Source organism: Nicotiana tabacum, chromosome 6, assembly GCF_000715075.1.
Source record: "Nicotiana tabacum cultivar K326 chromosome 6, ASM71507v2, whole genome shotgun sequence".
Classification (NCBI taxonomy): Eukaryota; Viridiplantae; Streptophyta; class Magnoliopsida; order Solanales; family Solanaceae; genus Nicotiana; species Nicotiana tabacum.
This window is the reverse complement of record NC_134085.1, coordinates 153,714,275-153,858,453: the sequence shown is the minus strand read 5'-3', so window position 1 is coordinate 153,858,453 and position 144,179 is coordinate 153,714,275. Positions and strand designations below refer to the sequence as shown.

Below are 144,179 nucleotides of genomic sequence, written 5' to 3'. Positions count from 1 at the left end.
ACTTTTTTTCATTCAGCCAGCATTAGGGTTTTAAACACTAAACTGAGCTTTTCCATGCAGTCAGCATTAGGGTTTTAAACCCTAAACTGATTTTTCCTTTCAATCAGCATTAGGGTTTTAAACCCTAAACTGAATTTTTCCTTTAGTCAGCATTAGGGTTTTAAACCCTAAACTGAACTTTTTTCCATTCACCCAGCATTAGGGTTTTAAATTCTAAACTGAGCTTTTCCATGCAATCAGCATTAGGGTTTTAAACCCTAAACTGAATTTTTCCTTTAGTCAGCATTAGGGTTTTAAACCCTAAACTGAACTTTTTTCCATTCAGCCAGCATTAGGGTTTTAAACCCTAAACTGAGCTTTTCCATGCAATCAGCATTAGGGTTTTAAACCCTAAACTGAATTTTTCCTTTAGTCAGCATTAGGGTTTTAAACCCTAAACTGAGCTTTTCCATGCAATCAGCATTAGGGTTTTAAACCCTAAACTGAATTTTTCCTTTAGTCAGCATTAGGGTTTTAAACCCTAAACTGAACTTTTTTCCATTCAGCCAGCATTAGGGTTTTAAACCCTAAACTGAGCTTTTTCATGCAATCAGCATTAGGGTTTTAAACCCTAAACTGAATTTTTCCTTTAGTCAGCATTAGGGTTTTAAACCCTAAACTGAACTTTTTTCCATTCAGCCAGCATTAGGGTTTTAAACCCTAAACTGAATTTTTCCTTTCAGTCAGCATTGGGGTTTTAAACCCTGAACTGAACTTTTTCCTTTGATCAGCATCAGGGTTTTAAACCCTAAACTGAACTCTTTTCCATTCAGCCAGCATTAGGGTTTTAAACCCTAAACTGAACTTTTTTCTTTAGTCAGCATTAGGGTTTTAAACCCTAAACTGAACTTTTTTCCATTCAGCCAGCATTAGGGTTTTAAACCCTAAACTGAGCTTTACCATGCAATCAGTATTAGGGTTTTAAACCCTAAACTGAACTTTTTCCTTTAGTCAGCATTAGGGTTTTAAACCCTAAACTGAACTTTTTCCATTCAGCCAGCATTAGGGTTTTAAACCCTAAACTGAGCTTTTCCATGCAATCGGTATTAGGGTTTTAAACCCTAAACTGAATTTTTCCTTTAGTCAGCATTAGGGTTTTTTTTAAAACCCTGAACTGAACTTTTCCCCAGTTGGTCAGTATTAGAGTTTCAACTCCCTAAACTGAACTTCTCCCCAGCTATTCGGTATTAGGGCTCCAACCCTAAACTGAGCATTTTATCTTCCTTCCTCAATTTTATGAACTTCCTGGCGAATAATTAACGAAATTTTCCTAGTAAAACTGGGGCAGAGAATTTCGTTCGTTTGTTTGTTTTCTCCCGCAGGTCTAACCTCGAGCCACACGGATCGAAATGACACACGAGATGAGTCTCAACCCAGAATCCAAAAATAAAAGGGTAAAAAGAAGATGTCCCGAGATACCGGAGAAAATGGAAGGCGGATCATTCCAAGATTTGATTAAGGTCCAGAACTCTGCCAGTCACGTCTCACTGAGTATCCCAGAGGTTAAACAAGCACCTACAACTCGCAAGCATCAAGATTCGGATCGAAGTCTCCAAGCAAAATCAGCTAAGACCCATGATCAAGTCGCAAAAGAATCATAGATAGGGATCTTGTAACTAGCAGTTGACATGCATATAAGTATTTAGTTCAGTTTCAATTTTTCTTTGGTTGTAATAAGGCGGTCAGTAAAGCAGATGACAACAGCAACAGCAGTAACAGCAAGCATCGCAGTCCCATGGTAGTCCCAGCTACCAAAACTTCCCGAACTACATTGACTTGATTCCTGTTTAGCCCAGGATATGTAGGAAACCTTTGGAGCAAAGGTTCGGTCAAATCTTTCAAAAATGCTTCACACGGAGTAGTCCATAGGCAAAAATCGCTCATATCCGCTCACTTTATCTTTGCACAAAAACCCTTCGTGTTTCCGAACAAAGAGGGGCAGCTGTGAGCACGTGATTTTTGTCTTACACAACAATCGCTCCAAAAGAAATAAAAAATAATAACAAATGGTCCTGTTGTACAATTTTTGGATTTTATGTGACACTTTGTTAATTGTTTATGATGTTTGCCCATTGTTATTCTATTAAAATAAAATACAAAAAATGTGTGTGTCAGGCATAATTTGAACCGTAATTCGGTTGTTAAATAGAAAATCATAAAATACACATTTTTATCCTGATTTGTTGTTTTGTTTAATCTTACCTACTTTTAACATTTTTTATATGTGTGTGATAAAAACATTAAACGTTAATTAATGGTTTTAATTTTATTTAATTAGGTTGTGTGTTTTTAGAAAATTAGAAATAAAGAAAAACGGCTAAAATTTGTTGAAGTTGGGCTGATCCCCATTTCAAATTTAGGGCCCAAATGAGCAGCCCAAGTTACCAGTCCGAACAGCCCACCCCCAGGCCACAAAACGACGTAGTTTGACACCAAAACTACGTCGTTTCAATACCAATCCATCTCAACCATTCAAACCAAACTGATCCAACGGCCAAGATCCCACACCCCGTACCCACTAATAGACCCGACCCGTCTCACCCGGACCGACCCAACCCCTTTTAGTCTAAAACGACACCGTTCCCCTTTAACTGAAGGATCCTGGCCCTCCATATCGCCTCATCCAACGATTGAAATCCGTTCATCCATTCCATATATAAGTTCCCACTCGTACCCTGCCCCCCTATCCAATACCCCAGCCTTCATCGTCTTCACAAGAACCCCAAACCCTAGAGCTGCCTCTATACACCTTCACCATGAAAGCCGGCGGCATGGACGTCGGTGCCCCCCTCCTTAACACCATAGATGCTCCTCACCGTCCTGGACCCAAATCCACCAACTACGCATTTCGAATCCCCTCCCACCTTCTCGAATCTTCATTTGAAGATTCGAGTCGGAACCTGACTTACACCAATCGACCCCAGTTTCACACCAGACAGTCCCCGGACCCCCCTCGTGACCAAACCATGCTTGGTTTGGTCCGAATCTGACCAGGGAAACATGAATCCCAGATCTGATTTTTTGAACCCTAGGGGTTCCTCGTGACTGGTCTGTATCCGTTTGAGCCAAAGTGTTTAGGGTCTAATGGACTTTAGTCGAAGTGTTCTCAATTAAAGCCCGTTCAACCCCAAGGAGGTTCTTTTCAAGTACGAGTTTGGTCTTCTGATTTTTTCCAAGGATTTTTAAGGTAAGTTTGTTTCTCTTTGCTTTATTCATGTCATGTGTTTGTTAAAGGTCCATTTGTATGGCCGAAATGTTTTGTTCAGTTTGTGTTTCGGACTTTCATCAACTGTAGTTGTCCACCTTGCCCGGGCCCTTGCATTTGGTCAAGTCCTTCTTCATTCACTAATAATGTTTGTGTGGTTAAACTGCATAGTTAGTTGAATTCGAAATTGGTCGATTATTTAGTTCCCAAGGGCATTTTGATTTGACAGTGTAATTTGAATCGCATGTTTGATACTGTTAGATTTCTAATCCTTGGCTTTGATTGTATATGTTGTAATTAGTATAGTCGATTCGATACATGTCGTCGAATAGTTTTAGCTGTTTGAATGGTAACATTTTGATTTGTCTTGCTGAACATTGTTTGAATCAAATTGAGAATCAACTATAGCTACTTTTAATTGATGTATTTGAATCAGAAATATAAAAGGATTGGTTTTTGTAACTGCAATCTGAATTGGAGGGCATGTGCACTTGTGCACAACATGTGCATTAAAGGCCCTTTTCGGATTAAAATAGTTTGACAGCATATGCTGTCAGATTATATTCCTGCTGCCCATGTCTGCTTTTAGTTAATAAAATGGGAAAGAGGACTGTCAGGGAATCTCATGGGGGATTTGATTTTTTAAACATTGAGTGGAAAGACAGTAAGAAAGGGAGGGGGTTTTGATTTTCTAACAGGCTGTTAAAGGGTTGATTTTAGGCTTATAAAAGAAAGGAACTTCCATTAGAAAAGTGGGTACTGGATTGATTTTGAAAACAAAAAATTTTGAAAAAAGGAAAAGGCAGGCAGATTTTAGACTAAACTCAGACTTTTGGAGATTTGATTGTTAGATATATACAGACACCTACGAGAGAGGAAAAGATACAGAAAATCAGCAACTGTTTCTTCCTTGTTTGTGTGATTCTCAGTTTGTTCAACCTGTTCAATCAACTCTGTTTTCTTTCAAGTATCAGCTGAGTTCATTGGTTGATTCACATTGTTTGTTTCTCCTGGATTCGGTCTGTCTTGGAGCTTTGTTTCTACTGCATTGTTTGCTGCTGTCTTTCTGCCATTTTTCCATCGGCTCTAATTGTATCTTGCACTGGGAGTTGTTCTATTTGTTACTTGTTGTTACTGCTGCTATTTCTGTTGCCATTGTCATTCTACTGACTTCCTTTCTTCTTCGATTGTAAGCATTCCCAGGTACACACTCCTGAAACCTTGTTGGCTGAAAGTTTGAAGTTTGAAGCTGAAATAAAGAAATGAACATCTGTTTACTTTACAATCCTTGTGTTCAAAAAAATAGTTTGAATGGTAGCTGGGTCTGTATTTGTTTAAGTTAGTTCCAACCACGATTGCTCTGTATGAGTTATGCACATCTTGATTGACATATCAGATAATATTGTTTGTTAGATCGGACGTATTTTCAATGTGTATAACCATTAGGTTTCGATTTAGCTATGACAGTATAATATAGAATCGTGGCAAGCATCTGTATGTATTTTGTCTAGACTTTTTGAACTGTCAAATCTGTTATATTTGGTTCCATTTAATTTCAAGATAAATATACCCCAAGCTAATTCTCATGTGGTGTTACTTTAACAGGATTGCCATGTATGCCAACCCTCTCGTTAGATTACTTGTTCCTATATAGGTTCGATATGGGTTTCGATATAGATTCACTGTTTCGAAATAATGCGACTACTTTTTGAGTTCAATTAATGGTAGTTTTCCTAATAAACAACTGATCTCATTTATCAAGCCCTAATGAGCTAGTTTTAAAATTCAAACTGGAAGGTCGTTTAATGTAAATTTAGTGTACGTTATTAGTTTGCTTGCAATCCCCCTTAGCAAATTAACAAAGTTCATTCACTCCTTGAAGACAAGGCATGAGGTAATTCTCATCTCATAAACAACCAATTACGTAATCAAACAAAATTCGGATTCGTCAAACATAGTAGATATTTAGTATGTGGTTGCTTAAACAAGTAAGTTTGGTCTTTCTCTTTTATTTTTAGAGACAAATGTAATAGAAATGTAGTCGCTTTAGGACATCCTTTTCTAAAATAATGAGACGAGCCTCGCCAAATAAAAATGCAAATTGCGGGGCCCTCAATAACTAACCATAAATAAATATTTAGAATTCAGGACAGGCTGTTTAGTGAATTTCATGGCCTTCCCCAAAGATAATAACGCGTTAGACTCTCTAGGCGCGGCTTAATTAAATTACATTCTTAAATTCGGGTGCGCATTTATGTGACCCAAATTCAAATCTCGATGGAGTCGAAATGTATTAATAACTACGGGTGCATTGATTGCGACGTGGTTCGAGATGCATTTTCACGACGTTGCAATTCTATAAAAAATAAATAATAATAAAAGCGGTTTAAACTTAATAAAAGCACATAAGTCACAACATGTATTTAAATCAGATATTTAGCCATTATAACAATTTAAGCGACCGTGCTAGAACCACGGGATTCGAGGGTGCCTAACACCTTCCCTCGGGTCAACAGAATTCCTTACTTAGAATTTCTGGTTCGCAGACTTCATTTGGAAAAGTCGAAAATTTCCTCGATTTGGGATTCAAGATAAACCGATGACTTGGGACACCAAAAACCAAACCTTTCCCAAGTGGCGACTCTGAATTAAATAAATAATCCCATTTCGAATATTGTCACTTAAATTGAAAAAACTCCACCCGCGCATTTAAACCCTTCGGGGCGGGCGCGCAAAAAGGAGGTGTGACAGATAGTATGACCTGAAAAGATACGCTATGTTGGTGCTCAGTTGAGTAAGGTACCGGGTGCCCATCTCGGCCCATCAATTTGGGTCGTGACAGTTAAGTCCGCACCTGCGATGGTTTTTTCGCAGGTGCGGAACCACAAAAGCGGTGAACCCCTGGCAGAAGCGATATCGCTGATCAAAAAAGGCTAACCTTCGAGGGTTTGATCTCATTTACACTTTGGGACTTTGAGAGCTTGGATTTAGGCGATAATTTGGGAGATTTTTTGAGGAAGCTTTTAGGTAATGGTTCTTAACTCATTTATGATTATATTCCATTAAGCTATAGTTGACTCCATCATTTAATTAAGGATTTGAGCTGAAAATTTTGGGGAAAAGTTGGAAAGTTCTACAACCAAATTTTTGAGTTTTGATTGGGATTTTGATATCGGATTTGAGTAATTTTGGTACGAGTGAACTCGTGAGTGAATGAGTGTTCGTATTTTGTGACTTTTATCCGATTCTGAGATGTGGGCCCAAATCAACCTTTTGGGGCGATTTTCTTATTTCTTGCTAAAGTCTTAATTTCATTAATTAGATTAGTTTCTTATAGTTATATTTATGATATGTAATTGCTTTTGGCAAGATTTGGGCCATTCAGAGTCGGAAAATTATGGAAAAGGCATTCTTACTGATTGATTGAGTTTGGTTCGAGGTAAGTGACTTGCATAACCTTGTGTGGGAGAAATCCCATTAGGATTTGGTAACGTTGTGATATGTACGCGTCGTGTACGCGATATTTTGTGTGCGTGCGTACATGGGCTAATTGTTTGTCACGATCCCGATTCACCCTCCGTGAACTATCATGACGAAACCTAGTCTCTACGTCTAGGTAAGCCTAAATTGCGGAAGATAAACCAATTTGCGGAATAAAAACATTTTAAAATAGAAATAGAGTGATATAACAGCGTTTAAAAGTGTTGTTCGTCATACACAATATAAATTCTCGAAACTAATATATTTTCCCAAAACCCGGAAACCCATGAATCACAAGGAAATAACCGGGGATCTCTCAGTATCTTGAGGATCTCTTAGTACCCTCAATATATACCAGGGATCACTTGGTATCCCGAGGTTCTCTCGGTATCCTCAATATGTGCTAGGTATCTCTTGGTATCCTCAATATACGTGCTAGGAATCTCTCGGTATCCCGAGGATCTCTTGGTATCCTCAATATCCATGTTAGGGATCTCTCGGTATCCCGCACCTCAGCTCAATCATAAATACGTGTAGGGGATTTCCTAGGGTGTCGTCCCGTAGTCCCAAAGTAAAACACGCAGCAACAACACAAGGAATACTCATTTAAGCTCAATTCTGTACCAAGTAAACAGGTAATTCTAACCTAACATGCTTCACATAATACAATTAAGGTAGGTTAAGCAAGTAATAAATTAAGTCAATTAAACATGCTTTTCTAGGCTAACAACAGGCTTAAATTGCAACTAGTATAAGGCAGGAAAAAGGAACACAATTAAGGTTACTTAAAGAAAATTAAATTTTCAACAATTAGCTCAGGTACGCACTCGTCACCTCACGTACAAGGAATTTCAATTATCAAATATACCAAATCCTAAGGGGAAGGTCCCCCACACAAGATTAGGCAAGCCATTTACCTCGAACCAGCTCAAATCAATCTGAAACCACGCTCTTGCCACGAGTACTCGACTCCAAATGGCCCGAATCGATTCAATTCAATTTCATAATGTAAATAACACTTCAACTAACTGATTCTACAATTAAATTCTAAGCTAATACGCGAAATTAGGTAAAATGACCAAAACGCCCCTCGGGCCCACGTCTCGCAATCAGGTAAAATTTATATTTCTAGAATCCTCACACTCTCACGAGTTCAGTCATACCAAAAGTACCAAAATTGGACCTCAATTGGTCACTCAAATCATTACTCAAAGGCCTCCAATTAGTCAAGCCCTAACCCACAAATTATCACTGATTTTCTTTAATATTTCATGCTTAAATTGATAAAAAATCGTTCCAATTTTAGGGACCAAGGACCTTACCCCAATGAATTCCTCTGAAAGTCCTTCTTGAAAAGTGCGCCCCAAGATTCTTCCCGTTTGAAAAGAGGTGAAAATAGCTAAATTTCGCGAAGGCAAGAATTTATATGTTTCTGCCCAGTTATCCCGCTTCTGCGGCCCTGATGCGGTCCCGCTTTTGCGGACCAATAGTCTCATATACGATAATCACTAACTCAGCCTAATTCTGCATCTGCGACTCCCCATCCGCAGATGCGGTACCGCTCTTGTGGAAATTCTACCGCTTCTGCGGCTCCTGCTAAACCTCCCCATTTCCACTTTTGCGATGCCAAATGCCGTTTCTGTGGCTCTGCACCTGCAGCCCCACACTCGCAGGTGCAGTTATGATAGAAAATCAGCTGAAGTTGCAACTCCAAACTCCAAAAAGCATTGCATCAACCATCAGAAATCATCCCGAGGCACTCAGGACCTCAACCAAAGGTACGAACAAGTCTAATACCATTGTCCAAACTTATACCAATCCTTAAAACACCTAAAACAATATCGAAACGATGAATCAACCACGGATTCAATCCTAAAAATTCCCAAAACTCTAAAAATATGCTTTCGATCAAAAAGTCTATCAAACCTCGTCCGAATGACCTGAAATTTTGCACACAAGTCACATTCAACACTACGGAGCTACTCCAAATTCCGGAATTCCATTCCGACCCTTGGATCAAAATCTCACTATCAAAACGGAAACTTCAAAATTTGACCTTTCAGCATTTCAAGCCTAAATTAGCTACGGACCTCCAAAACACCATCCGATCATGCCCCTAAGCCCGAAATCACCCAACGGAGCTAACGGAACTATTGGAATTCCATTCCGAGGTCGTCTTCACACTATTCTGACTGCGATCAACTTTCCAACACTTAAGCTCTCATTTAGGGACTAAGTGTCTCAAAACTCTCCGAAACTCAAAATCGAACATCCCGAAAAATCAAAATATAAGAAATAAACACGGGGAATACAGTTAATAAGGGATCGGGGCATTAATTCTTAAGACGACCGGACGAGTCATCACATCCTCCTACACTTAAAGATTCATTCGTCCTCAAACAAGCATAGAGACATACCTAAAGTAGTGAAAAGATGAGGGTAACGACTGCGCATATCCTGCTCGGTCTCCCAGGTCACCTCCTCGACCGGCTGACCCCGCCACTGAACCTTTATTGATGCAATGTGCTTTGACCTTAGATTTCTAACCTGCTTGCCCAATATTGCCACTGGATCCTCAACATAAGATAGATCCTTGTCCAATTGGACTGAACTGTAATCCAACACGTGCGACGGATCACCGTGATACCTCCGGAGCATCGAAATATGAAATACCGGATGAACTCCTACCAAGTTGGGAGGTAAGGCAAGCTCATAAGCAACCTCCCTAATACGCCTCAATATCTCAAAATGGCCAATAAACCTCGGACTCAACTTTCCTTTATTCCCAAACCTCATAACGCCCTTCATAAGCGAAACCCGAAGCAGAACCCGCTCTCCAACCATATAGGAAACATCACAAACCTTCCTGTCCACGTAGCTCTTCTGTCTGGACTGGGCTATACGGAGTCTATCCTGAATCACCTTAACCTTCTCCAAAGCATCCTGAACTAAGTCTGTGCCCAATAATCTAGCCTCACCCGTCTCTAACCAACCTATCGGGGATCTACACCGCCTACCGTATAAAGCCTAATATGGTGCCATCTAAATGCTGGACTGATAGCTGTTGTTTTAAGCAAACTTTGCCAATGGCAAGAACTGATCCCAAGACCCTCCAAACTCAATCACACATGCACGGAGCATATCCTTAAGAATATGAATAGTGCACTCGGACTGTCCATCCATCTGAGGATAAAATGCTGCACTCAACTCCACCCGAGTACCCAACTCATGCTAAACGGCTCTCCAGAATCGTGATGTGAACTGAGTACCTCTATCTGAAATGATGGAAACGGGAATATCATGCAGATGAACAATCTCCAGGATATAAATCTCTACTAGACACTCCGAAAAATAGGTAGTACACACAGGAATAAAGTGCGCGGACTTGGTCAGCCGATCCAAAATCATTCAAATAGCATCGAACCTTCTCAAAGTCCGTCGGAGCCCAACTACAAAGTCTATGGTAATCCGCTCCCACTTCCACTCTGAAATCTCTATCTGCTGAAGCAACCCACCCGGTCTCTGGTGCTCATACTTCACCTGCTGACAGTTGAGGCACCGAGCTACAAATTCAACTATATCTTTTTTCATCTGCCTCCACCAACAGTGTTGTCTCAAATCCTAATACATCTTTGCAGCATCTGGATGAATGGAATACCGCGAACTATGGGCCTCCTCTAGAATCAACTCCCAAAGCCCATCAACATTGGGTATACAAATCCGACCCTGCATCCTCAATACCTTGTCATCACCAATGGTCACATCTCTAGAATCACTATGTTGATCCTTGTCCTTGAGGACAAGCAAATAAGGGTCAACATACTAAGGCTCCCTAATACGATAAAATAAGGAAGACAGAGAAACCATGCAAGCTAGAACCCGGTTAGGCTCTGAAAGATCCAATCTCACGAACTGGCTGGCTAAGGCCTGAACATCCATCGCCATAGGCCTCTCCGATGCTGGTAAATAAGCCAACTCTCCAAACTCTCTGCTCGGCGACTCAAGGCATCGGCAACCACATTGGCCATTCCCGGATGATACAGAATAGCGATATCATAGTCCTTCAGCAACTCTAACCATCTCCTCTGGCACAAATTTAGATCCATTTACTTGAACATGTGTTGCAAGCTTTGATGATCAGTATAAATCTCATAGGGGACACCGTACAAATAATTGACGCGCCCACTTTTTCTAGAGCGAAATCGGGTTTATGATATTTGGAGGGACAACTCATTCATTTTGGGAATTGGGTTTGCGTTTGAAGAGTCGCCACCTAATGATTAGGGTGCATTAGGACACTAAAAGAGTTTGATTTTGAAAAACCAGAGATTAGGGTGAGGACTTGAAATTATTCCAAGGGGAAGGTGTTAGGCACCCCTCAGAATCCACTAGTGTGGTTCCTGGCCAGACAATTATTGTGAATTAACATGTAGACAAATAGGGCTCAAATAAGAGGGGGTTTCATATAATGGTTTGCAAATAAACAAAGTTTGGAAGAGCAAAGAAAGCTGATTTTTTTAGCGAAGGAGTTGAAATGATAAAAGAAATAAAGAAATAAGGGAAAGGGGTCCTAGGTTTATTAACAATATGGATCACCCCATGCAATGCCCAGTAATCACTCCTCAATGAGGGGCTACACGTGACATTATCGTGTGGTCATCATATCCATATCTACCCTTCCCACCCCGTTAAGGTATTTAAAGCGCAGATTGGTCTCGATTACTTATTACATGCTATTACCCGCCCCAGTCCTATCAGTCCCGGAGGCATTGGGACTACTAATCCTAAAAGGGAGGGATATTAGGCTTATTTTTAGTTTCAAAGGTAAAAAAAACCTCTAAGGCGACATACAAAACACATATTGCAAATTGGAGAAAGCATATAACAAACAGAGGCTCAAATATACCTCCTTAAACAAAGAAGCACGTAATTAGCATGAATTACACGTACTGTTTTAGGTCTGATTTAAAAGGTATTAAAGACGAGTGAGAGGAAATTGTTGAGATAGTTTCAGCTTATCACATAACTCAGATAAAAAGTCTGAATCAGGCCTGCCTGCTAGTTGTAATTATTAACAAAAGTAGATTTAGTTTATATTTGTTACCCTAGGGCATGCCTAAGTGTTGGACAAGGATCCTATAAGCATGGTATCTACTGGATTCAGAAAGCAATGAAATAGTAAGGCTCGAAATGAACTATTTGAATGCATACTCGCTAAACTTGCTAAGTAAGGGACTCAGATTATTGAAAGAGAGAGGCAGAATTTAAACAAATTGATTACAAGCTCCGCAAACGATAGCAGCCATTACTACTAGTTTTATATCTAACACTGAGTGAAGCAAATTAGATTTTTTATTAGAAACTCCTATAGGCATGCTTTCTAGGCGTTACTGATTTTAAGACCTTGTAGATGTGGTATCTAAATGCGGGCCTTATTTTAAACCTTATGCACAATTGAACATTTCTAAAGGCATAATTTCTATATGAAATTAAATATACAGAATCCTATAGACATGATTTCCAAGTGAAGTTTGAACATGCAGAATTCAGAACATCCTATAGGCATAATTTCTATATGAAGTTAAATATACAGAACCCCATAGACATGATTTCTAGATGTAATTGAATATGTAGAATCCTATAGACATGGTTTCTATATGAGGTTAAATAAGCAGGAATATAGTAGTCCTATAGTCATGATTTCTACCCTTCGCATACATAGTTACCCACCCTTTTTCACTAACCAGCCCCAAATGTTTATTACAAACCAGAATAAATTACAAACCAGAATAAATAAAAATACATCAGGAAAAGTAAAAAAGTACAACTAGAGGAAGCCTGATTCTGACTTCCTCTCTAAGTTACAAGATAAACCCAACTCAAAGACCATTGAATCAAAGCCTTTCTCCAATTTGAGTGTGTCAGAGTTCCCTAAGAGCCTCAATGGGACTTCGGGCAGTGCTCACACCCAGATTGTATTATCAGAATAGGGGCAAGTGCAGTGTAGAAGTGTCAGCCCTCAAGTGTCCATGTTCAGAGGGAGCTCAAGGGGTCCCAAGGCAAGGCTCACAAGAGGGGGGCAGAACTTAAAGTCTAAGAGAGAGTGCAAGTGAGGAACAGAGTTCTAAAGGGGTGAAGGAGAGGGAAACAGCTACAAACAAGTACACAAAAGGGGTTTAGGGGAATAGGGAAGTTGCAAAGAGCCTATGTGCTTAGACATTTAGCTAATTTTGGGCATGCACAACAATAGAGAGTGATGTTATGCTTACAAATCAACAAGAATACACAACATATGATAGTGGCATGGAGGTTATGATTCTAGGGGAATCAAGTTTGAGCCATAGACAATAATACTTAATACTGTCATGCCTCAAACAAACCATTACCATCAAACACATTAGGGTAAGGGGTTTGGGATTCATAATAGGAAGGAAATTACAACGTGCTAAAGTAAATTCCGAACTAAACATAAGCAATAGGCAGACATGAAAGTGAAGGTATTAAAGAAACACATTGTTGTGGTTGCTGAAAACCTTAATCAAGACATACAAGTTTCAAAGAAGCAAAATACAGCAGTAGCAGTACTTGAAAGAAAACAGGCCACAGTACAAGTAACAAGAGAGAGTGCTTTTTGAATGTGAGTGTGAGTTCAGAAAACTAAGAGTGTTCGTGTGTTTATGTAAATGAAAGAGCATGGTATTTATAGTTTGAAAACAGGTAGAGAATAAGGCAAGAAAATAACCATGTACCAATTAAAATCAATCAGTAGAAGAACTTCCTTTAATTAAGGAGTTCAAACTTAAGCGGTAATGAACAGAAATCATTTAAGGAAAGAGATCAAATAAGCATCTTGTGCAAAGTAGACAATTAAGGGTAAATACATAGGAGTATAATTAAGGGAAGGATCTTTGAAATACACGGTTAAACAAATAAGGTAAGAATCAATCAGTACATAGTAAATCAAGGAGTTGGAGATTCGAAATTACTGGTTCATGAATAAACCAAGTCAGAAAGGCTAAGGAAAGTTTTCAAATCAAACCAAGAAACAGGGAAATTAGTAAAACAAGGAAAGAATCAATCAAACTTACACAAGGAGGTCTGAAATAAATCAAAAATTGAAAGTCATTTTAGAGGGGAAGCTCAGCATATATAAAGAGCACACAAGTATTAGGCATGCGAGGTTGAATTTAGGACAAAGAAAAGTGTCATGCAATTGAAAAATCAGTAAGTAGTGGACTATAGGAACATGGTAGTCACATAGGTCAGTTTCAGTAACTCAGCAATGGAGAAGGGAGAGAGTATCAAATAGCATGCAGAGGGTCCAGTAGAAAGACCTTAGAAGAGTTTAGCAGGGATTCAGAATCATATAAAGAAACAAAAGATTTTGAAATTCAGTCGAGCAACAGATGAAACAACTTCAGAAACTCAAATAGGTCCAAAGAAATTAGGGTTTTGAAACCAAACAAGTTCAGAGATGAGGAACAAACAAGTCACATAGCAAATAATATCAGAACTCAAATGAACCCCAAATCTTAGGGTTTTTTCCATCAATTGAGTGTAGAGATGAAAGACAAGAGAATCAGGCAAAAATATCAACAAAGAAAATAAAATCAGAAACCCTCAGAAAGAACTTAAGACTTTAAAACACGGTAGAAGAATCAACATAAGAAACATAGTAGAAGAACAACATAAGAAACACAGTAGAACATGCTAAAGATCATAGAGACTTCTAAATATCTTGCCAAAACCCTAAATCGGAAAAGATAAAGGTTTTGAAAGCAGAGTTTTGAAAGAAACTTTGAGAAAGCATTTGAAAGTTTAGGGAAAACACAGATCTAGAACATATCTAAAGAAATCAGAAGAACCTCAAAAGTTAGGGTTTCAGAAGAACCCACATGGTGAGAAAGGCTTGGAAAGTCATTGATCTAAGCAGGAGAAGTCGAGATCAGGCTCGAATAGCCATGGCTGGCCTAAGCAAAGTTGGAGACGGCCATAGAACTCGAATCAAACAAAGTCTAGGTCAAGCTTATTTAGGGTTAGGCCTTGAAACTATAGTAACCAAGCATGTAGGAGTTATAGGACACCGGTATAGGACTTCAATAGCCTTGGAAGCCATGGATTCCGGTGATTTTAGGGTGGAAGCGGAGGGAGACAGCTATGGTTTGAGGGGAGCTTGAGAGAGAACTGGGAGAAAGGGGGGATTCAAGCGCGGATACAGGAGGGAAATGATTAGGTCTAGGGGTTAGGTCGGGTAAAAAAAGGAAGAGGTTAAGGGTGGTCGTTGATCATTTTGATCAACGACCTGGGTTGAAGGGGAATCCGGGCAGGTTATTTTAAAGGGTCGTGGGTTGGGTAGATTTAGGATTTGGGTTGAGTAAATGTATTTGAAATTGGGTTTAATTAGGGTGTCAAATCTAGCTAAAATTGAAATGCAAATGGGCTAACATTTAAATAGCCATTTTTCCATTATTTATTTTATAAAAAATAATAAAATAATTTCTGGAAATAAATAAAAGGTACTAAAATTATTAATAATATATAATTATAAAATTAAAAATACTGGAGTTGATTTTATAAATATAATTACAATTAAATCTTGAAAGAGGCCAATATTGCAATTATACGCAATCTAGCTTTAAAAATACTAAATAAATTTGTAAAAATATATAAAATTATGCTAGCTATATTTTAATATAAATATAAAAATCCAATAAATGAATCACCCAAAATGATAATTTTGGGGATAATTACTGGGGTTTTCTTGATAAAATAGGCAATAAATTAATTTAAAAATTAAGAGAAAAATAATAAAACCTTGGGACATACCTATATATGCACATACATGCTATTTTGAGAGTATTTTGCATACTAAAAATATACAGAGAAAAATTGCGTATCAACAGCTGTCGCTCTTTAACCGGTAAGGATGAAAGAGTTGTCGGGTATAGATATGATGGCCAATTTTGACCGAACGAAATGGTTTGAGGAGACTTAGGCCGTATCTGGTTTCTGATCTACCTACATATCACTGGTTTTATAAGAGTCAGGCCGTATGTAGTTCGGGATCCGTCGGCGAAATATGCCAATGGAGACTTTTCAAGAACGGACGCAATATTCAGGTTGGGGTGAATGGTTTGAAACCTGACAAGGCTGCGGGAACTGGAGTGGGATTGCTCCTAACGAGGTGGTCATTGCTCACTGGTTTACCTACAAGTAAGCAATACAAGCATATATTGTGCCTAAATTTAAACATGATGCAAATTCATGTTGGACCATGAAAGTTTTTGGACGGTTAGGATGATGTCCTTAGACCATGACGTCCTGGGCCATGAAGCATATAATAAAGGATTCACAGTCTATGAAATGATGCTCTTGGGCTATGAGAATGATGCCTCTGAACTATGATGCCTTTGAATAATGTTATGCAAAAGATAAAAGGGGTCCTCAGGCCATGAAATGGTGTTCTCGGGCTATGAGAATGGTGCCTCCGAACAATGATGCCTTTGGATAATTTGGCGATCTTTCAACCCATGAGATGCAGTGTCTGGCGATCCTTCAGCCTATGCAATGCAGTAGGTGGCGATCTTTCATCCAATGCAAATGTAAATAAGGTGGCGATCTTTCAGTCGTGCACATGTAAATAAGGTGGCGATCTTTTAGCCATGCAAGTGTAAACAAGGTGACGATCTTTCAGCCATGCAAATGTAAATAAGGTGGCAATCTTTCAGCCAATGCAAATGTAAATAAAGTGGTGATCTTTTCAGCCGATGCGAATGTAAATAAGGTGGCGATCTTTCAGCCAATGCAAATGGAGGTAGAGCTTAACCTCGGAAGGAAGAATGGTAGCCTTATGTAATGCAAGAAATGCAGATGGAGGTAGAGCTTAACCTCGAAAGGCAGAATGGTAGCCTTATGCAATGCAAGAATACATATGGAGACAGAGCTTAGTCTCGGAAGGCAGAATGGTAGCCTTATGCAATGCAAGCAATGCAAATGGAGGTAGAGCTTAACCTCGGAAGGCAGAATGGTAGCCTTATACAATGCAAGAAATGCGGATGGAGGTAGAGCTTAACCTCAGAAGGCAGAATGGTAGCCTTATGCAATGCAAGAATGCAGATGGAGGTAGAGCTTAACCTCGGAAGGCAGAATGATAGCCTTATGCAATGCAAGAATGCAGATGGAGACAGAGCTTAGTCTCGGAAGGCAGAATGGTAGCCTTATCCAGGAAGTAAAAAGGCAAATAATAATAGAATTTTCTTAGCTGGCAGATTGCGATATTGCGACTGCTGAGGATATTGTGTCTGTTGGGGACACTGCATATGGATAGCAGCTGTGAGTAAGTGCAACGGTTCTGAGAGTTGTATTTCTAAGCAATGTGAGTCTCGTGAGTATATAGTATATTTGATGATTTTGCAACTCAAGTGCCTGCATCCAAAGAAAAATCAAGAGTTTTTGTAAAAGGGGGAAGTTAGATCGTATCCCCGCTGGCTCTGTCTGACCTGCTCGGCTTTGATCTGGTGATATTGTACGTATCATTGGGGTAGCGTTGCTAAACAAGGTAAGATTGGCAATAAACATGCATGATTTAGTAAAGGCATACATAAATACACAATTAAGAATAGTTTTCTTTAGATGAACCACGACTACGACATGGTTCAAGACATTGCAACCCTTCTTGTTACGGAATTTTGAGGGTCCTCCTCAAAATTCTGCCCCAGTTTAATGAATTGATGCTTTCGACTAATGCTAGCGATGATTGGCTGAAATTAACTTTGGAATTTTGAGGGTCCTCAAAATTCTGCCCCAGTTTCCAATTGCAAGGGGAAATAAAAGTTTTATTAAATTGTGACCGAACACATAGGGCTGCCTACGCATCCCCTCTTAAACGGGAATCAGGTCAGGCGTAGTTCATATTACATCATATGAGGAAAGCATAAAGATTACACATATTAACGCTTGACTGCATCTGAATTGATCAGTTTCGGCCAGACTTCTCCGTCCATTTCTACAAGTATGAGGGCTCCTCCTATCAGAACCCGGTGAACCATGTATGGACCCTTCCAGTTGGGAGAGAATTTCCCCTTGGCTTCATCTTGATGCGGAAAAATTCTTTAACACTAGCTGCCCCGGTGTGAACCGTCTCGGCTTGACTCTTTTGTTGAAGGCTCTGGACATTCTGTTCTGATAAAGTTGACCATGGCAAACTGCATTCATTCTCTTTCCATCGATAAGAGCCAGTTGCTCGTAATGACTCTTCACCCACTCTGCATCGTCGAGCTCAGCTTCTTGTATGATCCTTAGGGAGGGAATTTCTTCCTCAACGAGAATGACGGCCTCTGTACCATAAACTAGCATATAGGGGGTTGCCCCGGTTGATGTGCGGACTATGGTGCGATATCCCAGTAAAGCAAACAATAACTTCTCGTGCCACTGTTTATGCTTCTCTATCATTTTCCTCAATATCTTCTTGATATTCTTATTGGCGGCTTCTACTGCTCCATTCATCTGAGGTCTGTAGGCTGTAGAATTCTTGTGTCGGATCTTGAAGGTTTCACACATGGCCTTCAGCAAGTCACTGTTGAGGTTGGAACCATTATCAGTGATGATTGACTCCGGAATCCTGAATCGAAACGATGCGGTCGCGAACAAAGTCTACCATGACTTTCTTAGTTACTACTTTGTAAGAGGCTACTTCGACCCATTTGGTGAAATAGTCAATTTCTACTAGGATAAACATGTGCCCGTTGGAAGCAGCAGGTTCGATTGGTCCGATAACATCCATTCCCCAAACGACGAAGGGCCATGGTGAGCTCATTGCATTAAGATTATTTGGAGGTACCTTTATCATGTCGGCATGTATCTGGCAGCGGTGACATTTCCGGACATACTGGATGCAGTCTGTCTCCATAGTCATCCAAAAGTAACTAGCTCGGAGTATCTTCTTTGCTAAGACGAAGCCATTCATATGCGAACCGTAGGTTCCCGCGTGAATTTCCTCTAGTAGCCTGGATTCTTCCTTTGCGTCGACACATCTTAGTAACCCTAAATCAGGAGTCCTCCTATATAGGATCCCTCTGCTATGAAAGAAACTGTTGGACAACCTCCGAAGGGTGCGTTTCTGAGTAGGATTTGCATTTCTCCTTTCGCCAAGTATTTCTTGATATCATGAAACCAAGGCTTTCCGTCTGCTTCTTCCTCAACATGAGCACAATAAGCTGGCTGATCATGGATCTTTACCGGAATGTGGTCAATGAAGTTCTTGTCCGGATGTTGTATCATGGATGATAGGATAGCCAATGCATTGGCGAATTCATTCTGGACCCTAGGAACATGTTGGAATTCGTTCTTTATGAACCTCTTTCTCAATTCCTGTACATAATGTAGATACGGGAGTATCTTGGAGTTCTTGGTTGCCCATTCTTTTTGGACCTGATGTATAAGTAGGTCTGAATCTCCGATCACTAGCAACTCTTGAATGTACATGTCAATAGACATTTTGAGCCCTAAGATGTAGGCTTCATACTCGGCCATATTGTTGGTGCACGGGAACCTGAGTTTGGTGGACACCGGATAATGTTGACCGGTTTCTGATACAAGGACTGCTCATATGCCAACTCCTTTGAAATTTGCTGCTCCATCAAAAAATAATCTCCAACCATCATAGGATTCCGCAATGTCTTCTCCTGTGAATGAAACCTCTTTGTCAGGAAAATACATTTTCAGGGGTTCGTATTCTCCATCTACGGGATTTTCAGCAAGGTGATCTGCCAATGCCTGACCCTTGATTGCTTTTTGAGTCACGTAGATAATGTCGAACTCACTCAACAGGATTTGACACTTGGCTAGCTTGCCAGTGGACATGGGCTTCTGGAAGATGTACTTTAAAGGATCCATCCGTGATATAAGATATTTAGTATAGGCATAGAAGTAGTGCCTAAACTTCTGAGCTACCCAAGTCAAAGCACAACAGGTGCGCTCTAACAGAGAATGTCGGGCCTCGTACGGGGTGAACTTCTTACTGAGGTAATAAATGGCCTACTCATTCCTCCCTGTTTCATCATGCTGCCCCAGAACACAATCAAATGCTCCATCCAATACTGCAAGGTAGAGTAATAAGGGTCTACCTGGCTCAGGCGGAACTAAGACTAGTGGTGTTGACAGGTATTCCTTTATTCTGTCGAAAGCTTTTTGGCAATCATCAGTCCATTTGGTAGCGGCGTCCTTCTTCAATATCTTAAAGATCGACACACATATAACTGTAGATTATGCTATGAACCGGCTGATGTAGTTAAGTCTCCCCAAGAAACTCATCACGTCCTTCTTGTTCTTTGGCGGTGGCAATTCTTGAATAGAATTGACCTTTGATGGATCCAGTTCTATTCCTCGGCGACTCACAATAAACCCAAGTATCTTTCCAGTAGGAACCCCAAATGCACACTTTGCGGGATTCAGTTTCAGGTTGTACCTTCGCAGTCTATTGAAGAATTTCCTCAAATCTTCCATGGGATCAGTGGCTTTCTTGGACTTGATAATAACATAATCTACGTACACCTCTATCTCCTTGTATATCATATCGTGGAAGATGGTAGTCATGGCCCTCAAGTAGGTGGCCCCTACATTCTTCAGGCCGAACGACATCATCTTGTAATAGTAGATTCCCTACGGCATAATGAAAGCCGTTTTCCCAGCATCTTCTTCATCCATCCAGATCTGATGATACCCAGCAAAAGAATCCACAAATGACTACAATTCATACTTGGCGCAATTGTCGATCAGGATGTGTATGTTTGGCAAGGGGAAGTCATCTTTCGGACTGGCCCGGTTGAGATCCTGGTGGTTGACACAGACTCTGACCTTCCCGTCCTTCTTTGGTACTGGCACAATGTTGGCTAACCATGTTGGGTATTCTACTACCCTGAGAACCTTAGCTTTGACTTGCTTAGTGACTTCTTCCTTGATTTTCAAACTCATGTCAGGCTTAAACTTTCTGAGCTTTTGCTTTACCGGTGGACATATTGGATCAGTTGGCAGTGTGTGAGCCACAATAGATGTACTCAGACTAGTCATGTCATCATACGACCAAGTGAATATGTCTTCATATTCCCTTAGAAATTATGTGTATTCCTTCTTTTTTGATGGCGATAAGTGGACACTGATTCTCGTTTCTTTGACGTTCATTGCATCTCCCAGGTTAACAATCGGTCTCGTCCAGGTTGGACTTAGGTCTGTTCTCAAAATTCTCAACTTCCTTAACAACCTCTTATGGTATTTCATCTTCCTTTGAATATGTGCCCGTTTGTTGCATTGTCTTGTTGCATGTCACAGTCATTGGTTCATCAAGATAAGTAATAGTAATGTTGTATAAGTAAAGTAATGAGAGAAAACAATAGTAATAAGTGTTGATTCATAAGAAAAGTCAGAATGCTTTGATAAATTGCATAATTATTTTGAACGTTGAAGATCTTGTTGCGGGAATTGAAAACATGCGAGAGAAAAATAACAATCTTTTAGTAAATCAAAACAATGCATGTTTTAGCCTTGCTACCCCGAGGCTCGTCGGGCTCTGGTTGTCCTGATGGTCCAGTTATTGAGGCGGGCCCCTCTACTTACAGATTGTACGGAAGGGCCTTCCTCCCCCTCCTCCTTGAGAATGACATAGCAGTCCATATTAATATCTTCTAAGAACTAATTCTTCACCGCTGCCAATGCTTCCTCTTCTTCTGACCCATAAATAATATCGGCTAGTTGGAAAGTCTGCTCCAAATGTGGTATTGGCTGCTCTAGCAGATAGTAAGGACCATGCCATGGTGGCGACCAGTTGTTGAATTCCTCCCAGGTGTACTCATATCCCAGATCGAAAGTAGTGTCATGCTTCTTGAGTTTTATAGGCTTAGCGATTCCTTGGAGATTCTTGCCGAGCCCTTTGCCAGGTTTGTACCCACACCAATTCAGTATACTCTCGATCTTGTTGTCCCACCATTTGTCTTTGTCAACAACATTTATTCATTCAATGTGATGGTAAGTCTCTCCACCTAGCTTCTTTCTCCCTTTGATTGACGTAATGGTCTGGCGACTGTATATGGGGTTGCTACCGTCGCTGTGAATGATCACTTCCTGGTGGTTCCATTCAAACTTTACTTCCTGATGTAGTGTTGATGCTACAGCCCCAGCGGCATGGATCCATGGCCGTACCAATAGTAGATTGTAAGATGTCGTCACATCTATCACTTGGAAATCGACATCGAACCAAGTTGGCCCCATTTGCAAACACAGACTAATTTCCCCAATAGTGGACCTTTGGTAACCGTCGAAGGCTTTCACGTTGATGTCTCCATCCTTTATTTCGTGCAGTCCCTTACCCAACTTCTTAAGCGTTACCAACGGACAAATGTTGAGGCTAGAACCCCCATCAATCAAGATCCTGGTGATAAAGTAATCCTCGCATTGCACAGTGATGTGTAGTGCTTTGTTATGCCCCAACCCTTCAGGCGGTGGCTCATCCTCATGAAAAGTAATTTTGTGACTCTCCAATACTTGTCCGACCATGTTAGCCATTTCTCCACCAGTAATGTTGTTGGGTACATCGACTTCACTTAGCACCCTCAACAGAGCATTCTTGTGTGCCTCTGAGTTTTGTAGCAAAGCAAGTATCGAGATTTGTGCCAGTATTTTGTTCAACTGGTCGATGACCGAGTATTCCTTGGCCTGTATCATTCTCCAAAGATCATCTGGACCCGTTTCAATAATGGGCGGCTGACTGGAGGCCTACTTTTTTGACTCGGCTAGATGCTCATGGGTATAAACTTTACCAGTTCTTGTCATACCCTGTGCGGCAACAGTTTCCTCGGTCCTACCCTTGCCTTTTATACTTTCCTCGGTTGTATAGTCCCATGGTATATCCTTGGTATGGAATGGTAGCATGGTGGACATCGCCACTGGGATCGGCGTGGACATCTTCACTCCTGACGGAGCATGTGCTTTGGGAGGTAAAACTGCAACTTCAAATGGTGGAGGTGCATTTGCAGGAGTCACGAATTCGACCTCAATTGATGTTTGTGTCTTTTTAGTTGCTTCGAACTCAAGTGGCACAGACATATTTACCTAAGCGTCCCCAGATTGTTGAATCTGGACTATGATTGGATTAAGAGTAACTATTGGTTTCTTTGGATCATCACCTTCTATGATCAACCCAATCGACCCCTCGGGATCCTAATCATCCTCTATTTCGATCATGTGAATGCCTCTACTCTTATGGTCTGGCAAAGGGTTATTGCGGACATTTGGAGCAGGTTCCTTTGCCATAATAATTTTGTTGTCAATCAGAGTTGGATCTTGTCTTTCAGAGAACGACATTCGTCGATGGTGTGTCCCTTCATGCCGGAATGGTATGCACAGGATTTGTTTGGGTTGACCCATTGAGAAGGGTTCTCAAGGGTTATGGCAGGGATAGGGGCGACATAACCAGTGACTTTGAGTCTTTTGTATAACTGGTCAATGGGTTCAGCAATGGCTGTATACTATTTAGGAGGTCTGTGGTCAAAATTTGGTCAAGGTCTAGGGAAGTTTTGGCGTGTAGGGGTGATTGATAGTGGGATGGTTGAGCATTGTAGGCTTGGTAAACAGGTGTGGATTAGGAATATCTGGGTGAAGCAGGCTGATATGTGGGAGGTGGAGGTGACTGATAAGTGGGTGGTGGAGTTTGGTAAGAGGGTGAGGGTGCTTGGTAATTTGGTGTAGGCTAATATGTGAGTGGAGGCATCAGATAGGTTTGGTAGTTGATGGGAGATTTGGTTCTCTGTGCAACCATTACGGCCGCTACATCCCTTTTCTTGGACGCACCACCAGACTGTAAGGCCTTGTTTGTAGATTGCAAAGACTCAAAGTTCGTAACTATACCACTTTTGATGCCCTCTTCGATCCTTTCTCCTAGCTTGATAATGTTAGAAAATTTGTGGCTCTCAATCAACATCAGCCTTTCATAATACTGCGGGTCCTAAGCCCGGACAAAGAATTTGTTCATTTGTTCTTCTTCTAAAGCAGGTCTGACTTTAGCAGCTTCGGATCTCCAGCGAGTAGCATACTCGCAGAATATTTTTGTGGGCTTCTTCTTTAGGTTCTGAATGTAGAACACATCTGCCGCATTTTCTGTGTTGAACCTGAACCTGTCCATGAAATCGGATGCCATACTCGCCCAGTTTGACCATTTCTTGGGGTCTTGGATAATGTACCAAGACAGAGCATCTCCTTTCAGACTCCTCATGAAAAGCTTCATGCGAATCCTTTCGTCTTTCCCTACTCTGACTAGCTTGTCACAGTATGTTCTCAAATGGACCCTCGGATCACATGTACCGTCAAACATCTCGAACTTCGGAGGTTTGTACCCCTCCGGTAGCTCAACATCTGGTTGCATACAGAGATCTTCATAGTTTAAACCCTCAATTCCCTTTCTTCCTTCGACGCCTTGAATTTGGTTAGTCAGTTTCTTAAGTTCTTTAGCCAGGTTCCTAATGAGCGAGTCTTTATCATTATACTCGGGTGTGCTTGAGATGGGTTGGGTGGAGTGTGGCATGGTCTCCACATAGATAGGGGTGTTGTGATGGGTGTGGAGGTGGTCATTTGTGGAGTTCAAGGTTTCTGGGACGAGCGGCAGAGTATTGTTAGAAGTATGGTAGGTGTTGCAGTGGTGGTGAGGAGCGGGATGGTTTTGTGGCTTTGGGATATTTTGTGGATGTGTGGGGTTCTGAGCATTTGGGAAATTGACATCGGAAGTGGTAAGGGAAAATGACAGATTCGCCAGATTCTGAACCTGATCAAGTTCTTCTTGTAATTTCAGGAGCTTTTGTTCAAGCTAGGATGCACTTTCCTTAGGAACCAAAGTACCATGACCATAAGTGACATCTACTTGTTCAGTTGAGTTCTCCTTTTTGGCGTTGTTCGAATCTTCCATTATTCCTTTGTTCTTGTTTTTTACTGGACTAAGAGGAGGAGTGTGTGGAGGGCCCCTGGATCTCCTTGAATAAGATGATGTTGCCAGAGTGCACGAACTAACCTTTGGGTAAGGGGAATAAATAAACAAAAAGTAAAAACAAAAAGTAAAAACAAAAAGGTAACAAGTTAGTGAGGATTATAAGAAAATGTTGCGATATTTAAACACATAGTGCGAGAATGTAAATCGTGTCATATTTTGGGGACCTCTTTGTGCCCGAGGTAGGCCTAGCGACAAATTGATTTGGAGAACTTAGAATGCTAAATGCCTCATTTTATTGATAAAAAGTAGACGAATCCCAAATCAACACTAAATAACAGGAAATAAAATATCACTAGTGGTCATTGGCCTTATCACATTCATAAAACGAAAAAGTAAATTCCTATCTACTTGGTCCCAGAAGGACCTTCCTCAGGTTGAATGCTCTCGTTGATCAAATCCTCCAGCTAGCATAGGTTCATCATTAAAAATGCCTTTGTCAGGTGCTCTCCTTCGTTTCCCTCAGCGTTCTAGCAGTCGGTGACTCTCTTCCTCACTTTTCCTTCCAATTCCAGCAGACTGTATTCCAGATATTCCAACTTTTCGCTAGCTTTGGCAACCTTCTCTTTCCACTCATTGATTTGGTCATCTGATGGAAGACTCCTCCACTAGTCTAGAAAGAGTGGGGGCATGCTAACCATACCAAAAGCACTCGTTTGGGGACCTCGTTCTTCATTTTTTGCAAGACAGACAAGGTTAGGCCCTTACCCCCACCAGACTCGACTATTTAATATCAACAATTAGCATAAAAGCATTTAATTCTCTAAATAAATACACAGAACGTGGTAACGTCCGTTTGGGTTTTAGGGAAACCTAGTGGACTTTGGACAAGGCTATCTTAAAGAGTCATTATGCGGACAACATAACTGACTCGGCTAGTTTTCACCATGATGCATGCACAGTTAAACAGAGTAAGGTTTCTATGGGGTTTTAGACTGGTACCCTTGAGCGGACAACTCAAGGGGGAAAAGCACAGAACTGTCGCCTACACCATTGATCGACTGGTTTTATCGCAAATACGTCTTTTCCAGATTCAGGGGGTGATAATATTGGAAGAGCGCAACCACTCATTATAAGTGTTGCTATGGTATTTTGTTTGGCACGAGTGGAATATGATGTTGAGCATGATTATGCAACAATTAAAGCAGGTTGTCACGTATTTGCATGTTAGGAAAGCAGTAAATACAACAGTTTTTCATAATTTAAAGCGGTAGTAAAGGAAAGCAGTAAAGGAAAGTAATATAGGAAAGAAACAAAAACACAAGTTAGTTTTGCAACCGAAAAGAAAATTGAATGCTTGAAAGAAATAAACAGATAATTGCGCATAAAGAAGCATAAATTCACAATAATAACCAGAAATGGTAAAAGCCTAAAGATCCCCAACGGAGTCGTCATGCTATCGCACCCTCTTTTTCTAGAGCAAAATCGGGTTTATGACATTTGGAGGGACAACTCATTCCTTTTGGGAATTGGGTTTGCGTTTGAAGAGTCGCCACCTAATGATTAGGGTGCATTAGGACACCAAAAGAGTTTGATTTTGAATAACCAGAGATTAGAGTAAGGGCTTGAAATTATTCCAAGGGGAAGGTGTTAGGAACCCGTCAAAATCCACTAGTGTGGTTCCCGGCCAGACAATTATTGTGAATTAACATGTAGACAAATAGGGCTCAAATAAGATGGGGTTTCATATAATGGTTTGCAAATAAACAAAGTTTGGAAGATCAAACAAAGCTGGTTTTTTTAGCGAAGGAGTTGAAATGATAAAAGAAATAAATAAATAAGGGAAATGGGTCCTAGGTTTATTAACAATATGGATCACCCCACACAATGCTCGGTAATCACTCCTCAATGAGGGGCTACACGTGACATTATTGTGTGGTCATCATATCCATATCTACCCTTCCCACACCATTAAGGTATTTAAAGCGTGGATTGGTCTCGATTAATTATTGCATGCTATTACCCGCCCCACTCCTATCAGTCCCGGAGGCATTGGGACTACTAATCCTAAAAGGGAGGGATATTAGGCTTATTTGTAGTTTCAGAGGTAAAAAACTCTAAGGCGACATACAAAACACATATTGTAAATTGGGCAAAGCATATAACAAACAGAGGCTCGGATATACCTCCTTAAACAAAGAAGCACGTAATTAGAATGACTTATACGTACTGTTTTAGGTCTGATTTAAAAGGTATTAAAAATGAGGGAGAGGAAATTGTTGAGACAGTTTCAGCTTATCACATAACTCAGATAAGAAGTCTGAATCAGGCCTGCCTGCTGGTTGTAATTATTAACAGAAGCAGATTCAGTTTATATTTATTACCCTAGGCTTGCCTAAGTGTTGAACAAGGATCCTACAAGCATGGTATCTACTTGATTCAGAAAGCAATGAAATAGTAAGTCGAAATGAACTGTTTGAATGCATACTCATTAAACTTGCTAAGTGAGGGACTCAGATTATTGAAAGAGAGAGGCAGAATTTAAACGAATTAATTACAAGTTCCACAAAAAATAGCAGCCATTACCACTGGTTTTATATCTAACACTGAGTTAGGTGAAACAGATTTTTTATTAGAAACTCCTATAGGCATGCTTTCTAGGCGTTACTGATTTTAAGACATTGTAAACGTGGTATCTAAATGTGGACCTTGTTTTAAACCTTATGCAGAATTGAACATTTTTATAGGCATAATTTCTATATGAAATTAAATATGCAGAATCCTATAGACATGATTTCTAAGTGAAGTTTGAACGTGCATAATTCAGAAACATCCTATAGGCATAATTTCTATATGAAGTTAAATATGCAGAACCCTATAGACATGATTTCTAGATGTAATTAAATATGTAGAATCCTATAGACATGGGTTCTATATGAGGTTGAATATGCAGGAATATAGTAGTTCTATAGTCATGATTTCTACCCTTCGCATTATAATTACCCACCCTTTTTTCACTAACCAGCCCCAAATGTTTATTACAAATTATTACAAACCAGAATAAATAAAAATACATAAGAAAAAGTAAAAAGTACAATTAGAGGAAGCCTAATTCTGACTTCTTCTCTGAGTTACAAGATAAACCCAACTCGAAGACCATTGATCCAAAGTCTTTCTCCAATTTGAGTGTGTCAGAGTTCCCTAAGAGCCTCAATGGGACTCCGAGCAGTGCTCACACCCAAATTATATTATCAGAATAGGGGCAAGTGCAGTGTGGAAGTGCCAGCCCTCAAGTGTCCATGTTCAGAGGGAGCTCAAGGGGTCCCAAGGCAAGGCTCACAAGAGGGGGCAGAACTTAAAGTCTAAGAGAGAGTGCAAGTGAGGAACAGAGTTATAAAGGGGTGAAGGAGAGAGAAACAGCTACAAACAAGTACACAAAAGGGGTTCAGGGGAATAGGGAAGTTGCAAAAAGCCTATGTGCTTAGACATTTAGCTAATTCTGGGCATGCATAGCAATAGAGAGTGTTGTTATGCTTACAAATCAACAAGAATACACAACATATGATAGTGACATGGAAGTTATGATTCCAGGGGAATCAAGTTTGAGCCATAGACAATAATACTTAATATTGTCATGCCTCAAACAAACCATTAGCATCAAACATATTAGGGTTGGGGGTTTGGGATTCATAATAGGAAGGAAATTACATCATGCTAAAGTAAATTCCGAACTAAACATAAGCAATAGGCAGACATGCAAGTGAAGGTATTAAAGAAACACATTGTTGTGGTTGCTAAAAACCTTAATTAGGATATACCAGTTTCAAAGAAGCAAAATACAGCAGTAGCAGTACTTGAAAGAAAACATGCCATAGTACAAGTAACAAGAGAGAGTACTTTTTGAATGTGAGTGTGAGTTCAAAAAACTAAGAGTGTTTGTGGGTTTGTGTCAATGAAAGAGCATGGTATTTATAGTTTGAAAACAGGCAGAGAATAAGGCAAGAAAATAACCATGTACCAATTAAAATCAATCAGTAGAAGAACTTCCTTTAATTAAGGAGTTCAAACTTAAATGGTAATGAACATAAATTATTTAAGGAAAGAGATCAAATAAGCATCTTGTGCAAAGTAGAAAATTAGGGAAAAATACATATGAGTTTAATTAAGGGAAGGATCTTTGAAATACACGGGTAAACAAATAAGGTAAGAATCAATTAGTACATAGTAAATTAAGGAGTTAGAGATTCAAAATTACTGGTTCATGAATAAACCAAGTCAAAAAGGCTAATGAAAGTTTTCAAATCAAACCAAGAAACAGGAAAATTAGTAAAACAAGGAAAGAATAAATCAGACTTACTCAAGGAGGTCTGAAATCAGTCAAAAATTGAAAGTCATTTTAGAGGAGAAGCTCAGCATATATAAAGAGCACACAAGTATTAGGCATGCGAGGTTGAATTTAGGACAAAGAAAAGTGTCATGCAATTGCAAAATCAGTAAGTAGTGGACTATAGGAACATGGTAGTCACATAGGTCAGTTTCAGTAACTCAGCAATGGAGAAGGGAGAGAGTATCAAATAGCATGCAGAGGGTCCAGTAGAAAGACCTTAGAAGAGTTTAGCAGGGATTCAGAATCATATAAAGAAACAAAAGATTTTGAAATTCAGTCGAGTAACAGATGAAACAACTTCAGAAACTCAAATAGGTCCAAAGAAATTAGGGTTTTGAAACCAAACTAGTTCAGAGATGAGGAACAAACAAGTCACATAGCAAATAATATCAGAACTCGAATGACCCCCCAAATCTTAGGGTTTTTGCCATCAATCGAGTGTAGAGATGAAAGACAAGAGAATCAGGCAAAAATATCAACAAAGAAAATAAAATCAGAAATCCTAAGAAAGAACTTAAGACTTTAAAATACGGTAGAAGAATCAACATAAGAAACATAGTAGAAGAACAACATAAGAAACACAGTAGAATAAGATAAAGATCAGAGATACTTCTAAATATCTTGCCAAAACCCGAAATCGGGAAAGATAAATGTTTTGAAAGCAGAGTTTTGAAAGAAACTTTGAGAAAGTGTTTGAAAGTTTAGGGAAAACACGGATCTAGAAAAAATCTAAAGAAATCAGAAGAACCTCAAAAGTTAGGGTTGCAGAAGAACTCACATGGTGAGAAAGGCTTGGAAAATCATTGATCTAAGCAAGAGAAGCCGAGATCAGGCTCGAATAGTCATGGCTAGCCGGAGCAAGGTCGGGGACGGCCATAGAACTCGAATCGAACAAAGTCTGGGCCAAGCTTCTTCAGAGTCAGGCCTTGAAACTATAGTAACCAGGCGTGTAGGAATTATAGGAGGCCGGTATAGGACTTCAATGGCCTTGGAAGCCATGGATTCTGGTGATTTTAGGGTGGAAGCGGAGGGAGGCGGCTAGGGTTTGAGGAAAGCTTGAGAGAGAACTGGGATAAAGGGGGGATTCAAGGGCGGCTACATGTGGGAAATGATTAGGTTTAGGGGTTAGGTCGGGTTAAAAAAGGAAGGGGTTAAGGGTGGTCGTTGATCATTTTGATCAACGGCCTGGATTGAAGTGGAATCCGAGCGGGTTATTTTAAAGGGTCGTGGGTCGGGTAGATTTAGGATTTGGGCTGGGTAATTGGATTTAAAATATGGGTTTAAATCGGGTGTCAAATCTGGCTAAAACGGAAATGCAAATGGGCTAACATTGAAATAGCCATTTTTCCTTTATATATTTTATAAACAATAGTAAAATAATTTTTGGAAATAAGTTAAAGGTACTAAAATGATTTATAATACATAATTATCAAATTAAAAATACTGGAGGCGATTTTATAAATATAATTACAATTAAATCTTGAAAGAGGCCAATATTACAATTATATGCAATCTAACTTTAAAAATACTAAATAAATTTGTAAAAATATGCAAAAATTATGATAGATATATTTTAATATAAATATGAGAATCCAATAAATGAATCACCCAAAATAATAATTATGGGGATAATTACTGGGTTTTTCTTGATAAAATAGGGCAATAAATTGATTTAAAAATTAAGAGAAAAATAATAAAATATTGGGACATACCTATATATGCACACACATGCTATTTTGAGAGTATTTTGCATATTAAAATTATACAGGGAAAAATTGGGTATGAACAATAATGACGCCAGATCTTCAGGGCGTGAACAATGGAAGCTAACTCAAGGTCGTGGACCTGATAATTCTTCTCGCGAACCTTCAACTATCTGGACGCGTAGGCAATCACCCTACCGTCCTGCATCAAAACCTCTCCAAGGGCAATCCTCGAGGCATCACAATAGACAATGTAAGTCCCCGAACCTGTAGGCAATATCAAAATTGGGGCTGTAGTCAAAGCTGTCTTGAGCTTCTGAAAGCTCTCCTCACAATCTTCCGTCCACTGGAATGGAGCACCCTTTTGGGTCAGCCTGGTCATAGGGGTTGCAACCGATAAAAAACCCTCAACAAAACAGCGGTAGTAACCCGCTAAGCCAAGGAAATTGTGAATCTCTATAACTGAGGATGGTCTGGGCCAACTTTGCACGGCCTCTACTTTCTTCGGATCCACCTGAATACCCTCACTCAACACTACGTGGCCTAAGAATGCCACGGAATCCAACCAAAACTCACATTTCGATAACTTAGCATATAACTTCTTCTCTCTCAGAGTCTGAAGCACAGTCCTCAGGCGTTGCTCATGATCTTCTCGACTCCAGGAATACACCAGAATATCATCAATAAAGACAATGACAAAGAGTCAAGATACGGCCGGAATACATTGTGCATCAAATGCATAAAGGTTGTTGGGGCATTGGTCAGCCCAAATGACATGACAAAGAACTCGTAATGATCATACCAAGTCCTGAAAGCAGTCTTCGAGATATATGGCTCCTGAATCTTCAACTGATGGTAACATGAGCGCAAGTCAATCTTAGAAAACATCCGTGCACCCTGAAGCTGGTCAAATATATCATCAATATGAGGCAAAGGATAACGGTTCTTCACTGTAACCTTGTTCAACTGACGATAATCAATACACATACGTATAGAACCATCCTTTTTCTTCACAAACAAGACAGGAGCACTCCAAGGTGATACACTGGGCCGAATAAAACCCTTATCAAGCAATTCCTGTAACTGATCCTTCAACTCCTTCAACTCAAGAGGGGCTATACGATACGGAGGAATGGAAATGGGCTGAGTGCCCGCCAACAGATCAATGCCAAAATCAATATCTCTATTAGGCGTCATTCCAGGAAGATCAGTTGGAAACACATCGGGAAAATCTCGTACTATTGGGACTGAATCAACTGAAGGGGTATCAATACTGACATCTCTCACATAAGCTAAATACGCGTCACACCCCTTCTCAACCATACGCTGAGCTTTTAAGAAAAGAAATAACTCTACTGGGAGTGTGATCTAAAGTACCCATCCACTCAACACGTGGTACACCTGGCATAGCCAGCGTCACAGTTTTGGCATGACAATCAAGAATAGCATAATGGGACGACAACCAGTCCATGCCCAAGATAATATCAAAATCTACCATGCTGAGCAATAATAAATCGGCTCTGGTATTAAAACCACTAAGAGCAACCAAACATGATCGAAATGTGGTCCACAACAAGAGAATCTCACACGGGAGTAGAAACATAAACAGGGGAAGTCAAAGAATCCCGAGGTACACCCAAATGCAGAGCAAAATAAGAAGACACATAAGAGTAAGTGGAGCCTGGATCGAATAGAATCGATGCATCTCTATGAAAAACTAGTATAATATATGTGATGACAGAATCGGAGGCAACAGTCTCGGTACGGGCAGGAAGGGCATAGTATCGGGCCTGGCCTTCCCCTCTAGGGCGACCTCTACCTTACCGACCTCCACCTCTAGTTGGCTGAGCAGGTGGGGTAGCAATTGGAGCTGTAACCACAGCCTGAGAACTCTGCTGGACACGCTGTGGCTGAGAAGTCTGTGGAGGCGCACTCCTCCCAGGTATAGGTCAATCCCTCACCATATGGTGTGTGTCACCACACTCAAAACAAGCTTTGGGAGGACGTGGTGGCTATGACTGGCTATAGCTAGGTCTGCTGGACTGGCCTCTAAAAGCGCCCTGCGTAGGAGGCGTGCTAGATACCGGAGGTGCATAATAAGGCTCCTGAGGCCTAGGAGGAGCTGGAATACCATTGGCTACTGGAAGAGCTGAATGAATAGGTCAACTCATATAACCCCTACCATGATGACCTGCAGCTAGGGCACGGGCACCAGAATAATGGCCCGACTTTTGAGACCTTTTGGCCTCTCTCTCCTCTCTCTCCCTAGCATGCATACCATCAATCCTCATTGCAATGCTCACCACCTGCTAATAAGAAATATCCATATCCAACTCACGAGCCATGCTAGACCTGATGCTGGAATAAGGCCCTCAATAAAATGGCGAACCCTCTCGCGAACAGTAGAACCAAGGTTGGGGCATGTCTAGACAAACTAGTATAACGGACAGCATACTCTAAGACAGTCATGGCACCCTGGTGCAAGTGATCAAACTCTGCGTGCCATGCGTCCCTGATGCTCTGAGGAACATACTCTCTCTGGAACAGATCTGAAAACTAGGTCCAAGTCAGGGAAGCAGCCTCATCCGGACTGTCTAACTCATTGGTGCGCCACCACTCATAGGCGGCTCCTCGAAGCTGGAAAGTAGTGAAGGAAACCTCGCTCGATCCTGATATACCCATGGTACGGAGAATACAATAATACTCATCTAGAAATCCTAGAGTATCATCCGATGCTAGACCACTGAATACAGGAAGCTTGTACTTTTTGATCCTCTCAAGCCTTAACTGCTCATCCTCGAAAACCGCTGCCCTATCCTCGGGCTGATCTCGGACTGTAGGTTGTACATGAATAATCTTAGGGACCTGCTCAACATGCACTCGCTGCTTAGTAGTGCGGACGGCGGGAGTCTGTGCTCCTCCCCTAGCCTGAGATGTAGCTACAGTAAGGGGAAGCAACCATGCCTGAGCCAAAGTGGTGTACATGCTCATGAACTGTGCCAGAGTCTCCTCAAGTGCTGGAGTAGTAGTAGCAGTAGGCGTATCAGGTGCTTGGACAATGGCTGGAACTACTGGTGGTACCTCGGTGGCAGCTCGCGTAGGTGCTCTAGCTGCACCACGTGTGCGTCTTCGACCTCTACGCCGGCCATGGCCTTTGACTGCTACAGTAGGGGGCGCGGGTGCCTGATCATCTCGGGTAGCGCATGTCCTCACCATCTGTAAGAGAATAGAAGACAGAAGTTTAGAATTGTGATATCAAAATGTCGCACGACAAGGAAATCAAATGAAGTGGAATTTTCCTAGTACTTACATAGCCTCTTGTAGATAAGTACAGATGTCTTCGTACTGATCAGTGAGACTCTAATAAATCGACTTGTGATTTATGACTCCTATGAACCTAGAGCTCTGATACCAACTTGTCATGACCCCGGTTCCCCCTTCGTGAACCATCGTGATGGCACCTAGTCTCTACGACTAGGTAAGCCTGAATTACGGAAGATAAACCATTTTGCGGAATAAAAACATTTTAAAACAAAAATAGAGTGATATAACAGCGTTTAAAAGTGTCACTCGGCATACACAATATAAATTCTCGAAACTAATACATTTTCCCAAAACCCGAAAACCCATGAATCGCAAGATACGAATATAATAAAATGCTCTAACTCTGGAATGTCTACATCAACAGAAAAGATAGAAGGGTTGTCACTACAAGATAGAATGGAAAGGGACTCCTCGAATTGCGGATGCAGCAGATATACCTCGAAGCCTCTCGACTAGTATCCTCTCCTCAAGGGTGATAAGACTGAGTCGCAGTACCTGAATCTACACATGAAAAACATGTACAGAAAGGGCATGAGTACACCACAGCGGTACTCAGTACGTGCCAAGCCTATCCTCGGTCGGGTAGTGATGAGGAAGGTCAGGGCCCTACTGAGATAAAATAAAAATATAAGGTATGACAGTATAAGATAAGCAGTACAGTTGAAAGCTAACAATAAGAATTTAATACAGGAAAACAAGGAATTCAATAACAGAAACAGAGGCAAAACAATCACAAGGAAATAACCAGGGATCTCTCAATATCCCGAGGATCTCTTAGTACCCTCAATATATACTAGGGATCTCTTGGTATCCCGAGGATCTCTCGGTATCCTCAATATGTGCTAGGGATCTCTTGGTATCCCGAGGATCTCTTAGTATCCTCAATAGTCGTGCTAGGGATCTCTCGGTACCCCCCACCTTAGCTCAATCATAAATACGTGCAGGGGATCTCCGGGATGTGGTCCCGTAGTCCCAAAGTAAAACACGCAGCAACAACACAAGGAATACTCATTTAAGCTCAATTTCGTACCAAGTAAATAGGTAATTCTAACCTAACATGCTTCACATAATACAATTAAGGCAGTTTAAGAAAGTAAGCAATTAAGTCAATTAAACATGCCTTTCTAGGCTAACAACAGGCTTAAATTGATACTAGTATAAGGCAGGAAAAAGGAACACAATTAAAGTTATTTAAAGAAAATCGGATTTTCAACAATTAGCTCAAGTACGCACTCGTCACCTCACGTACAAGGCATTTTAATTATCAAATATACCAAATACTAAGGGGAAGGTCCCCCACACAAGGTTAGGCAAGCCACTTACCTCGAACCAGCTTAAATCAATCTAAAACCATGCTTTTGCCACGAGTACTCGACTCCAAATGGCCCAAATATATTCAATTCAATTTCATAATGTAAATAACACTTCAACTAACTGATTCTACAATTAAATTCTAAGCTAATACGCGAAATTAGGTAAAATAACTAAAATGCCCCTCGAGCCCACGTGTTGGAATCAGGTAAAATTTACATTTCCAGAATCCTCACACTCTCACGAGTTCAGTCATACCAAAACCGAACCTCAATTGGTCCCTCAAATCATCACTCAAAGGCCTCTAATTAGTCAAGCCCTAACCCTCAAATTACCACTGATTTTCCTTAATTTTTCATGCTTAAATTGATAAAAATCGTTCTAATAACGAGTTTAGGGACCGAAGACCTTACCCCAATGAATTCCTCTAAATGTCTCTCTTGAAAAGTGCTCCACAAGCTTCTTCCCATTTGAAAAAAGGTGAAAATGGCTAAATTTCGCGAAGGCAAGAATTTATATGTTTCTGCCCAGTTATTTCGCTTCTGCAGTCCCGCTTTTGCGGACCAATGGTCGCATCTACGACAATCACTAACTCAGCCTGATTTCGCATCTGCGACTCCCCATCCGCAGATGCAGTATCGCTCCTACGGAAATTCTTCCGCTTCTGTGGCTCCTGCTGAACCTTCCCATTTCCACTTCTACGATGCCAAATGCCGCTTCTGCGGCTCTGCACCTACGGTCTCACACTCGCAGGTGCGGATATGACAGAAAACTAGCTGAAGCTGCAACTCCAAACTCCAAAAATCCTTCCATTAACCATCCGAAATCATCCTGAGGCCCCCGGGACCTTAACCAAATGCACCAACAAGTCTAATACCATAGTCCAAACTTATACCAATCCTTAAAATACCTAAAACAACATCGAAATGATGAATCAACCACGGATTCAAGCCTAAAAATTTCGAAAACTCTAAAAATACGCTTCCGATCAAAAAGTCTATCAAACCTAGTCCGAATGACCTGAAATTTTGCACACACGTCACATTCAACACTACGGAGCTACTCCAACTTCCGAAATTCCATTCGGACCCTCGGATCAAAATCTCACTATCGAACTAGAAACTTCAAAATTCGACCTTTCGGCATTTCAAGCCTAAATTAGCTACGGACCTCCAAAACACCATCCGATCACTCACTTAAGCCCGAAATCACCCAACGGAGCTAACGGAACCATCGAAATTCCATTTCGAGGTTGTCTTCACTCTATTCTGACTGCGGTCAACTTTCCAACACTTAAGCTCTCATTTAGGGACTAAGTGTCCCAAAACTCTCCGAAACTTAGCAAAAATAAACATGGGGAAAGTAGTTAATAGAGGATCGGGGCGTTAATTCTTAAGACGACCGGTCGGGTCATCACATTATTGTAAAATCTGATTTTTCTTGAGTATTAATCTATTTCATCTTAATTGAGTTATACCAGCATGTGTAATTATCATATTTAGCCTAATATCGCATGTCTATGTGTTTTAAAGCTTATTTGAACTCTGTGCAGCATGCTTAGTTATTTTATGTTTTTCCTTGATCTGTATCAGTGTTAATTGTAGAATTCTTGATGTTAATTGTTATATTCGTCGGTTAGAGCTGTGTGTTTACTTTTGAGACTACAAGGTTGTTCCTCGGGAGATCCCTAGCACATTTACTTTTGAGACTACGAGGCGGTACCTCGGGAGATATCCCTGTACATTTACTTTTGAGACTACGAGGTAGTACCTCGGGAGATCACACATTGTCGCACCCCCTTTTTCTCGCAAAATCGGGTTTATGACATTTGGAGTGCAACTCGTTCCTTTTAGGAACTGGGTTTTGCATTTTGAAGAGTCGTCACCTAATGATTTGAGGTGCATTAGGACACTAATGGGGTTCAATTCTAAGTTTGTTTGGATAACCAGAGATTGGGTAAGAGCTTGAAATTATCTCGAGGGGAAGGTGTTAGGCACCCCTCAGGATCCACTAGTGTGGTTCCCGGCCAGATAGTTTATTGTGAATTTAGCAGATAGACAAATATGGGCTCAAATATTAGGGTATTTAAACACATAAAAAGAAAGAACAATTAAAAGAAGAGTAAAAGGAGTTTGCTAATAAAAGGGAAAATGGGGTCATAGGTTTATATTTAATATGGATCACATCAATGCAATACCCGGTAAGACACTCCTCAGAAGAGGGGATACATGTGGTATTAGCGCACTGGTCATCATATCCATATCTACCCTTCCCACCCCGTTAAGGTATAAAAGCACAAATTGGTATCGATTACTATTGCATGCTATTACCCGTCCCATTCTTATCAGTCCCGGATGCACTTAGGACTACTAGTCCTAAAGGGTGGGATATTAGGCTGATTGGTTTCAAAGGATAAAAGTCAAATGCGACATACAAAACAAATAACAATGCACATTAGGGGAAAGCATGCAAGCAAATAAAGGCTCAGGTATGCCTCCTCAAACAAAGCACATATATAGCATGACTTACACATACTATTTAGGTCTGATTAAAAATACTAAAGATGAGGGGAGTTTGATTATTGAAGCAGACTTGTTTATTACATAACTCAGATAAGAAGTCTGGATCAGGCCTGCCTGCTGGTTGTAGCAATTAACAAAAAAAAGTGAATTCAATTTTACAGCTATTATTCTAAGGCTTGCTTAAGTGTTTAGACGGGGTCCTATAGGTATGATATCTACTTAATTCAGAAGGTGTTGAAATAGTGATAACTCAAAACGAATTGCTTGAAATCCTATAGGAATGCATGTTAAACCTTGTTAAAATAAGGGAATTAGATTATTAAAAAAGGTTCAGAATGGACGAATTTTAAATTAGACTAGTTTCAGTTTCTGCATATGACAGTACCCACTATCGCTGATTTTTACTCCTACGAACACGAGATCTGTGATTACTGATTTTAGACATAATAGACATAATTGCTGATTTTAAACCTTTGTATACAAAGTATTTAAATGAATAACGCTAAACCCTATAGGCATAATATCTAGTAAACAATGGAAACAGACAGGTTCTTGCTGGGGAATTTCTATAAGCATGATTTCTATACATTATACCGATTTTAACATTCTACTGGGTTATAACCAATTGGGACCTAAAACATGATATCTAAACGGTGACTAACGCACAGAATTTTAGATAATTCCTATAGGCGGGTTATCTAGATATGAACAAGTAGGATTTAAAGTAAGTCCTATAGACATGGTTTCTAAATGCGATGTGAGTATGTAGAATTTAAAAGCAGTCCTATAGGCATATTTTCTAAATGAATTGAACATGTAGAAAAAGCAGTCCTATAGGCATGTTTTCTACCCTTGAGCATGCGTAACTACCCAATCCTTTTTCACTAGCCAGCCCCAAATGTTCATTACAAATTATTGCAAACCAGGAATACAAAATTACATCAGAAGAGTACAAAGAAAAGTTACAACCAGAGGAAGCCTGATTCTTGACTTCCTCTCTGAGTTATGGAATAAACCACCTCAAAATGCCATTGATCCAAAGCCTTTCTCAGACTTGAGTGTGTCAGAGTTCCCTAAGGGCCTCAATAGGACCCGGGCAGTGCTCACATCCAAGTTACATAACTAGAATAGAGATGAGTGCAGTGTGGAAATGACAGCCCTCGTGTGTCCAAGTTCAGAGGGAGCTCATGGGTCCCAAGGCAAGGCTCACATGAGGGGGCAGAACTTAAGTCTAAGAAGAGAGTGAAAGTGCAGAAACTGAGTTTTAGTAGCTGAGGGAATAAAGGAAAGGGGAAGGGTGATGGGAGACAGCCATTAACATTTCAAGGAGTTAATAACTTCACACAAACGGGCAGGGGATTGGGAATCCATTGCAAGGAGCCTATACACTTAGGCATGGATTAACTTTGGGCATGCACAGCAATAGGAAGTGCTGACATTCCTGTAAATCAACCAGAACACACAACATAGGAGAAACATAGAGGTTATGATCCTAGGAGGATCAAGTTTGGTTCATGCACAGCAAATTCCAATGTTGTCATGCCCCAAACCAACCACAAGTATTAAACACATTGGGGTAGGGATTTAGGATTCACAAGTCATAATACATTGATTCAGAACAGGAGAAAGAAAATTACAGCATGTTAAACAATGGTACAAGGCTAAATACAAACAGTAAGCAGACAAAAATGCAAGAAACAGTAAATAAGCATGTTGTTGTTGGTGCAAAAAACTTAATTAGAACATACCAATAAGAAATGAAAATGCAGAAAATAAGCAAATTTCCCCATATCCTAGCCTTGGCTTTCAGCCGGCTAGGTAAGGCAGCAATATAGTAGTAGCAGAGAAGAGAGAGAGGTTTAGTGTAGAGTGTGTTTGAACTCAAGTGTGTATGCCTTGTGTTCGTGTGTATTTGAAAGAGAAGAAGTACAGGGTATTTATAGTTTTTTGAAAACGAGTAAGAGAGAGGTAATAAGCTACAAACATTGAAACAATCATGATTCAGAATCAAATATACAAGTGATTCCCTTTAATTAAGGGATCACTTGCTTAATGGGCATTGACAGGTTCAAAACAAGGAAAGAAATCAATTTGTCAGCAGGCTGACAGTTGCCATAAAAGAAGTAGTAAAATATTAAGCAAACAATAGAGTCTAGGTACAGAAATACTCTAATTTTGGAAAGGGTTCAGTAAGGCAAAACAGGAAAAGAAATCGGTTAACCTTAACAGGCGGGTGAAATCAGAATTTCTCAAAGGAAAAGTTTGAAATCAGTCACAAGTTTGAAAATCAGTCAAAGAAGGAAACTCAACATATAAATAGGGTGCATAAACATTATACACGCGAGGCCAAACCTGTTGGCAAAAGGAAAATAACATACAGTAGTAGCACAAAAAGAAAATTCAATGGATAGAAACACTCGAAGCATGATAGTCAATTGAATCAATAGTGAAGAAACATAGAATATCAAAAGCATGCGAAGGTCTTGCAGTAGCCGGTGAGAAAAACCCTTTTTGAAAAATTAGTGTTTCAAGCATACTTGAGTTCTAGAGGAAATAGGAACCCAGAATCAAAAGGATCACACAAAGGAATGGAGGTTTCGAAATAAAGAACTTCAAATTGAGCCTTGTACTTAAACTAACAGTCTTAGATCCAAAGCAACACGGTTTTCAACAATAGAAGAATTTTAAAAGATGGATAAACAAACAAATCGGACAAAAAACCATCATTAGTCTAATAAACAGTTCAAAAAAAATTAAAACTTTTAACATGCAAACTCAGGCAGAAGAATAATACGAGCAAACACAGCAAAACATGTCAAAAATCAAAGAAACGTTTTTGAAATAACTTAACAGAACCCTAATTGAAAAGATAAGGAGTTTTGAAAGCAGAGTTTTAAAAGAAACTTCGAGAAAAGCGCTTAAAAGTTCAGAGCAAACATAGATCTGAAATGGATCTAAGAGAAATCGAAAGAACCTTAGAGATTAGTGTTTCAGAAGAACCCCAAATGATGAGAAAGGCTTTGAAAACCCTCGATCTAAGTAGGAGAGTCAAAAGTCTGACTCGAATAGCCATGGCTGGCTGGAGAAAGGTCATAGATGACCGGAAAAAAGTCATCGAGCAAAGACTGGACAAAGACCCTTCATGATCTGGTAATGAGACCACGAATCGAACACGTAGAAGCCATGGGAGGTGGATACAGGTGTCCGATGACCTCGGAAGTCATAGATTTGGGAGGTATTAGGGTTGTAGTTTGATGGCGGCGGCTAGGGTTTGAGAAGATTTGAGAGGGGATTGAGAGAGAAGGGGGATTCAGAGGCATCATAGTTTGGAAATGAGGCTAGGTTTGGGGGTCGTTGGAATTAAAAAAAAGGAAAGGAATCGTGAAGACCGTTGATCTTTTAGATCAACGGCCAGGATTTAGCGGGTCTTGAGTCGGGTAGGCGGATTTAGGGCTTGGGTCAGTTCAGATGGCAATTGAGATGGGTAATAGGGTTTAAATTGGGGGTCCAATTCAGGCTGTAATTGAAATGCAATTGGGGCTAGATTTTAAATAGCCACTTCTCCATTATTTATTTTATAAAAAATAGTAAATTAATTTCTGAAAACAAATTGAAGGTACTAAAATGATTTGTAATACATAATTATCAATTTAAAAATACTGGACTTAATTTTATAAATATAAACGCAATTAAATCTAAAAGAGGCTAATATTGCAATTATATGCAATTTAGCTTTAAAAATACTAAATGACTTTGTAAAAATATTCAAAAATTATATTAGCTTTATTTTAGTATCAATATGAGAATACAATAAATTAATCATCAAAAATAATAATTTTAGAAATAATTATTGGATTTTAGGGATGAAAATAAGGAAATAAATGTGTTTAAAACCTTTTAAAAATTAAGGAAAAATAATAAAACAATTGGACATACTTATATATGCATACATATGCTACCTTTGAAAGTATTTTGCATATTAAAAATATATATATAGGGAAAAATGGGTATCAACAGCTGCCCCTTTTTACCCGGAAAGGATGAAAGAGTTGTTGGGTAAAGATATGATGGCCAATTTTGACCGAGCGAGACGGTTCGAAGAAGTTTAGGTCGTGCCCTAGCTTCTGATCTGCCTACATATCCTGGTTTTACAAGAATCAGGCTATATGTAGTTCAGAATTCGTCGGCGGAGTATGTCGATGGAGACTTTCAAGAACGGACGCAATATCTAGGACGGAGTCAATGGTTAAGGTCTGATAGGTCTGCAGGAAACGGAGCGAAATCTCTCATGATGAGATGGCCGTTTGCTTGCCAATTTACCTACAAATAAGCAATACAAGCATATATTGTGCATAAATTTAAACATGATGCAATTTCCCGTCGGACCATAAGGATTGTCTTCGGACGGTTAGAGGGACGTCCTTAGACCATGATGTCCTGGGCCATGAAACGTATAATAAAGGATTCGCAGGCCATTAAATGATGCTCTCGGGCTATGAGGATGAAGCCTCCAAACCATGATGCCTTTGAATAATGATATGCAAAAGATTAAAGGGGGTCCTCAGGCCATGACATGGCGTTCTTGGGCTATGAAAATGGTGCCTCCGAACAATGACGCCTTCGGATGTTTTGACGATCTTTCAACCATGCAATGTAGTAGGTGGAGATCTTTCATCCATGCAAATGGAGATAATGAGGCGATCTTTCATCCATGAAAATGGAGATAAGGTGGCTATCTTTCAGCCATGCAAATGTGGATAAGGTGGCGATCTTTCAGTCGTGCAAATGTAGATGAGGTGGCGATCTTTCAGCCATGCAAATGTAGATAAGGCGGCGATCTTTCAGTCGTGCAAACGTAGATGAGGTGGCGATCTTTCAGCCGTGCAAATGTAGATAAGGCAGCGATCTTTCAACCGTGCAAATGTAGATAAGGTAGAAATTTTTCAGCCATGCAGATACAGATAGGGTGGCGATATTTCAGCCATGCAAATATAGATGGAGGTAGAGCTTAACCTCGGAAGGCAGAATAGTAGCCTTATGCAATACAGAAATGCAGATGAAGATAGTGTTTAGTCTCGAAAGGTAGAATAGTAGCCTTATGCAATGCAGAAATGTAGATGGAGACAGTGTTTAGTCTCGGAAGGCAGAATGGTAGCCTTATGCAATGCTAAAAATGCAGATGGAGACAGTGTTTAGTCTCAGAAGGAGGAATGGTAGACTTATGCAATGCAGAAAACGCAGATGGAGATAGCATTTAGTCTTGGATGGCAGAATGGTAGCCTTATGCAAGAAATAAAAGGGCAATCGGTAATAGAGCTTTCTTAGCTGATAGCAAGTTGCAATATTGTGACTGCTGGGGACATTGTGACATACGGAATATCACTGGCGTGTGTGGATAGCAAATGTTGGTAAGTGCGACAGTTCTGAGAGTTGTATTCTTGAACAATGTTTGTCCTGTGAGTGTATAGTATGTTTGATGCTTTCGTAATCCCAGTGCCTGCATCCAAAAAAATCGTGAGTTTTGTAAAGGGGGAAGGTTAGTTCGTATCCCCGCTGGCTCTGCTTGACCTGCTCAGCTTTGATCTGGTGATACTGTATGTATCATTGGGGTAGCATTTCTAAACAAGGCAATTTCAGTAATAAACATGCATGATTTTGTAAAAAATACGATATAAGTATACAATTAAGAAACGCTTTTAGATGAACCAACGATTGTGATGTAGTTCAGGACATTGCAACCTCTTTTTCTATGGAATTTTGAGGGTCCTCCTCAAAATCCTACCCCAGTTAATGGGTTGATGCTTCTGACCGTTGCTTGCGATGATTGGCTGAAATCACTTCAGAATTTTGAGGGTACCCCAGTTTCCGATTGCGGGGGGAATGGAAATTTTATTGAATTGTGACCGAACCCATAGGCTTACCTATGTATCCCCTCTTAAACGGGAATCAGGTCAGGCATAGTTCAATTTACATCATATAGGAAAGCATAAAGATTACACATAGTAACGTTTGACTGCATCTGAGTTGATGGGCTTTGGCCAGACTTCTCCGTCCATTTATGCAAGAATGAGGGCTCCTCTTATCAAAACCCGGTGAACCATATATGGACCCTGCCAGTTGGGAGAGAATTTCCCTTTGGCTTCATCTTGATGCGGAAAAATTTTCTTTAACACCAGCTGCCCCGGTGTGAATTGTCTTGGCTTGACTCTTTTGTTGAAGGCTATGGACATTCTATTCTGATAGAGTTGACCATGGCAAACTGCATTCATTCTCTTCCTATCTATAAGAGCTAGTTTCTCGTAATGACTTTTCACCCACTCTGCATTGTCGAGCTCAGCTTCCTATATGATCCTTATGGAAGGAATTTCTACTTCAGCGGGAATAACTGCCTCTGTACCATAAACCACCATATAGGGGGTTGCTCTGGTTGATGTGCGGACTGTGGTGTGATATCCCAATAAAGCAAATGATAACTTCTCGTGCCACTGCTTATTCTTCTCTATCATTTTCCTCAATATCTTCTTGATATTCTTGTTGGCGGCTTCTACGGCTCCACTCATCTGAGGCTTGTAGTTGTAGAATTCTTGTGTCTGATCTTGAAAGTTTCATACATAGCTTTCATCAAGTAATTGTTGAGATTGGAGCCATTATCAGTAATGATTGACTCTAGAATATCGAATCAACAAATAATACGGTCGTGAACAAAGTCCGCCATAAATTTCTTGGTTACTGCTCTGTAAGATGCTGCTTCGACCCATTTGGTGAAATAGTCGATTGTTACCAGGATAAATCTGTGCCCGTTGGAAGCAGCTTAATTGGTCCAATGACATCCCTTTCCCAGGCGGCGAATAACCATGGTGAGCTTGTTACATTGAGCTCATTTGGAGGTACCTTTTATCATGTCTTCATGTATCTGACAGCGGTGGCATTTTCGGACATACTAGATGCAGTCTGTTTCCATAGTCATCCAAAAGTAACCAGCTCGGAGTATCTTCTTTGCTAAGACAAAACCATTCATATGCGGACCGCAGGTCCCAGCATGAATCTCCTCTAGTAACTTGGATGCTTCCTTTGTGTCGACACACCTTAGTAATCCCAAATCAGGAATCCTCCTATATAGGATTCCTCCGCTATGAAAGAAGTTGTTGGACAATCTCTGGAGTGTGCGTTTTTTAGTAGGGTTTGCAAGCTCTAGGTACTCTCTTTTTGCCAAATATTCCTTGATATCGTGAAACCAAGGCTTTCCATCTGCTTCTTCTTCGACATGGGCACAATAAGCTAGCTAATCATGGATCTTTACTGGAATAGGATCACAGAAATTCTTGTCTGGATGTTTTATAATAGATGACAGGGTAGCCAATGCATCGGCGAACTCATTCTGGACTCTGGGAACATGTTGGAACTCCTTCTTCGTTAACCTTTTCCTCAATTCATGTACATGATGCAAATATGGGAGTATCTTGGAGTTCTTGGTTGCTCATTCTTCTCATACCTGATGTATAAGTAGGTCTGAATCTCCAATTACTAGTTGCTCTTGAACATTCATGGCTATGGCCATTTTGAGCCCTAAGATACAAAATTCATACTCGGCCATATTGTTGGTTCACGGGAACCTGAGTTTGGCGGATACTGGATAATGCTGACCGGTTTCTGATACTAGGACTGCTCATATGCCAACTCCTATGAAGTTTGTCGCTCCATCGAAAAACATTCTCCAACCATCATAGGATTCTGCAATGTCTTCTCCTATGAATAATACCTCTTCATCAGGAAAATACGTTTTCAGGGGTTCGTATTCTCCCTCTACGGGATTCTCAGCAAGGTGGTCTGCCAGTGCTTGTCCCTTGATCACTTTCTGAGTTACATAGACAATGTCGAACTCATTTAACAGGATTTGCCAATTGGCTAGCTTGCCAGTGGGCATGGGCTTCTGAAAGATGTATTTTAAAGGATCCATCCTTGATATGAGATATGTAGTATAGGCATAGAAGTAGTGCCTCAGCTTCTGAGCTACCCAGGTCAAAGCACAACAGGTGCGCTCTAATAGAGAGTACCGGGCCTCGTACGGGGTGAACTTCTTACTGAGATAATAAATGGCCTGCTCTTTCTTCCCCGTTTCATCATGCTGACCCAGAGTGCAACCGAAAGCTCCATCCAATACTGCAAGGTAGAGTAATAAGGGTCTACCTAGCTCGGACGGGACCAAGACTGGTGGTGTTGACAAGTACTCCTTGATTTTGTCGAAGGCCCTTTGGCAGTCATCAGTCCATTTGGTAGCGGCATCCTTCTTCAACATCTTAAAGATTGGCTCACAAATAATCGTAGATTGTGCTATGAATCGGCTGATGTAATTGAGCCTTCCCAAGAAGCTCATCACATCTTTCTTGTTCTTTGGTGGTGGCAATTCTTGAATAGCTTTGACTTTTGATGGATCCAGTTCTATTCCTCGGCGACTCACAATAAACCCGAGTAATTTCCCAGCAGGAACCCCAAATGCGCATTTTGTGGGGTTTAGTTTCAGGTTGTACCTCCGCAATCTATTGAAGAACTTCCTCAAATCTTCCATGTGATCAGTGGCCTTCTTGGACTTGATGATGACATCATCTACATATACCTCAATCTCCTTGTGTATCATATCATGAAAAATGGTAGGCATGGCCCTCATGTAGGTGGACCCTGCATTCTGTAGGCCAAACGGTATCATCTTGTAACAGTACATACCCCACGGCGTAATAAAAGCCGTTTTCTCAGCATCTTCTTCATCCATCTAGATTTGATGATAACCCGCAAAACAATCTACAAATACTGCAGCTCGTGCTCGGCACAATTGTCAATCAGGATGTGTATGTTCGATAAAGGGAAGTCGTCTTTCGGATTGGCCCGGTTGAGATCCCAGTAGTTGACATAGACTCTGACCTTCCCATCCTTCTTTGGCACTGGCACGATGTTGGCTAGCCATGTCGGGTATTCTACTACCCTGAGAACCTTAACTTTGACTTGCTTAGTGACTTCTTCCTTGATTTTCAAACTCATATCAGGTTTGAACTTTCTGAGCTTTTGCTTTACCGGAGGACATCTCGGATCGGTTGGCAATTTGTGAGCCACAATAGACATACTCAGACCAGTCATGTCATCATATGACCAGGCAAATATGTCCTCATATTCCTTTAGAAATTCTGTGTATTCTTTCTTTTCTGATGGTGATAGGTGAACGTTGATTCGTGTTTCCTTGACATTTTCTGCATCTCCCAAGTTAACAATTTCGGTCTCATCCAGGTTGGACTTGGGTTTGTTCTCAAAGTTCTCAACTTCTCTGACAATTTCGTCAGGTATGTCATCCTTTTCTGAATCAATGTCCGTTTGTTGTGTTGTCTCATTGCATGTCACAGTCATTGGTTCATCAAGATAAGTAATAGTAATGTTGTATAGGTAAAGTAATGAGAGAAAATGATAGCAATAAGTATTGATTCATAAGAAAAATCAAAAATGCTTTTGATGAATTAAATAAATATTTTGAACATCGAAGATCTTATTGCGGGAATTGAAAATGCGAAAAGAAAATCATTTAGTAAATAAAATAGTGAATGATGCTTGTTTTAGCCTTGCTACCCCGAAGCTCGTTGGGCTTTGGTTGTCCTGATGGTCCAATTATTGAGGCGTGCCCCTCTGCTCACAGCCTGTATGGAAGGTCCTTCCTCTCCCTCCTCCTCGAGAACAGCACAACAGTTTATGTCATTGTCTTCTAGGAACAATTTTTTCACCGCTACAAGTGCTTCTTCTTCATCTGATCCATAAATAATGTCAGCCTGTTGGAAAGTCTGCTCCAAATGTGGTATTGGCTGCTCTAGTGGATAGTAAGGACCACGCCATGGTGGCTACCAGCTATTGAATTCCTCCCAGGTGTATCCATATCCTAAACCGAAGGTAGTGCCATGTTTCTTGAGTTTTATGGATTTAGAGATTCCTTGAAGGTTCTTGTCGATCCCTTTGTTCTTGTCTTTAAAGGGACTAAGAGGAGGAGTGGGTGGAGGGCCCATGGATCTTGTGGAATAGGATGATGTTGCCAGAGTGCACGAACTAACATTTGGGGAGGGGAATAATAAAACAAAAGGTAAAAACAAAAAGGTAACCAAGTTAGTGAGGATTATAAAAAGCTTTGCGATATTTAAACACATAGTGCAGAATGTAAGACGTGTCCTAATTTGGGGACCTCTTTGTGCCCGAGGTAAGCCTAGCGACAAATTGATTTGGAGAACTTAGGATGCTAAATGCCTCATTTCATTGATAAAAAGTAGACAAATCCCAAATCGACACTAAATAAATAAGAAATGAAAATTACTAATGGCCATTGGCCTTATTACATTTTATAAAGTGAAAAGATAAACTTCTATCTATTTGGTCCCTAAAGGACCTTCCCCAGATTCGGCATCCTTGGCTCCTACAAACTGCTTTCCCAACTCGCGAAGTCCCAGCAATAGGTAGGCTCTATCTAGATGTCCGTCTTCGTTTCCTTCAGCATTTTGGTAGTCTTTGACCCTCTTGAGAAACTTTCTTTCTAATTCCACTATGCCTCGCTCCAGGTATCCCAGTCACTTGTTGGCACTGACAGCCATATCCTTCCACTCCTCAATCAGTGTTTGGTTGGCTTCTTATATCTAATAGTGCTCGCTTTCGCACTCCCGAACCCTCTTATGCAGTTGGTTGTATTTGACCTGTGCCTCGACCCTTTCATCTATGATCCTATGGCCCCTGGCAAACCCTGGTTGGCCCGGACCATCATGATTATCTTCCAACTAGCCTGAATAGTAAGGAGCACAGCTAGCGTGGTATCTGTCTGGCTCGATGGTATCTCTCCCTATGACGATCTTGCAGTGCCACATATGCTGAGCTTGGCACTTATAAGGACTATCATCATCTTGGAAGTCAGCCCGAAAATGACTCATCTTGTCGACCCTGGGTATAACCTGCTTCCTACTAGCTTGTCTCATAACTCAGAGAGGGAAGTAAAGGTATGTTCCTCTCAGACCGATCAGTATCAGGAAAGGTGCATCTCTGGATCGGGCGATGAATTCCTCGGTCGGAAACCACTCGAACATCCACTATACCTTGTCCTTAGTTAGATTGTCAAATAACTCTACCCATCATTTGGCATCTTCTAGCTGGGCGAACATATTGGGCATGTAATTCGTTCGCTTCAGATGATAGAAAGCGATATGATCATCCCAGTCTCTTTGTTGAATCTCTTGTCGGTATTCACCCCTTTGGAGATGCTCCATGAGCCAGAGCTGAAGTAGCAAATTGCAGCCTTTGAAGTGTTTGGCTCCCTGTTGACACTTCTCTAGGGCTCGGTATATTTCCGCAATGATCATGGGCACAATGTTGAATGGTTGCCCACCAATTCCTTCCATTAAGGTCTTAGTTACCATAGCTAGTCTGGTGTGGATTCTTGCTTTCTTCATTGGAAACACGATCAATCCGAGGAAGCAAAACATGAATACAAAGACCCTTCGGTGAATATGCCCCGATGATGTGATGGAGAACTCGTCGGGATAGGTACGATAGGATTTGTTGTGCCCGTACCTCTAATACAAATAATCAAAAGGGATGTAGGATTCTTTCAAACATGTCAGTTCTGGGTTCTTCTTCAAACCCATCATTTTGAGGAAACCCCTACCCTTGCGGTTCTCGGGCATTAACAAACCCGGAGTTTCCCATGCTATACCGACCAATCCTCTTATCCCTTCTAACAAGGGTGTCATCTCAATGTCCTCGAAGCGGAACATAGCTCTCTCACAATCCCAGAACAAAGTGGCAGCTTCTATGAACTTGTTGTTGGGTTGGACCTCCAGGAGAGAAGGTAGATTTCCCAAATATTTTCGGACAAGAGTTTGATCGCTAGAGTGAAGATCTTTCCACCAGCTTAGTAGCCTTGGGTGGATGTTGGTGACCATGCTGAATCTAGGGACTTCGTGGCTCATATTTCTACAAGACAAATAAGGTTAGACTCTTACCCCTACCAGACTCGACTATTTAATATCAACAATCGGAATAAAGCATTTAGTTCTCCAAATAAATGCACATAACGTGGTAATGTCTGTTTGAGTTTAGGGAGACCTGGTGGACTTTGGACAAGGCTATCTTAAAGAGTCATTATATGGACAACATAACTGACTCGACTAGGTTTGACTATGATGCATGCACAGTTTAAACAGAGTAAGGTTTCTATGGGGTTTTAGACTGGTACCTTTGAGCGGACAACTCAAGGGGGAAAGGCACGAAACCGTCAACTACACCGTTGATCGACTGGTTTTACCGCAAATATGCCTTTTCCGGATTTAGGGGTAATAATATAGGAAGAGCGCAACCACTCTTTATAAGTGTTGCTATGGTATTTGTTTGGGCACAAGTGGAATATGATGTTGAGCATGATTATGCAATAATTAAAAGCATGTTGGCACATATTTGCACATTAAAAAAAGCGATAAATACAGCATTTTCATAATTTAAAGAAGTAATAAAGGAAAGAAACAAAGAAGATAAGTCAGTTTTGCAGTTAAAAAGGAAATTGAATGCTTAAAGGAATTAAACAAGTAATTGCACATAAGGGAGGGTACAAATTCACAATAACAATCTGAAGTGGTAAAAGCCTAAAATCCCCAGCAGAGTCGTCATGCTGTCGCGCCCCCTTTTTCTCGCGAAATCGGGTTTATGAAATTTGGAGGGCAACTCGTTCCTTTTGGTAACTGGATTTTGCATTTTGAATAGTCGCCACCTAATGATTTGAGGTGCATTAGGACATCAATGGGGTTCAATTCTAAGTTTGTTTGGATAACCAGAGATTAAGTAAGGGATTGAAATTATCCCGAGGGGAAGGTGTTAGGCACCCCTCAGAATCCACTAGTGTGGTTCCTGGCCAGACAGTTTATTGTAAATTTAGCAAATAGACAAATATAGGCTCAAATCTTAGGGGATTTAAACACATAAAAAGAAAGAACAATTAAAAGAAGAGTAAAAAGAGTTTGCTAATAAAAGGGAAAAGGGGGGGTCCTAGGTTTATATTTAATATGGATCACATCAATGCAATACCCGGTAAGACACTCCTCAGAAGAGGGGATACACGTGGTATTAGCGCACCGGTAATCATATCCATATCTACCCTTCCCACCCCGTTAAGGTATTAAAGCGCGGATTGGTCTTGATTACTATTGCATGCTATTACCCGTCCAATTCTAATCAGTCCCGGAGGTATTTAGGACTACTAGTCCTAAAGGATGGGATATTTGGCTGATTGGTTTCAAAGGATAAAAGTCTAAGGCGACATACAAAACAAATAACACTGCACATTAGGGGAAAGCATGCAAGCAAATAAAGGGTCAGGTATGCCTCCTCAAACAAAGCACATATATAGCATGACTTGCACATACTATTTAGGTCTAATTAATAATACTAAAGATGAGGGGAGTTTGATTATTGAAGCAGACTTGTTTATTACATAACTCAGATAAGAAGTCCGAATCAGGCCTGCCTGCTGGTTGTAGTAATTAGCAAAAAAAGCGGACTCAATTTTATAGCTATTACTCTAAGGCTTGCCTAAGTGTTTAGACGGGGTCCTATAGGTATGATATCTACTTAATTCAGAAGGTGGTGAAATAGTGATAACTCAAAACAAATTGCTTGAAATCCTATAGGAATGATTGCTAAACCTTGTTAAAATAAGGGAATTAGATTATTAAAAAAGGTTCAGAATGGACAAATTTTAAATTAGACTAGTTTCAGTTTCTGCATATGACAGTATCCACTATCGCTGATTTTTACTCCTATGAACACGAGATCTAGGATTACTAATTTTAGACATAATAGACATAATTACTGATTTTAAACCTTTGTATACAAAGTATTTAAATGAATAATGTTAAACCCTATAGGCATAATATCTAGTAAACAATGGAAACAGACAGGTTCTTTATGGGGAATTCCTATAAGCATGATTTCTATACATTATACCGATTTTAACATGCTACTGGGTCATAACCAATTGGGCCCTAAAAACATGATATCTAAATGGTGACTAACGCGCAGAATTTTAGATAATTCCTATAGGCAGGTTATCTAGATATGAACAAGTAGGATTTAAAGTAAGTCCTATAGACATGGTTTCTAAATGCGATGTGAGTATGTAGAAATTAAAAGCAGTCCTATAGGCATATTTTCTAAATGCGAATTGAACATGTAGAAAAAGCAGTCCTATAGGCATGTTTTCTACCATTGAGCATGTGTAACTACCCAATCCTTTTTCACTAGCCAGCCCTTAATGTTCATTACAAATTATTACAAACCAGGAATACTGAATTATATCAGAAGAGTACAAAGAAAAGTTACAACCAGAGGAAGCCTGATTCTTGACTTCCTCTTTGAGTTATGGAATAAACCACCTCAAAATGCCATTGATCCAAATCCTTTCTCAGACTTGAGTGTGTCAGAGTTCCCTAAGGGCTTCAATAGGACTCCGGTCAGTGCTCACACCCAAGTTACATAGCCAGAATAGAGATGAGTACAGTTTGGAAATGCCAGCCCTCGTGTGTCCAAGTTCAGAGGGAGCTCATGGGTCCCAAGGCAAGGCTCACATGAGGGGGGGCAGAACTTAAGTCTAAGAGGAGAGTAAAAGTGTAGAAACTGAGTTTTAGGAGCTGAGGAATAAAGGAGAGGGAAGGGTGATGGGAGATAGCCATTAACATTTCAGGGAGTCAATAACTTCACACAAAGGGGCAGGGGATTGGGAATCTATTGCAAGGAGCCTATACACTTAGGCATGGATTAACTTTGGGCATGCACAGCAATAGGAAATGTTGACATGCCTGTAAATCAACCAGAACACACAACATAGGAGAAACATGGAGGTTATGATCCTAGGAGGATCAAGTTTGATCCATGCACAGCAATTTCCAATGTTGTCATACCCCAACCCAACCACAAGTATTAAACACATTGGGGTAGGGATTTAGGATTCACAAGTCATAATACATTGATTCAGAACAGGAGAAAGAAAATTACAGCATGCTAAACAATGGTACTAGCTAAATACAAACAGTAGGCAGACAAAAATGCAAGAAACAGTAAATAAGCATGTTGTTGTTGGTACAGAAAACTTAATTAGAATATACCAGTAAGAAATGCAAATGCAAAAAATAAGCAAATTTCCCCACAACCTAGCCTTGGCTTTCAGCCGGCTAGGTAAGGCAGCAATATAGTAGTAGCAGAGAAGAGAGAGAGGTTTAGTGTAGTGTGTGTTTGAACTCAAGTGTGTATGCCTTGTGTTCGTGTTTCTTTGAAAGAGAAGAATTACATGGTATTTAGAGTTTTTGAAAATGAGTAAGAGAGAGATAATAAGTTACAAACATGGAAACAATCATGATTCGGAATCAATTATACAAGTGATTCCCTTTAATTAAGAGATCACTTGCTTAACGAGCATTGACAAGTTCAAAACAAGGAAAGAAATCAATTTTTCAGCAGGCTAACAGTTGCCATAAAAGAAGTAGTAAAACATTAAGAAAACAATAGAGTCTAGATACAGAAATACTCTAATTTTGGAAAGGGTTCAGTAAGGCAAAACAGGAAAAGGAATCAATAAACCTTAATAGGCTGTTGAAATCAGAATTTAACAAAGGAAAAGTTTGAAATCAGTCACAAGTTTGAAAATCAGTCAAAGAAGGAGACTCGGCATATAAATAGGGTGCATAAACATTATACACGCGAGGCCAAACCTGTTGGCAAAAGGAAAATAGCATACAGTAGTATCACAAAAAGAAAATTCAATGGATAGCAACACTTGAAGCATAATAGTCAATTGAATCAATAGTGAAGAAACATAGAATATCAAAAGCATGCGAAGGTCTCGCAGTAGCCGGTGAGGAAAACCCCTTTTGAAAAATTTGGGTTTCGAGCATACTTGAGTTCTAGAGGAAATAGGAACCCAGAATCAAAAGGATCACACAAAGGAATAGAGGTTTCGAAATAAAGAACTTCAAATCAAGCCTTGTACTTAAACTAACAGTCTCATATCCAAAGCAATATGGTTTTCAACAATAGAAGAATTTTAAAAGATGGATAAACAATCAAATCGGACAAAACTCAAGCAAACCAATATTAGTCTAATAAACAGTTCAAAAGGAATTAAGACTTTTAATATGCAAACTCAGGCATAAGAATAATACGAGCAAACACAACCAAACATGTCAAAAATCAAAGAAAAGTTTTTGAAATAACATAACAGAACCCTAATTAAAAAGATAAGGAGTTTTGAAAGCAGAGTTTTAAAAGAAACTTCGAGAAAATCGCTTAAAAGTTCAGAGCAAACATATATCTAAAATGGATCTAAGAGAAATCACCTTAGAGGTTAGGGTTTCAGAAGAACCCCAAATGATGAGAAAGGCTTTGAAAACCCTCGATCTAAGCAGGAGAGTCAAAAGTCTGACTCGAATAGCCATGGCTAGCCGGAGAAAGGTTAGAGACGACCAAAAAATAGTTATCGAGAAAAGACTGGACAAAGCCCCTTCATGATCTGGTCATGAGACCACAGAATCGAACATGTAGAAGCCATGGGAGGTGGATACAGGTCTCCGATGACCTCGGAAGCCATAGATTTGGGAGGTATTAGGGTTGTAGTTTGATGGCGGCGGCTAGGGTTTGAGAAGATTTGAGAGAGGATTGAGAGAGAAGGGGGATTCAAAGGCCGCGGAGTTTGGAAATGAGGCTAGGGTTGGGGGTCGTTGGAATTAAAAAAGGAAAGGAATCATGAGATTTAGCGGGTCTTGAGTCGGGTAGGCGAATTTAGGGCTTGGGTCGGTTCAGATGGAAATTGTGCTGGGAAGTTGGGTTTTAATTGGGGGTCCAATTCAGGCTGTAATTGAAATGCAATTGTGGATAGATTTTAAATAGCCACTTTTCCCTTATTTATTTTATAAAAAATAGCAAATTAATTTCTAAAAATAAATTGAAGGTACTAAAATGATTTTTAATACATAATTATCAATTTAAAATATTGTACTTAATTTTTATAAATATAAACGCAATTAAATCTAAAAGAGGCTAATATTGCAATTATATGCAATTTAGCTTTAAAAATACTAAATAACTTTGTAAAAATATGCAAAAATTACATTAGCTATATTTTAGTATGAATATGAGAATACAATAAATGAATTATCAAATATAATAATTTTGGAAATTATTATTGGATTTTAGGTATGAAAATAAGGAAATAAATTGGTTTAAAACCTTTTAAAAATTAAGGAAAAATAATAAAATAATTGGACATATTTATATATGCATACATATGTTATTTTGAAAGTATTTTGCATATTAAAAATATATATATAGGGGAAAACTGAGTATCAACACACATCTCCATGCCTTCGTTCAAAACATCAGCAGTCAAGTTCTCATACTCGTGAACCTACTCCATAATTGGCTTATCATCAACCATTTGGAACTTGATCCACCTTCCAACCACAAACTTCTTTTTCCCTACATCATATGCACCATATTTCTTCTCCAAACTGTCCCATATTACTTTAGCAAATTTATAATTTATAAATAAATCAAACAGATGGTTAGTCATATGGTTAATCAGATGCCCTCGAAGAGTTTTCTTATCTTTTTCGAATTTTTTTTAGCAACATCATGAACAACAATAGGAGCAGTAGTATTAGAACCATCAACACCAACAGTAGTATTAGAAACAATGGTAGTAGAAGGTTTGTTGAACTAACATAATCAACTTCTAATTGTTCGAAGAAAATTAAAAGTTTCTGGGACCAACGCTTATAATTGTTTCCATCCAAACGCTCAAACTTTAACAAATCGGAAAGAGTTTTAGTCAAAGTGGTAGTCATTGATCAATATTATATGTGAAATCGCTTTCAAATTGTTAGAAAAATAGTTGATAATATTGACTAAGAATAATAAGAGAATAGAAATAATTTTTCGAATAAATATTGTGTCGCGGCAAGCCACGGCCTTGAAGGCGATTTCGGTCCGATTGGGTGCAAATCGTTAAGACCGATCGCTTCCCAAGATTCTACAGCACTTCCAAACACATGCACTCGTGGCTAGAAGTTTGGAGCTTGCAAAAAAAAATTCCCCAAGATAAATAGGAAGAAGAATAGTCTTTTGAGAGGATGAGAGAATAAGTTTTTGGTTGGTTATTTAGTTCACAAATTATGATGCTTATATAGGAAAATCATCTACGGTTTCTTCCATCATAAAATTGTAAGAATCAAATGGGACTTAATTTTATGTAACATTATTCTTGTCTTAATGACAAAATTGTCATAAAGACAGTAACTTCAAACTTTCTGAAAAACTAATATCTTTTCACAAACGAAGTCACAAAAATTAAGAAAATGTTACATGAATGAATGTGAACCATTTATGAAGTAGTAACTTCATTCTCTCACTCTGCATATACATACAATCTAGATATGTTACAAAAATTAATGGTGGATAGGTATGAGAATTAACCACAGATTAATAGTGGATTAAAAGTTTTTTATTCTTTGCATTATCAAATTAGAGTATAACACCTAAAGAGGAATAATACCAACAGATCATACATCAATAACATATGAAGAGGAGAGAGCCAAAACTTTTTGATTTTCAGAATTTCAATAGCTCTTTTTGTCTTGTGGTAAAGGGGACTTATTGTATATGTGTAGGAGCATTGGGAGAGTGATATGTGTGTGAGGTTTTCCGATAAATGAAAGAACTTAGCCAGTCAATTCAATGGGGTTTGCCCGGCCAATTTACGACTTTTTTTTGTTAAAAGGAGAGTTATATTAACATTACGGGGTAGTTGCATCAGTAGTAGTGTTACATAGAATACATAAGTTTCCAAGTTTAGCTAGATTAGTACAAACAGTAGTAGTAATATGCTTAGCATTAACTAAACCACCCTTGTCTTGTTGTGAAAATTCTTTATATTTGATGGAGTGGCGATATTAACTTTAATGTATGACACAAAATGGAAAGAAAAATAGTAGTAATAATTTTACACTTAGATAATTTGTTGCAAAAAAATGAAAAGAATGCCTAATGAAATAATATTTTTAATGATTTTTTCTCCAATTGATAATGGTTAATTGATAAGAAAAAGAGAAAAATGTAAACTGACAAGTGAAATAAAATGATTTGATACTGTCTAGAATGAGATTACTTGAAGCTAAATGAACTAGAGTTGAGCTATAATTAAAGTTAGTATAGATTAGTCATTAGCTAATTATGGTTGGGTTAGTTAGTCGGTTAGAAGCAGTTACATTGTATATATACAGTAGCTATTTGTTCAATACAGAGTTGAGCTCATTATTCTTCATTTCTCAACTCTGCAATTGCTCTTTGTCCTCTCTGATCTTCTTTCTCTCTCAAAACTCCATTAGAGTAAACCTAGAGATCAATCTATGGAAATTAATATGGTATCAGAACATAGTGACCACTAGCGTGATCTTCTTAATTTGATCATATGTTATCTCCCTCATCTCCTTATTCAAGCTCATCAATGGTAACTACAACGATCGATAACATAGAGTAAGAAAAATTAAGCCACAATCACCCCATGTACTTGCATGCCATTGTGATAAGTTATGCATCTTTTGTTTTGATGATTTGACAAACTTCATAAGAGAATCAGATAAGGAACCTGTTGCACATTCTCAAGATCTTAAGATCGAAAGGTTCCAGTTTGGGATATGTGTCAAATATCCAGAGTTGAAGAAACAACTGAGGGACCAGGTCCCGACCAGGTCCCGAAGTGACTGTACAAGTCAACTCCCCCAGCTGTAAAGTTGCTGCCTGCACACGCTACAGTGTAGAAACAGTGCAGTAGTTAACTTTATGGGGAATGCCCTTCATCTAACATGCTTGCATCATCCAAGTGATGTCACAAATTAGATATTAACATCAAGTAAAGATAAAACAAATCACTTGCACATTCAAGAACTCATCAAGCATTCTCTCAAGTGTGTGTCCATCTTGCAGGTGATTCTCAAGGGCATCAAGAACAAAGAACAACATAGCAACGGACCAGTTCCCTATATTGAGTTATTATATGTCTTTAGTTGTGTTGTATCTTTGTTGAAGTTCTTACTTGTAATTCCTACTTAGCTTACTTAGAAGCATTTTGTAGGAAACCCTTTGTAAATCATAAACCCTTGTGTTTGTGCCTTGGCTAGAGTTAGTCGAGTTACGAAGTCTTTATAATAGAGTTATTAAAAAGTGGCTTGTAATAGTGTTGTTACAAGTTAGTGAGTGATTAAGTCTTTATAATAGAGTTATTACAAAGTGGCTTGTAATAGTGTAGTTACAAGTTAGTGAGGGATTAAGAGGTTAATTCCTAGGTTACAACAGGTTGTAATCTGAAGATTGCTCAGTAGTAAAGTTGAAATCCTACAAGGGTAGGTCATGGTTTTTAATCCCGTGAGCTGGGAATTTTCCATGTAAAATTCCTCTATGTTCTTTATTTACTGTCGATTTACTATGGGTACAGATAGAGAACCTAGTTCCCTATACTGTTTGGTTTTGTAGTCTATTGCTTACTATGAGAACTGATAGAGAACCTGGTTCTCTATATAGTTTGGTGGACCCTTACATTCTATCAATTAGTATCAGAGCGGGCTCTTTCTAAAAGGTTAACACCTAGAAAAGATCTTCATGGCTACTCCACCAAACTTCGAGGAAGGACAATCAACATACAAACCACCGAGATGCAATGGCCAATACTATGGTTGGTGGAAAACAAGATACATGGCTTCGTAATAGCTGAGGACTCCGAGCTTTAGGATGTGATTTGTGATGGTCCCTTTGTCCCTATGAAGGCTGTTGGAAAGGGAACAAGGACTGTTCCAAAAACAAGAAAAGAATACAATGGTGCTGACCGAAAAGCTATTGAGAAGAACTTCAAGGCGAAGAAGATTCTTGTGTGTGGTATTAGACCAGACGAGTATAATCGTATCTCGATATGTTAATCTGCCAAGGAAATCTAGGAAGCTCTTCAAACGGCTCATGAGGGAAATACTCAGGTAAAGCAGTCCAAAATAGATATGCTTACAACTGAGTATGAACTCTTTAAAATGGAAGAGCATGACTCCATTCAAGATATGCATACACATTTCACCTCCATAATCAATGAGCTTCATTCTCTTGGTGAAATCATTCCAACCAACAAGCTGGTCCGGAAGATACTCAGTGTTCTACCAGGTTCCTGGGAGAGCAAGGTTAATACTATCACTGAAGCCAAAGACTTGTAGAAGCTGACTATTGATGAGCTTATTGGAAATCTCAAAATATATGAGATGAAGAGAAAGAAGGATCTTGAAAGAAGAGAGCCCAATGAAGAGAGGAACCTAGTTCTCAAAGATGTCCACACCAACTCAAGTAGTGATGAATCTGAAATGACGTATATCACTCGAAGATTTCAAAAGATGGTTTGTAAGAATGGTGGGATCCTAACGAAAGGAAGTTCCAGCAGGAATTTCAAATGAAATGGTTGATATCATAAGTGTGGAAAGCCTGGACACTTCATTAAAGACTGCCTTCTTCATAAGTAGGATCATTACAAAACCAACACTGATAAGGTGCCTAAGAGGAACCAGGTCCGTTACAGGAAATTCAAAAGAAGAGATGTTGTTGACAACATGGTGAAGTAAGCTTTGGCTAACTGGGGAGATTCCTCTAGTGAATCTGAAGGTAAGGATGACCAAGGAGATGCATCTATAATAGTTGTTGACAATGAATCTTCAGAATATGTGTCAATCTTTGCACTCATGGCTAAATCTAATGATGACGAGGACAAAGAGGAAGATGAGGTAAATTTTCTTGATGTTCAAATAAATTTAAACACTTACTCTAAGAAAAATTGATGTCCTTAGCAATTGTGTTGATTGATGCTTATCATAGCCTCATTAATGAGAAAAATACTTTAATAGAAGAAATTGGTGACATAGAACAAGAGAGGGATGATATGGTAATTTCTATTGTAGACTTGAAGGAACAAGTGGAAGAAGTAACTAGAGAAAATAACTTATTGAAAAACCAAACAAAAACTTGGATGGACAACACTAAGTGTAAAGAAGTGGCTAGTAAGGCTCAACTTGAGCTTGAGAGTGAGCTTAAGAAAGTTAAAACAACTCTTGTTGCCGAGCTTGAAAAGAATAGACAATTTCAGGAGGATTTGATAAGGGTTAAAAATAATCTTGATAAGTCACTTAAATGTATCTGTTCCTCTGATGTAATAATGTCTATGTACAAGAGTAATGGTGGAAATAAGCAAGGAATCAGGTTCCAAAAGGCTAAAACCTCTTATAATCCACATAGCAAGTATGTAACTTATAATCCACAATTTCAGCAAGTTCTGTACTCACTGTGGTCAAACGGGTCATTACAAGAACTCTTGTAAAACTAAAATTCAGTCTTTGCAGAAAAATAAAGTTTTTGTTGAAAAGAGGCCTACTAATGAGGAACCTGGTTCCCTGAAAAGAAAATATGTGCTGCCTGCATGGGCAAAAAGAAGTTTGATCTGCATGTCCTATCATTATAAGAGACCCAAGCTGGCTTGGGTTCCTAAGTCTAATCATTGATTTAGTGTGCGGGCTAAAGTGAGAGGTAGCAGTCAAAACAATGGTATATGGATAGTGGCTACTCTGAGCATAAAATTAGAAGAATGAATGATTTCCTCTCACTCTAGGCCTTCCAAGGTGGGAGTGTGTCCTTTGGAAACGACAAGAAGACTATATTCTTGGTATTGGCAAAATTGACAAAACACTTTCCCATGCAATTGAAAATGTGTACTATGTGAATGGCTTTGAATATAGCTTGTTGAGTGTGTCTTAAATCTGTGATAATGAAAAATAAAGCGAAGTTCTTGTCCAAATCTTGCACTTTCACCAATCTTAAAACTGGTGAAATGATATTGATAGCCAAGAGATTCAAGAATATCTATGTTGCAGACCTTGATTCACTGAATGGTGGTGATAAAATATACTTAAGTGTCATTGATGATGATGTAGAGTTATGGCACAGACGACTGGGGCATGCGAGTTTTTATTTGCTGAACAAGTCGGTTATGGAGGAGCTGGTTCGTGGGTGAAGCATTCACCACTACTTGCTACTTGATTAAAAATGCATGATCAGGTCCCTTCTCTAGAAGTCTCTCTATGAACTACTCAATGGGAGAAAACCAACGCTGACTTACCCGGGATCCATTGGATGTAAAATGTTTTGTTCTCAACAATTGTGGCAAATGGTCACATAACAAAGAAGATAAAGATGGAGAATTTACAAATGCTCCTGATGAAGCTATAGATATTGCTAATGGAAAGACTGATTTGATGAGTTAAGTCAAGCAAAGCGATTAAGGAGATGCAGCAGAATCTCCAAAAGGCACAGAGGGACCCGGTCCCTCTATCACCTCGACTGAAGCTCAACATAAGGTTGTTGATGTTGCATTAGATACTCCTGATGTAGAACAAAAGAGTGGAAATCATAATTCTATTGATGTCAATGATGATTCACATATGGAGGAACCTGGTCCTTTAAATTCTGAAGTTCAATTATCCAACTAGAAGCAAAAGAGTACACATCCCTTCAAAATGTAATCACACCCTTAGGCTCTGTCATTCAACCTAGTTCTAAGGCAAGGAACATGTTTTCCCTCTCAGCGTTCTTGTCTCAATTCGAGCCTAAGAACATCAAAGAAGCATTGAAAAAATGCTAACTGGATAGCTTCTATGCAAGAATAACTCCATCAGTTGAGAGGAACCAAGTGTGGCACCTGGTCCCTAGGCCTTTAGACAGAACAGTGATTGGAACTTGGGCCAAAAGACTCTCACTTGAAGGCTGTCAAGGGAATTTTGAGGTATCCTAAAGGAACACAGGACCTGGTCCTTGTCTATTTTTCAGGAGATACTTTTTACTTGGTTGGATGTGTTGATACTGATTATGTTGAATATCTGGTAGATGGAAAGAGCACATCTGGAACGGCACATTTTCTGGGGTCATGCTTGATCTCATAGGTACAAAGAAACAAATTGTGTGGCTTTTTCTACTGCTGAAGCTTAATACGTGGTTGTTGCTTCTTATTGTGCTCAACTACTACAGATCAAGCAACATCTTAAAGACTTTGGTGTATTTACAACTTGAACCCAGTATAACTCAAGAGGACAAAGCGCATTAATGTGTGACATCACTTTTTGAGGGATAATGTTGAAAAGGTTCTGATTTGTATGAAGTACTGGAAAGAGGATCAGGTAGTAGACATCTTCACCAAGGCGCTATGCAGTGAATATTTTGAAAGAAATCGTCTGGAGTTGGGGTTGATCAAGCTTAACTAAGGACTTGGTCCTTCGATGATTGGCTATGTTCATAACAAAAGGTACAATGCTAAAAAGTATTTTTTGGCGACATCTAACTCAAATCTATATTGTTACTAGTATACATACATGGCAGTTTCAGCACAAAACAAGTAAGGGTGGCATTGCCCTTGTGGGAGTCTTTGCTCAAATTTTCAAAAACCATCAAGGAACTTGGTTCCTGTGACTCAGGTTAGTAGTCTCTTCAATATTTATATGCCTTTTTAAACTGCTGAAATGTAATGTCAATAATTTATTCCCATCTCTCTCCAAATTTTTGAAGTCCAAAATGTTAAACCTTTCTGAACTGACATGTTGCCTCGAAAAACCATTTACTTCTCTCACACCCAACCGAAACCGATTCTTTTCTTCAAAACTAAATCAACCTTATCTCAAAAAGAATCCTTCTCTCCAAATATGCCAGAAGTGAACCCAACTCTGTCACCTTCCAAAATCCTAACTCCATCTAAATCGAAACCCAAGAAGCCTTTGGTAGACTTTGATGGGACTTTAACTGAAAAAGAATGGGGTAGATCTAATATTCTAGAGAGTGAGGATGAAATTGTTATTGGGTTTGTAGAAGCCTTGAAGGATGGAGGAATCGGTGAATGTGCTAGAAAAGGGGGAAGTGAATGACGGACCTGGTCCCTCAAATCCTTCTTAAGGTGTTAATTTTGTTGATGATCTTTTTCTCTTGGGTTATGTGCTTAAATGAACCTCCAATTCAGTAAAAAGGATTAATAAAAAGTGTGTTGATTGATTATGAAGTGGTATGACATGCTGATGTGGTGATTATGGAAGAGAGTATGAAGTGGAAAAATCTTCACTTATGAGAAAGAAATCAAAAAAAAATAAAGAAAAGAAAGTTGGATGAGAAAGATGCAGCAGATGATAAGGGTGAAAAAATTGAGAAGAAGAAGAAGAGGGAGCAAAGTCGCTCAGGAAAAGAAAGGGTAGTGTGAGTGAGGAACCTAGTTCCTTACAGAAGCAAAAGGTTGAGTTATCGGGTTTGGAGAGGTAGAAGACTATAATTTCTCAAAAAGTGTTGCTAGGTAGAGTGTTGACAATGATATTACTAAAAACTGGAGGAACTTCTTGACATTGTTGAGTTCTAAAAATAGAATCACCTCTTTGTTCCTCCAAGTCCCAACGTTTATGAAGAAGAAGTAAAAACTTCTATATTGTATGTGTTACTCTGATGCTATGTGTGCATGGGACTGAGTTTGTTCTTGATGACGAGAAGCTTGTGGATATTCTTGGTGATCTGATTGATGGTTCAGCCTGCTTAAATAGGTAGAGAACCAGGTCCCCATAGACCCTTGGCAGAATAGAATGCTAAGTTGAATGGTAAGAATGAAAGATTAAGGAAACAAGTGGAGGAACTGAGAGAGCAGATGATCATTGATCAAATGATTATGAATGAACGAATTGACAAGCGCATCAAGGCCTTATCCCCTTGGTTTTCTTCCTGCCCAGTGATCCATGTCTTTCACTCCTTCTAAATTCCCTCAAATTCCTATCTTCTTTTGATCCCTATGTTTGATGACATTGGTACTTTAGTTGTTTAAACTGTCGTATTTTGTATTGTTAAAACTACTCTGCTTTTGTTATAATTACTCTACTATGGGCAATCACTCTATTTTGGGCAATGACATTCACTTGTTGTTCTTGTTATTATTTATTCTGTGTTGCCCAAGTGGCATGAGTTAATGTTGTTGAACTTCTTTTTGGTTGTGCTTCTTCTGTTATTCTTTTTGATGATGCCAAAAGGAGAATTTTACATATGTGTCAATAGGGGGAGGAATAGAAACTAATTGATATGTTGTGTTGTGCATGAAAGATAGCTCTGCTTCGTAGGGGAATGTTGCTGATAACATGTTGATTATAGGTCTGATCCGCAGGGGAACATGTGAGGAATGTGGTTCTCAAGAGGAATATCAATTTTGGGTTTGTCATCATCAAAAAGGGGGAAATTAATAAGTTATGCGTCTTTTGTTTTGATGATTTGACAAACAGTCTCGAGGAACCAATTGTGAAAATATGGTTGATTTATATGGGGAACAATGTGGAGATCTAGTTCTCAGGGGGATATCAATTCTAAGTTTGTCATCATCAAAAAGGGGGAAATTGATAAGTTATGCAAATTTTATTTTGATGATTTGACAAACTTCATAAGAGAATAAGATAAGGAACCGGTTACACATTCTCATGATCTTAAGATCGAAAGGTTCCAGTTTGGGATATGTTTCAAATCTTCAGAGTTGAAGGAACAGCTGAGGGACTAGGTCCTTAGTAGTTCCCGAGGTGACTGTACAAGTCAACTCCCCCAGCTATAAAGTTGCTGCATGCACACGCTATAGTGCAGAAATAGTGCAACAGTTAACTTTATGGGGAATGTCCTTCACCTAACATGCTTGCATCATCCAAGTGATGTCACAAATGAGATATTAACATCAAGCAAAGGTAAACAAATCACTTGCACATTCAAGAACTCATCAAGCATTCTCTCAAATGTGTATCCATCTTGCAAGTAATTCTCAAAGGCATCAAGAACAAAGAACAACATAGCAACAGACCAGTTCCCCATATTGAGTTATTATATGTCCTTAGTTGTGTTGTATATTTGTTGAAGTTCTTACTTGTAATTCCTACTTAGCTTACTTAGAAGCATTGTATAGGAAACTCCTTATAAATCATAAACCCTAGTATTTGTGTCTTGGCTAGAGTTAGACGAGTTGTGAAGTCTTTGTAATAGAGTTATTACAAAGTGGCTTGTAATAGTGTTGTTACAAGTTAGTGAGTGATTAAGTTTTTGTAATAGAGTTATTACAAAGTGTCTTGTAATAGTGTCGTTACAAGTTAGTGAGGAATTAAGAGGTTAATTTCTAGGTTACAATAGGTTGTAATCTGAAGATTGCTCAGTAGTGAAGTTGAAATCCTACAAGGGTAGGTCATGGTTTTTAATCCCGTGGGCTGGGAGTTTTCTACGTAAAATTCCTCTGTGTTCTTTATTTACTGTCGATTTACTATGGGAACATATATAGAACCTAGTTTCCTATATTGTTTGGTTTTTTAGTCTGTTGCTTACTGTGGGAACTAATAGAGAACCTGGTTCTCTATATAGTTTGGTGGACTTTTAAATTCTATCACACTGATACATCGGGCACTATTCTAATTTTTTTCCAATTAACCAGATCGGAAAATTATTCTGTATGGAGTCGTGCAATGAGAATTTCAATCCTAGAAAGAAACAAACTAGGATTTATTGACGGCACATGCAAAAGGGAGAATTAAGGCCCTAATTTGGTTGATTTGTGGGAGCAATACAACGCAATTGTCTTTTTATACATTATGAATTGCGTATCGAAGGAATTATACAGTGGAATTGTGTATTCATTAAGTGCATTGGCAGTTTGGCTAGATATTCCAAATCCACTTGCTGCTATTAACCAGGGAACCAGCTCTATATCAACTTATTTTTCAAAATTGCATCTATTGTGGGCTGAATTTGACAACTTAACTCCTATTCCAAGATGTGATTGTGCTAAGTCTAGGGATTTTGTTGTTTTCATAGAGAGATTGAAGCTTTTGCAGTTCCTTATGGGATTGAATGAATCGTATGAACAAGCAAGGAGTTAGTTGCTTATGATGGTTCTAGTTCCTACAATTAACAAGGCTTGTTCTATGCTGATGGAAAAGGAAAGTCAATGCAGTATGTCTAACAATTTGTGCACAAATTAAGGAGGGGAATTGACAGCTTTGATGATAATGAAGGGTGGACCAGGGCAAAGGCCAAAGAGAAACTTCATTTTGTATTGTGACTATTGGAAAATGAAAGGTCACACTCGTGAAGGATGTTATAAAGTGATAGGCTATCCTACAAGTTTAAGGAGAAAACTGGAATTAATGCTGCAACACATAATGTTTCAATTAAAGATCATAAAAGGCAGGAAATAGGAGCAGGAAGTATCAATGAAGAAGATAAGTGTTCTACTGATGATGTTGTTCGAGGTCCATATTTCACACCAGAGCAGTATAATCAGATTCTCAAGCTGCTGAGCAAAGACAATATGGGGGAGACTTCAGCTAATATAACATATAACATCAAAGCATTTTTGGTAAACTCAAATAAAAAAGAATGGATAATAGATTCTGGAGCTACAAATCATATGGTTTCTGATATAACTATGCTAGATAATAAACTTGAAGTAGAAAATTCTATCAAGAGGAAGGTACATTTGCCTAATGGAGGAAAAACTAACATATCACATGTTGGTACTTGTAGAATACTCGACAAGGAAGTCTTAGATAATGTCTTCTACATCCCAGATTTTAACTACAACCTGTTGTCTATATCTAAAGTCACAAAAGCTCTATGTTGCTCAGTATGTTTCTTTCCACATTTCTGTATATTCCAGGACTTTTGCGATGGGAAGGTCAAAGGGATTGGTAGAGAGAGAGAGAGAGAGAGAGAGATGGACTCTACTAGCTCTCACAAACACCTGCTGAGAAGGCTAACATTAGATCTAAAGTGATGAATGCAGTAAAAGAGAAAATAGATATTGAGCTGTGACATAAGAGACTAGGGCATGCCTCAGTGAAAACAATAAAGAAGGTGCTATGATTGCCCCAAGAAGAATGTAGAAATGTGTACAAATGATCACCATCTGCTGGGACCAACATATTCAGTGGATCATCAAGCAAGGAAAAGGGAAATCCAATAAGGCTAGCATATTCAGAATGATCTATGCTGAGACCTCATATGCAATATGGATTGAAAGAAACACTCGTATATTTGAGCAAAGGTATCGAGGCAGTGATGTTCTTACAAGGGAGATAACATATATTTGCAATGTTAGAGTAGCTACTCGGGCTAAGAGTTATATACAACAGTTTTTATAGGAACAGAGTAGATACATTAGTGTTATATTTAAATAGGTTTGCTATGTTTGCTTTTACACTTTGAAATAATCAGCTGAGTTAGCTTGGCTATGGTTTTGTACAGTTTCATCTTTCGTGATTAATACAAAAGAAAGTTAATTACCAAAAAAAAAGGCATACTAGGTTACCTTTCAATATCAGTAATAGTAGAACTACTGAATCCTTTAATTTGTTGTATAGTGATGTATCTATTATGTACAGACTTTCAATGGAAATAAACTCTTCTTGATAATTGTGGATGATCATTCTAGAATGACTTGGTTATATTTGCTGAAACACAAAATTGATGTTATTGTGGAACCAAAATTTTTTCTCAGGATGGTTCATCTCAATTTGGTAAAAGTGTCAAAATAATAAGATCTGATAATGGCATAGAATTTGTAGATTCAGATTGTTCTCAATTATTTCAATCTTTGGGAATTATACATCAAAGGTCTTATGTCTATATTCCTCAGCAAAATTGAGTAGCTGGGAAAAAACACAGACACATTCTAGAAGTGGGAAGAGTTGTGAGGTTTCAAGGAGGAATTCCTTTGAAATTTTGGGGTTACTGTGTGTTAGCAACAATGTACCTAATCAACAGAATGCCTTCTGTAGCACTGGAAGGAAGGACACCTTATGAGATTCATCACAAAAAGTCTAGCTTGGACCACTTAAGAATATTGAGATGCCTTTGTTTTGCAAAGAGGCCAAATGTTCATGATAAGTTTGAAGCCAGAGCCATTGCAGCAGTCATGATGGGATATTCAGAAGTAACCAAAGGATATATTTTATTTGACCTAACTAATCAGGTTTTCTTTGTGAACATTGATGTAAGCTTTAGGGAAACTATGTTTCCGTTTAAACATCAGAAGGATAATCTATTTCCTTTATTTTCTCGAGATGGCACAGTTTTTTCTTGTTTTCCTGATTTGGCATCTTATGATGCTGAAATAGAAGACATTACTTTAGCAGACACCGATGCAATAGTTACACCAGGAGAAGAAGGTAATCCATCATAAGTTATTGATCCTCAACCAGATGTTGATCCTCAACCAGATGCCATTCATGATCTTCATCCTATGTTACAGCCAAATAGCCAATGCCAACTGTGATCATGCATTGCCTTATCCTATGCACCATTCAATCAGTTATGCTCATGTGCAGCCTTATTACCAACAGTTCCTAGTTGCCTTCACATCTGTTATGGAACATAGAATTTTCAGGAAGCTTGAAGGGATCCCCTTTGGGTGGAAGCACTGAAAGCAGAAATCTAGGCCCTAGAACATAACAGAACATGGAAGTTGGTCAATCTACCACCAGGAAAGATGCTCGTTGGATAAAAATTGGTGTTCAAAACCAAGTACAAGGCAGATGGATCAATAGAGAGATATAAGGCAAGCTAGTTGCTAAGGGCTACAATCAACAAGAGGGTATTGATTACAATAAAATATTCTCTCCGATTGTGAAGATTATGATTGTGAGATCTTTGCTTTCAGTTGCTGCAATAGAAGGACGGCATGTATATCAGATAAATATATATAATGCATTTCTTCAAGGTGATCTACCAGATGAGGTTTACATGCAATTACCAGAGGGCTTTGCAAGCCAGGGGAGAATACAGTATGTATGCTTGTCAAATCCCTTTATGGATTGAAATAAGCAATTTGATAATGGAATGTAAAATTGACAGAAGTCTTACAAGCACAAGAATTTACATAGAGTAGTCTAGATTACTTTTTGTTCACACAGAGGCGGGGAAGAAATATTGTGATTATTCAAGTATATGTTGATGACATGTTGATCATTGGAAACAACATCAAGATCATAGAAGCAACTAAGAAGAATATGCATGTAGCTTTCAAAATAAAAGATCTTGGAGAGTTAAAGTACTTTCTGGGAATTGAGTTTAGCAGGTCGAGGAGAGGGTTCCTAATGAATCAAAGAAAGTATGTATTGGAACTCATTGGAGATTTAGGACTGAGTGCATTCAAACCAGCCTACACTCCACTAGAATACAATCAAAAACTCACTAATAAAAGATTGGATAAAGTTACAGGAGCTGGAGTGATGACCTCTTAGAAGATAAGGGAAAATATCAGAGACTCATTGGCAAATTGCTATATCTTACTCTAACTAGATTAGATATAGCATTTGCAGTCCAAACAAAGCCAGTTCATGCAATGGCCTAAAAGAAGTCATTGGGAAGTTGCATTGAGGGTAGTGAGATCCATCAAAAAGGATTTAGGATTGGGTATTTTGATGAGTAGTGATAAGAACAATGTACTAACAACCAATTGTGATGCAGACTGGGCAACATGCCCCAACACAAGAAAGTCAGTAAGCATGGAAATTCACTCATATCATGGAAGTCAAAGAAGTAAAATACAATCTCTAGAAGCTCGGCCGAAGCAGAGTATAAAAGTATGGCCTGGACAGTTACTAAACTAGTTTGGTTGGCAGGATTATTCAAGGAACTTGAAACAGACGTAAAATTGCCAATTGACCTATTCTGTGATAGCAAGGCAGCATTATAAATTGCAGCTAATCCGGTGTATCATGACAGAACAAAGCATATAGAAATAGACTGTCACTTCATAAGAGAGAAGATTCAACAGGTATTGATCAAGACACAATATGTGAATTCTAAGGATCAACAGGCAGATATTCTAACCAAAGAACTTTTGAGATCACAACATGAATATTTACTTTCCAAGCTGGGAGTGCTCAATATTTTCATACCTATCAGCTTGAGGGGGGGTGTTGAGAATGGATTACTTGAAGCTAAATGAACTAGAATTGAGCTTTAACTAGAGTTAGTGTAGGTTAGTCATTAGTTGATTATGATGGTTAGTTAGTCGGTTAGAAGCAGTTGCAATGTATATATACGGTAGCTATTTGTTCAATACAAAGCTGAGCTCATTATTCTTTATTTCTCAACTCTGCAATTGCTCTTTGTCCTCTTCGATCTTCTTTCTCTCTCAAAACTCCATTAGAGTAAACCTAGAGCTCAATCTATGGAAATTGATAGATACTTTATATTCTCCTTCATAGAGCGAAATAAAGGATGAGAAAACACTAACATATATCATGAATTTTTTTACCTTCAATTTTGCACTTGGAAAATTTTCACTTTTAAAATAATATAGATATGGCAATGATTATGCATTTTGACGAGGTCAACCATGTTTTATGTACATTTAAAAGGTCGAAGCATATTATTCTTGTAAATCTAAAATATTAAAAGGGTTTAATAGAATTTGTTAAGGAATTTTAGTTTTATACATTATCAGTATATATCCTATTACATTGTTGTTGTTATAGTTTATTACTTTATTTTTACTACTACTTGAGTCGATGGTCTATCGCAAGCAGTCTCTCTGACTTTATAGGTAGAGGTAAGGTATGCGTACACATTACCCTTAGTTATTTGTTGTTGTACAGTATTAGTATAGAAAAATATTTACAGATCAATAAAAAATAATTGTATGCACCTAACTTAATTACTAAACATTTATTAATAATATAAAATAAATGATAATTAACCTATTAAGGTACATAACATATTAAATTACCATTTATACTTTAATCTTATATTTAATGTAAAATGATTCAGAGGATAATTACTCCACCAAGGAAAAGCCAGAAGCAGAATTAGCTAAACTGTTACACACTGTTTTTAGCAATTGAAATTGAATCCTCCTCCGAGCTTGTTCCTGCTATTAATCAGCGTCATTGATGAAGAATTCATTCAACATTATGCAAGAAGAAGATTAGGGTTTGTTTGATCTGAGTGATAATTCTGTGCGCGGATAAAATGGAAGAGGCGAAAGCGTTGGCTCAACAGCAGCTAATGATGCAACAGCAACAACAGCAACAGCAGCAGCAACAACAACATCAGCAGCTACTGTTATTGCAGCAGATGCAACAACAACGTCAGAAGCAACAACAACAACAGGAAGCCATGGCTCGTTTCCCTTCTAACATCGACGTTCACCTCCGTCCTCAGCAGCTCCTTCACCGTCCCCTCATTAACCCCCTCCAATCCCAATCCCAAAACCCTAATCCTAACCCTAGCTCTAGCAATAACCCTTCGAGCCAGATCCCCAATCAACAAAACCCTAGCGTTGGCCTGAACTCGGCCCAACAGCTGCAGCAGCAGCAGCAAAAGTTGGCGACCCGGGTTGCCCCCGAATCGAATCGGGTGGAGCTCCAGATGGCTTACCAGGACGCTTGGCGAGTCTGCCATCCTGACTTTAAACGTCCGTTCACTTCTCTTGAAGACGCTTGCGAAAGGTAATTTCTTGTGGTCTCTTTTACAATTATTTTTCATAAAGTATGTTTTTTCTGCATTTTTGAACCTCTTTTATGCTTTTCTAATTTCTTAATTTTTTTTGTTATTCAAAACGTCTATTTTGCACAACTGCTGTAATTTGAGCTGATTCATGGGAACTAAGGCCTCCAAATTCATCCTCATGCTAAGAAATGTTAAGAAATAAGTTTAGAGAAAATGCAACCACGCAAAAATGTGATAGCTATCGGACTTGTGCACGTGTAGTTTACATATGGAGGATTTAGCAGGTTGAGTTGCTGGGGTATTATATGGGAGGGGAATTGTTTAGGTGGTCCAGAGTTAAGGATTTAGGGGTAGTTTTATTTTGCGACGATGCATTGAAAATGAAAGTTGTGCTTCCCAGCTTTGGGAGGAGTCCGTTTTGATATGATAAGTCTCCAGTTATGGAGAGCCGGAGAGGGAATGCTTTTTTCAAGTCTAGGAATAGATCGCAGTTACATGGTAAATGGTATGTAGCATAATTATATGGGTGAACGTCTTATACAGTAGCGAAAGTCTTTTTTCTCCTCGTGTCTTTCTGCAACTAGTATGCTCATTGTGCTACAGTCAGCAAGCTGTGCATGCAGAGCCCCTAGAAGACTTCTAAACAAACACAATGTAGCAGCAGCATCACTGAACCCTTCTTAGTCAATGTTGATAACCGTATGATATATAACTTCTGTGCACTTATTTAAAGAAGCTTCAAGCTTTACTGGGCATAAGAGAATGTTTTTAGCATGTTTTTTGCACATTACTGCTTTTTCCTTTTTATCTTGGTCAGTCCAAATGATCAAATATAAACAGTTAATTAATAATCTCTTACTTTTAGAGCAGACATGGAAAAATACATGAGTTCTTAACAGCTTTCATCATTTTGACTGGTAAAAGAAAAAGAAGAAGAAATGTAAACACTATTGTTACCTTTTATCTACTGGATTCAGCAGCTTTTTATGCTCAGTAACCAAGGACAATCTGTTATGACTTTCAACTGACAGAACCATTGTTATAAGATCAAAGTATTCAGAGAAAAGTATAGCGTACCAAATATATTAGTGCTTCTTAAAAGTATGCAAATTGCTTGAAAACTTGTGTTTAACTCTGAAAAAGGTGATCAAACATCCTCGGCTGTCCTTCTCTTCCTACTTGATCTAAACGCAATAGAGAAGCAGAACTCCTACTCATCTTTTTGTTATTCCATCCTCTACCTTCACTTTTTCTATCTCCTTCCAGGGGACTCTTTTATTTGACAGAAAGATGTCTGAAGTTTCTTTATGTGAACTAGATGTTTTATCGTTTTCTTCTTCTTTTTAATATTAAGTTCATCATAGAATTTTTTTCCGCATGCTTGTCATCCACAGCTTTAGCTCCCAATGACTACTTAAACTCTTCAACGACTTTATGATAACTATGCACTTAACCATGGAATCAAAATACACCAACTCAATCTTTTGTATTACAAAGTCTAGTATTTCTAGCTCAATTATGAGAAGGGATTTCTTGAAAAAGGAACTCCAATATTTTGTTTCATGAGAGATGGCTGTGTCTTGAAAAGGAGCATCTGAACATAATTTCCTGTTCTTCACTGTAGACCATTAAATTGGACAGGTTTATGAAAATCAGGCTATCTATAGCCAGCTTCACTGGTTGGCAAAAGCTATTCCTGATCATGTAAATTAGCAGAGTTTACTGGAAATAGTCTGTGTTCACCTATCAAAAAAGTTATTAATATAAAAAGCATCCTGCCTGTGGTATTGACATCAGAATTTTTCCTTGTGTCATGGATTTTATTTAGGCTTCTGCCTTACCATGTGGTGGCAGACTATGAAGCAGAGGAGGATGATAAGATCCTTGATTCAGACACTACAGGCCAAATGATTTCTCGCTCACAGCAGTGGGACCACAACATCGCTGCCAAAGTTGCAGAGTTTACTGCGACATTTGAGAAACAAGTCCTAGCATTTAACATAATTTCCCGCAAGAGAGATCTTGGAGAATTCCGGACAGAGGAGAAGCTCATGATAGAGCAGTTACTGTTGCAAGAAGAGAGAAGAGCTCTGCTTGAATTGAAGACAGAGATGGACGCGAGACAAAAAATGGGCCGAGAGATTCATGATCCTAATTTGCAAATGGCGGCTCTTGTTCATGCAGAACAAGCTCGCGCTGAATCACAAGCTCGTGCTGAGATGATGAACCGAGCACCAATACGAGCTAGTGCACTTGGGCCTAGGGGGAGCAATATTCAAATGGGTAATGATGTGGGTGAGCATGGACAGGAAGTTAGCCCTGATGAAATGATCAATGGTTGGGGCAACAATGGACATAAAGATGAAAAAGAACCATCCGAGGACTTTCTGAATGATGAAGAAACTGATAATGGAGATATGGGCACTCAGAGTGAGTGGCGTGGAGGTGGGGAGTTGGACCTGAACACAAGATAAATCTTAAGAGTCAGTGTTTGCAATTTCCATGTGAAAAGTGAATACTTGTATCAAAGTTTTAGCCCACCATATGCTTTGGTGCACACTGTTAATGATTCTACACTTGAAAGTTGGGAGAAGCTCACCTATTAAGATTAGGATGACTGAAAATTGAGTGTCTTATTATGCTTAGACTGGAAATGAAGTATGGCCGTCTTTCTATGATTCAGGGGACATAATTTACATACCCCGATATCCAGATACAGCAAAGCTGCATTTCTGGTGAAAATGGTATTCCCATGCAACCCTCTTCTCATGGTTTCCGTTGTAAAAGACTTATGTTGCACTGTAAAGATTTTGGCACCTGTGCTGAAGAACCCCACTGCCCCCACCCCACCCTTTTCCCTGACAATGATGCTTTGTCGTTGGCATAATCGACCAGTTTGAGATCTGTGGTGCAAAGATCGATTTACCTGCACAGTATTCTTTTCTTAGAAGCATAGTGGCGTTTGGGATAGGAAAGAAATGGTTCTTCGTTGGTCAAGTAGGTTGAGTGTTACTTTTCTATTTCCTGTTTTCTGTCACTCAGCTTTCTTCAAACTTTTTATGATGCTGGTTATGATAATTTTTAATCACAAAATATAAGATGAAGTCCTCAAAGCTGATTGATTTGTCATGGACTGGAAATGAGCTACTTACTCTAAATTGTATTTTCATAAGATAATTTTGTTCGAGTAATTTCTCCTTTCATAAAAATGGTTCGATAAATAGTGAATTTCGTACTGCAAACCACACTAACGATAACGAATTGGACATTCAAATTCAAACCTTGTAACCAAATTCAAAGTAAAAATAGTACGGTATAGCCAGTTTTTGGATTGGTCATTCAAAAATAGCTAGTGTTTACGAAATCAATGAAAAATAGCCACTATTTTGCTGCAACAGAGACCGGTCCAGCATAATATACTGGAGTTCGATGCACCTGTATATGAACTCCAGCATATTATTCGGTGCACCTGTGTATGAACTCCAGTATAATATACTTGAGACTGGAGCACTGGTGCTCCAAACTCCAGTATATTATACTGGACAATTATACTTGCTGGAACTCGAGTATATTATGCTGGAGTTCTAGTGTACTTATGCTTTAACTTCAGTATAATATACTTGTGTATTTTCCGAGTTTTGAACAGTGTTTTCGCTCAAATTTATCTTTACATGGCTAAATTTCGATTATTTTTGAAACTGGGCTATTTTTGAACGATTAGTTGTAAATCTGTCTATTTTTTAATTTCTCCCAATTCAAACCTTGGCCGCTCGGTTATCAGCACGTCCTTTTCTTTTCTTTTTACATCTAAAAAAAGCCAGTCCAATCCATCCCAATTGGACCAGATACTAGTCTGAAAACTTTAAGTGAACAAACATGGACTACCATAAAACCAGAAAATCTTCTTCGTTCTTTTGTGTATAACAAGTATGTAGTATCCAGTAAACAGGTAACATCAACATAAATGTTTCCTAATTTTCTCTCACTTTCTGCATATAATAAGGTTAGCTCACAGAAAGCAACATAATGACCGAGTGGCAAATGACGGAAGTTGGGGCTTAACAAAAGCCTCCCACCACCACCTATTAAAATCATGACCAATCAAATTGCTTAGAATAGCTGCATCATCTTCAGCCGGTAAAAACTGGCATCTGCACCTTGGTCTTACTCATCAATTTAACTTCATAGCTGCAAATGACGCTGCAACATCCATTGCCTCACCAACATGTGATATATTAGCTGCCTGAAAAGAAAAAAGTAAACCATCGTGAATACAAAAGCAACAAGCAACGGACATCCCACATAAGAATTAAGGAAGAGGAATATCACGTTAGATAATTTTGCAATGCACATTATGTGCGTCTATTTCTTCCCATTTAAGGGCTGCAAATATATGCAACCATCACTAGTAACATTTCAGTTTCTAACTGAATCTACTTTGTGCACTGCACAAATATTTACAGATATGCCAGTAAAATCACAACTATTTTAAGAGGTAGAAAAATATAGTCCACCACTAGTTCCCAGAATTTTCTTCGATAACTATAGAAACTTAGAAGGTAACAGATGCGACTACGATGCAAACCTGGCCTTGCGCGAGACCACCTTTTCCTCCTCCACCTTTACCTCCCAAGGGCTTCAAAGCTGCATTCAACCAGTCTTTAACGTTCAACTGCTGGCACTTGTCACCTTTCTCAGGTACACCAGCACAGACCAAAACTTTGTTAGCAGCTTCATCTGTGCTAAATACCAGAACTGCCATACCCTGTTCAACCAATGTTCAACCAATGACACAGTCATGACTTGTATATATATTTTACATTTTAGAGGAAAACACAAGCTTAAGTTTAACATGTACGAGCTAATAACCTTCTGTTCCATGACTTTGACAACTGCTTCACGGACTGCAGCAGTGTCCAAACCCACACTAATCTGCAGGATGCAGTATGCTTTTCCACCAGAAGCTGCAGCTTCAGCCATTTCTGAGGCAGCTTTAACAGCTTTTTGTACATTCTCTGCAGCTATCTTCTTTTTGGCCTTTATGACTTGATTCTGAAGTAAACCATCATCATCATATTACTTTTCTTTCCAAGACAATTTTATTTACCTTCAACCATAACACAAACAACACATACCTGGAGAGCAGAGAGTTTGGCCTTGAGATCAGCTTTCCTAACAGTGGGAATTTGTGCCCTCTCCACGGCAGCATTCAAAGAAGTTACTTTCTGAAATTAAGAAATTTCTGGATGAATGCATCATAAGGAGCAATAGTAGCAGTAGGAACAACGATCAGTCCTAAATTTGAAAAACCCTGGATCAACTACAATTCGCCAAGATTAAAGAACAAAACGATGCTTGGCCGAATAGATTAGCCCAGAAACTGTCAGCTCCACGACATCCCAAGGAGGAAGATACAGTGCAGGGGACAAATAAGAAACATGACTGAATAAAAAGATACATCTTACTAACAACTCTGCCATATTTTGCTCTATAATTCAGCTTCATAAACAAAGATGACATGAAGCAGTTCTATAACTAAGTTCTTTTTGTCTGATATGAGTAGCTTATTTAAGCAGTTCTATAACTATGTAGCAGAATGGCTGAACAAATGGCAGCCCGGTGCACTAAGCTCCCGCTATGTGCGGGGTCCGGGGAAGGGCCGAACCACAAGGTTCTATCGTACGCAGTCTTACCCTGCATTTATGCAAGAGGTTGTTTCCACGGCTTGAACCCGTGACCTCCTGATCACATGGCAACAACTTTACCAGTTACGCCAAGGCTCCCCTTCAATGGCTGAACAAATGAATCATTAAATAAGAAGCAATACTTAGAAGTGGAAGCAATGAACTGTCCAGTTAATGACAGCCCAAGAAGGAAGAGCTTAAGGATGCTATGATGAAACCAACATAGCATATGCATCAGGACAGTTTGATTGGATGAGCACTAACATGACATATGAATCTGATGTTAAAACTTGTAGAAGGGTGACTCTCTTCGTCTACTATAGTCAATGAAACTACTGTCCAGTTAATGACAGCCCAAGGAGGAAGAGCTCAAGGATGCTATGATAAAACCAACATAGCATACGCATCAGGACAGTTTGATTGGATGAGCACTAACATGACATATGAGTCTGATGTTAAAACTTGTAGAAGGGTGACTCTCTCCGTCTACCATAGTCAATGAAACTACTGTATCAAGGACTTCATAGCACAACTATTTTGGGGGTTAGCACTATTGCCAATCAATTTCACTTCAAATCCTCACGATAAAAAAATTCATCTCAACAAATCAAATCCTCAATGATTACAACTTTTCAGGATATTTTACTTCATTTTCCAGGAAAGAATGCGTGGTTTTATCACACAAAAAAAAAAATTGAATTCCCGGTAAGGATAGAGACAAACAGAATTCAGATTTTTACTGGTTCAAGAAGAGTGGGTTATACAAGCACTAACCTCTTCCAGCAAGCTTTCATCAGTCTGGAATGCTTCATTTACTTTCTGTTCGAGTGAGGATGCCAAATCTGTGGCCTCAAAAGCACGATGAGTTGTAACAGCAGTAACTCTTCGGATTCCCTTGGCAATTCCCTCCTCAGACATCAGAGCAAATGCCTTAGCCTCCCTTGTATTAGAAATGTGTGTTCCTGAGTATCAATAAATTAGTCACAAGAACATCATAAATGCACTTCCCAAACCCCGCGCATAGCGAGAGCTTAGTGCACCGGGCTGCCCTTTTTTTAACATCATAAATGCACCCCCATAAATAGCAATTAGAGAATAAAAGAAAATTACCACCACAGAGCTCAGCAGAATACGATAACCATTCTTCATTTTCTGGATTAGCAAGAAGGTCCTCCACTTTACGACCAACTGACACAATCCGGACAGGATCGGGATACACCTACAACCCAACCAGGACAAAAGTAAGACACAAGTTTAAATGTCAGAACAGAATTAAGACAGGCTAAATCGTGAATGCTTACTTCTCCAAAGACTGCTCGAAGACCTTTTATACTCTTAGCATCAGACAGCTTTGCCTCCTTTGAGAATACATCTAATTCGGACTTAATCTGCTCATTAACGATCGATTCAATTTTTCTTAACTCCTCTGGCTTTACTGGCTTCCCTGTTCAAGGCATTAGAAGATTATCATTCTTCATATCAAGATGCCCATACTCACAACAACAGCTTCAACCACACACACACCCAAAAGAAAAAAAGAAGGAAGCTACTTACCATGAGAGAAGTCAAATCTCAATTTTTCAGGAAGAACAATGGAACCTTTCTGGTCAACATGGTCGCCAAGTACTTCCTGAAAAGTTCAATAACATCATCAGACAATCAACTCCAGCAAGTATGTAAACAATCGAATTGCCATCCTTTTATATTCTGCTATGGAAAATACCTTTAAGGCAAAATTTAACATGTGAGTGCAGGTATGATTCGGAGCGATCAATGTACGCCTGTTATAGTCAACCTGCTCAATCAATCAAGGAAACCAAACCTAATCATGTAAGTACAAAGAGGTACAACAAATCCAAAAGCCTGCATCACATGGTTTTAAAAGGCCAAGCAGAAGAGAATGTCACCTTACAAATTACTTTATCACCAACAGAAAACTTGTGTGCCTGTCCACTGAAAGATCCTATATGAAGAACGAATCCTCCATAAACTTGAACATTACAAACTTGAAAAGAGCCATTGGGACTCTCCAGTGATCCAGTGTCATATATCTGTATCCAAATAGTCAAGTAGCTTTATCAGAAACAGGAAACTAGAGTACCACATGACATAAGGAGGAAAAAAAAAGATGGATGAATTAACAATGCCACAAGCCACCAGAGTTTCCTTATTACATTCTATAAGCTTTTTTTTTTTTTTTTTTTTGAGAAGGAAAACATTTTATCACATTCTATAAGCTTAAGTTTCTCAAATTGCAGAACTCTAGTTGAAAGAAGCAAAAACTTGGTAAAATGAGCATTATTCTGATGTTCTTTTTTATGCACAAGTGACAAAACAAACATTAAAGTTACACTCTCGGAGTCTCGGTTATCAAAAGAAAATGACACCTCAAGTTTCTGAATAATGTGATATCCTCACAATGTCTACCCTCCATAACTTCTCATGCTGCATTTGATTGAAAAGAAAGGAAGAAAAGATAATAGGAAAATATCAATTAGATTTCACTACAGACGAGGGACGGGCTTCTCTATTTGCAAAGCCCTTCCACCTTCAACCAATTGGGGTTTACGTCACCAAGAGGAAAGAGAGCAAAATGCTACCCCTGCGAGGGAGGTGGGTGGGGATTCAAAAGTTATCAAATCAAAAAGGAGAAACTAGATTTTAATATAGCTCTAACAATATTCATTTAGTGCTTACTAAGCTTAATCTATTCATACTAGTAAGTTTCAATCTTACTTTTCCAGTTTCAAGAAAGAATGCATATGCAAAAGGAATAAATCTCCCATTAACCAAACATGTTTAAGAGTCTCTTTTGTTTGCTTACTTTCCTAAATATTTCCCAGGAAATACTTCCCCTTAAACAAACAATTAGCAAATGTTCATCATTAGTGCTTAGCATCCAAAAAAATATATGCAGTCGCTACTCTTTTAAAGTGTTATCGAGGCAGCTCCTCTTTAAAGCTTTGTTATTCAGCTTAATTTATCTCTCTCCGAGTGTGCGGGGAGGGATATGCATAAACACGTGAATCCATACAGATTCCAGATATATTTGACCCTGAGTTATGCAGTTTATTAGCTCCCTGGTTTTAGAATAGCCACCTCTATTTAAGGAGCTAATTGTCATTTCTTGTGAGCTCGGTTATAATATTCTTATACTATCTTTTTGCGCTGGCTTATGCAGTTTATTAGCTCCCTGGTTTTAGAATAGCCACCTCTATTTAAGGAGCTAATTGTCATTTCTTGAGAGCTCAGTTATAATATCCTTATACTATCTTTTGCATCTATTTGATGTTAGCAGTGAAACTTTACTCCATCAGAAAAAAATATATAAGACCCTTTGACTACAACAGTACAAGAACTAAACTAGTTTACACCCTCCTCTAACGGACTACTAATAATAACAATATTGCTATTTAGTGTCCTTCCAGTAATATTTGAAGAGTAGTGAACTTTTTCTTGTCAGTATTTTGAAGAAAAGTGACTTATTATCATTTGACATTTTCTAACCAAAATATGAAAGCGCATTTTACCTGACCACCTTGTTCAGCATAGAAACTAGTGCTCTCAAGAATAATACCAACTTCATCACCTGCTGCTGCACTTTCCAAGAACTCATTTCCAGTGTAAATAGCTTTTATCTCACTCTCATGATCCTGAATTAAGAAATTCAGAAGTAAACCTCTGACATGAGCACTAAATCATATACGTATATATTTACAACAGCTAAGCACTAGACAGTCACGTTAAGAGAATAAAATAAAAACGTTTAGAAAAATGTATGAGTACAAGTTAGAAAAATAAATAGGCAGGAACTCCAAGACAAACAAGTACAGTAATAAAAAATTGAATAGAGGAAAACACAATTAATGAAAGAAGCAAGAGTGATTAGTTTGTTATGTTAGGGGGGTTGATCTGCACTGATACAATTTGAGGGGACTAAAGACGAAGAAACCCCAGAAGAGAATGGGGCACCTGAAAGAAGTTTGTTCCTGGCTAGAGAAGTTACAGAAATTGACATTCAAAGCATATGAAAACCATCTAGCTTGAATCAAATTAAAACAACAGCAGAAAATAATTGAAGCAAGCAACAATTGAAGAAGCCAGTCATGCTAGTTTCATTAGGAAGATAAATAAGAAACCTGAAACCAAGTAAATTTGAAAATATCATTTGTTGCAGCAACCCCTTTCTTGTGCAACGCAGCAGTAGCGTCAGCATCCATGGCAATAGCACCACCAGCGTTCTGTCAAGTATAGGTTCAGAGCATAAGGTGTAAGCATAAATTAATAACTTGTGAATTAGAATTTATAAGATAAATACTTGACGTGTCAAGAATGACAACTACGAATGCTATCAGAAACATGAGTAGAATCTAGAACCTCACTTCAATAGTTGTTTTTCAGCTGTAACCTATTTACCTCCACAACCCATTCTACAAGACATTTCCACTACTTCACCCAGTGTACAAAGTATAGGTGCCACTGTCATGTTAACTCGATTTACCTCTATACATTGCATGTCACCTCAACCCTTAAGTGGTCAGTGAGGCATCATTCCTTAGGCCCCTTTGACTGTCCAAGTCAAATTCATCCATTTGCTTAACTTCTAAAGTATGATATTTCTAAAAGATTAAACATGATTTCCTTCGGAACTATTTCTTTTCCAGAAAAGAATACTCAACCTTGACATGGCTCCAAAGAGGTAAACATAGAAAATCATCTAGCACCAGTAAAAATTTTAAGCCTTTTCTACCCAAAATTTCATACTTATTGGGGCAAGCTTAAATTGCCCGAATAAAACCAAATGGGTCAAGAGGTCATTCCCTTACAGCTCGAACGGTGAAAGCAAAATTAACCTAGCTGGAGACAGTTGAGAAACAAAAGCAACAAAGAGAACCTTGCTCTGAGCATTTCTTGATCTTTCCCTGGCAGCATCCATAGCAACATTAAAACCATCAACATCAACCACCAAGCCTCGTTCCTCTGCCATTAACTGAGACAAAAAAGATTAGTCAGCTTTTTATCACTGAGATTAGGAGATATGAATTAACACGTTCGAGCACCGTTTACCTGGGTCAAATCTAATGGAAATCCATAAGTGTCCCACAAAACAAATGCATCCTGCACATCACAACAGAAGGAAGGAAGAAAAGAAACAAACTTAGCTGAGATACAAGGTCGCCGAGAGCTGACAAAAGAAAGTTGCTTTTTGAAGTGCATAAAGAGAGAACGATCAAAATAAAGAATTGCACAATTCCTGGACTAAATTTGATCAATCACTTGAAAACTGACTGATAACAACACTCCCTCCATTTGCTTAGCTTCAGCAGTTAAAATTGCCTTTTTTTATAACCATGGTGTCAAATTGCCCCTTTTTTCTTTTTGATCAATGTGAAAATAATAGTATCGTTTTTATATAATGGGGACTTTTTAAATAACTTATGTTCCACGTGAAGCTACATTGGACCTTTAATTATTCTTCTCAGTATAATTTCCGTCTATTCCATTCAAGAAGAAGAACAAAAAAGGAACATATGGCCTCACATGTTCCTCCATTAAATATAAAACAGTCTAAATCGATTTGAGATGAACTGAGCATTAAGTAAATATTAAGCGCACAAATCAGATATTGAATTAGAAGGGACTTGGCTGATTTCTCTGTCACAAGTTGTATTTGGCTAATATGCTTGCCTGGCCACTAAATTGCTTCCCTTGAACCTCTTGAGCTGCCTTTTTAAATTTCTCGATTCCCTGGAGTAAGAAAGAAGTTACATACAGTGGGAAATATTTTAAAAAGACAAAACCAGAGTATGATAAGTCACGTAATCTCCCCAACTGGAAGCAATCAAGAAGCAGCAACCGCTCAATTAAAAGTCATGTATAGGGCTTCACTACACTATCAGGTGTAAGAGAGAAACATTTCATTAAGCTGAGCACATAGAGAGGAAATGGTTTCGGTGTGAAGGAAACAGATAGCTTAATAAAGTCATCACATATTTCAGCACAGTGATGAATATTTTTTGGGGGGGACATTCTGCTGAGCACAAAGGTGAGTCGGGTTCCTATACAAAGAGACAATAGTTCTTCAGATTGAAAGTCTCGATGAAAAGCAGCTCATAGTAGTTACAAATTTCAGTCAAGTGCTAATTTTTTTCTTTGGTTTAGTCTTAAGCCATCACCTATGTAGTTATCAATATGCAGTGCACACATGCCGAGAAGAATTCCAACAACATCAATGTCATTGGCACTACCTCAATGCTATTAGCAAGCTGTTTATCTTGTATATGCAAAACGGTGAGTTTTATGTATGACTTTCCTCTATTAGCTATCTGGAATGGTTACCTGAATACTTCCATTATCCCACAAAAAATCAAAAAGGTATTTACAATGATAATATCTACAGGCTCAATACAGCGTCTTGGATAGTTGATATACAAAACTAGAAATTAAAGCATTTCCGCGCTTGTTTCATTTCATTATATTACAGCGTAGCTTACATGAAGCAATGTCCTCCCGAAGCTAGTTTCTTCATCAGCAATTGTATCCCTTATATGTGCCTCACGTTGCTTCAGCTCTGGGAAGACGTCGCCCATCACTTCTACCACCACCTTAACAAGGCTATCTCAACAAAAAGCAGAGTGTAAATAATATAATGAGGTGGGTATAGACAAAAACTGCTAAATATCAAATAAACCCACTTTCAACGAAACAAGCAAATTCTAAGTACTTATTCATACCTACTGAAGAAACCTTGTTGCGCTTTCAGAACCTCTGTACCATAGCGCACTGCTCGACGTAGAATGCGTCTAAGGACATATTCGCGACCTTCATTCCCTGCAAAGCAAGAAACATGAACATCAGATTTACCAAAGAATGAACCACAGACCAATATTTGGCTTTAAGTGTTGGAACACCATCAGAACCTCATCGAAGGTACTAACACAAAATCTTAAACCAAGTACAGAAAGTCATAGTGCCCAATTTCTAGATTCATGGATGCACATCTTTAGGTTTCAAATAATATTAGGTGAAGGAAATAGGAGAAAGAATTACACAAGAAACTAGCAGCCATCAATCTCACAAACTGTAGAATACAATCCACTTTAAAGCAAAAAAAAAAACTGCAAACTCATTATAAATGATTTGAATGTCATGTGAAAGAATGGCTCCACAAGCAACTGAACACCAACAAGATCGCAAATATAATATACCTCATCATACCTAAAAACTTTACAAGTAATGAAAACTTTTTACATCATAGAAAAGTCCTAACATTAGGCGTCAATTCATGACCAAGAAAGGAGAGGAACAATTTTGAGCAAAACTAAGCACTAAATGATGACTAGATTAACAAGATCCTACCTGGGCAAGAACCATCAGCAATGGCAAAAGACAGAGTTCGAATGTGGTCAGAAACAACTCTATAGGCCATATCAATTTTATCCACATCATCAGCTCCAACTTTGCCAGAGTATGGACGAGCTCCAGTTGCCTATTAAGAGAAACATCAGTTTAGGAGAATAGCATGAATAAGTATAGCAATAAGGAAATTTCAGTAGCACAACACAAGATCAGGTCCTGCGTGAGTGGCAGTTCATTGGAGAAATAAGAGCTTTGAGCACGTAAAAGCACTTCTTCAAGTGCTTGGCATTCTTTTTTTAATCCGGTAAATCCTACTCCTACCCAGCTCTCCATGAATTGAACCACAACCTCTTAACTGGAAGTTGAGTGCTCTTACCGTTGGAGCACTTCTAACATAAGCTCAAATATGATCATCTTGAAACTGATATTGAGTCAGTGAAAAAAGAAACTGATATTTGAGTATAACATTTAGCCATCATTTCAGAGAAAATTTTCCCCGTTACAAAATTGAATCCTTTGTGCTAATTTTGTAAATGAAACAGGAATGCTTTAGAGAACAATGTATCAAACACTTATGTGCTTACACAACATTATCAATATAAAGAAGTGATCATACAAAAATTTAAATACTTTTTTAAAAGCATTACTTGAATATCTATTTCTTTCAAATCCACTGAAATGCAAAAACAACATATTGCACAAAAAAGTAACAAAATTTTCAGTAAAACTCAATACAAAGGGAATGGAATCATTAATATAGCATTCCCTTTTAAAGTGAACTTTATAATGGAAAATAAGTTCATGCTTCATAGCATCATATGCTACACAGCTAAAAAAATCACCTTCTGAAGATGAAATAGGGTCTGGTCAGTAATGCAACTACACAATCAATGAAAGAAGAATACCATGTCAAATTATCAGAATGTCACCCAAAAGTAACCAATTAAAGACGGTAGGAAGGATAGTCCACTCAAGAGAAGATGATCAAAAATAGGTAGACACACAAACAGACGAGCAGAATATCACTAGACATTAGGCTAAATAGGAAACCCAAAGAAAACCATAGCAGCCATAACTATAAGCCTGCTTGCCAATGGAAACAAATCAGTAAAGGCAATACAGTAAAAACCTATCAATATTACCTTTTGTATAGCATCGAATATAGGTAAGAACACGTCAGTATCGTAATTGCTCATCTTGTTCTGGAGGATAGAAGTTAGTCTTTCAAAACCCATTCCAGTATCAACATGCTTAGCAGGAAGGGGTTTCAAAGAACCATCAGCTTCCCTGTTGAACTGCAAAAGACACGCTTAAAAGAGTAAAACATAGATCTCAAAAGAGAAGGCAAAAATTTGGAGATAATGGTACCTGAATAAAGACAAGGTTCCATATTTCAATCACAGTGGGATCATCATTATTAACAAATGATGCAGCATCGCGATTCCCAATTCTATCAAAGTGTATCTCAGTGCAGGGTCCACAAGGTCCGGTATCACCCATCTCCCAAAAGTTGTCCTACTCAAAGTGCAAAGAGTTAAGAAATAACCGGACTGACTTAGCTCAAAGTAATTAAGTCTTTTAACAAGGCAGTGAAAGGTTTTCAGACATAATCATTAGACCATGATCAAATAATTTGAACTAAGAAAGAAGTACTGATTTTCACATATGGAAAACAACATTTCAGTGGTCGGAAATGTTGCGTAAGAACAATGGAGATTGACATCAAGTACTTTTTTCTTTTGATAACCGAGAAATCCCGAGGGCCAAAGGTCAATTCGAACTCGGTGGATAATCCGCCCCTCTACCCTTCTCCACTTAAATGACAAATACCACTTTTTGCTTCTTTATTTCCAACAAAAAGGATACTTAATTTTTGTAAGTCAAGAATGACGCTTATAATTTTTGTAGGTCAAGAATGATGCTTATCACTGCCCCTCAAAAGATAAGTTAATATGCTTCTTAAAGTATCAATACAATACCCTGCTCCACTTAAATGTCAATTACCAATTTATGCTTATTTTATCAGCAAAAAGGATAATTTTTTTGATAAGGATAATTATCTTTTATAAGGCAGTAATGATACTTATGACTGCCCCCCTCTCACTTCATGACAAAATTCGTCCAAATTGAGATGTCCACGAAGTTAACATACTTCTAAGAGATTCAATACGTTTTGGGGCTTTCAAAAATACCAAATACACATAACTTTATCTCGGAACAACAATAGAAAGAATTGGTTTAATGAATTGCTAATGCATAAAACAGAAAATGATGATGATAGATGCCAAGATACAATGTGATAACTTACTTTGCAACCGAAAGGCAGCACCCTGCTAGGGGGAAGGAACTTAAGCCATAGTTCTCTGGCTTCATTATCTGCTGGAAGGCCAGTTTTTTCGTCACCCCCAAAATAAGTGGCATATATCCGATCACCTGGCAGCCTATATACCTGGGAGAAAATTATCAAACACGGAAAAATAAGTATACAAGTCAGCATCCTGTCATTTCTTTATCATACAGCATATATGTTAGGAGCACAACTGGCAATTATTACAAGAATATTATGAATTAATCAGGATAAAACATGCCTGGGTAAGCAGTTCCCAGGCCCATTCAATGGCCTCTTTCTTGAAATAATCCCCAAAAGACCAATTACCAAGCATCTCAAAGAAAGTGTGGTGGTAAGTGTCCTTGCCTACATCATCAAGATCATTGTGCTTGCCACCAGCACGAATACACTTTTGTGTATCGCAGGCACGCTTAAGTTTGCTCAACGGACTATTAGGGTCTACTATACCCAAGAAAATAGGCTTAAACTGATTCATCCCTGCACAAAAACCCAACCTTTAGCCATTCAACCACCGAAAACAAAACCAACGACCATCTTTCCAGTAGCACATAATCCAGTTTAAGTTCTATGCACTGAAAATGTAAACAATATTTACACAGCCAGGTTATTTATGAGGTAATTAGAGGTAAAATCTCTTGATAACTAGAGTAATAATAATTCGGTTAAAAATGGTAACTAACCCGCTATTACAGGTTAAGAGTCACTGACAATTTGAATGAATCTTTATAAGTGCATATAACTTAAATCCATAATCTATTTATACAGAAAAGCAACAAACCAATAAATAAGACATTTAAAGTGAAGGAAGAACGAACCAGCATTGGCGAATAGGAGGGTCGGGTCATTATGAGGAACCACAGGGCTGGATTCGACTTGTTCGTGACCTTTGCCTTGGAAGAAGTTGATGAAAGTTTGGCGCACCTTGTTAGCCGGCCATTCCAATTCCGAGGACTGAGAACCCATCAGCCTTGAGCTACGTGTGAAAATAGACAGCCGTCTCCTAATTGTATGGGAAATTGAAACCGCCGGCGACAGAGGAAGCAACGACGCGGCGGCGAAGGTGGAGGAGGGAGGGTAAGAGGAAGAAGGAAGCGGCGGAAATGGAAGTCTAGTAGCTCTTCTGCTGAAGGGTAAAGCTAAGGCAATACAACGCCAATTCCAGCCGTCGATTAAAACCCTCATCCATTCTTCTAAAGCATAACGCTAAGCTTATAAGTATTGATGACGACGTGGTGTTGACAGAAATTCTATTCTAAAATACTATGAAATAGATTCTTTAATGAGAAGATAGATGCATCTAATTTTGCCTGTTATGAAAATAAAATGTGTGTGGCATATAATGGAATCATTTTTCAATAAAATGTTTTCATTCATTTTACATATTTGGTTGCTATAAAAAAAAATCAATAATGTCATTTTTTAACAAACTATTTTAAATTTTTAATTTCATATTACTCAAACTACACTTAGATATTTTAGAATTATTTAATAACTAAAATCTCATCAATATACTTTCCGCTTGCTAATTTTATTATTAATCCTTAATACACATACATATATATAAATAAAAATGCTCTTGAACACTCACCAACAAGAAACCGAATAATATTTTTTAAGAAAATATATAAAAAATGACTTCTATCGTATCAAATATATCATGTTTAGTTCAAGCAAATTGTTGTTTAACTGTTCAAATAACAGTCATGCCAAATAAAGAGTTTGTCCAATCATTTACTTGTAATAAAATATATTGAGCCCGTAATGGTATCTTGCAATTCAAAAGTATCTCTATGGCTGAATGAGGCATGAGCGTGTTCTTGGGCCATTATAAAAACATAGATAGGATCGACCATGAAACGAAGAACAAAACTTTACAATAATTATTTCGTAGACATTCACGTGCATTACATATACAAATGTTCTTTGAATAGTGCAATAAGGTTACTCATAACACGACTCTCCCACTTGAGTTATCTTAACGTCATTCCATGATATTCTATAGTATTGGAAAAATAGCATCTTCCATCTTTTTGAAATGTTGAAGCTTGAAAAAGACATGATATTTGAATATTTGATCCTTTAGTGCTATCTTTCCAATTAGAATGCTCAAATTTAAAATTTCCTTCTCATACTTAATTACTTTCGGGTTTAAGCTTCTCTGCCTCAGTGCCCAAGTGGAGCCGTACAGTTCGATAATGATTTGCTTATCTTTCCTTCCTTGAATGCAATCCGCATTTATTTTATTTCTTGCTTTCCCGTTTAAAATCTTGATGCTGCGATTAATAACACATTTCGCCAAAACTCATCAAAATTTTGTCAGCGAGTTTTAAAGGACAGTGACATGCATATTTTTGTTAGTCGACAACAGATAGCAGCAACATCAAGGAACAATTACCATGACCAATGTTCATATATTTTGAAACATGAGACCATATACAGCTCTATTCACCTACCAGTAGACTACTATCAATCCACATCTTAATTGAATACTTCAATCCAAATCCATATTATAATACGTTCACTATACATCGCAAAAGCTGGCTTAGGATATAAAATTAGTATCGTGCCAGCGGCTATAAATTATGCTTTACTACGAGATGCAATATCAAACAAGCGCGGAATGTTCAACCCAAAAGACTACTTAGAACAGAGTACGTTTTAGTTAGAAGAGAGAATGTGCAGTCGCCTCTTTGGTGTTGCTTCCTCATTTCAGATGCAAACTTTAACTGCAACAACAAAGATATGCAAAGAGATTGAATCGCCCACTTCCTATATTGTTCAATGCCTGGGATGGTAAGAACCCAAATACTGAGACCAATCCCTTGCATATACACTCATATATGCTACATTCGGGCGCCAATTAGTATATATATTCAGTGAGAGAATGCATGTTTTTCAGTTTCAGTAGTTGCAAGCTTTGCTTCTCTGACATTACTCTCCCCACTTTGCCATCCCTGCCAATCACCCTCGTGCTTGTACTAAAATAAAGTAACCTCACTACACACGAAACAAGGCGATATAATAGCAGCTTAAACATTTAGATATATTGAAGCACATCAAACAGATGTAACAGATCTTAATGAAGCATGGATCAAAGAACTCTACTAGAAACAGAAGCACAACTTCAGATAAAATACAAGCAGAAGTATAAATATTGTGCTGGTTACATGCTTATTTACTTCAAAGATAGTTTATATATCTCCCATAGGTCCATAGTGGGAACATTTCTTAAAACTTTAAAGAGGTAAAGGACCTCCAAAGCTAGTTAAACAGTTTAGGAGTGGTCAGGCTCCATATGATTCAGTTGGAAGGCACCTTCGTTGTTATGGTGCACTTGAACTTTGAACTTTTCTTGCTTCCCTCCCCTGCTAGTTTTGATGAGCATATGAAGCTTCATATTGTCCTCCCCAACGACCTGTTAAAAAGCAAATCCAATTGTTACACAAGGTACACAGCAACAAAATTCTCTTATCCAGTCGTTATTTCCCAGAATGCATGCAAATGTTGCTGCAAGGGAATTTGGTTAGGACGGGCGAAATAAAGGAACTTGGCAATGTAAATTCATCCTGAACAATTTTTTAAGGTAAAGCTACCACTAATATTTGGCGCGCAGAGGTGGTTCTCAAGTTTTGTAGAGCCTTGAGTGCAAGGACATCAGTGCAGTAAGCATCACGATTTTGATTCAAGATTTTTCTCACATAATTCAAAGTTAATTACATAGTAGCTCTTTTCACCCTTCTGACGTTCTTTTCCCTTTTCACAGTTAACCCTTGAACGCCACCTGCTTCTCTTCCTCTCTCTCAGTTACAAACATCATGAACTGTCCGGAGTATGGTTGATAACAATCACAATTGCAGATCTAGAGCCATCACATGGGAACAACTTGTATTGAATTCGAGCATACTTCATTATGCTCACAAAAAGCTTGTCACACAAAAAGTACAGCTACCTCAACAGGGATCATATGCAAGTCACATGCATAACAACCAAATCTCAGACAGAAAACAAGACAAACATGAAACAAGGGCATACCTCAGCATTTGCATGAACAATCTCTTGGAGTTCATATGGAAGTAGTGAGTTGGATCTCTGCTGGATGGTCTTAATTGCATGCTCTGCAGCTTCCTGAACCACCGGATCATGCACAGGCACTGATTTCAATCCAGAGCCTTCATCTTCTGCATAATTTAAAAGAGACCATCACTCTAACAATTTTGAAGAGAATCAAGATTTTAGAAGATTCCATGACCATATATATCCAATATAATAATTTGGAGAACACTAGAAGAACTAGACAAAACTTCCTACAATTCACCCCGGATATGCTGTCCAATATTTTTTCTTCTTCAAAAAAAAAGAGAGAAAAAAAACAGAAAACAAGCCAGAATTAACTTTATAATCAACCCAAGCCACAGGCACATATAGCAGAAACCTGGAGAGAAGCACCAGAAGCATCTGTATGTAATGGCAAACCTGAGACAAACCTATATCACCTGACCAATTTTTCAAAACAAACAATGTTGCATACTAGTGGAAGCCATATGTTATGTTGATTTGACCTAATAAGGGCAAAACTGCAACTGTAGCTGGTTACATTGAATAGAACACATCAGTAATTAACATCAATAAGAGAGAGCTACCTTGCTTAACACCTAGATCTGAAGAAGTCAAGGTAGGAACATCTTCAACATGAGTGAACTCTTGAAGTTCCTTGAAATTCAACCATGGTTTGACCCAGACCTTAGCCTCGTAGAGTTTCTTTTTTCCAGCATCTATGACCTCAAGAGTCAGATGGTGCAGTGTACCAGCAACAACTTGCTCTTGCGCCTTCACAACTCTGGCCAATTCAATCATCGCATTCTGGAAAAAATTTGCAGACATTGAAATCTCCAATAGTCTCACGCTTTAAAATGTTTATTATAATATGCCTCTTATATAAAGAGTACAAACAAAATGATGGTACCTAAATAAGGTCTACTATAAAAAGGTGTTAAAGAGGAAAAGAAGCTGAATAAACAGATAGAAAAGCCGGCCTTTATCGCACATAAATTCAACAAAAGAAGGTGAACTTTGGACTGATTAAGCAAGTTCTTGACAAAGAGGACAATCAAGATGCTTTTCTGCTGTTTCCCCCAGGATATCCATGTGTTTTTTTATTACAAGGAAATAGTTTCCTTCAAAACCTTCTTCTGTTATATCACACCCTGAATTATGTTTTTTATGACTTTCTAAGTGCAGTTACCACATTGTCCATTCCACTCTTCTAGATATACCTCCCTTGTTCTCAGACTTGGTAGTACAGGGAATAACCCAATAGTCCTCGTAAATAATGTTTGACCACAAAGCAGAAAGACAGAAAGCTTACCAATTACTCTGAACTGCTTTACGTAGCATACTTGTAACATAAGAGAGATTTTTTATATGAAAAGAAAGTGAGGTTCCGCAGTACAAAAATAAATAAGAACGTATGGATATTTTCTCTGCTTATATCTATCTTCGCAGCACCCGTGCATTTACTTGATTCTCCAGGCAAGCAGATAAATTCTTATCAAGATTAAAACAGAATATCCCAGATTATAAGTGAGCCTGTACAGACCAAACCTGCTGAAGATTCTGTATGCTGTCAGAAGCCACTATCATAAAAAACTATGGTCTTGAAACGGAGAAAGTACATGGTGAGACTTTAGATCTCAATTCAATTCTCAATGGCAATTAAATAAATGTCTAAATCTTGAATTTAGACACCTTTTGTACATGATAGGGCCAACAATAGATTTAAAAAATGAGGGGCGCAACTAATGTGTTAACTCTCCACCGAGACATCTTCAATGAGACTGCAAACCATACATTTATTTTCTCTTTTTCTCGGTTTAGTGCTTTTGAGCACTCTTTCAGACAAAATCGTAAAATCCTGAACTACCTTTGATATTTCTGCAAGCTTATGACTGGAGCATGCATGTTTCTGCAAGCGTATATGACTAGTGCATACAATTTTTTTAATAACTGAAAAATCCCTGAGGTCCAGTGGCACACGGTTTGAAACTCGATAATGGGCCTGCAATTCTATGAGGGGGCATACATCTATCTCACCTTTTTTCAACACTTAAGCTTCTGACGATAATTTTTGTACTGAAAAAGTCATAACTATAAGACTAGTACTAGGAAGCACAAACAATCGTTAAACATCGTCCTAGTCATTACAAGGAAACCAGGAAGTGCATATCTGAACCAAATCTCTCACACAAGCAAGATGACACATGTGATAGATAACCGGGGATAAAAGTGCATGCAAACGTCTTGGCGCATAGTCAATATTGAGGTTATAAACTCGTCAACCAATAAAGAGATTCGAATAGATTACAAAGAAAAAAGAAGAAGACATAGCACAAGTTACTTCTTTTATATACTTGCCATTTGGTGGTCTAGCTTGCTTTTTGCGGAAAAAACCCTAATGTAGCTCCACAGAGACCATGTTAGACTAGTAATCCTTTCCTCAAAACCAGCACTACATGGCGAGAAATATAGATGGATAAGTATGCATAGTGAAGCACTATGTATGAAATCAGTGAATAGCTATAGACGAACAAAAAAATAGAAAGAGAATTAAGTGAGGGACTAACAAGATCGCTCTAAACAAAAAATGAAACCAATAGCTTAGCTGGTAAGCTACTGGAAAGACATGGAACCCCTTTTTGAATCTCATTACAATGTGGGTTCAGCTGACTCAAGCTCTATCATGAAAACCCCTTTTGGAAACCCTTTACCCTGTTCAAATTCTCCAATAGCCTCTTTTTTTAAAAATATCCAGCACTAGCCTGATTTGCGCTCAGATAACGCCTATGGTAAAATGGATCATTGACACAAGTACTCTTATTATGCTAAAGTGGATATTATTATGTAGAGTAAAGATCATTGACACAAATCACTAGTCCTCAAGAAAAGGCCTGGAAAGTCAAGAACCCACATTAACCTTCCCCTTCCCAATAAGGATGTGCTTTGATCAAATTACAAAGGACTGAAACCCCAACAGGTGGACAGGTGGGGTCGGGGAGGGTAGTCTGTACGCAAACTTTACCCCTACCTAATGCAGGTAGAGAGGTTGTTTCCAATAGACCCTCGGCTCAGGAAGGGTACGAAAAAGAAGCGGAAAGCAAGAAAGGAAAAGAAAAGAAAAGAAAAAGGAAGAGATAAAGGATAAGTAGTACCAAATAATAGCAACAGGGAATACAATACCTTAGGCGAACAAAACCACATGACGCAATAAAAATCTAAAAATATGAAGGGACATACGTGCTAAAACTACCCACTAACCTTCTACCTTAATCATCGACCTCCACACTCTTGATAGGAGTCATGTACTCAGTAAGCTGAAGCAGCACCATGTCCTGTCTAATCACCTAAACCCCAGTACTTCTTAGGCCTACCTCGACCTCTTTGCAAACTCGTCATGGCCAACCTCTCACACCTCCTAACAGGAGCATCAACGCTTCTTCTCTTAAGATGTCCAAACCATCTCAGCCTCGACTCCCGCATCTTGTCCTCCACGGAGGCTACTCCCACTCTGTCCCGGATAGCTTCATCCTTAATCTTATCTCTCATCCATATCGACATCCTCATCTCTACTACTTTCATCTTCTGCACGTGGGACTCCTAACAGGAGCATCAATGTTTCTTCTCTTAACATGTCTGGACCATCTCAGCCTCGACTCTCACATCTTGTCCTCCACGGAGGCTACTCCCACTCTGTCACGGATAGCTTCATTCTTAATCTTATCCCTCTTGGTACACCCACACATCCATCTCAACATCCTCATCTCTACTACTTTCAACTTCTGCACGTGGGAGTTCTTGATTGGCCAACACTCAACCCCATACAGCATAGTCGGTTGAACCACCACTTCTCGCACTAGCTCCTTATGTACCAAGTGTTCATTTGCACTTATTTATCAATAACATCTTGTGGTTTGGACTCTTGGGAGATTTTTACTACTATTCCTCATTGTTTTGACTTCATATTTGTACTCAGTCATGTTGTATTCTACTATTTTCATAACTCCTCCATATTTACTTTGTTTTGATATTTGAAAGTGTCCATATTTACTTTGTTTTGATATTTGAAATGCGAGCCTGTAATCCACCTCACCCACTCTCTGAAGAACTTCAACAGGTCCGATGTAAACTTACCTTTAAGTCTTGGCGGCACATTCTTATCACAGCCTCCATTTCATCCATCCTGCTCCGATGCGATGTGCGACATCTTCATCAATCTCCCCGTTACCTTGGATACAAAGGTGAAAGGACGGAAACCAAACTAGAAATCTCAAGGGTTCGACTGGCTCAATAAACTAACCTAAAGTGAAATTTCTTTTTATAAGGCCAACTTGGACGCACCTCGACAAAATTCACTGGGTACTCGCTACCCGGGTATCATGTAACTCTATCCATCAAGGTTTAGACACCTAAAGTGATAATATATTAAAAAGGAATCTTGTTTTTTGTTCTTTTTTTACAAATTTGACCAGGAATTATAATCGTGTGACATTTTAGTTAACTTGGGAGACTACTGTTCCCCCTTCCCATCATTTGTCGCCCCAACACAGAAGGACGCACAGTAACAGTATACTAGCAGCAATATTGGAAAAAATACGGTGAATTATAAGCAAAAGCTACAGAGAGCAAGGGATGTAGAGAGATCAAGGTTAATGATACTTAAGGAAGAAGAAAACAGACAAATAGAGAGTTATATTGTGAAGCAAACCTCCTTCTTGTTGTGCTCGTCGACGGCAAATTTTGCAAGGTTATGGATCTCGTCGCTGTTCTGGGACGAAGCATGCGAATCACGAATCCCACCAAGTGTAGCCATCTCAATCAGATTACTTTTTTTCTCTTCCTCTTCACCGCAAAATCCTCCTCCGGTTTCGCTTAACCCAAACGCAGAGAAGAGAAAACTTAATGACAAAATTAAAGCAAATAGCAGTGTGGTGTTTCGAAATACTCTCATCTGTGGACAGACTCAGACTGCACTCTTTTCTCTTTTCTCCAAGCGAATGCCTTTTGCCTTTTTTATTATTTTCATCGACCGGCTTATCTTAGCTCCTACGTTTCCCAATGACCTTTTGACTTCCAAAGTAACAGACACGCAGATGATTCATTGTGACACGTAGCGAACGCGTGTTAACTCATTGGGATTCGGTTGCAAGTTTCACTGGATACAAATAGGAAAATTGGGGGAACAAATTATACGGCAAAATCAAAGCTTGTCACTTAAACGGCTTGTTTGGGTGGTTGCTACGGATGTATATATCATAGTGTATTGTATTGTAGCAACAGGGAATGGAACTTCCGACCTTCAGTCATTTTTGACATTCCTTGACCGTTGCATTAGGCGATTATCTTGTGTCAAAGATTGTCAACCCATTGCATATATTCAAGTTTTAAAAAAAAACTATCTACACAGTGTTATTTTCCGTCAAAAGGGGACACCCCTCGGACAAGGTAGCTCCGCACCAGTCACGCACTAGCAATATGAAGAATAAACTTGCAATATTATAAAGAAAAAGTATGATACAACGTAAAATTACTATATAAAAGGGTAGGATAAATGATAAAATAAAATAATTTAATAATAATAGAGGGTGAGATTGAGAGAAAAAGATAAGGTAACGACGCGACCACACCAAATCGGTCGTTACATAAAGTGGCACATTTCGTCGTTATGTAACGACAGATTTAACGATACGATACAATAAAATTTAAGTAACAATCAAAACAAACATTGTATTTAAAGTAAGAATACGATGCGATACAATGGGTAACAACTATCCAAACAAGTTGTAATGCTAAGGGGCTGTTTTGTAGGATGAATAATGTTGAATATGGTGTATTAATACTATTGGTATTGGTTGTGCTGATATATTTTTTATTCATAGTTTGAATTAATATATTAAAGCATTACATAATTTTTAAAAGAATTATTTGTTTACAAAAATATCCTCATAATCTGTCTATATTTTTCTTTTTAAAATAAACATATGTTGAGGAATATTTTTATCTGAAAAAGGTTTTAAAAAAATTATTTGATTTAGAAGTTAATATTTATTTGTAAAAAATAAAATAAGGTAAGTATTTATTTATCTACTATGGATATACTTTATTTTTCGCTTTCTTGGATTATTAGGCAAAAAAAACTTTGAATTAAAAAAGTAAAAGGGAAATGAGTTGATTACAAGGGCATTCTAGTACGTAGTAGTAGAGTACATATTTATAAATTTACAATCAAGAAATTGGCGGTGTATAGATATAAATAGCGGGAGCAATTTCAGTATCCAACTTTATATCAAACTTGCATTAATATAATAGTATATTTTAATCAAGCATAATTTTTGAAGGTTAATTTTGTCTTTAAATAAGCTAACGCATGCATTAAAACGTATTGCACTGTTAATAACATGGTTTTCTGTGAATTAGTTATGCATAGAATAATACCAAATGTAGTGTATAACTAATGCTTGCATAACTAATACATAAGTTTAAAAAGTATATCAAATAATATAACATTAATATATAAAGTTAATGCATATATTATTTTATCTAATACATCGATACCAAACGACCCTATGTATATTGACAATTTAGGTGCTTTATCAACTTGGCATTTTCTAATATTTTTGTTTGGAGGCCAGGAGGCAAAAAAAAAATTATTAGAGAGCGTTGATTCAGATTTAAAATTTGGACGTTATGAGTTATGAATTAAAAGAACTTTAAAATATTAACTTTATCTATATTAATTTTTCATACAGATAAATAATACTCGAATTCAATATACTGAGTCTTGGCAAACTTGAAAACTCGTAGTTAAATTGTGTACTTTTAAAATGTACCGTAATAATAATAGTAGTGTTATGATAAATATCGCATTATGGTGGATGTCTACTCTTCTTACATGATTTTCATCTCAAATGCTTAATGACATATTCAATGACATATTTTGTATGTTCAATGACATATTCCATGACATGTTTTCTTCACTTTTTATGCCTATACAAAGGCCTTGTAATAGATAGGAAAATACACACAATTGAAGAAGAAAATCTCTTCCTTCTCTCTATCTATATTTCGTGTTCATGTTTTACTAAATTGCTTATATTTCTTGTTCATGTTTTACTAAATTGCTTATATTTTTTGTTCATGTTTTACTAAATCGCTTTTATTTTATAACACGTTATCAGCACGAAACTCTAACCAAATTGAAAGGATCGATTGCCCATTTTATGATGGAACTATGAATAACCGACAATCTTGAATCAAGTTGGTTGAGCCAATAAAACCTGGGCATTTCGTATGTCATATCAATATTGAGTTTGCTTTTTACTGTCCAGCAGTGAGTATTATTTTTAATTATACCATAAAATGTGTATTTAGCTTATGTTAAAATTTAATATTTGTAGGTGCTTTGGTTAGAAAATAGTAAGATTTGATTTTAAGTTTTCGTGCATGTTTGGTTGTGTATGTCCGCTAATTTTGTTCTTAGTTCTAAGATTAATCTTATACAAATATAACATCATGCTATCATTAATTTGTTATGATATTAAAAGATCTTTGTAAAATATTAAAAGGCATTCTAGTCATGTTAGGCCATAATGAGGTTACTTGATATTGTTTTTGTTTTCAAGTGTATTTTCTTACTGAATTTAAATATATATAGTTACAAGCTTAAGTACTTAGGTACACTTAACATAATGTATGATTATACATTATTATGCAGTATAACATAATATACTACACTAGCTATATGTAACTATTTATTTTGACAAGCTTACATACAGAATATTAGTACACATGAAGATACTATGTAGGTATAGATTTTACAATATTAAATTTTTTTTTTAGGTGCACTTATAATTCTTTTATGTGGTCAATCCAGAAAAGTGACATACTTCAATTTTGGCAGCAAAATATATATTACGCTAAATAATATTTTGCTTTAGACACATGAAAGATAATAATAGTTATATCATTGTCCATTAACTAATTAAATGCACATATCATCAATCTAAGTTGATTACTTCTTCAAAAATTATCCTTAAAAATAATAACTTTGAGGAGCAATAATATTTGATGAGCTTTAATATCCTGATTGAGATATGTGATTGTATGGTTGTCCGTTAATTAACTTTATATATCTTATGATAAAATAGTTCAATTTTTGCATCAAATTAAATATGTGATAAGGTGATGCAGATACTAGACGATTTTTCACTTATAATTGTTGGACGTGGTAATATTTTAAAGTCTTATGATGACTGGATATAATGATGTCATTGGTTGAGGTAAAGATGATGGGTTTAAGTCCCATCGCACTATGATGATAAGAGTTGGGTTTGAGTCCCAACTCATTACGACCTAACATGCCTTTATATGGGTAAGGCATTGGGTTTGAGTCTTAATGCACCATATTGGTGATACAATAATGACTAAAGAAAAATAATATATTTTTCATGAAAAAGCATGAAGTTTGTCCCACTTGATTTGCTCCATTCTTGAAGTGAATGTGATAACAGTGCATAATAAGTATAAATAAAGACAAGTGGTTGACCAATGAACGTGGGCGTGCCAAAGATTAAATAATAACGGTCATCATTATGGTAATTGTAAAAAGTAGAACAATAAGGGTTCTCAAAATGATCCCTCAAAGGTGAAGGAATATGTATCAATGTGGTATGTTAATACGAGATACATTCACATGATTATAGTCCATTCGTTGAAAATATGACGTATGATAAGCATTGTAAATGCAGACTCATTCCTGAAAGTAAATGTTGAAATATATATGTGATAAAAATTATGCATAAGAATGTGTTTATGCATGGTTGGATAAATATCACAACTCACCTCTAAAGGAGGTTTGAGAAATAAAGATAATGAATATTACAATGTGGTTACATGCATATGTCATTGGTCGCGTACATGGGATATGCCAAATATTATTTTGTCATGCCTTATAAAAGTTATTAAAGGCAAAATTAAAGCAATAAATGATTTTGCTTATGATGATTCTCACCATGACAATTTATTATGATATAAGTTTCTCCGTGAAGGAGACATTTACCATATGAATGGTATGATAAAAGACCTTGTAGTACAAAAGTTGTTAAGAGCTCCGAAAAAACTAATTTGTTACTACCGGGATGAATAAAATTATTCATGACATTGATAGTGTAAAGTCTCAAAAGAAACTTTTTGAGTTTCAAATGCATAAGTCAAAGTGGTTGTCGTATTGAGACAATAAATAAAAGGAAGATTGAATATGTTCTCTATAATCATACCACGTAAATATGAAAGGTTACCGATTTTATTTCTATTTGTACTACACAAATATAAACATGATGCTTGAATCATATGCCACAAGTAAACTAGAGGTTTACTAAAACAAATATTAGTTGGCATAACCGGTTGACCATCCCGTTTCAATTATGATGCAAAAAAATTAATTGAGAATTACATTGGCATATATTGAAAAATAGAAAATTCTTCAAGAATTCTCTTGTGCTGCTTATTCTCATAATATACCAGTTAAGGTTGGGATTGTATCCCTTGATTTCTGGAACAAATAAAAGATGATAAATATATGGGCTCAGTCACCTGTCACGTGGACCGTTTACTATTATATGATTTTAATAGATGCATCTATTCTATTGTAACGACCCGACCGGTCGTTTTGAACTTTTGCATTTTGATCGCCAGTTCTCGGGCATGACTTGCCTTGTATAACGTATTATGACTGATGTAGATCGTTGGTTTTGGTCTTCAGGAAAAATCAGAATGAATTTGAAGGAACAACCCCACTTGAAAGCTTTGAATTTGAAAGGTTTGACTAAGAATTGACTTATTTGTATATGAGCTCGGATCGAAAATTTTATGATTTGGATAGCTTCGTTGGGTGATTTATAACTTAGGAGCGCGATCGGAATGCATTTTGGAAGTCCGTGGAAGGATTTGGCTTGAATTGACAAAGTTAATATTTTGGCGAATTCCGGTTGATAGGTGAGATTTTGATCTGAGGGTCGGAATGGAAATCCGAGAGTTGTTGTAGCTTCGTTATGTCATTTTGTGATGTGTGTGCAAAATTTCAGGTCATTTGGACGTCGTTTGGTCGACTTTTTGATCGAATTCGGATTTCGGAAGTTTTGGAATTCTTAGGCTTGAATCCGAGGGTGATTTGATGTTTTGATATTGTTTTGGGCATTCCGAAGGTTGGAACAAGTTTGAATTATGTTATGGGGTGTGTTGGCATGTTTGGTCGGGGTCCCATGAGGCTCGGATATGTTTTGGAAGAGTTATTGGAAGATTTTGCGGTTTTGAGCATAAGCATGTAATGATCCAAAGGTCAATTTTTAGTTCTAGAGATCGAAATTTGATTTCGAGACTTCCAGAATTTTGATAATGAATTATAGGACTGATCTGGAAAGTTTGGTCTAATTTCATCAAATCGCAATTGGGTTTTTGACACGAAACATAAGTTAATTGTTTAACGAGCAAAATGGGTATTGAACTGAGCAAATGAGCTCCGAATTGAGTTTTGACTGAAGGGCTATGTTTGTATTATTATTTGTAACTCATAGGAACAAGAATCAACGAATTTCGAGTTCGTATGATGGAGTTAGAGCCTTTTTAGTGAAAAGAAAAACTGCTGCAATTTTCTGGACAGTTTCTGCATTTTTCGCACGTGTGAACAGTAACCGCACCTGCGTGAACAGTATCCGTGTACAGTACCATATACATTAAACATGAACAGTATCCGTGTACAGTACTTGTGTACAATACATATGAACAGTACCCCATATACAGTACCCATGAACAGTAAAATGCGTGAAGAGTAACCACGTAAATTCTAGACAGAATGTTAAGTTCTGAAAATGGGACTTCGTCCCATTTTCCATTTTTACCAAATTGGAGCTCGGGGAGAGGCTATTTTCGGGAGATTTTCAGAGAAAACATCAGGGTAAGTGTTCTTAACTTAATTTTGGTTAGATTACCCGAATCTATTACTAGTTTTGGCATTTAATTGGTGATTTTAGTTGGGAAAATCTTGAAAACCCTCTTGGTTTAATTTGAAGATTTGAGGGTCGAGTTGATGTCGGATTTTAGTAAAATTGGTATGGTTGGACTTGTGGTTGGATGAGGTTTCATATTCCGTAATTTTTGTCGGGTTCCGAAATGTGGGCCCCACGGGCGAATTTTGAGTGCAATTTCGGATTTTTAATGGAAAATGTAGAATTTCATATGGAATTAATTCCTATAATTTTTATTAACTGAATCGAATTATTGTGACTAGATTCGAGGCATTCGGAGGTCGATTTGAGAGACAAAGGCATCGCGAGCTAGAGGATTAGCCGGTTCGAGGTGAGTAATGATTGTAAATGATGTCCTGAGGGTCTAAAACCTCGGATTTGCACATCGTAGTGCTATATTGAGGTGAGACACGCGCTGGATGATGACCGCGGGGTCTTTTACTACCGGGGATTGTGACTTGATCCATCCCGATTGATGATTTTACGCATATTTGATTGAAACTTATTTGTTATCATCATGATTTGGGTTGATTGCTATACTTGGGCTTCATGCCAATTATTTGAATCCTTCAGGAATTTTTATCACTATTTCCTCATTGTTTTGACTTATATTTAAACTCAGTCCTGTTTATAATTATTGTTTTACAAACTCAGCCGCTTTTATGCAGATTTGAAAACTCAAATGATATTTCTAAATGGTATTTTGGGCTGAGAACTACTGTTTTACAAATGCCCGAGGGGCTTATGATGATTTCCGGATTGAGTGAGGTCGAGGGCCATATGTGAGGATATGTCGAGTGATATGAGGCCGAGGGCCTGAGAAGCTTTATATGCCACGCGGTGGCTTGAGTGATGTGAGGCCGAGGGCCTGAGATACTTTACATGTCACGCGGTGGCTTGAGTGATGTGAGGCCGAGTGATATGAGGCCGAGGGCTTGAGATACTTTATATGCCACGTGGTGGCTTGAGTGATGTGAGGATATGTTGAGTGATGATGCCACGAGGTGGCTTGATATAGCGCTTGGACCGTAAGGGGCCCCTCCGGAGTCTGCACACCCACAGTGAGCGCGGGTACCCATTGTTCTGAGTGATTGATACTATGCCCGAGGGGCTAATATGAGTGATTGTGAGGTAGCCCGAGGGGCTGATACTATTCCGAGAGTGAGCTCGAGGGGCTGTTACTCATATGATATTGAGCTCGAGGGGCTGTTACTGTTCTGATATTGAGCCCGAGGGGTTGTTACTGATATTGAGCCCGAGGGGCTGGCACTGTTCTGATATTGAGCCCGAGGTGCTCGTTCTGTTGATATTATACCCGAGGGGCAGTTTGTTGTACATGTTTTGCCCGAGGGGCTGTTTACATTTCTATCATTTTTGTTACTCACTTGTAAACTACTTGCTTTACTTGTTGGAAAAAAGGGATTTTCACTTGATTTCTCACTGCTTTACTGTTTAAAGCAATTTTACTGCTTCAGTATGGAATACCTTGAATTTTTGCGTGATTTCTTGCCTTCAGTCTTTATTTATTGTTATTACTCACTGAGTCGGAGTACTCACATTACTCCATGCACCTTGTGTGCAGATTCAGGTATGTTTTGGCTGATCGGAGGCAGAGTCATCAGGGTTTAGCAAGGTAGCTGTCGACATTCGCAGCACTGCTTCTCTCTCTCCTCATTTCATTAGTCTGTATTTGTACACTCCAGGCTTTCAGTTGTATTTATACCCTAGTAGATGCTCGTGACTTGTGACACCCCGGTTAGGGCTGTGTCGGGTTGTGCTTCCGTTAATTATATCATTAAATCATATTTAAACTGTTTATTAATGTTTAACTATTTTTGAAAAGGCGATATGGGTTTGTTGGTTGGCCTTGTCTTCACGAGAGGCGCCATCACGACTGGAGCGGGGTTTGGGTCGTGAAAAATTTAATTTTTTTTAGAAAAAGCGACCAGTTTGGGTTTTGCAAGATTGCTTGCTCAAATTATTAGAGCACAGTTCCAAAATATAAATTATGATGATTTATCTTAATAATACTGGTTTAAATCCAAGTTGGTTTAGCAGAAATTATATGCCTTCAACTATAGTTAAATCATTGGTTATGAGAACAAAATTCTCAAAAACGAAATTTTGTATGAGATGTATTATTAATATACAGTAGCACTTGTACGCATCTAGCCAAGTTATAAAAATTTCTCCCTATCACAATCGGTTCAGGGTCAGGAACCAAATAATTTCTATATAGAAATATGGATGTGCTATATGATTTAATTATTCCACCATAATGCACAAAGATGTTTTCCCAAAGAAGGTTGGAAAATATGTTGGTGATCCCAACATTAGGGGGAAAAATGGGCAGCTGAGGAAGTGATACATGAAATGAATTATTATGAATACATATAGATCCTCGTATAAGAAAGTATGAACTTAAAGTTCAAGTTCAAGTGATAATTCATTTACAAATTATTGCCAGACGGAATTGCTGACCCAAAGCTAAGTGTCATATTTCAGCTGCTAATGCTCCACAAAGAATGAAGTCCATGAGGGGCAGAGTCTATGTCACGCATGAAGCGTAACAGATCAATCGGTTCCAAAGATAAAACTCCTTGAAGAAGGAGAGGGGCAAATATTTAAAATGGTCATAATAAGGAGGCAAGTGCTCTAGAAGAGCACCATGACATAACACTTTATAAGACCTCATAGGAGAGGCTCAGGTACCTGGAAATAATGAGATAAAGAAACATTAATAAGTTATGTCTTTATTAGGTAACAATAGAACCGACATAAAGTGATTATCGATGATATAGTTAATACAATGTAGCGCTCAATATTATTAATATTAACGAGGATTTTGAGCTCAAATCTGTTATGAAATTTGGATAGATGAATGATTGGCCAAAATAAAATAAAATATACGTAATCAAGATTGATTTCACCTGAAAAATGTGAAGTTGGACGGATAGTCCCAACACCTGAAAGTATAAAGCCAGTGGAGGTATAAATGTGCTCTTATGCGAAGAAAGACAAGTCGATAAACATAAAGACGACTTGTGTCACAAGAAGATTTATAAATATCCTAGCATTGATTATATAGAGACATATTCTCTTGTGGTGGATATAGTTATTTCAGGTTTTAATCTGGCAATACATAAAAAACTTCATATGCGTATAATGGAAATCATTGAAGGATTTAAATTGTTCTGAAGCATATTATGGTTCCCAAAAAATTTATTAAATAAAGCTTCAATAATCCTTATACGGATTAAAACAATCAGGACACATGTGGTATAATCGCTCGAGAAAATACTTGTTGAAAGAAGGGTACAAGAATAATCAATTTGTCCTTGTAAAAGGATCCAAATTTGAATTTGTTATAATCGTCGTGTATGTTGATGATTCAAATATCATTAGAACTCCCTGGAAGCTTCATAAAGCAGTAGACTGTTTAAAGAAAGAATTTGAAATGAAAGATCTTAGAAAGACAAAATTTCATCTTGGTCTACAAATTGAGTATATGAAAGATAAAATTTTGTCCATCAATCAACATACACTGAAAATATTTTAAAGCGATCAATATGGATAAAGTACATCAATTGAGTACCTCGATGGTTGTGTGACCACTCGATATAAATAAAGATTCATTCAGACCTCATGAAAATAATGAAGAACTTCTTGATCCTGAAGTACCATGTCTTAGTGCAATTGATGCACTAATGTATCTTGCTAACATTACAAGGCGTGACATAACTTTTTCAGTTAATGTCTTAGCAAGATATAGCTCTGCTCCTACAAGGAGACATTGGAATGAAATCAAACACATATTGCGTTATCTAAAAAGGACTACCGATGTGGGCTTATTTTATGGCAATGCTTGCAATTCCGATCATGTTGGTTATGCCGAAGCAGGGTATTTATCTGACACACACAAGGCTTGATCTCAAACATGCTATGTGTTTACATGTGGAGGTATTGTCATATCCTGGCGATCGACTAAGCAATCAATCGTGGCTACTTCATCTAATCATGCTGAGATAAATTGTTATTCATGAAGAAAGTCGAGAATGTGTATGGTTGAGGTCTATAATACATTTTATTCGAGCCAAAAATGATTTGAAGGGTTACAAACTACCCACAATTTTGTATGAAGACAATACATCATGAATAGCCCAATTGAATGGAGGATTCATAAAATGAGTTAGGACAAATCGCATTTTACAAAAGTTATTTTTCATACATGATCTTCAAAAGAATGGTGATATCAATGTGTAATAGATTCTTTCAGGTGATAATATGGCTGATTTGTTCACCAAATCTCTACCGACGTCAACCTTCAAGAAACTAGTGTACAAGATTGGGATGTGAATGATCAAGGATGTGAATTGATGCTCTCATCAGGGGGAGTTAATACGCGTTGTACTTTTTTTCGCTTACAAGGTTTTGTCCCACTGGGTTTTCCTTGCAAGGTTTTTAATGAGGCAACCAAAAAGCGTATTTCTAAACATGTGTACTTTTTTTCCTTCACTAATTTTTTTTCCCATAAGGTTTTTTCCTAGTAAGGTTTTAACGAGGCACATTATCTTTGGACATCCAAGGGGAAGTGTCACACCTCCTTTTTGCGCGCCCCCGCCCCGAAGGGTTAGATGCGCGGGTGGAGTTTTTCCAATTTAAGTGTCAATATTCGAAATGGGATTATTTATTTAATTCAGAGTCGCCACTTGGGAAAGGTTTGGTTTTTGGTGTCCCAAGTCACCGGTTTATCTTGAATCCCAAATCGAGGAAATTTTCGACTTTTCCGAATGAAGTCTGCGAACCAGAAATTCTAAGTAAGGAATTCTGTTGACCCGAGGGAAGGTGTTAGGCACCCTCGAATCCCGTGGTTCTAGCACGGTCGCTTAAATTGTTATAATGGCTAAATAACTGATTTAAATACATGTTGTGATTTATATGCTTCTTATTAGATTTATACCGCTTTTATTATTATCATTTATTTTTATAGAATTGCAACGTCGTGAAAATGCATGTCGAACCACGTCACAATCAATGCACCCGTGATCGTCGACACATTCGGACTTCGTTGAGATTCGGATTTGGGTCACATCAATGTGCACCCGAATTTAAGAATATGATTTAATTTAGCCGCGCCTACGGAGTCTAACGCGTTATTATTTTGTAGAAGGCCATGAAATTTATTAAATGGCCTATCCTGAATTCTAAATAATTATCATGGTTATTTATTGAGGGCCCCGCAATTTTGCATTTTTATTTGGCGAGGCTCATCTCTATTTTAGAAAAGGATATCTTAAAGAGACTACATTTCTAATGTGTTTGTCTCTAAAAATAGAAGAAAAGATGCATGCTAATTCAATTATATGCTTTGGCCAAATTAAGATTTTAGTTAATCGTCTGATCAATTATTTACAGAATGAAGAGACGTTGTACCTCATGAAACATGCTTTTAACTTGATAGAAGAATTATATACAAGATTGATGAAATGCTACGACTGCTGCAAGAGCTCCCTAACCCTAACTTATTTAGGCAAGATTAATTAAAACTACTTATTAGAAAAATGCGACTAATGATATTTGAAACTCATCCTATAAACTGCTTCATGAAAAACTGAAACTCAAGAGTTTGAAACTGTATTGTCTTTAGCTAGATCTAAACAATTATTTGTCCTTACATATTCGAAACATGCTGAAAGAGCGAGTTTGAATTAGCAATTGTATTAAATGGCTCTGCATATTTCACGGATTGTATTTACATCTTGTGTACTCCTAAACGAATAAAATGTCACAGTTTTCAATTGGCATAAACTTTAATTAAATACAACCTTACTAATCTGTCTCCATTAGGCTAGCAGACCCAGAAACTGCATATCTTAACAACATTTATATAATAATTTGTAAGCAATGCAACAGATGATTATAACATCCTTCAGATCTTTCGATTCAACTTTCATTGCAACATCAGACAGATTCGAAATGTGTACCTGAGGAAATGCTTACAATGAAGAAAGTAAGGCAGTCGGTTGAGCAATAGAAACGATACCAAACAGCAGCAGTAACAGTAGGTTCCAATAGAACAAAAAATCTCAGGGCAAAAGACCAGTAAAGCCAATGGAGGAAGGGCAGAATGAAATAAATTTCCAGTAGTACGGAATAAGAGATCTAGGCAATCCAATTCCAGAAGAAACAAACAATACAAATCCAAACAATAGACTTAGCCAACACTTGAAAGAAGACAGAACTAATTTGGACAGTTTGAACAAAACTGAGAATCGAACAAATAGTAGGAAGAAGACAATTTCTGATCTTTGTGATATCCCTTTCCTTATCTCCTTTCTTTTCAAATTCAAATGTCAATCCTCAGTTTTGAAATCTATTTGGGTTATCAAAAAGAATTCTTTTCCAGTTTCTGTTTTCGGAATTTGAACTCTCAGGTGTTCCCTCTCAGTGTCTCTCTCTATCTCTGTAGGCTCTCAAGGTTCAGTGTCTATCCCCTCCTCTCTAATTCTGTCCCCCTTTATAAGCCTCAGAACTATCTCTTTTAACAGCCTGTTTTCAGAATATCACCATGCCCCTCCCATGTGCCTTCCATTTTCAGTCCCACTTTAGCTAATTAAGTATTAAACCCCATTCACATTCCCTGGCAGATTCAACTTTTCCATTTTATTATCTAAAAGCAAGTATGGGCAGTAGAATATATCTGACAGCATATGCTGTCAAATTGTTTAAATCTTAAAAGCCTTCTTATGCAGAAAAACAGGCTGTGCACAAGGCACATGAGGTGCACCAATGCACATGCTGTGCACGAGTGCACATGCCTTCCAATTCAGAATTTAAACATAAACAATCCTTTTTACATTAACTGATCAATTCAAACAATCTATAAGTAAGCAAAAACTGGTTCTTAATTGGCTCAAGGCAAATGTTCATCAGAAGCAAATCGATTTACTTTGTTCAGACAGTTGAAACTAATTGACGACACATGTCGACTCGACTATATTAGCATTAACATAAACAATCGTAGCCAAAAATCAGACATTTAAACAGTGTCGATACATGGTTCGAATTATACTGACTAAGCAGAAATACACTCGAGGAGTCACTAGTCAGTCCAAACTTGAAAATCAGCTACTTGCACAACATTTATATACATTATCAGAGCAAATGGAAAGACTTATTCAAACAAACAGAAGTTCAGGCAAAAATGGACGGGGCACAATTGACAAAATTCAAAGACATAAAAATCAAAGCATGAACAGACTTTAACACAATCAAATGGGCCAAAACAAATAAAGAAGAGAAAGAAACTCACCTTAAATCTTGAAAAATCAAAACCTCAAACTCGGACTCGGACAAAACTTTCTTAAGGCTGAACGGACTTTAATCGAAGTGTTTCTCAAATGAGAAACACTTTGATTAAAGTCCATCAGACCTTAACCTCTTTGGTTTGAACCGGTTTGAACCAGTGACAAGGGACCTCGTGGTTTCAAAACTCAGATCTAATATTCGTGCTTCCTTGGTTATATTCGGACCAAACCAAGTATGGTTTGGTCACGAGGAGGGTCCGGGGAGTGTCTGGTATGAAGCTGGGGTTGTTTGGTGTAGATCGAGTTTTGACTCGAATCTTCAAATGAAGATTCGAGGACCTGGGGGTGATTCGAACCAAACGGTTAACAGGTCTATGTTCAGGGTGGTGAGGGGGTTCTATGGTGTTCATGGCGAGGTCACCGGCGTTCATGCCGCCGGTTTTCATGGTGAAGAGTGCAGGGGCGGCTCTAGGGTTCCGGGGTTCTTTGTGAGGATGATGAAGGGCAGGGGTATTTGGACAGGGGGTGGGGTACGAGGGGCAGCTTATATATGGAGTGAGTGGATGGACCTCAGCCGTTGGATGAGGCATGATGAAAGGCCAGGATCCTTCCACTCGAGGGAAACGGTGTCGTTTCAAGTGTTGGGGGCAGAGTTGGTTCGGGTAACGGGTCGGGCAGATGGGGTTACGGGTGAGAGATCCGGACCGTTGGATCGGCTTGGTTTGGATGGTTGGGATGGATTGGCATTGAAACGACGTAGTTTTGGCGTTAAACTACGTCGTTTTGATGCCTGGGGAGTGGACTGTGTGGACCGGTGGATTGGGCCATTCATTTGGGCTTCAGTTTTCAAATGTTTTGTAACCCAAATTCATTTTAAAACAAATTTTTTGTCTTCTTTTTCTTTATTTCTAATTTCCTAAATACACAAACTAATTAAATAAAACTAAGCATCACTAATTAAACTTAACATATTTATTTCACGCGTATAAAAATGTTAAAAGTAGGTAAAATTAAACAAAGCAACAAATCAGGACAAAAGAAAAAATGCGTATTTTTGTAATTTTCCATCTAACAAACGGGTCATGGTTTAAATTATGCATGACACATACATTTTTAATTCTTTTGGAGCGATTGTCGCGTAAAACAAAAATCACGTGCTCACAGCTGCCCCTCTTTGTTCGGAAACACGAAGAGTTTTCGTGCAAAGATAAAGTGAGCGTGCATGAGCGATTTTTGCCTATGGACTACTCCGTATGAAGCATGTTTTTTTTTTGAAAGATCTGACCGAATCTTGCTTCAAAGATTTCCTACATATCCTGGGCTAAACAGGAATCAGGTCAATGTAGTTCGGGAAGTTTTGGTAGTTGGGACTACCATGGGATTGCAATACTTGCTGCTACTGCTGTTGCTGTTATCACTGCTACGTCACTGACTGCTTTATTACAACCAAATGGAAATTGGAAACTGAGCTAACTACTTGTGTGTATGTCAACTGCTAGTTACAAGATTCCTATCTATGATTCTTTTACGACTTGATCTTGGGTCTTAGCTGATTTTGCTTGCAGACTCCGATCTGAATCTTGATGCTTGCGAGTTGTGGTGATCTGTTTAATCTCTGGGATACTGAGTGAGGCGCGACTGGCAGGGTTCAGGACCTTAATTAAATGCTGGAGTCAATCCGCCTTCCTTTTACTCCGAATCTTGGGACACCTCTTTTCTTCTTTGATTTTGAGTTGAGACTCATCTCGTGGGTCATTTCGATTCGTGTGGCTCGAGGTTAGACCTGCGGGAAAAACAAACAAACGAACGAAATTTTCTGCCCCAGTTTCACTAGGAAAATTTCGTTAATTATTCACCAAGAAGTTCATAAAATTGATGAAAGAGGATATGCATGCTCAGTTCAGGGTTGGAGCCCTAACACCGGCTAGTTGGGGAGAGGTTCGGTTTGGGGTTTAAAACCCTAACGCCGAACAAAAGAAGAATTCAGTTTAGGGTTTAAAACCCTAATGCTGATTGCACGGAAAAGCTCAGTTTAGGGTTTAAAACCCTAATGCTGGCTGGAAGGAAAAGTTCAGTTTAGGGTTAAAAACCCTAATGCTGACTAAAAGGAAAATTCAGTTTAGGGTTTTAAAACCCTAATGCTGACTAAAAGGAAAATTCAGTTTAGGGTTTTAAAACCCTAATGCTGATTGCATGGAAAAGCTCAGTTTAGAGCTTAAAACTCTAATGCTGGCTGAAAAGACAAAGTTCAGTTTAGGGTTTAAAACCCTAATGCTGACTAAAAGGAAAATTCAGTTTAGGGTTTTAAAACCCTAATGCTGACTAAAAGGAAAATTCAGTTTAGGGTTTTAAAACCCTAATGCTGATTGCATGGAAAAGCTCAGTTTAGAGTTTAAAACTCTAATGCTAGCTGAAAGGACAAAGTTCAGTTTAGGGTTTAAAACCCTAATGCTGACTAAAAGGAAAATTCAGTTTAGGGTTTTAAACCCTAATGCTGATTGCAATGGAAAAGAGTTTTCGGGTTATGCCGAAAAGATTCATCGAGTCATGCTGGGAGGATTTATCGGGTTATGCCGAGAAGATTTATCGGAATATGCCGAAAAGATTCATCGGGCTATGCCGGGAGGATTCATCGGGTTATGCCGGGAAATTCATCGGGTTATGCCGGGAGGATTCATCGGGTTATGCCGGGAGGATTCATCGGGTTATGCCGGGAGGATTCATCGGGTTATGCCGGGAAGATTCATCGGGTTATGCCGGGAGGATTCATCGGGTTATGCCGGGAGGGTTTATCGGGTTATGCCGAAAAGATTCATCGGGTTATGCCGGGAGGATTCATCGGGTTATGCCGGGAGGATTCATCGGGTTATGCCGGGAGGATTCATCGGGTTATGCCGGGAGGATTCATCGGGTTATGCCGGGAGGGTTTATCGGGTTATGCCGGGAGGATTCATCGGGTTATGCCGGGAGGATTCATCGGGTTATGCCGGGAGGATTCATCGGGTTATGCCGGGAGGGTTTATCGGGTTATGCCAAAAAGATTCATCGGGTTATGCCGGGAAGATTCATCGAGTTATGCCGGAAGGTTCATCGGGTTATGCCGGGAAGATTCATCGGGTTATGTCGGAAGGATTCATCGGGTTATGCCGGGAAGATTCATCGGGTTATGCCGGAAGGATTCATCGGGTTATGCCGGGAAGATTCATCGGGTTATGCCGGAAGGATTCATTGGACTACTCAGACTTGCGTTCCCAGATTTGTGATGATTTTCCTTATAAGGCTTTGGTTTTCCCGTCCCGTTCCGCTTGGGGATTTTCGGTGGGGATTTCATTAGGGAGACTCTGTGGGGATTTGTACAAGGGAATCTCCGTGGGTATTTGCCCAATGCGAACTCTGTGAGGATTTTTTTTTTTTTTTGATTTTTGATTGTAGCAGACTTGCGGGGGATGTGCTGGGGTGGACCTCTTTGGGGAATTGTACCAGGGGGAGACTTCGTGGGGATTTGTAACAAGGGATACCCTGTGGGGATTTGTCGGTTTTGGAAGCAAATCAACTACCATGGCCAGTCGGGGTGGGACTGACGCGCCACTGAGGTCGTACATTTATTTGACTCTTGCCAAACGGAGCCTTGTAAAACCGGTCCTGCCACCTTTCTTTGCGGTCATTATGGAATTAAGAGTTAGATCAAAGAAAACTATGTAAAGGAGAACATATGAGTTTAAAGAGAAAAGCCCCTTTCGGGGGGAAAAGAAAGACTTATCTGGAGTGTATGCCAGTTTCAAACTGACATGACATGCCTTTTGGACTGGATGCCCGAACTCCGAGAACTTGCATTTCCTCATGAATCAAAACAGGTCTATATTTTTCAAAGCCTGGGAACCTTGCCAGGACTTTCTGAGGTAGAATCATCTTTTTGGCCGACAACGCCCTTTGCGGGTTTTCGCTAGTCGACACCTCTCATTTCTCTTCTCACTGTCGCCTGCTAGTACTCTTTGCGAGTTTTTACTAAACAAGCTCTCTCATTTTCAAATTCTCTTCTCGCATCGCCTCACGGTGCCCAACGGTTCTCACCGACAAGACTCTCTTATCTTCATTCTCCTCATTTGTTGTATCGGACCCAAATAATTCCGTCTTCCTATTTTGGAATACTTCGTTGATTGATCGGAAGGACTTGAAAAAGGTTTGGGGTGAAAAGAATTTGGATTGAACTACAACTTTTGAACCTTTTGGGTGGGATTATTGCTGAATCGTTATAACTTCTGCCCCAGTTTTACTTTCAGGGGGAATTCCTGGATTTTATTGTTGGTGTGACTGAACCCCAAGGAGAGGTTGCCTACGTATCCTTTCGGAATCAAGTCAAACGTAGTTCATAGATTCTCTTTTTTTTTATCATTTCCTCATTTTTCCAATTCTTTCTTCTTCCTTCTCTCTTTTTTTTTCAATTTTTTTTTTCAATAATATTTTTCAGGTTTCAAAGAGGGTAATCAAAGAAGAGTAACCAGCTCAAATGGGTTTGCAAAGGGTTGATAGTGTTTGGGTAGCGAGAATGAAAGCCTTCGTCATCTCAAACTGTGCAAAGATATCGCTAGAGTGATTTAGACATATCACTGCACCTGCTTTCCAAGCAAGGCTGACGTCGTTTCTTCCGACGTCGCCCAGATACAAATGCTCCATTTGGTAACATTTTTGATGACGTATGGACCCTTATTTCTTGGTATAATTGCTCGTGACAAACCGCAATTATTAAGGTTATCATTCTGTACGGGTCTAAATCCTTTTACTGCTCTCAAACTCTGCTTTTGTGACGGACATTTTCCAAACCATGAACCACTTTTCTTTAGTTGTTCCTACTTTTCAAATTCTTTATATCTCAAATTTTGACTCATTATTTGAAATCTGATCGGAGTTCTCGTGATCCGGCCATGAAGTCCGCAAACATGTCATGTTATTTAAAGCTGCATTCATCAGAATTGAAGAGAACACAAAAGAAAACATAGAAGAAGAAAGTGAGTAATCAAGCATGATTTCATTTCTTGGCATTTTGGGGAAGATAAAGAAAAGGTTGACATTCAAGAAATTAAAAACACGAAAAATGAAGAAAACATCTGAGTCACCCTCTGGGGTAATTCGTAATGCAGAGAAGGTGGAAAGGCAGGTTCATTAGGACTTCCGTTTGATCAAGAATGGCGTAGCCTTCTAGTTTTGAAACTAGGTGCTTGGTCCCATGTACGATACTTCAACGGTGCTAGTGCCCTCTCCTGGCTGGACCATGTGTATTTCGCATAGCTTTTCCCTTGTTGCTTCACATATTTCCTCGCTCTCGTCGAGCGGGGACACCTCATCATCTCCCTCTTTGTTGTATTTCGGTTCCCGTGGTATGCGTCCGACAAACACTGGCTCGTTCGGCCGAGGTTGTTTGATCGTCCCCCATACCATGGAGACCTGCTTGAATACATCACTTATTCCTTTTTCTTGCTCCGGAGTTACCCTGGGTCCTTTTCCTGTATCAGCAACATCAATTATGGCTTTAAGTGCCGGATCAACTTCCTCGTCTTCACAAATCATCCCAACTATCGGCCCATTGTTGTGGGCGGGCAACGGATTATTGGTCACATTGGGATATCCTCGTCTCTCAACACAATCTTCCCCTGGTCTAACAGATTCTCTACAGCTTGTTTCAATGTCCAACAGTCATTGGTGTCGTGCCCTTCTACCCCTGAATGGTACGCACATCTGACACCCCGCCGATATGATGGTGATCCCGGGTTCTGCCCGTTCGGTGGTATGGGCTGCAACAAATTCATTTGGACAAGCTTAGGGAATAGGGTGGAATAGGGTTCGCCGATTGGTGTGTAGTTGGGTCTCCTGGGTGGTTCCCGAGGACGGAAATTATTTTGAGGAGGTCGAGGATTGTAGTGGTTTCGGTGAGGAGGCTGATTCCTAGGATGTGGGGCCTGCCCCCGATTGACTGGTTGTGTCCGCTGTATATAAGGCTGGGTGCTCATGACCATGTAGGGCTGAGGAGCGTAGGTCGCATTTTGGTGGGGGAAATACTGTTGCGAGGTTCTTTCCGAAGAACAAAGCCCGGGATTATGATATTCTCCCACCTCTGCCACTGTCATGGACGTTTCCTCTTTTTTCTTCCCTCTTGCCATTCCTCCAGACCCGCTTTGGACGGCTTGGGAGGTTGCCCTTATGGCTGCCTGACTCAAAATTCTTCCCGTTTTCAGACCGTTCTCCACCATCTCTCCAATCTTAATCGCTTCTGCGAAAGGCTTTCCCATTGCTGACATCATGTTTTGGAAATAGTCGGACTCTTGAGCCTGGAGAAAAGTAGTGACCATCTCTATCTCGTCCATGGAAGGTTTTACCCTTGACGCTTGCTCACGCCATTTGATGGCGTATTCTCTAAAACTTTCCGAGGGTTTCTTCTTTAAATTTGACAAAGCATTTCTGTCTGGCGCGATGTCGATATTATATTGAAACTGCCCTACAAAGTCTCTGGCAAGATCATCCCATATATGCCAGCGAGATATGTCCTGGTCCATATACCATTCTGAAGCGACTCCCACCAAACTTTCTCCAAAATATGCCATCAGCAGTTCTTCTTTTCCGCCAGCTCCCCGTAATTGATTGCAGTATTTTTTAAGATGTGCAATGGGGTCACCATGCCCATCGTATTTCTCGAACTTTGGGGTCTTGAAACCTGCTGGCAAGTGCACGTGAGGGAACATGCATAGGTCGGCGTAAGAGACGCTCTTCTGTCCGCTCAATCCTTGCATATTTTTCAAGCTTTGTTTAAGTCTTCTCATTCTCTTGGCAATCTCATTTTGTTCTGCAATTCTGGGATTCTGATCCTGCCTGCAAGCTCGCACTGAGGCGGTAGAGGATTAGTGCTGGTAGCGAACCTAGTTGGTTCCATTGAGAACGATGGAGCTTGGAATGTAAAAGAGGATGAGTCAAAGCTTGGCTTGTACGTGGCAGGCTGTGCCGTAATCGGGCAAGGCGATGTAGTAAAGATGTTCATGCTTGCATCGGTGGATGACATTCGGGGATGAGAGTCAGAAGGTGATCCAGCAGAGAAGGCTGAGGTGGCTGGGTACCCGAATGGGGTAGCAGGATAATTTATGGGAACATTTGAAGTCCCACTTGACCTGGAGAATAATTCAGGGAATCCGGGGACGACACTTGGCGGCTCTTTCCCATTATTCCATTCGTCCAGCATTTCCAGCATGCGGAGCCGTAGGATTCTATTTTCCTCCGCAGTTGCGGACTCAGGTGTGAGGACGGCTGAGATCGAGCTTTCCTCGGAAACAGGGATTGTTTGCAATGGAATTTCTGAAGACATTTCCACACTTCCTTTCGACCTGGTGAAGTAAGTGTGAGTACTGCTTCTGGTCCTAACAACAGGTAGCTGAACACTTCTCCTTGACCTCGTGAAGTATGAGTGCGAGGCCAGACTTTCACCAAACCCACCGTTTTTCCAAAAACCCTGGATATACTCATCGACAAGCGCACGGTTAATTTGCAGCAAATAACAGATAGTTAATCTCATGTTGGGCATGATGCACATATTCAGTTAAGTGGATCACTGTATGTTTGCTGCGAGAGCATGCGTCATTCCGGCGTTTTTTATTAGTTTTTTTTTTTTATATATATTTTTTTTTTGCAGTAAAAGAAATGTGACCGGATCCGATGAGGATTGCCTACGTATCACGATGCCTACGTGAATCAGATCATTACGTAGTTCGAAACTAACAAGTATAAAAATAAAGAAGCAAGTGCTCATTTAGCATAGGGCTCGAAAGATTTGACTATTCTTTGCTTATTTACTTATTCAAAATTCTTTTTTTTTTGAAATTTTTTGAAGGAAATACTTTAAAAGAAGAAAGAAAATTTGTTTATTTTGATTTTTTTTTTTTTTTTTTTTTGTTTTTTTTTTTAAGAAAGACTTCTACAATTTATTTGCTTTTGTCTTGAATTCTGGAAATTTATTAAGAAAAGAAAATATGTTTGGTCGGTTTTTTTTTTTTTTTTTTTTTTTGTTTTACCTTTTCTACGGAAGTTTATTATGATGTTGCCCCTTAAATTATGATGTGAAATTCTGAGTTTTATTTATTTACAAAATCACTTCCAAAGAAAAAATCCTAACATTCAGATTTTCAAATATATATATTATTTTTTTTTATTTTTTATTTTTTAAAAAAACATTTTACAAAAGAGAGACTAAAAGCAAAGAGTATTGTCTTTTTGAATTTTTATTGCTGGTTTTTAATTCTTATTACATTATTTCAACATGAAAGATTTCAGAAGAAAGAGACTATTTTTATTTGAGTTTAAGAAAACTTCTATATTATTTTTCGTTTCTTTTCTTTTTATGTTTTCCAAGGAAAAATTTATAAAGAAAGAACTAAAGGAAAATATATTTTTTTTTTATTTTGAAAATTGGGGCCGGAACCGATGAGGTTTGCCTACGTATCTCGCATCCGGTGAGAATCAGACCCGCGTAGTTCGGTCCAATTAACCGAATTATTTTAGAACAAAACTCTTTCCTTTTCAACAAACAACTTTCCCAAAAGACTATTTTTCTATCTTTTGTTGTTTTTTTTTCTTAGTAAATAAAACATTTTCACCTTTTATTATTGCAAAATTTCAACAGCGTTTTGACGGTAATTGGGCATTGCTATTTTTCAAAGTAGAAAATTAGTCCTATACACTGATATTTTTATTTTATTTTTATTTTCAGATATTCCAAAGTCAGGTAACATGCATGTCCGAGACAAATAAATGCGCGGAAACAAATAGGATGCAACAAGATGGTCTTTTCATTTCAGGTTGCTAGTCCTAGACGGACCCAACCCCTGTGTTGAGCCCCCTAAGTCACATGCAACATGATGCAAATAAGCGTTCCTACCAGGGATCCGGCATGAAGTCGAGTTATACTAGGTTTAAACCTTGGTATTTGTTCTAGACTGTGTACCCGAGCGGACAACTCGAGTCGAGGAGGGGCAACTTACCGGGAACCAAAAGGCCGTCCGGCTTCGTAACTTATCCGTCCTCTTTCTTATTCCAGGTATCGACACTAACAGAATGAGGAGTCTCGACCAGCGAGCTTCTCCCCGGAGGTGAAGAGAGAAGGGTTCGGCACAGTTTATATGCAGTTCAGATAATATCAAAGCGGTAAAAGACAACATTTAGTATGTTATGTCAAAACATGTAATATATATCAGATAGTGAGGCCAAATACAACAATTATTCTAAGCTCGAATTATTGAACCCTGAACCAGTGGTTCTGGGTCTAATTCTCCAGCAGCGGTTTTGTTATACTGGGTTTATAACCTGGGTATACGTTCTAGACTGTGTACCCGAGCGGACAACTCGAGCCGAGGAGGGGGCTACGTACCGAGGACCCGCGAGATCGTCCGGCTTTGTAACTTGTCCGACCTCTTTCTTATTTCAGGTATTGACACTAACAGAATAGGGAGTCTCGACCAGCGAGCTTCTCCCCGGAGGTAAGAAGAGAAGAGTTTCAGCACAGTTTATATACAGTTCAGATAATATCAAAGCGGTAAAAGACAACATTTAGCACATTATGCAAAAACATGTAATAAAGATCAGATAATAAAGCCAAATATAACAATTATTCTAAGCTCGAATTCTTGAACCCTGAACCAGTGGTTCTGGGTACATCCCCAGCGGAGTCGCCAGAGCTGTCACACCTCCTTTTTGCGCGCCCCCGCCCCGAAGGGTTAGATGCGCGGGTGGAGTTTTTCCAATTTAAGTGACAATATTCGAAATGGGATTATTTATTTAATTCAGAGTCGCCACTTGGGAAAGGTTTGGTTTTTGGTGTCCCAAGTCACCGGTTTATCTTGAATCCCAAATCGAGGAAATTTTCGACTTTTCCGAATGAAGTCTGCGAACCAGAAATTCTAAGTAAGGAATTCTGTTGACCCGAGGGAAGGTGTTAGGCACCCTCGAATCCCGTGGTTCTAGCACGGTCGCTTAAATTGTTATAATGGCTAAATAACTGATTTAAATACATATTGTGATTTATATGCTTCTTATTAGATTTATACCGCTTTTATTATTATCATTTATTTTTATATAATTGCAACGTCGTGAAAATGCATGTCGAACCACGTCACAATCAATGCACCCGTGATCGTCGACACATTCGGACTTCGTTGAGATTCGGATTTGGGTCACATCAATGTGCACCCGAATTTAAGAATATGATTTAATTAAGCCGCGCCTACGGAGTCTAACGCGTTATTATTTTGTAGAAGGCCATGAAATTTATTAAATGGCCTATCCTGAATTCTAAATAATTATCATGGTTATTTATTGAGGGCCCCGCAATTTTGCATTTTTATTTGGCGAGGCTCATCTCTATTTTAGAAAAGGATATCCTAAAGAGACTACATTTCTAATGTGTTTGTCTCTAAAAATAGAAGAAAAGATGCATGCTAATTCAATTATATGCTTTGGCCAAATTAAGATTTTAGTTAATCGTCTGATCAATTATTTACAGAATGAAGAGACGTTGTACCTCATGAAACATGCTTTTAACTTGATAGAAGAATTATATACAAGATTGATGAAATGCTACGACTGCTGCAAGAGCTCCCTAACCCTAACTTATTTAGGCAAGATTAATTAAAACTACTTATTAGAAAAATGCGACTAATGATATTTGAAACTCATCCTATAAACTGCTTCATGAAAAACTGAAACTCAAGAGTTTGAAACTGTATTGTCTTTAGCTAGATCTAAACAATTATTTGTCCTTACATATTCGAAACATGCTGAAAGAGCGAGTTTGAATTAGCAATTGTATTAAATGGCTCTGCATATTTCACGGATTGTATTTACATCTTGTGTACTCCTAAACGAAAAAAATGACACGGTTTCCAATTGGCATAAACTTTAATTAAATACAACCTTACTAATCTGTCTCCATTAGGCTAACAGAACCAGAAACTGCATATCTTAACAACATTTATATAAAAATTTGTAAGCAATGCAACAGATGATTATAACATCCTTCAGATCTTTCGATTCAACTTTCATTGCAACATCAGACAGATTCGAAATGTGTACCTGAGGAAATGCTTACAATGAAGAAAGTAAGGCAGTCAGTTGAGCAATAGAAACGATACCAAACAGCACCAGTAACAGTAGGTTCCAATAGAACAAAAAATCCCAGGGCAAAAGACCAGTAAAGCCAATGGAGGAAGGGCAGAATGAAACAAATTTCCAGTAGTACGGAATAAGAGATCTAGGCAATCCAATTCCAGAAGAAACAAACAATACAAATCCAAACAATAGACTTAGCCAACACTTGAAAGAAGACAGAACTAATTTGGACAGTTTGAACAAAACTGAGAATCGAACAAATAGTAGGAAGAAGACAATTTCTGATCTTTGTGATATCCCTTTCCTTATCTCCTTTCTTTTCAAATTCAAATGTCAATCCTCAGTTTTGAAATCTATTTGGGTTATCAAAAAGAATTCTTTTCCAGTTTCTGTTTTCGGAATTTGAACTCTCAGGTGTTCCCTCTCAGTGTCTCTCTCTATCTCTGTAGGCTCTCAAGGTTCAGTGTCTATCCCCTCCTCTCTAATTCTGTCCCCCTTTATAAGCCTCAAAACTATCTCTTTTAACAGCCTGTTTTCAGAATATCACCATGTCCCTCCCATGTGCCTTCCATTTTCAGTCCCACTTTAGCTAATTAAGTATTAAACCCCATTCACATTCCCTGGCAGATTCAACTTTTCCATTTTATTATCTAAAAGCAAGTATGGGCAGTAGAATATATCTGACAGCATATGCTGTCAAATTGTTTAAATCTTAAAAGCCTTCTTATGCAGAAAAACAGGCTGTGCACAAGGCACATGAGGTGCACCAATGCACATGCTGTGCACGAGTGCACATGCCTTCCAATTCAGAATTTAAACATAAACAATCCTTTTTACATTAACTGATCAATTCAAACAATCTATAAGTAAGCAAAAACTGGTTCTTAATTGGCTCAAGGCAAATGTTCATCAGAAGCAAATCGATTTACTTTGTTCAGACAGTTGAAACTAATTGACGACACATGTCGACTCGACTATATTAGCATTAACATAAACAATCGTAGCCAAAAATCAGACATTTAAACAGTGTCGATACATGGTTCGAATTATACTGACTAAGCAGAAATACACTCGAGGAGTCACTAGTCAGTCCAAACTTGAAAATCAGCTACTTGCACAACATTTATATACATTATCAGAGCAAATGGAAAGACTTATTCAAACAAACAGAAGTTCAGGCAAAAATGGACGGGGCACAATTGACAAAATTCAAAGACATAAAAATCAAAGCATGAACAGACTTTAACACAATCAAATGGGCCAAAACAAATAAAGAAGAGAAAGAAACTCACCTTAAATCTTGAAAAATCAAAACCTCAAACTCGGACTCGGACAAAACTTTCTTAAGGCTGAACGGACTTTAATCGAAGTGTTTCTCAAATGAGAAACACTTTGATTAAAGTCCATCAGACCTTAACCTCTTTGGTTTGAACCGGTTTGAACCAGTGACGAGGGACCTCGTGGTTTCAAAACTCAGATCTAATATTCGTGCTTCCCTGGTTAGATTCGGACCAAACCAAGTATGGTTTGGTCACGAGGAGGGTCCGGGGAGTGTCTGGTATGAAGCTGGGGTTGTTTGGTGTAGATCGAGTTTTGACTCGAATCTTCAAATGAAGATTCGAGGACCTGGGGGTGATTCGAACCAAACGGTTAACAGGTCTATGTTCAGGGTGGTGAGGGGGTTCTATGGTGTTCATGGCGAGGTCACCGGCGTTCATGCCGCCGGTTTTCATGGTGGGGGATACAAGGGCGGCTCTAGGGTTCGATGGGGGATTTGTGAGGATGATGAAGGGCAGGGGTATTTGGACAGGGGGTGGGGTACGAGTGGCAGCTTATATATGGAGTGAGTGGATGGACCTCAGCCATTGGATGAGGCATGATGAAAGGCCAGGATCCTTCCACTCGAGGGAAACGGTGTCGTTTCAAGTGTTGGGGGCAGAGTTGGTTCGGGTAACGGGTCGGGCAGATGGGGTTACGGGTGAGAGATCCGGACCGTTGGATCGGCTTGGTTTGGATGGTTGGGATGGATTGGCATTGAAACGACGTAGTTTTGACGTTAAACTACGTCGTTTTGATGCCTGGGGAGTGGGCTGTGTGGACCGGTGGATTGGGCCATTCATTTGGGCTTCAGTTTTCAAATGTTTTGTAACCCAAATTCATTTTAAAACAAATTTTTTGTCTTCTTTTTCTTTATTTCTAATTTCCTAAATACACAAACTAATTAAATAAAACTAAGCATCACTAATTAAACTTAACATATTTATTTCACGCGTATAAAAATGTTAAAAGTAGGTAAAATTAAACAAAGCAACAAATCAGGACAAAAGAAAAAATGCATATTTTTGTAATTTTCCATCTAACAAACGGGTCATGATTTAAATTATGCATGACACATACATTTTTAATTCTTGTGGAGCGATTGTCGCGTAAAACAGAAATCACGTGCTCACAGCTGCCCCTCTTTGTTCGGAAACACAAAGAGTTTTCGTGCAAAGATAAAGTGAGCGTGCATGAGCGATTTTTGCCTATGGACTACTCCGTATGAAGCATGTTTTTGTAACTGATAGTCAGTTGTGATTGAATTTTGTTTAATTACCCTGTACTGTGTGCTGCACAACCTGACTTAGGAGACTATGGGCGATTAACTTCTAGAGTAGGAAATGTGAGAAATCTTATGCTTTCGTCTCTTTAGATACGGAAGAAGCTAACTAAATTTTTAGAAGATGTAAACGCATTTGCATATCTTCTTTCATGTCATCAGTCACATGCAGAAATCACTTAAGCTCATAGATTATGTTTATTTTGTCTGGGCATATCTTGCCTGTCGAGGCGGAGGACTATTGAATGACTAGAGCATGACTTATTGGGGGCATCATTCCTACTATGGGGTTAGACAGTTCTAACTTGCTTACAGAAAATAGTATTTTCACGCAGTGTTGTCAAAGGCGCGCTTAAGCTCTGAAGCGAGGCTCAAAACATGTTGAGCGCTTCGCCTCGCTTTGTGGGCTCTTTAATGTCACATCAAAGTTCTAAGGCATATTTTTCCTTGCCAACGAGTGTAATCCTGAAAAGGTGATATTAAACAATTAATATTTCACTTTATCATAAATTTTTTGCAATTTCTTTGTCCATATATTTGCTATTCATACGTATAATTATTAGTCTTGGACTACATATACATATTTTTACTTTTTCTCCAGTTGCACCTTTTTTTCATTAACGCGTTATTATTTTGTAGAAGGCCATGAAATTTATTAAATGGCCTATCCTGAATTCTAAATAATTATCATGGTTATTTATTGAGGGCCCCGCAATTTTGCATTTTTATTTGGCGAGGCTCATCTCTATTTTAGAAAAGGATATCCTAAAGAGACTACATTTCTAATGTGTTTGTCTCTAAAAATAGAAGAAAAGATGCATGCTAATTCAATTATATGCTTTGGCCAAATTAAGATTTTAGTTAATCGTCTGATCAATTATTTACAGAATGAAGAGACGTTGTACCTCATGAAACATGCTTTTAACTTGATAGAAGAATTATATACAAGATTGATGAAATGCTACGACTGCTGCAAGAGCTCCCTAACCCTAACTTATTTAGGCAAGATTAATTAAAACTACTTATTAGAAAAATGCGACTAATGATATTTGAAACTCATCCTATAAACTGCTTCATGAAAAACTGAAACTCAAGAGTTTGAAACTGTATTGTCTTTAGCTAGATCTAAACAATTATTTGTCCTTACATATTCGAAACATGCTGAAAGAGCGAGTTTGAATTAGCAATTGTATTAAATGGCTCTGCATATTTCACGGATTGTATTTACATCTTGTGTACTCCTAAACGAATAAAATGTCACAGTTTCCAATTGGCATAAACTTTAATTAAATACAACCTTACTAATTTGTCTCCATTAGGCTAACAGACCCAGAAACTGCATATCTTAACAACATTTATATAAAAATTTGTAAGCAATGCAACAGATGATTATAACATCCTTCAGATCTTTTGATTCAACTTTCATTGCAACATCAGACAGATTCGAAATGAGGAAATGCTTACAATGAAGAAAGTAAGGCAGTCAGTTGAGCAATAGAAACGATACCAAACAGCACCAGTAACAGTAGGTTCCAATAGAACAAAAAATCCCAGGGCAAAAGACCAGTAAAGCCAATGGAGGAAGGGCAGAATGAAATAAATTTCCAGTAGTACGGAATAAGAGATCTAGGCAATCCAATTCCAGAAGAAACAAACAATACAAATCCAAACAATAGACTTAGCCAACACTTGAAAGAAGACAGAACTAATCTGGACAGTTTGAACAAAACTGAGAATCGAACAAATAGTAGGAAGAAGACAATTTCTGATCTTTGTGATATCCCTTTCCTTATCTCCTTTCTTTTCAAATTCAAATGTCAATCCTCAGTTTTGAAATCTATTTGGGTTATCAAAAAGAATTCTTTTCCAGTTTCTGTTTTCGGAATTTGAACTCTCAGGTGTTCCCTCTCAGTGTCTCTCTCTATCTCTGTAGGCTCTCAAGGTTCAGTGTCTATCCCCTCCTCTCTAATTATGTCCCCCTTTATAAGCCTCAAAACTATCTCTTTTAACAGCCTGTTTTCAGAATATCACCATGCCCCTCCCATGTGCCTTCCATTTTCAGTCCCATTTTAGCTAATTAAGTATTAAACCCCATTCACATTCCCTGGCAGATTCAACTTTTCCATTTTATTATCTAAAAGCAAGTATGGGCAGTAGAATATATCTGACAGCATATGCTGTCAAATTGTTTAAATCTTAAAAGCCTTCTTATGCAGAAAAACAGGCTGTGCACAAGGCACATGAGGTGCACCAATGCACATGCTGTGCACGAGTGCACATGCCTTCCAATTCAGAATTTATACATAAACAATCCTTTTTACATTAACTGATCAATTCAAACAATCTATAAGTAAGCAAAAACTGGTTCTTAATTGGCTCAAGGCAAATGTTCATCAGAAGCAAATCGATTTACTTTGTTCAGACAGTTGAAACTAATTGACGACACATGTCGACTCGACTATATTAGCATTAACATAAACAATCGTAGCCAAAAATCAGACATTTAAACAGTGTCGATACATGGTTCGAATTATACTGACTAAGCAGAAATACACTCGAGGAGTCACTAGTCAGTCCAAACTTGAAAATCAGCTACTTGCACAACATTTATATACATTATCAGAGCAAATGGAAAGACTTATTCAAACAAACAGAAGTTCAGGCAAAAATGGACGGGGCACAATTGACAAAATTCAAAGACATAAAAATCAAAGCATGAACAGACTTTAACACAATCAAATGGGCCAAAACAAATAAAGAAGAGAAAGAAACTCACCTTAAATCTTGAAAAATCAAAACCTCAAACTCGGACTCGGACAAAACTTTCTTAAGGCTGAACGGACTTTAATCGAAGTGTTTCTCAAATGAGAAACACTTTGATTAAAGTCCATCAGACCTTAACCTCTTTGGTTTGAACCGGTTTGAACCAGTGACGAGGGACCTCGTGGTTTCAAAACTCAGATCTAATATTCGTGCTTCCCTGGTTAGATTCGGACCAAACCAAGTATGGTTTGGTCACGAGGAGGGTCCGGGGAGTGTCTGGTATGAAGCTGGGGTTGTTTGGTGTAGATCGAGTTTTGACTCGAATCTTCAAATAAAGATTCGAGGACCTGGGGGGTGATTCGAACCAAACGGTTAACAGGTCTATGTTCAGGGTGGTGAGGGGGTTCTATGGTGTTCATGGCGAGGTCACCGGCGTTCATGCCGCCGGTTTTCATGGTGAAGAGTGCAGGGGCGGCTCTAGGGTTCCGGGGTTCTTTGTGAGGATGATGAAGGGCAGGGGTATTTGGACAGGGGGTGGGGTACGAGGGGCAGCTTATATATGGAGTGAGTGGATGGACCTCAGCCGTTGGATGAGGCATGATGAAAGGCCAGGATCCTTCCACTCGAGGGAAACGGTGTCGTTTCAAGTGTTGGGGGCAGAGTTGGTTCGGGTAACGGGTCGGGCAGATGGGGTTACGGGTGAGAGATCCGGACCGTTGGATCGGCTTGGTTTGGATGGTTGGGATGGATTGGCATTGAAACGACGTAGTTTTGGCGTTAAACTACGTCGTTTTGATGCCTGGGGAGTGGGCTGTGTGGACCGGTGGATTGGGCCATTCATTTGGGCTTCAGTTTTCAAATGTTTTGTAACCCAAATTCATTTTAAAACAAATTTTTTGTCTTCTTTTTCTTTATTTCTAATTTCCTAAATACACAAACTAATTAAATAAAACTAAGCACCACTAATTAAACTTAACATATTTATTTCACGCGTATAAAAATGTTAAAAGTAGGTAAAATTAAACAAAGCAACAAATCAGGACAAAAGAAAAAATGCGTATTTTTGTAATTTTCCATCTAACAAACGGGTCATGGTTTAAATTATGCATGACACATACATTTTTAATTCTTTTGGAGCGATTGTCGCGTAAAACAAAAATCACGTGCTCACAGCTGCCCCTCTTTGTTCGGAAACACGAAGAGTTTTCGTGCAAAGATAAAGTGAGCGTGCATGAGCGATTTTTGCCTATGGACTACTCCGTATGAAGCATGTTTTTGTAACTGATAGTCAGTTGTGATTGAATTTTGTTTAATTACCCTGTACTGTGTGCTGCACAACCTGACTTAGGAGACTATGGGCGATTAACTTCTAGAGTAGGAAATGTGAGAAATCTTATGCTTTCGTCTCTTTAGATACGGAAGAAGCTAACTAAATTTTTAGAAGATGTAAACGCATTTGCATATCTTCTTTCATGTCATCAGTCACATGCAGAAATCACTTAAGCTCATAGATTATGTTTATTTTGTCTGGGCATATCTTGCCTGTCGAGGCGGAGGACTATTGAATGACTAGAGCATGACTTATTGGGGGCATCATTCCTACTATGGGGTTAGACAGTTCTAACTTGCTTACAGAAAATAGTATTTTCACGCAGTGTTGTCAAAGGCGCGCTTAAGCTCTGAAGCGAGGCTCAAAACATGTTGAGCGCTTCGCCTCGCTTTGTGGGCGCTTTAATGTCACATCAAAGTTCTAAGGCATACTTTTCCTTGTCAACGAGTGTAATCCTGAAAAGGTGATATTAAACAATTAATATTTCACTTTATCATAAATTTTTTGCAATTTCTTTGTCCATATATTTGCTATTCATACGTATAATTATTAGTCTTGGACTACATATACATATTTTTACTTTTTCTCCAGTTGCAACTTTTTTTCATTAACGCGTTATTATTTTGTAGAAGGCCATGAAATTTATTAAATGGCCTATCCTGAATTCTAAATAATTATCATGGTTATTTATTGAGGGCCTCGCAATTTTGCATTTTTATTTGGCGAGGCTCATCTCTATTTTAGAAAAGAATATCTTAAAGAGACTACATTTCTAATGTGTTTGTCTCTAAAAATAGAAGAAAAGATGCATGCTAATTCAATTATATGCTTTGGCCAAATTAAGATTTTAGTTAATCGTCTGATCAATTATTTACAGAATGAAGAGACGTTGTACCTCATGAAACATGCTTTTAACTTGATAGAAGAATTATATACAAGATTGATGAAATGCTACGACTGCTGCAAGAGCTCCTTAACCCTAACTTATTTAGGCAAGATTAATTAAAACTACTTATTAGAAAAATGCGACTAATGATATTTGAAACTCATCCTATAAACTGCTTCATGAAAAACTGAAACTCAAGAGTTTGAAACTGTATTGTCTTTAGCTAGATCTAAACAATTATTTGTCCTTACATATTCGAAACATGCTGAAAGAGCGAGTTTGAATTAGCAATTGTATTAAATGGCTCTGCATATTTCACGGATTGTATTTACATCTTGTGTACTCCTAAACGAATAAAATGTCACAGTTTCCAATTGGCATAAACTTTAATTAAATACAACCTTACTAATCTGTCTCCATTAGGCTAACAGACCCAGAAACTGCATATCTTAACAACATTTATATAAAAATTTGTAAGCAATGCAACAGATGATTATAACATCCTTCAGATCTTTTGATTCAACTTTCATTGCAACATCAGACAGATTCGAAATGAGGAAATGCTTACAATGAAGAAAGTAAGGCAGTCAGTTGAGCAATAGAAACGATACCAAACAGCAGCAGTAACAGTAGGTTCCAATAGAACAAAAAATCCCAGGGCAAAAGACCAGTAAAGCCAATGGAGGAAGGGCAGAATGAAATAAATTTCCAGTAGTACGGAATAAGAGATCTAGGCAATCCAATTCCAGAAGAAACAAACAATACAAATCCAAACAATAGACTTAGCCAACACTTGAAAGAAGACAGAACTAATCTGGACAGTTTGAACAAAACTGAGAATCGAACAAATAGTAGGAAGAAGACAATTTCTGATCTTTGTGATATCCCTTTCCTTATCTCCTTTCTTTTCAAATTCAAATGTCAATCCTCAGTTTTGAAATCTATTTGGGTTATCAAAAAGAATTCTTTTCCAGTTTCTGTTTTCGGAATTTGAACTCTCAGGTGTTCCCTCTCAGTGTCTCTCTCTATCTCTGTAGGCTCTCAAGGTTCAGTGTCTATCCCCTCCTCTCTAATTCTGTCCCCCTTTATAAGCCTCAAAACTATCTCTTTTAACAGCCTGTTTTCAGAATATCACCATGTCCCTCCCATGTGCCTTCCATTTTCAGTCCCACTTTAGCTAATTAAGTATTAAACCCCATTCACATTCCCTGGCAGATTCAACTTTTCCATTTTATTATCTAAAAGCAAGTATGGGCAGTAGAATATATCTGACAGCATATGCTGTCAAATTGTTTAAATCTTAAAAGCCTTCTTATGCAGAAAAACAGGCTGTGCACAAGGCACATGAGGTGCACCAATGCACATGCTGTGCACGAGTGCACATGCCTTCCAATTCAGAATTTATACATAAACAATCCTTTTTACATTAACTGATCAATTCAAACAATCTATAAGTAAGCAAAAACTGGTTCTTAATTGGCTCAAGGCAAATGTTCATCAGAAGCAAATCGATTTACTTTGTTCAGACAGTTGAAACTAATTGACGACACATGTCGACTCGACTATATTAGCATTAACATAAACAATCGTAGCCAAAAATCAGACATTTAAACATTGTCGATACATGGTTCGAATTATACTGACTAAGCAGAAATACACTCGAGGAGTCACTAGTCAGTCCAAACTTGAAAATCAGCTACTTGCACAACATTTATATACATTATCAGAGCAAATGGAAAGACTTATTCAAACAAACAGAAGTTCAGGCAAAAATGGACGGGGCACAATTGACAAAATTCAAAGACATAAAAATCAAAGCATGAACAGACTTTAACACAATCAAATGGGCCAAAACAAATAAAGAAGAGAAAGAAACTCACCTTAAATCTTGAAAAATCAAAACCTCAAACTCGGACTCGGACAAAACTTTCTTAAGGCTGAACGGACTTTAATCGAAGTGTTTCTCAAATGAGAAACACTTTGATTAAAGTCCATCAGACCTTAACCTCTTTGGTTTGAACCGGTTTGAACCAGTGACGAGGGACCTCGTGGTTTCAAAACTCAGATCTAATATTCGTGCTTCCCTGGTTAGATTCGGACCAAACCAAGTATGGTTTGGTCACGAGGAGGGTCCGGGGAGTGTCTGGTATGAAGCTGGGGTTGTTTGGTGTAGATCGAGTTTTGACTCGAATCTTCAAATGAAGATTCGAGGACCTGGGGGGTGATTCGAACCAAACGGTTAACAGGTCTATGTTCAGGGTGGTGAGGGGGTTCTATGGTGTTCATGGCGAGGTCACCGGCGTTCATGCCGCCGGTTTTCATGGTGAAGAGTGCAGGGGCGGCTCTAGGGTTCCGGGGTTCTTTGTGAGGATGATGAAGGGCAGGGGTATTTGGACAGGGGGTGGGGTACGAGGGGCAGCTTATATATGGAGTGAGTGGATGGACCTCAGCCGTTGGATGAGGCATGATGAAAGGCCAGGATCCTTCCACTCGAGGGAAACGGTGTCGTTTCAAGTGTTGGGGGCAGAGTTGGTTCGGGTAACGGGTCGGGCAGATGGGGTTACGGGTGAGAGATCCGGACCGTTGGATCGGCTTGGTTTGGATGGTTGGGATGGATTGGCATTGAAACGACGTAGTTTTGGCGTTAAACTACGTCGTTTTGATGTCTGGGGAGTGGGCTGTGTGGACCGGTGGATTGGGCCATTCATTTGGGCTTCAGTTTTCAAATGTTTTGTAACCCAAATTCATTTTAAAACAAATTTTTTGTCTTCTTTTTCTTTATTTCTAATTTCCTAAATACACAAACTAATTAAATAAAACTAAGCATCACTAATTAAACTTAACATATTTATTTCACGCGTATAAAAATGTTAAAAGTAGGTAAAATTAAACAAAGCAACAAATCAGGACAAAAGAAAAAATGCATATTTTTGTAATTTTCCATCTAACAAACGGGTCATGGTTTAAATTATGCATGACACATACATTTTTAATTCTTTTGGAGCGATTGTCGCGTAAAACAAAAATCACGTGCTCACAGCTGCCCCTCTTTGTTCGGAAACACGAAGAGTTTTCGTGCAAAGATAAAGTGAGCGTGCATGAGCGATTTTTGCCTATGGACTACTCCGTATGAAGCATGTTTTTGTAACTGATAGTCAGTTGTGATTGAATTTTGTTTAATTACCCTGTACTGTGTGCTGCACAACCTGACTTAGGAGACTATGGGCGATTAACTTCTAGAGTAGGAAATGTGAGAAATCTTATGCTTTCGTCTCTTTAGATACGGAAGAAGCTAACTAAATTTTTAGAAGATGTAAACGCATTTGCATATCTTCTTTCATGTCATCAGTCACATGCAGAAATCACTTAAGCTCATAGATTATGTTTATTTTGTCTGGGCATATCTTGCCTGTCGAGGCGGAGGACTATTGAATGACTAGAGCATGACTTATTGGGGGCATCATTCCTACTATGGGGTTAGACAGTTCTAACTTGCTTACAGAAAATAGTATTTTCACGCAGTGTTGTCAAAGGCGCGCTTAAGCTCTGAAGCGAGGCTCAAAACATGTTGAGCGCTTCGCCTCGCTTTGTGGGCGCTTTAATGTCACATCAAAGTTCTAAGGCATATTTTTCCTTGCCAACGAGTGTAATCCTGAAAAGGTGATATTAAACAATTAATATTTCACTTTATCATAAATTTTTTGCAATTTCTTTGTCCATATATTTGCTATTCATACGTATAATTATTAGTCTTGGACTACATATACATATTTTTACTTTTTCTCCAGTTGCACCTTTTTTTCATTAACGCGTTATTATTTTGTAGAAGGCCATGAAATTTATTAAATGGCCTATCCTGAATTCTAAATAATTATCATGGTTATTTATTGAGGGCCCCGCAATTTTGCATTTTTATTTGGCGAGGCTCATCTCTATTTTAGAAAAGGATATCTTAAAGAGACTACATTTCTAATGTGTTTGTCTCTAAAAATAGAAGAAAAGATGCATGCTAATTCAATTATATGCTTTGGCCAAATTAAGATTTTAGTTAATCGTCTGATCAATTATTTACAGAATGAAGAGACGTTGTACCTCATGAAACATGCTTTTAACTTGATAGAAGAATTATATACAAGATTGATGAAATGCTACGACTGCTGCAAGAGCTCCCTAACCCTAACTTATTTAGGCAAGATTAATTAAAACTACTTATTAGAAAAATGCGACTAATGATATTTGAAACTCATCCTATAAACTGCTTCATGAAAAACTGAAACTCAAGAGTTTGAAACTGTATTGTCTTTAGCTAGATCTAAACAATTATTTGTCCTTACATATTCGAAACATGCTGAAAGAGCGAGTTTGAATTAGCAATTGTATTAAATGGCTCTGCATATTTCACGGATTGTATTTACATCTTGTGTACTCCTAAACGAATAAAATGTCACAGTTTCCAATTGGCATAAACTTTAATTAAATACAACCTTACTAATCTGTCTCCATTAGGCTAACAGACCCAGAAACTGCATATCTTAACAACATTTATATAAAAATTTGTAAGCAATGCAACAGATGATTATAACATCCTTCAGATCTTTTGATTCAACTTTCATTGCAACATCAGACAGATTCGAAATGAGGAAATGCTTACAATGAAGAAAGTAAGGCAGTCAGTTGAGCAATAGAAACGATACCAAACAGCAGCAGTAACAGTAGGTTCCAATAGAACAAAAAATCTCAGGGCAAAAGACCAGTAAAGCCAATGGAGGAAGGGCAGAATGAAATAAATTTCCAGTAGTACGGAATAAGAGATCTAGGCAATCCAATTCCAGAAGAAACAAACAATACAAATCCAAACAATAGACTTAGTCAACACTTGAAAGAAGACAGAACTAATCTGGACAGTTTGAACAAAACTGAGAATCGAACAAATAGTAGGAAGAAGACAATTTCTGATCTTTGTGATATCCCTTTCCTTATCTCCTTTCTTTTCAAATTCAAATGTCAATCCTCAGTTTTGAAATCTATTTGGGTTATCAAAAAGAATTCTTTTCCAGTTTCTGTTTTCGGAATTTGAACTCTCAGGTGTTCCCTCTCAGTGTCTCTCTCTATCTCTGTAGGCTCTCAAGGTTCAGTGTCTATCCCCTCCTCTCTAATTCTGTCCCCCTTTATAAGCCTCAGAACTATCTCTTTTAACAGCCTGTTTTCAGAATATCACCATGCCCCTCCCATGTGCCTTCCATTTTCAGTCCCACTTTAGCTAATTAAGTATTAAACCCCATTCACATTCCCTGGCAGATTCAACTTTTCCATTTTATTATCTAAAAGCAAGTATGGGCAGTAGAATATATCTGACAGCATATGCTGTCAAATTGTTTAAATCTTAAAAGCCTTCTTATGCAGAAAAACAGGCTGTGCACAAGGCACATGAGGTGCACCAATGCACATGCTGTGCACGAGTGCACATGCCTTCCAATTCAGAATTTAAACATAAACAATCCTTTTTACATTAACTGATCAATTCAAACAATCTATAAGTAAGCAAAAACTGGTTCTTAATTGGCTCAAGGCAAATGTTCATCAGAAGCAAATCGATTTACTTTGTTCAGACAGTTGAAACTAATTGACGACACATGTCGACTCGACTATATTAGCATTAACATAAACAATCGTAGCCAAAAATCAGACATTTAAACAGTGTCGATACATGGTTCGAATTATACTGACTAAGCAGAAATACACTCGAGGAGTCACTAGTCAGTCCAAACTTGAAAATCAGCTACTTGCACAACATTTATATACATTATCAGAGCAAATGGAAAGACTTATTCAAACAAACAGAAGTTCAGGCAAAAATGGACGGGGCACAATTGACAAAATTCAAAGACATAAAAATCAAAGCATGAACAGACTTTAACACAATCAAATGGGCCAAAACAAATAAAGAAGAGAAAGAAACTCACCTTAAATCTTGAAAAATCAAAACCTCAAACTCGGACTCGGACAAAACTTTCTTAAGGCTGAACGGACTTTAATCGAAGTGTTTCTCAAATGAGAAACACTTTGATTAAAGTCCATCAGACCTTAACCTCTTTGGTTTGAACCGGTTTGAACCAGTGACGAGGGACCTCGTGGTTTCAAAACTCAGATCTAATATTCGTGCTTCCCTGGTTAGATTCGGACCAAACCAAGTATGGTTTGGTCACGAGGAAGGTCCGGGGAGTGTCTGGTATGAAGCTGGGGTTGTTTGGTGTAGATCGAGTTTTGACTCGAATCTTCAAATGAAGATTCGAGGACCTGGGGGTGATTCGAACCAAACGGTTAACAGGTCTATGTTCAGGGTGGTGAGGGGGTTCTATGGTGTTCATGGCGAGGTCACCGGCGTTCATGCCGCCGGTTTTCATGGTGAAGAGTGCAGGGGCGACTCTAGGGTTCCGGGGTTCTTTGTGAGGATGATGAAGGGTAGGGGTATTTGGACAGGGGGGTGGGGTACGAGGGGCAGCTTATATATGGAGTGAGTGGATGGACCTCAGCCGTTGGATGAGGCATGATGAAAGGCCAGGATCCTTCCACTCGAGGGAAACGGTGTCGTTTCAAGTGTTGGGGGCAGAGTTGGTTCGGGTAACGGGTCGGGCAGATGGGGTTACGGGTGAGAGATCCGGACCGTTGGATCAGCTTGGTTTGGATGGTTGGGATGGATTGGCATTGAAACGACGTAGTTTTGGCGTTAAACTACGTCGTTTTGATGCCTGGGGAGTGGGCTGTGTGGACCGGTGGATTGGGCCATTCATTTGGGCTTCAGTTTTCAAATGTTTTGTAACCCAAATTCATTTTAAAACAAATTTTTTGTCTTCTTTTTCTTTATTTCTAATTTCCTAAATACACAAACTAATTAAATAAAACTAAGCACCACTAATTAAACTTAACATATTTATTTCACGCGTATAAAAATGTTAAAAGTAGGTAAAATTAAACAAAGCAACAAATCAGGACAAAAGAAAAAATGCGTATTTTTGTAATTTTCCATCTAACAAACGGGTCATGGTTTAAATTATGCATGACACATACATTTTTAATTCTTTTGGAGCGATTGTCGCGTAAAACAAAAATCACGTGCTCACAGCTGCCCCTCTTTGTTCGGAAACACGAAGAGTTTTCGTGCAAAGATAAAGTGAGCGTGCATGAGCGATTTTTGCCTATGGACTACTCCGTATGAAGCATGTTTTTGTAACTGATAGTCAGTTGTGATTGAATTTTGTTTAATTACCCTGTACTGTGTGCTGCACAACCTGACTTAGGAGACTATGGGCGATTAACTTCTAGAGTAGGAAATGTGAGAAATCTTATGCTTTCGTCTCTTTAGATACGGAAGAAGCTAACTAAATTTTTAGAAGATGTAAACGCATTTGCATATCTTCTTTCATGTCATCAGTCACATGCAGAAATCACTTAAGCTCATAGATTATGTTTATTTTGTCTGGGCATATCTTGCCTGTCGAGGCGGAGGACTATTGAATGACTAGAGCATGACTTATTGGGGGCATCATTCCTACTATGGGGTTAGACAGTTCTAACTTGCTTACAGAAAATAGTATTTTCACGCAGTGTTGTCAAAGGCGCGCTTAAGCTCTGAAGCGAGGCTCAAAACATGTTGAGCGCTTCGCCTCGCTTTGTGGGCGCTTTAATGTCACATCAAAGTTCTAAGGCATACTTTTCCTTGTCAACGAGTGTAATCCTGAAAAGGTGATATTAAACAATTAATATTTCACTTTATCATAAATTTTTTGCAATTTCTTTGTCCATATATTTGCTATTCATACGTATAATTATTAGTCTTGGACTACATATACATATTTTTACTTTTTCTCCAGTTGCACCTTTTTTTCATTAACGCGTTATTATTTTGTAGAAGGCCATGAAATTTATTAAATGGCCTATCCTGAATTCTAAATAATTATCATGGTTATTTATTGAGGGCCCCGCAATTTTGCATTTTTATTTGGCGAGGCTCATCTCTATTTTAGAAAAGGATATCTTAAAGAGACTACATTTCTAATGTGTTTGTCTCTAAAAATAGAAGAAAAGATGCATGCTAATTCAATTATATGCTTTGGCCAAATTAAGATTTTAGTTAATCGTCTGATCAATTATTTACAGAATGAAGAGACGTTGTACCTCATGAAACATGCTTTTAACTTGATAGAAGAATTATATACAAGATTGATGAAATGCTACGACTGCTGCAAGAGCTCCCTAACCCTAACTTATTTAGGCAAGATTAATTAAAACTACTTATTAGAAAAATGCGACTAATGATATTTGAAACTCATCCTATAAACTGCTTCATGAAAAACTGAAACTCAAGAGTTTGAAACTGTATTGTCTTTAGCTAGATCTAAACAATTATTTGTCCTTACATATTCGAAACATGCTGAAAGAGCGAGTTTGAATTAGCAATTGTATTAAATGGCTCTGCATATTTCACGGATTGTATTTACATCTTGTGTACTCCTAAACGAATAAAATGTCACAGTTTCCAATTGGCATAAACTTTAATTAAATACAACCTTACTAATCTGTCTCCATTAGGCTAACAGACCCAGAAACTGCATATCTTAACAACATTTATATAAAAATTTGTAAGCAATGCAACAGATGATTATAACATCCTTCAGATCTTTTGATTCAACTTTCATTGCAACATCAGACAGATTCGAAATGAGGAAATGCTTACAATGAAGAAAGTAAGGCAGTCAGTTGAGCAATAGAAACGATACCAAACAGCAGCAGTAACAGTAGGTTCCAATAGAACAAAAAATCCCAGGGCAAAAGACCAGTAAAGCCAATGGAGGAAGGGCAGAATGAAATAAATTTCCAGTAGTACGGAATAAGAGATCTAGGCAATCCAATTCCAGAAGAAACAAACAATACAAATCCAAACAATAGACTTAGCCAACACTTGAAAGAAGACAGAACTAATTTGGACAGTTTGAACAAAACTGAGAATCGAACAAATAGTAGGAAGAAGACAATTTCTGATCTTTGTGATATCCCTTTCCTTATCTCCTTTCTTTTCAAATTCAAATGTCAATCCTCAGTTTTGAAATCTATTTGGGTTATCAAAAAGAATTCTTTTCCAGTTTCTGTTTTCGGAATTTGAACTCTCAGGTGTTCCCTCTCAGTGTCTCTCTCTATCTCTGTAGGCTCTCAAGGTTCAGTGTCTATCCCCTCCTCTCTAATTCTGTCCCCCTTTATAAGCCTCAGAACTATCTCTTTTAACAGCCTGTTTTCAGAATATCACCATGCCCCTCCCATGTGCCTTCCATTTTCAGTCCCACTTTAGCTAATTAAGTATTAAACCCCATTCACATTCCCTGGCAGATTCACCTTTTCCATTTTATTATCTAAAAGCAAGTATGGGCAGTAGAATATATCTGACAGCATATGCTGTCAAATTGTTTAAATCTTAAAAGCCTTCTTATGCAGAAAAACAGGCTGTGCACAAGGCACATGAGGTGCACCAATGCACATGCTATGCACGAGTGCACATGCCTTCCAATTCAGAATTTATACATAAACAATCCTTTTTACATTAACTGATCAATTCAAACAATCTATAAGTAAGCAAAAACTGGTTCTTAATTGGCTCAAGGCAAATGTTCATCAGAAGCAAATCGATTTACTTTGTTCAGACAGTTGAAACTAATTGACGACACATGTCGACTCGACTATATTAGCATTAACATAAACAATCGTAGCCAAAAATCAGACATTTAAACAGTGTCGATACATGGTTCGAATTATACTGACTAAGCAGAAATACACTCGAGGAGTCACTAGTCAGTCCAAACTTGAAAATCAGCTACTTGCACAACATTTATATACATTATCAGAGCAAATGGAAAGACTTATTCAAACAAACAGAAGTTCAGGCAAAAATGGACGGGGCACAATTGACAAAATTCAAAGACATAAAAATCAAAGCATGAACAGACTTTAACACAATCAAATGGGCCAAAACAAATAAAGAAGAGAAAGAAACTCACCTTAAATCTTGAAAAATCAAAACCTCAAACTCGGACTCGGACAAAACTTTCTTAAGGCTGAACGGACTTTAATCGAAGTGTTTCTCAAATAAGAAACACTTTGATTAAAGTCCATCAGACCTTAACCTCTTTGGTTTGAACCGGTTTGAACCAGTGACGAGGGACCTCGTGGTTTCAAAACTCAGATCTAATATTCGTGCTTCCCTGGTTAGATTCGGACCAAACCAAGTATGGTTTGGTCACGAGGAGGGTCCGGGGAGTGTCTGGTATGAAGCTGGGGTTGTTTGGTGTAGATCGAGTTTTGACTCGAATCTTCAAATGAAGATTCGAGGACCTGGGGGGTGATTCGAACCAAACGGTTAACAGGTCTATGTTCAGGGTGGTGAGGGGGTTCTATGGTGTTCATGGCGAGGTCACCGGCGTTCATGCCGCCGGTTTTCATGGTGAAGAGTGCAGGGGCGGCTCTAGGGTTCCGGGGTTCTTTGTGAGGATGATGAAGGGCAGGGGTATTTGGACAGGGGGTGGGGTATGAGGGGCAGCTTATATATGGAGTGAGTGGATGGACCTCAGCCGTTGGATGAGGCATGATGAAAGGCCAGGATCCTTCCACTCGAGGGAAACGGTGTCGTTTCAAGTGTTGGGGGCAGAGTTGGTTCGGGTAACGGGTCGGGCAGATGGGGTTACGGGTGAGAGATCCGGACCGTTGGATCGGCTTGGTTTGGATGGTTGGGATGGATTGGCATTGAAACGATGTAGTTTTGGCGTTAAACTACGTCGTTTTGATGCCTGGGGAGTGGGCTGTGTGGACCGGTGGATTGGGCCATTCATTTGGGCTTCAGTTTTCAAATGTTTTGTAGCCCAAATTCATTTTAAAACAAATTTTTTGTCTTCTTTTTCTTTATTTCTAATTTCCTAAATACACAAACTAATTAAATAAAACTAAGCACCACTAATTAAACTTAACATATTTATTTCACGCGTATAAAAATGTTAAAAGTAGGTAAAATTAAACAAAGCAACAAATCAGGACAAAAGAAAAAATGCGTATTTTTGTAATTTTCCATCTAACAAACGGGTCATGGTTTAAATTATGCATGACACATACATTTTTAATTCTTTTGGAGCGATTGTCGCGTAAAACAAAAATCACGTGCTCACAGGAAGTGTTATGATAAATATCACATTATGGTGGATGTCTACTCTTCTTCCATGATCTTCATCTCAAATGCTTAATGACATATTCAATGACATATTTTGTATGTTCAATGACATATTCCATGACATATTTTCTTTACTTTTTATGCCTATATAAAAGCTTTGTAATAGATAGGAAAATACATACAGTTGAAGAAGAAAATCTTTTCCTTCTCTCTATCTCCATTTCTTGTTCATGTTTTACTAAATTGCTTATATTTCTTGTTCATGTTTTACTAAATTGCTTATATTTCTTGTTCATGTTTTACTAAATTACTTATATTTCTTATTCATATTTTATTAAATCGTTTTTATTTTATAACAAGTAGTGATTTTTGAATGACAACTTAATTCTATTTTCTAGTAGCGTAGTTAACTTTTGTTGCCAATTCCAAATTGAATTCTGGCTGGACAAAATAAGGAACAGAGGTGCTTAAATTGAACAGAAAATTTGGTCGGCAATGGCAAATAAGTGGAAAGGAACAATATGGGCCAATGAATTAGGCAGGTGCAACAGTAAAAGTTGCACGGGGCGTCCTATTTGGTCGCCCCCATTTAACATATACCCATTTTTTTAAAAACTTTTAACTTGTACCCACTTTTTAAACAATTTCAGCTCCTTTCTCCTCCTTCATTTTCTCGGCAGCCATTCCAACAATCAGATCCAATTCTTCTACATCATCGTCATATACTTCACCTAAGATTTGGTTAGTTCGGGTTACATGAAGAACCTAAAAGAAAGGAAATCTTGGATAATCTCCTTTTAAGATGTTTATAGTTTTTCAACTTTTCATGTTTATAATCATTTTGTATATGATTCTCTTGTTATGCTTGATGTTAACGAGTGACATTCCAGATTTGGACCTTCCCCTTCATTTTTCAAGTTTGCGACAAGTTTTTAAGATCAAATAGCATGTACTATCCGCTTCGATATATTTCCTATATATCTTGGTATTGGAATTCCTCTGGAAATTCATTGTACCTAGCAACACTTCTTTCTCTGTCCCTATAAACTGCCATATATCCAAACATAATCAATTAAATGTGTGAAAATATAATTTTGTGGTTTTATTGTGGTAAGTTAAGTCTAAAACTTCAGCTCTAGAGCTGAAGTTTCTCAGTTACAACACAAAAACTTCAGCTCTAGAGCTGAAGTTTCCAGTTACAATACAAAAAGTTCAGCTCTAAAGTTTAAGTTTCCCAGTTACAACACATAAACTTCAGCTCTAGAATTGAAGTTTCCAGTTACAACACAAAACTTCAGCTCTAGAGCTGAACTTCAGGCTCAGCTACTAGAATGCTGAAGTTTTGCGTGATTGCCTTTGCTACTTCAGTCCCGTGTGCTGAAGTTATGCGAAAAAGCGGGTACGCTTGCAATTTTTTTTTGCAAAATAGGCACAAGTTAAAATGTGACACAAAAAACGGGTATAGATGCAAATGCCCCGGTGCAACATCGGGCTATGCTTGGGAGTGTTAACATGGAGCAAATTTCATTTTTAGCCGGCCGGTGGAAATAATTATTATTCGCTAGTCATGAATACAGCCATATAATTTATAGTCCCAAACAAATTATATTGGCTAGCCTATATTTGCTCAAATGCAGTAAATTCCCTACAAATTAGGAAACTGATTCTAAATATTCCATAATAGTTCAGTCTCCAATTAAATCAAACACCCAAAAATAAGAGGCTATCCTTATTTAGGGTAATAGAAAGAAAATCAATATAAAATGCAATCAATTATTTCCTAAACAATCTCCTTCTCCTTTGGCCTTTCCAAGCTATAATATCCATCCACGTTTTTTTCCCCATTCAAGTGTAAATTTCATTCATTTTATACAAAAAATGTGGTAATGATAATATTGGCTTTGACCAAACTTTACTTTTCAATTAATTTTGTATATACATCGTTGAAATATATACAAAATAGAATGTCATTATATAAAAAATATGTACAAATAGTTTGTCACTATAAAAAAAATATACTACTAAATAGACTGTCATCATATAAAGAAATATACAAAATAGACTGTCACTATACAATTTATATACAATAGACTGTCACTATGCAAAATATATATAAAATAAACTGTCATTATACAAAAAATATACAAAATAGACTGTCACTATATAATTTTTATACAATAGATTGTCACTATACAAAAAATATATACTAAATAGACTTTTAATATACAAAATAGACTGTCACTATACAAAAATATACCAAATATACATTTCGAGCTATTAGATGTAATATATTTGGGCCAGAGGGACATTTTGTGTCAATAGGGAAAAATATGGGCTATTATAATTTTGAGGGGTTATAGAGGGTCATTTTCTCGTTAACATTTGTGTTCACTGTCATTCATAGTCAAATCTTACACGTCTTTTTGGTAGAAATGAGACCGGGTACCTATTCTAAATAGTTGTTATTTAGAATTTAGTCAATGTGTCCTGATTTTCAATTTTTTATTTCAGTTTTTTCAGGATATTTGTGTCCTGAATTTAAATTTTTTAATTATTTCAGGAGAAAATAAATATTGACTAATCCCTAAATAATAGCCTTGAGAATGATTAATCATATAATTCCTCTTTTTCAGTTGTAGGACGAATACAGAAGGATGTAATTGATCTGGTCTCTTGCTAAAACATGATAATCAAAGGCGAGCAAAGGGTTAAAATTACAATGTTGCATTTCAGGGTACCCGGATCAGGGGGAAACTAAATTTTGGCCCAGAGCACGAAACAAATATTATCATCAAACCGCGCCGAAGTCCACTCTTTCCGGGAAACACTGGCTCTAAGAATGACGGTCTCTGGCTGTATAGTTTTGCCATTCCAAATCAAATTGTTGCGGGTATTCCAGATCTCTCATAGAAGCATAGTACTTGCACCGTGAACCCTTCCATAAATGAGGTTCCCATTGGCCGCCACCCCATAGAAGATTTAAGCCAATCTAGTTTTATTGCAGTGCACATAACTAAACAGTGCATGATAGATTCAACATATTAAAGGCATGCTAGACAAATATTGCTCTGAAGAACATTTCTAGAGAATAAATTGTCAGGAGTTGGTAAAACTCCTTTCAACGCTCGCCAAGCAAAATTTAAAACCTTTGGTGGCAATTTTAAAGTCTAGAGTTTCTTTCAAATGTTACCGTCCGAACTAGGAAGATTATCATTTTGTAGCACCAAGTAGCCACTCTTAATTAACAGTATATTTTCCTTTTCTATCTAACCTCCACACCCAAATATCATCACGGAGATTTAATCCAAGAGGAATGCGTTCGATAGAATTTATCTCCTCGGCAGTAAAGAGGGTTTTCAAGAGCGGTAGATTTCCATGTTTTTGTATCTTCATCTATCAAATCGGCCACACAAAGATTCATGGACTCATCATATGGTAATACTTTACTTTGTATAAACATAGATTGTCCCATTGGTAGCCATGTATCAAGTTAGATCCGTGTATTCAGCCCATTTCTAATCTTTTTCACACACTTCTTCTGAAGGAGATATTTTGCCGCATAGAGAGAACCCTAGATAAAGTTAGGATTTGATCCCTCACCCACGCTAGTAGCTTGTTTGGCCAAGCTCCAAAAATCAGCTTATTTTGAGAATGCTTTTTTTCAAAAGTACTTTTGGTTAGAAACAGTTTATGTTTGGCTAATTAATTTGAAAAACATTTCTGAGCAACAATTAGTGTTTGGTCAAGCTTTTAAAAACTGTTTCTAAGTGTATTTTTCTCAAATGTGCTTTTCAAAAAAGTGTTTTTGGAGAGAAACTATTTTTTGTGCTTCTTTAAGATTTTTCTCAAAATCATTTTTTTCTTCTAAAAACTTGGCCAAACACTTTAATTTTGAAAAAAAGTACTTTTGAGTTTGGAGAAGTTTGGCCAAACCCCCCTATAAAATATTTAGCCTTGAGGATGCGGAGGTGGTCTTGTCAAATTGTGCAGCCCGTCCGTTTTGGCTAGTAGTATCGTAGCGGTATGTCGAAGTCCCCGAAATCTCATATCGTATCGGTGCTCCCATGAAATATATACTATTTAATTCCAGATCCCCCATTTCCTCCACTGTTTTAAATAAATCTCCTTTCCTGCTCTTGACAGTATTATTCGTTTCCAACTTTCAAATTTTGAACGTATTTTGTCCACATATATTGTGAACCAATTAAAACGGAAGAGAACAAAATATTGACATGTCTTTTCTTTCCTATATTCAAAGGACAATAGATTTTCAATTTTCTCAAAAGATACAATTAGTTATATTTGAAGCATCCGAACCATCAATTTCAACCTAACATTCTTCATACCATCTGTTTTTTTTTTTTTTTAACGTTTTTATATGTTTCTTCATTCTAATGTTTTATTACAGAATTTCAAACCGATTAAACCATATGCTCCAAGCTACTATTCACCTTTTTAGCCACTTTAGCATCAATTCTAACAATTATGAGGAAAAAGACGTATTTGTTTGACCCAGAAAAAGTCAAGTTGAATGTATAGGAGATGTTGTAGATAAGATCTTATATAGTTGAGGTACCAAAGATATAAAGTCCAATATATAAAACATGTTTATTTAATAAACATTTTAATATTTTTTTCGAGTAAAACGTGATATAGTAGTATTTTATTACTTAACAAGAGACCCAGCAAACTGGGGCGTGCCAAGGTATAACTTACGGGTTCAACCGAATTCAGTAATTTTGGTTCAAATCCTATATTTGTTTAAAAACTTTTTTTAATATGTACAAATTATTAATTTAAAAAATTAAAATTTTAAACTCATAAATTTCCACTTCTACCAACCATGACATCATATCTTTGAAATGGCAAAACAATTTATTGTGCGATAATGAAGAGTACAACCAAAAGTAATATTGTGAGGAGACTTTGCCATT

The 144,179-nt window shown here is 38.3% G+C and overlaps 3 protein-coding genes across 3 annotated transcripts; 1 reads left to right on the top strand and 2 right to left on the bottom strand.

Moving 5' to 3' along the window:
* Positions 1 to 70,859: 70,859 nt before the first annotated feature.
* Positions 70,860 to 74,680, top strand: LOC107813252 (uncharacterized). The gene is made up of 2 exons (XM_016638491.2): positions 70,860 to 71,550; positions 73,380 to 74,680. The coding sequence occupies exons 1-2, from the start codon at positions 71,072 to 71,074 to the stop codon at positions 74,023 to 74,025; spliced, it is 1,125 nt and encodes a 374-aa protein (XP_016493977.1). The 5' UTR covers positions 70,860 to 71,071; the 3' UTR covers positions 74,026 to 74,680.
* Positions 74,681 to 75,418: 738 nt separating this feature from the next.
* On the bottom strand, positions 75,419 to 88,275 carry LOC107813253 (alanine--tRNA ligase). Its single transcript, XM_016638492.2, has 23 exons — positions 87,760 to 88,275; positions 87,183 to 87,421; positions 86,903 to 87,043; positions 85,963 to 86,109; positions 85,737 to 85,889; positions 84,595 to 84,724; positions 83,970 to 84,066; positions 83,730 to 83,850; positions 82,924 to 82,983; positions 82,303 to 82,353; positions 82,130 to 82,225; positions 81,375 to 81,476; positions 80,766 to 80,888; positions 79,143 to 79,286; positions 78,959 to 79,030; positions 78,790 to 78,865; positions 78,537 to 78,679; positions 78,346 to 78,454; positions 78,010 to 78,197; positions 76,687 to 76,776; positions 76,421 to 76,603; positions 76,137 to 76,316; positions 75,419 to 75,794 (listed from the first exon to the last, which is right to left on the bottom strand). The coding sequence occupies exons 1-23, from the start codon at positions 88,124 to 88,126 to the stop codon at positions 75,723 to 75,725; spliced, it is 3,084 nt and encodes a 1,027-aa protein (XP_016493978.1). The 5' UTR covers positions 88,127 to 88,275; the 3' UTR covers positions 75,419 to 75,722.
* A 1,749-nt stretch (positions 88,276 to 90,024) lies between these two features.
* LOC107813255 (cysteine proteinase inhibitor 6) lies at positions 90,025 to 96,128 on the bottom strand. Its single transcript, XM_016638494.2, has 4 exons — positions 95,703 to 96,128; positions 91,585 to 91,804; positions 90,977 to 91,122; positions 90,025 to 90,359 (listed from the first exon to the last, which is right to left on the bottom strand). The coding sequence occupies exons 1-4, from the start codon at positions 95,943 to 95,945 to the stop codon at positions 90,219 to 90,221; spliced, it is 750 nt and encodes a 249-aa protein (XP_016493980.1). The 5' UTR covers positions 95,946 to 96,128; the 3' UTR covers positions 90,025 to 90,218.
* Positions 96,129 to 144,179: the final 48,051 nt, after the last annotated feature.

Bases quoted from the DNA above. Each gene is read 5' to 3' on its own strand.
- LOC107813252 (XM_016638491.2), top strand. From the start codon at position 71,072: ATGGAAGAGGCGAAAGCGTTGGCTCAACAGCAGCTAATGATGCAACAG. The intron at 71,551-73,379 runs GTAATTTCTTGT...GATTTTATTTAG, and splicing joins CTTGAAGACGCTTGCGAAAG to GCTTCTGCCTTACCATGTGG.
- LOC107813253 (XM_016638492.2), bottom strand. From the start codon at position 88,126: ATGAGGGTTTTAATCGACGGCTGGAATTGGCGTTGTATTGCCTTAGCT. The intron at 83,851-83,969 runs GTATGAATAAGT...TTGTTGAGATAG, and splicing joins CAACAAGGTTTCTTCAGTAG to CCTTGTTAAGGTGGTGGTAG. The intron at 78,680-78,789 runs GTAAGTAGCTTC...TGCCTTGAACAG, and splicing joins GAGATTTGACTTCTCTCATG to GGAAGCCAGTAAAGCCAGAG.
- LOC107813255 (XM_016638494.2), bottom strand. From the start codon at position 95,945: ATGAGAGTATTTCGAAACACCACACTGCTATTTGCTTTAATTTTGTCA. The intron at 91,805-95,702 runs GTTTGCTTCACA...AATTTTTTCCAG, and splicing joins ACGAGCACAACAAGAAGGAG to AATGCGATGATTGAATTGGC. The intron at 91,123-91,584 runs GTAGCTCTCTCT...TAAATTATGCAG, and splicing joins AGATCTAGGTGTTAAGCAAG to AAGATGAAGGCTCTGGATTG.